The 123,182-nt window shown below is 45.5% G+C and overlaps 1 long non-coding RNA gene across 1 annotated transcript; it reads right to left on the reverse strand.

Moving 5' to 3' along the window:
* Positions 1–40,958: 40,958 nt before the first annotated feature.
* On the reverse strand, positions 40,959–99,761 carry LOC142256938 (uncharacterized). The gene is made up of 3 exons (XR_012727582.1): positions 99,482–99,761; positions 98,215–98,355; positions 40,959–41,170 (listed from the first exon to the last, which is right to left on the reverse strand). It is a non-coding gene; the product is annotated as an uncharacterized LOC142256938 (long non-coding RNA).
* Positions 99,762–123,182: the final 23,421 nt, after the last annotated feature.

Raw genomic sequence — 123,182 nt, forward strand, 5'->3', positions numbered from 1 at the left:
TAATATATACACTCCACTGCCCGGGCTGTCACTCATTTACACAACAAAGATAACAATATATTTAAAGCAACTCACTTGGAGTGTGATGAGTGCTGGTTATTTAGATGATAAATTGCACATTGATAGGCTCTGCCACTAATTTGCAGTGCAACAAGAGTGAAAACATATTGCACAATTAGGCAATTATCTGCGGTGATTGCTCTACCTGAAAATAATTAAGAGTGACAGTAACCTCAACAATGCTCGTCTTGACAAGGCATGTCGAGAATGTGATTTGGAATTTAGTTTTTTTGTAATGTCGCAGTAAAATATACATAGCCTGCATAAGAATAAAGTGGAGAGTCAGCAAATAGAATGAGGGGCATTGCTTAAAGTGGCAGACCTCTTTGTAAGGGTATAGGTGCACATTGAGTTTTTGGTGCAGAAAATTTCTGCATCCAAATCTGCACCTTGTTGCAGAAAAACGCACAAAAAATCTCGTGGGAAAAAATGCAAGCAAAAATGCATTAAAAAAATGCACTCTACAATATGGCAAGACAAACCGCATGGTTTACCGTATTTGGTCGGTTGATAAGACGCACCTCAAATTTAGAGGAAAAAAAAGGTAAAAAAGATTAAAAAAATAAGGTCCGTCTTACAATCCAGTGGTCTCTTACCGGGGGGGATGGCAGCAGTCATGCAACGGGGTCACAGGAGACAGGGGCGATGGTGGAGCAGGGTAATGCTGCGGGTGGTGCGGGCGCGGGTGTTGCAGATGTGACACCCTGGCCTATCAGGTCGTCACAGGGTGTTGTGCAATCTGCCCTTCTGCATGGTACCCGCTCCTCCTTGGTTACGGGTCCTGTCCATTTAGAGTTGCTAACAACAGGTATATACAAATCCTGAGGAACACTCTGCACCACACCCACCAAACACCCACTGGGCAGCCTGAGGGGAATAGGGCCGCCCAGATGGAGGGATGGTAGAAGGAGGGCACAGATGTCAGTTAGTGAGTAGGTAAAATATATCTTTGTACCGTGTTAGCCAGTAGAGATAAACAAGTTATGTGAAACAGAACTATCACTATGGCAAGGGGGCAAACTGTTGTGGCCATAAATATTGCTGCAGTTCATAGATAAGCAGTGTGAAAGTTTTATTGTCCTCTGATTGGGGTCTGGTCCGGGTTGTGATGCCCCCAGATGCTCTGCGGAACACATTTCTTAATTGATGTAAAAAGATGAAGAGACCTGAGCAGTCTCGAAAGCTTGGTATTATTACCATCTTTTCAGTTAGCCATTAAAATGTATCACCTACTGAGGACTTCAGTTCTTTTAAACAAACAGTTAGTGAGTAGAGAGTTGAAGTTCCGCAGTGAGAGGTCACGCTGCGGAGCTGGGCTCCTGTACCCGTCTCAGGTGCCAGACATTGGCCTGGCCAGAAGGAGCTGGAACCCCGGTCGTAGAGGGTAGTGGCAAAGGGCACAGTACTGCCAAAGAGGGCAGTTCGGCGGCCTTGTGCTACAACCGGGCAGGGGTTAGGGCACGACAGGGTACGCGGACCCTAGGCTGGGAAGTAGCTTCACGCAGCCCAGTAATTCACCCGACGAGGACGGAGTCTTCACGAGCTATTCTCCACCCGCTCCAGAATCATGGTGCTAGCGCATTGAGGTGGATAGGACTTCCCAAAACCATCCAGGAAATCCCAAGCGTGAACCCGGAGAGCAAGCTCACCCTGCTAGCCACGCAGGTGAGCGGGACCCGAGTAGTCATAGGCAAAAGAGATCCACAAAGAGTTAAACACTGTGCCAAGTGACAAGGCTTCAGACCAACCAGCAACGCCAAAAGGGCATGGACCCAGCATGCTCTAACAACAGCAGCAGGATATTCCAGGACTTTGGTTTACCCGGTGTCTGTGTCAGTGTATCTGGACTGTGTGAGTACGTTGTGCCCCCTTTGCCCCAACGGGTCCTCAGCCATTCTTATCACCGAGCCCTGGGACATCTTCCCCCTGCTCACGGAGGGGTTAACACCTTAAGCTGCCAGCCCATCGCTCCCGCGCGCTCCCTCTCCAAATGCAGCAGCGGTGGTATCGTGCCTTACCACACACCATGGGTGGCGTCACGAACACTATCCAATCCACCATATCCAACAAAACTCCCCTTTTTATTTTGAGAGGCCGCTCGGCCCTGCCTCGGGTCCGGATACCGCTCGAGTCACTGCGGATCCGTATCCGAGCAGCCCGTCGGCTGTCGCAGGGGCGGCACACAGACGCTGTGAGGTAGGCAACTTCCACTAACTGTCGGCAGTGCGGGTTTTGAAGAAACAGTGCCCGGAGTCGGAGTGTGCACAGATTGAGCTATCGGCTCATTGACAAGCCGGGATCTTATCTGCCTCCATGTGCCATTTTCCTTAAGTCTGCTGCTGGGAGATCAATAAGCCAGAGGCAGTGCGTGCGCTGATGAGATCTTGAGCCAAGAGATTCAGCTGTGCACGCGCCACCTCTATGGGTAAAAAGAGTCTTCAGTGAATACAGATTTTCTTATTACTGAGATAAGAGATGACAGTTGGTGCTGAATACATTCTAAGGCACATGCAGTAGAATATCTGCTTCTGCATTTAGGTCCTTCCCCCTCCCTTCTTCCTAAAATATTGTAGAAGAGTGGATTATGGCTACTTTCACATCAGCATTGTGCCCCCAACCCCCAGCTGTCTATTTGTACCCAGCTGGGTTCATGAATTTAATGAAATAATTTAAAAAAATAAACAAAAAACAACATGGGCTTTACCCAATTTTTGTGTCCACCCGGGTACAACTAGGCAGCTGGGGATTGGAATCCGCAGCGCAGGGTAGCCCAAGCTTTCTGCCCCCCCGCCGCGAATTGCATTCCGCAGCCGCCCCAGAAAATGGCGCTTTAATAGAAGTGCCATCTTCTGGCGCTGTATCCAACTCTTCCAGCAGCCCTGGTGCCAGGTGTCATGCTGGGTAATAAGGGGTTAATAGAAGCTGGAGTGCTAGTTGTTGTCTCTTTCCCCACCTGTTTGTCTTACCTACCTCGTGTTGTCTTATTGCAGTAGTGGCAGTAGCTGACCCTCATCAGTTAGGTGAGCTCAGGGCCAACGAGGGCCTAGGCAAGTGTCGGCGCACAGAGGGATGTCCTGTCTAGGGATGTTAGGGAGTGCAGGGATCAACCTCAGCTAAATTTTAGTAGGTGAAACAGTTACTCTCTCCCTAGTTCCAGGACCAGGACCATCCGTTGTATTGACACCCTGGTGTTCTCTCTGTCTGCGCTTATAGCCGGACGTCCTCTCATACCTGGCGTGACTACTGCAGTCACATCGTGACCGTGGCATTGTGATGGACATTTATTTCAACCACATAGGCCATTTTTATTTTTTTCTTTCAGGATCTTTATTGTATTCTTCTTTTAATCATTAGCTATAAAGGGTAATTTTTATTGGGGGGAGATTTCTGTTTATGTCAGACATAAGTGGATTTGTGCAAATCTCATCTCAATGATTTTAGATTTGCCAGATTCTGAAATTTTTGGGAAATGATGAAGGTGAGGATGGGCTCGGTAAGAGATGACCACAGCATGGCCCAGGGTCTTATGGGACGCCAAAGATATGACATGCTATATACCCTTTCAAGTCCTGCTTTGCTTGGAGTCTTCCTTTAAGTATGTAATAAAAAGTGATTCTGCAATAATATACAAATGTTAAGAAAAAAGTGCTAATAACCATCCAGTGTAACCTCCGCTCCGGCTTGTAATGTATCATTTGACAGTTTTTACAGGAATGTGAAACCCATTGTATTTATGCTTTGTATATATGAATGTGGTCCGTGTTGCTAAGTTCTGTCATTTATAACATGTCCGTGAATTCCTGTGTTTTCTGTGTCCTTAAATTCTACTAAACTTGTCCAACTTCCAGGTATGCAATTTAGTCTATTAAGTTTATTTGTCATGCCGGAATACAGTCACTTTGCCAAATCTATTAAAATTATACTCATCCTATTAAATTCCCTGCCAGGGAAGCAGAGTGTGTACAGCACTTCTCCTGCCTATATAGTTAGAGGTGTCACCTCCATATTAAAGGAAAAATCATCTGTTTATAAGGTCAGTTTATATCATTTCTATCCCCGAGCGGACGCTAATATTTCAGGGAGTAATATACATTGCAGAGTGCTGACGTACGGATATATGTACAGAGGTAGCGGAGTGTTTTCAAGTCATTGTGATGTTGGCGTACCATTGATTTTACATACATTTTTTAGACTTTTTTTTTACAGTTTATCTCTAATTGGATAAAAAAAAGGATAATATAAAGGAAGGACCAGGAGCATAGGTAGCTGGAGATAATATAAAGGAAGGACCAGGAGCATAGGTAGCTGGAGGTAATATAAAGGAAGGACCAGGAGTATAGGTGGCTGGAGATAATAGAAAGGAAGGACCAGGAGCATAGGTAGCTGGAGATAATATAAAGGAAGGACCAGGAGCATAGGTAGCTGAAGATAATATAAAGGAAGGACCAGGAGCATAGGTAGCTGGAGATAATATAAAGGAAGGACCAGGAGCATAGGTAGCTGGAGATAATATAAAGGAAGGACCAGGAGCATAGGTAGCTGGAGATAATATAAAGGAAGGACCAGGAGCATAGGTAGCTGGAGATAATATAAAGGAAGGACCAGGAGCATAGGTAGCTGGAGATAATATAAAGGAAGGACCAGGAGCATAGGTAGCTGGAGATAATATAAAGGAAGGACCAGGAGCATAGGTAGCTGGAGATAATATAAAGGAAGGACCAGGAGCATAGGTAGCTGGAGATAATATAAAGGAAGGACCAGGAGCATAGGTAGCTGGAGATAATATAAAGGAAGGACCAGGAGCATAGGTAGCTGGAGATAATATAAAGGAAGGACCAGGAGCATAGGTAGCTAGAGATAATATAAAGGAAGGACCAGGAGTATAGGTGGCTGGAGATAATAGAAAGGAAGGACCAGGAGCATAGGTAGCTGGACATAATAGAAAGGAAGGACCAGGAGCATAGGTAGCTGGAGATAATATAAAGGAAGGACCAGGAGCATAGGTAGCTGGAGATAATATAAAGGAAGGACCAGGAGCATAGGTAGCTGGAGATAATATAAAGGAAGGACCAGGAGCATAGGTAGCTGGAGATAATATAAAGGAAGGACCAGGAGCATAGGTAGCTGGAGATAATATAAAGGAAGGACCAGGAGCATAGGTAGCTGGAGATAATATAAAGGAAGGACCAGGAGCATAGGTAGCTGGACATAATAGAAAGGAAGGACCAGGAGCATAGGTAGCTGGAGATAATATAAAGGAAGGACCAGGAGCATAGGTAGCTGGAGATAATATAAAGGAAGGACCAGGAGCATAGGTTACTGGAGATAATATAAAGGAAGGACCAAGAGCATAGGTACCTGGAGATAATATAAAGGAAGGACTACGATTATAGGTAGCTAGACATAATATAAAGGAAGGACCAAGAGCATAGGTACCTGGAGATAATATAAAGGAAGGACTACGATTATAGGTAGCTGGACATAATATAAAGGAAGGACCAGGAGCATAGGTAGCTGGAGATAATATAAAGGAAGGACCAGGAGCATAGGTAGCTGGAGATAATATAAAGGAAGGACCAGGAGCATAGGTAGCTGGAGATAATATAAAGGAAGGACCAGGAGCATAGGTAGCTGGAGATAATATAAAGGAAGGACCAGGAGCATAGGTAGCTGGAGATGCAGAGGGGCTGTGATCTCTATCATCTTACATGATGGGGCCTCTGTGTTTGCGCCATGTTCAATCGGTAACGATGTGCAGCGTGATGCCAATATGGTTGAAACCTATGGTAGAGCAGGGAGCAATAGGCATTACCATTCCAATCTCTGTTTTGCAACTTGCTGTAGGCTTACAAAATGGAAATAGCATGTACAGGACATCAATGTGGGGGCACAGGTGGCGCAGGACTTCTCTACATTGCTCCACTAGCACCACATCACTAACTGCATAGAAGAGGATGCGGCTGTTGAGCTCATCAGGATCATCATCACTGATTAACGGGACACTCAGGGGGCATTATTTCCATAGTCACTTCTTAATTTTTGAGGGGGAACTGAAGGAGATGTCCTATTAAAACATTTTAACACCTACCACTGGAACTCACATTGATTGGGAAATTAAGAAATTTTGATCCCTGATGGAACTTTTTTCCTGCTACAAAATGGCCAGACAGGTCAGATACCTCACCACTGTTCCATTCATCCTCTGCCATGAGTGTGTTCCACTCTGAGAGACCTCTGGTGAGTCTGGGACCAAAAGGTCACAATTACTTATTGTTGACAGATCTGCAACTTGTATTTCAGTGAATGTACTTTTTTCAGTGCTGTAGGGGTTAAGGAATCTTTAATATCCGGCTGTCCTTTGTAGCCTTAAGCTCTTTTGTGACCACTTCCCTTCACTATAAAAAGCCACGTGTCTTAGCAGGTGATGCCGGTTATAGATTCTCATTCTATTGCTGACCACTTTAGAAGGAGCCAGTCTCTGGACAAAGCTGAGGAGTGGTGACTATTGTAGCTGTGGCGTTTAGCTGCATTGAAGGATCTTGGAGTGTTTTCCTTGTGTCTATTTTCCCTCAGTCTGTCTCCCTTATCTTGTGTTGTATTATTGCAGAGGTAAGACTAGGGTTCTCAATGGCCTTCTCACTAGCCAGGGTAAGTTCAGGGCGCACGAGGGCCTAGGCACATGATGGCAACGGGATAAAGGACCCATGCAGTGATGCTAGGGAGTGTAAGGTACAGACTCAGGTGATCTGCAAGAGGTGTCCCCTCTACCATTCCCATTGTTACCCTTCTATTGTGCTGCATGCTGAGCTTCTGTACTCTCTTATCTGACATTCTCTATGTGTCTGCTGGAAAAATCCTAGCGCAGCCCCATTGGGAAAAAAATTGAGAGTAGATTAGGCATGTTCACTGCTGCGCCATTTTAACAGCAATAAATGTTTTCTATTCTGCCAATAAGGACAGACCCCCCATTAGTCAAGTTTTCAACCGACAACCCTTTTAACACTTTATAGGGGTCACTCATGGCATCATTATCCGTTAAGTGTGCACTAATAACATTATTACTTGTTAAAGGGTACTTAGGGAGTCATACGTTTTTCAATAGGCCGCTTAGGGTATCACTACTTGTTAAAATGTAATTTCTTTTATAAGGAGAAAATCAAAAGGCATTATTACTTTCTAAATATCCGCTCAGGCCACCTCCACCTCTGTCCATTGACAGATGATGCTGAATATAAGACAACCACTTTTGGCCATTTCTAACTACACATTTTGGATTAGATCAATGTCTTACAACTATACTCCCAACAGCACAAGTTTTGAGGATATCATTGTATATATATGTATATATATACAGTGCCTACAAGTAGTATTCAACCCCCTGCAGATTTAGCAGGTTTGATAAGATGCAAATAAGTTAGAGCCTGCAAACTTCAAACAAGAGCAGGATTTATTAACAGATGCATAAATCTTACAAACCAACAAGTTATGTTGCTCAGTTAAATTTTAATAAATTTTCAACATAAAAGTGTGGGTCAATTATTATTCAACCCCAAGTTTAACATTTTGTGGAATAACCCTTGTTTGCAATTACAGCTAATAATCGTCTTTTATAAGACCTGATCAGGCCGGCACAGGTCTCTGGAGTTATCTTGGCCCACTCCTCCATGCAGATCTTCTCCAAGTTATCTAGGTTCTTTAGGTGTCTCATGTGCACTTTAATCTTGAGCTCCTTCCACAAGTTTTCAATTGGGTTAAGGTCAGGAGACTAACTAGGCCACTGCAACACCTTGATTTTTTCCCTCTTGAACCAGGCCTTGGTTTTCTTGGCTGTGTGCTTTGGGTCGTTGTCTTGTTGGAAGATGAAATGACGACCCATCTTAAGATCCTTGATGGAGGAGCAGAGGTTCTTGGCCAAAATCTCCAGGTAGGCCGTGCTATCCATATTCCCATGGATGCGGACCAGATGGCCAGGCCCCTTGGCTGAGAAACAGCCCCACAGCATGATGCTGCTACCACCATGCTTGACTGTAGGGATGGTATTCTTGGGGTCATATGCAGTGCCATCCAGTCTCCAAACATCACGTGTGTGGTTGGCACCAAAGATCTCGATCTTGGTCTCATCAGACCAGAGAACCTTGAACCAGTCTGTCTCAGAGTCCTCCAAGTGATCATGAGCAAACTGTAGACGAGCCTTCACATGACGCTTTGAAAGTAAAGGTACCTTACGGGCTCGTCTGGAACGGAGACCATAGCGGTGGAGTATGTTACTTATGGTATTGACTGAAACCAATGTCCCCACTGCCATGAGATCTTCCCGGAGCTCCTTCCTTGTTGTCCTTGGGTTAGCCTTGACTCTTCGGACAAGCCTGGCCTCGGCACGGGTGGAAACTTTCAAAGGCTGTCCAGGCCGTGGAAGGCTAACAGTAGTTCCATAAGCCTTCCACTTCCTGATGATGCTCCCAACAGTGGAGACAGGTAGGCCCAACTCCTTGGAAAGGGATTTGTACCCTTTGCCAGCCTTGTGACCCTCCACGATCTTGTCTCTGATGGCCTTGGAATGCTCCTTTGTCTTTCCCATGTTGACCAAGTATGAGTGCTGTTCACAAGTTTGGGGAGGGTCTTAATTAGTCAAAAAAGGCTGGAAAAAGAGATAATTAATCCAAACATGTGAAGCTCATTGTTCTTTGTGCCTGAAATACTTCTTAATACTTTAATGGAACCAAACAGAATTCTTGTGGTTTGAGGGGTTGAATAATAAATGACCCTCTGAATAAAGTTTTCACAATTTAAAAAAAAAAATAAAAAAAGAAATAACATTATTTTTTGCTGCAGTGCATTTCACACTTCCAGGCTGATCTACAGTCCAAATGTCACAATGCCAAGTTAATTCCGAATGTGTAAACCTGCTAAATCTGCAGGGGGTTGAATACTACTTGTAGGCACTGTATATATATATATATATATATATATACATATATACGTATATATATATATATATATATATATATATACATATATATATATATATATATTTATATATATATATATATATATATATATATATATATAAATATATATAATCTTTAGTATAGATTGGCTCAGACTTTAGGGTATTTGTTTTACCTTACCAAGAATAAATAGGGGCAAACTAAGTTCAATTACTTACCCCCTACTATCTTCCTTTTCTTTCACATCTCCTCCCCTGGTTGACCTTTTTTCAGTCTAACTTTAATCAGAGAAGTGCTGTCCTCAAGTTGACTAGTGCCCCGTGTATTATCTTCTATTGACCTCTTACTATAGGGCACCATATAGTGCCCAAATAATACAATGACATGGTGCCGTCTGGCGACCAAAATCCTCTGTATAGTCAATAATCTCGAGAATTTAACTACATCTTGAGCATCTTCTTTCGTGACGTTGAGAGTGCAAGTTGTCGTTCCCTAGACCATCTGGACCAGTTGAGACTCTTTCGGTAGGAGCAGATTATGAACCTTGTGGTACTGCAGATGACGCCTCCCCATATATTAATATATGGTTATAAAAATGGCAGGCCATGACACCACAACGCGAAGCAGAACATGAGCACCTATCTCAGCCTGTCTCAGAATCGTGAGTCTCCAGGTAAGTTGGATTTGATGCACAGATGTTTGACGAAAGTGAAATGTCCTGAAATTCGATATTAACATATAAGTAGGATAAATACTAAATTTTGTGGTAGACCTATTAATTCTACACTGTAGACCCTTTCCTTAAACTCATAGATAATGATGGTAAACCCATTATTGACCTTGCTATTTTTGGCCACCGTAGAAATATCTGAGTCAGTACCTGCGTGTGTTCTTTCATCGTGTGTTTCGGAATGGCTTCTTTTCTAAACCAAGGGCTAATATTTAGTAGAGAAAATGAGTTGTGGCAGGGAAGTTTAAACTGTGGTTCCAGCTTCCTACCGAACCATAAACATTTTCTTAAGGTCTAGTGTAATTTAAATAAACAGTAAATGTGTTCGCCCACCGCCCCTTTAAAAGGACATGTCAGCTTTCTCTTGTGGTTTTTACCAGACAAATTGGTGAAGCAAGAAGTCGCTAAATACTTATTCCCACTGTTAGCTTCAACAACCAAAATAAGTGGTATGTACGAGGATGGAGCCCACACAAGTCTCGTCATAATCACGGGCTCTGACATCCATCTTGGACAACCCGCAATTTTTCTCCTATTGAATTGCCCAGGTAACTAAGTGTAGATGATTCATCATTTCTTGAAACTGTAACTACATTTCTTAAAGGGGTTGTCCACTACTAGGACACCATCTTCTGATTTCACTTGTTTCCCCCAGTTAATATAAAAGACCTTGTACTCCCCTCCTGTTTTGGTGCCGTTCCAGCACTGTTGGTAGTCACAGCTCGGGGCTCACGTGATATTGTGACATTTACGTGAGCCCTGCATCCAATTACCGACAACTTCTCTCTCCACGCCTTAGGACCAAATGTGTTAATCAACAGGAAGTGACACTGCAGCTGAAACTCACTTCCTGTAGATTTGGTCTGAAGGTTTGTAAAGAGAAGCCACCAGTGATTGGACGTGGGGCTCACGTAGCCTAATAATGTCACATAAGCCCAGAACCGCAATTACTGGCCACTGGAACGGCGCCAGAATGGAAGGTGGGTACAGGGTCCTTTATTTTAACTGTGGAAAACAAGTGGAATCAGAAGAGATTTTCTTAGTAGTGGACAACCCCTTTAAAGTTTGATTCTTCTGTCCAAATTATGACAGCTTGTAGCCACCACTAGGGAGCGCTATGAAGTTTCCTGCATACTGTTTTATCATGAATATCAGTGTATAAATTGTATATAGTTAGCTCCTAAGCCCCAAGTAACTGTAGACAGAAATACTGATAACAATTTTTGCAATGTTGCCCAGAAATTCAGCTGATCATCCTGTGCTCCGCTCCCATGGAAAATATCTGTCAATCCCCATGCATAATTTTTTTTTTTATCAAGCATAGCCTATTTGTAAGCTCCCAAGCATATTAGTAAATTGTTGGACTAACCTAGCAATATTGATGGATTTGGCCAACAGTCTGATGTGTATGGGGTCCCTGACAGATGATGTCTGGGAAGATAAGGATCCAGCATGTCCTATCTTGAACTTCCAATTGTTTTGTTCTCCCGGTGATAAGCCACCACCAAAGACACCCAGCAGCATCCCTCTTATAGAGAACAGAGGAGCAATTTCCGGAAAGAGTGCTCCTGTGTACGTGAGACCTGCTGGCCTAAAGATGATTCGGCCAACAGCTGTCTAATATTTATGGGGATTTTAGAATAAGCTGTCAATCATTGGTTTGGGGTTGATCCCTATGACCCCCTACAGAATAGTAGTAGAATAAAGGGTCTGTGGCACGTTTTTCAGCTTCTTAATGTTTTTCCAGAATCTGCAATGCATCCATTCGTTTGTTCCTGACACTACAGCTCAATCCTATAGCAAACCCTTCATTCTTCTGATCATTTAGAAAGTCTGACCTCCTCTTAAAAACATTGAAAGGGTCGATCATGAATATATTCTCATGGAGTACCCTTTTAACTAATCGATGTGAGTTTTGAAGGATATATTCTGAAGATCCGAATGAAGCCTGACGGATGCCATTGACAAATGATTGGATCAATCAAGTTTACATTTTTTCTTATGGTCCTGCAAAATATGTAATTCGGGGTGTCAACAGTGATTATAAGCAACATCTAACGTACCGTCAATGAGTCACAATGGGGGTGATGTTCATCAGTTTTCTAGTAGGACACAGGAGCGTACTTATGGTGGGTGCAGAGGTTGCAGCTGTACACGGGCTCTGGAGTCTAGGGTGTCAATAGGACCCTTTGGCCCATATGAGAAAACCAATACTCCTAAAGGCCCACCATAGTATGGGGCTCTGTTGGACATCTCTCCTTGGGGCACATTAGCTGCATGCTGTGCCATTGGTAGGACACAAACATTGGCACATATTATAGGACTGTAGGGCTGAATCTTACAAGTCATGATAAAAACTCGTCTGACTTTATTTCCTACATCTAGAAGGCATATCTTGTGTCTGCTTTTTTATTTGATAGATCAGTATTTATATTACTGTAGTTTATGGCCGGATTCCAGGATTCAGTGTCAGAAATGGGACCCGGGGGATTTACCGTTCTCCAGAGTTATTACTGAATCCCCAGATCCCTGTTCTCACTCTACTCTATAGACATGCAGGGACAGATTTTCGACTCCACGGCCAAACTGTTGGCTGAAACTCTGTGATTTGCTTGAGATCAGCAGAATCTACACGTCTAGAATAAATGACAAACTCTGCAGAGTTCAATGAAAGAATGGAGAAACACAACACTATCATTAGATTTTCAGATGTGGTCTGGGTGTAATATTATGGCTAAGTGTGTCATGAAAGTGTTTATGGCTCAGCTGGGAAGTATTTTTAGAGCTGTGAGCTTGTCATAATGTCCAGGATGTTGCCTCGAAAAGTCTAGGTGAACGATATCATTGCAACCTGATGCAAAACCAGACATGAAGTAGATGTCCCCAAGGAATATATCTCCGAGCTCCTGACGAGTGTAACCGTAGGGGGTGAAGAAGTAGCAGCTGTACCCAAGCCCTGGAGCTTCAGAGGTCTCAAAAGCCCCTCTACACAGAAGACGACCGGTCAGCACATGAGGGTTTTGTTTCAGAGTTTGCATTACGGCGTGGGATCTCTAAAGAGGACCTATTACTAAAAAAGGGCCTATTATTTTATTATAAAAAAATATATATAATACCCCCCACACCAAACACCAGATAAATATTTTCCTAAATATGATTTACTGATGTGATATGTTGTCATTGATTGTGGGAAGCGGAGTATGATGGGAACACACAACCTAGAAGCTTGGATGGGAACACACAACCTGGAAGCTCGGATGGGAACACACAACCTGGAAGCTCGGATGGGAACTCATAACCTGGAAGCTTGAATGGGAACACACAACCTGGAAGCTCGGATGGGAACACACAACCTGGAAGCTCGGATGGGAACACACAACCTGGAAGCTCGGATGGGAACTCATAACCTGGAAGCTCGGATGGGAACACATAACCTGGAAGCTTGAATTGGAACACACAAACTGGAAGCTCGAATGGGAATATACAACCTGGAAGCTCGGATGGGAACACACAACCTGGAAGCTCGAATGGGAACACACAACCTGGAAGCTCGGATGGGAACACACAACCTGGAAGCTCGGATGGGAACACACAACCTGGAAGCGCGGATGGGAACTCACAACCTGGAAGCTCGGATGGGAACTCACAACCTAGAAGCTCGGATGGGAACACACAACCTGGAAGCTCGGATGGGAACTCACAACCTGGAAGCTCGGATGGGAACACACAACCTGGAAGCTCGGATGGGAACTCACAACCTAGAAGCTCGGATGGGAACACACAACCTGGAAGCTCGGATGGGAACTCACAACCTGGAAGCTTGGATGGGAACACACAACCTGGAAGCTCAGATTTGACAGGTTTGTGTGGTAGGTCTTCACCAAAATTTTCCCTTATAAAGTACATGCAGCACGTATAAGCCCTTGTATGTCCAGTATCTATAAGCCCTTGTCCCCAATCTGCTCTACAAGGCAAACGAACCCCTTTTATTATACTCACCTATGAGGTAATCCGGTCTGATTAGTGTCGATGGACTTGATCCAGCACCTCCTCTCTTCTTGTGATCGTCATCCTTCTTCCCTGCTTTGTGTGAATGATGTGTCCTACATCATCCACACAGTATCTTCCATCATGTTCCTGAGCAGGTGCACTTCTTTCTACCTGGCCGAGGGCTGAGCTAAATATTGTAGTGCGCAGGCGCAAGGAAAGGACAAAGAGCGCTGGCGCATTCACACTAACTATTGTAGTGCGCATGCGCAAGGAAAGGCCAAAGAGCACTGGCGCATTCACACTACAATACTCTGCTCTGCCCTCGGCCGGTTTATATATCTTGAGTGCTGCGACGTATAGTATGAACAATGTTAAAGGGATTGTCCATTTAATTTATAACAATTTCTTAATGGGTTGATGAAAAAGTTAAAAAACGTTAAATGGACTGGCACTACTTCTCCGCGCTCTCACTGTTACTGGTGCTGGCCGATAGGTCAGTATGGTTTTTTTGCCTGTTCACAACCCTATGCCAATTAGGGAACAGTTATAAAGTAGGTGACAACCCCATTACAAAGGACTTCTCAGTATCAAATGTGCACAGTTTTTGCTCTTATTTTATTCCCTGAGTATACGGCTTTTTTCCTTTTTTTAAAAAATCCACCATACGGAAATATGGGCCTATTTATTTAGTGCTAATTTTATGATCTTTTCAAGAAGGCGTGACCCACAGAGTAAATATGCAGAGCAACCTAAAGCCACATCCCAACAGAACCCTATGAGCCACACCCTCTTGTAAAGACCATGGAAATTAGCAGTAAATAAAAAGACCCATATCTCTGGAACTATATGCATATTCTTAAAGTAGAAAAAAGTAGAATACTCAAGGGAGCGGCGGGAATAAAGTAATAGCAAAAACTGGACACATTTGACCTGGTCACTTTTCCCCTTTAAACTTGTACATTATAAAACAATAATTGTATACATAGCAGGCACACCTAGGCACTGTTGCTGGTGGGGGCCTGTATGTATATAGTGAGGAAACCAAGTATTTGATACACTGCTGATTTTGCAAGTTTTCCCACCTACAAAGAATGTAGATGTCTATAATTGTTTTATCATAGGTACACTTAATCTGTGACAGACAGAATAAAGAAAAAAATCCAGAAAATCACATTGTATTATTTTTTTAAAATTTAATTTGCATTTTATTACATGAAATAAATATTTGATCACCGACAAGCCACGAAGAATTCTGGCTTTCACAGACCTGTTATTTTTTCTTTAGGAATCCCTCCTGCACTGTACTCTTTACCTGTATTAACTGCACCTGTTTGAAACTTGTTACCTGTATAAAAGACACCCGTCCACACACTCAATCACTCACTCCAACCTCTCCACCATGGCCAAGACCAAAGGGCTATCTAAGGACACCAGGGACAAAATTGTACACCTGCTCAAACCTAGGATGGGCTACAGGACAATAGGCAAGCAGCTTGGTGAGAAGGCAACAACTGTTGGCACAATTATTAGAAAATGGAAGAAACACAAGATGACTGTCACTCTGTCTCGGTCTCTGGGTCCATGCAAGATCTAGCCAGGTGGAGTAATGATGATTCTGAGAAAGGTGAGGAACTGACCCAGAACTACATGGGAGGAACTGGTAAATATCCTGAAGAAAGCTGGGACCACAGTCTCAAAGATTACCATTAGGCACACATTATGCCTAAAAATCCCGCAGGGCACGCAAGGTCCCCAGCTCATGCCAGCACCTCTAGGCCCATTTGAAGTTCGCCAATGACCATCTGTATGATCCAGAGAAGGGATGGGAGATGGTCATGTGGTCAGATGAGACCAAAATAGAACTTTTTGTTATCAACTCCACCCGCTCATTATGTTTGGAGGAAGAAGGATGAATACAACCTCAAAAACACAGTCACAATTTGAAGCATGAGGTTGGAAACATCATATTTTGAGGGAGCTTTTCTGCAAAGGGGACAGGATGACTACATGATTTTCATGGATGTGATAATGAATTGCAAGATTATGGCCAACACTCTCCTTCCCTCAGTAAGATCATTGAGGATGGGTCGTGGCTGGGTCTTCCAGGACATAGCCAGGGCAACAAAGGAATCCGTAAGAAGCATTTCAAGGTCCTGGAGTGGCCTAGATCTCCAGATCTGAACCCAATAGAAAATCTTTGGAGGAAGCTGAAACTCAATGTTGCCCAGTGATAGGCCCCCTGTAAGATCTGGATAAGATCTGTATGGGGGAGTCGCCGAAACCCCTGCTGCAGTGTGTGCAAACCTGGTCAAGAACTACGGGAAACGTCTGACCTCTGTAACTGCAAACAAAGGTTTCTACCAAATATTAAGCTCTGTTTTCTCTATTGTATCAAATACTTATTTCATGCAATAAAGCAAATTAATCATTTAAAGATCATACAATGTGATTTTCTGTATTTTTTTATTCTGTCTGTCACAGTTGAAGTTACCTACAATAAAAATTACAGACCTCTCCATTTTTTGTAGGTTGGAAAAAAATCGTCAATGTATCAAATACTTATTTTCCCCACTGTGTTGTGTATATACAGTATACAGTTTAGTATAGTATAGTGTATATACAGACCAAAAGTTTGGACACACCTTCTCATTTCTAGAACAACTGTTAAGAGGAGACTTTGTGCAGCAGCCTTCATGGTAAAATAGCTGCTAGGAAACCACTGCTAAGGACAGGCAACAAGCAGAAGAGACTTGTTTGGGCTAAAGAACACAAGGAATGGACATTAGGCCAGTGGAAATCTGTGCTTTGGTCTGATGAGTCCACATTTGAGATCTTTGGATCCAACTACCGTGTCTTTGTAGAAAAGGTCAACGGATGGACTCTACATGGATGGTTCCCACCGTGAAGCATGGAGGAGGAGGTGTGATGGTGTGGGGGTGCTTTGCTGGTGACACTGTTGGAGATTTATTCAAAATTGAAGGCATACTGAACCAGCATGGCTACCACAGCATCTTACAGCGGCGTGCTATTCCATCCGGTTTGCGTTTAGTTGGCACATCATTTATTTTTCAACAGGACAATGACCCCAAACACACCTCCAGGCTGTGTAAGGGCTATTTGACTAAGAAGGAGAGTGATGGGGTGCTACGCCAGATGACCTGGTCTCCACAGTCACCAGACCTGAACCCAATCGAGATGGTTTGGGGTGAGCTGGACCACAGAGTGAAGGCAAAAGGACCAACAAGTGTTAAGCATCTCTGGGAACTCCTTCAAGACTGTTGGAAAACCATTTCCGGTGACTACCTTTTGAAGCTAATCAAGAGAATGCCAAGAGTGTGCAAAGCAGTAATCAAAGCAAATGGTGGCTACTTTGAAGAACCTAGACTATAAGACATATTTTCAGTTGTTTCACACTTTAAGTATTTCATTCCACATGTTTTAATTCATAGTTTTGATGCCTTCAATGTGAATCTACAATTTTCAGAGTCATGAAAATAAAGAAAAGGTGTGTCCAAACGTTTGGTCTGTACTGTACATGTAGTACATTATATATTTTATATACTATAACATTATATTTTTCTGTCTTTTAGCCGGCCTTTCTGCTTGTCAGTCTCTACGAATTGTTCTTCCATTTCTTTCTTGGCATCTCAGGGATAACAGGAATCGACAGTGACAAGTTTCGTGTTTATTTCATTTTTCGGTTTTATGTAGCGGTCACCGAGTCTTTAGTAAAAAATGACAAACTTTTTACATTGCTTAGAAAGTTTTCACAGGATGCCGGTGAGCGCTGCCAGGAAATACTGCTGGAACTCTTGTTTTCTGTCTTAAATCACAAGTGTCGCTTCCTCTGAGATCTCGCACTCACTTTAATCTTCTCTGAAGATCCCTTTCAGCTTTAGATAATCTTTCCCTCTGCTCAATCCTCAATTACCTCTCATTTTACTGAGACCCTTGTGGTCTACTAAAGTGTAACTGCCAATATATGGATACAGTAATCTCCTTTACTGCGGGGACGGGGGCAGCTAAGTGCATCCTGAGCTGTCCATTTACTCCAAACCTTTTACCCTGGAGGTTTATAACTTTTGCACATTGTAGCAATGCCTCTAGTTTCCTGCCTTTACTGGAGGTGGACAAAGAAGCTTAGAAAGCTGCTGCTAACACAATGGGGTCAGGTATTAATAGTGTATTTTTGTCTGATGGAGCCAAGAATGGTGCCATATGCAAAAAAAATAAAATAAAAACAAATTCAGCATGATATTGCAGGTACGTAGTATGGTGAATTGATCATTTATTTTGCTCCTGTATTTTGGGGGTATTTTTTTATGTTCACCAAACTGGCACCCAAATTATAAAAATTTGCATACAACAGACATAGGATATATATAACTGATCATAAACCAGAGAGGATGCAAAGAAATTCTCATAAATAAAATAAATTTTATTCAATATAATATTTTAAATATTTTTTTACATTAAAAAATCAGCAGAGGTTCCAACACAAGTGCCACCTCACAAAAACCCACAATATATTGTAGCTATCTGTAATCGCTATAATAATACTGACCATTAGATGAAAGAATGATGAAATGACACACGCCTGCACAAGCCTTCTGAGGAAACGGGAGTGAAACGCGCGTCGAGGTGCAGGGTCTCACCTTTCAGCCACTTGTCATTTCTACTCAAAAAAAGACAGTTTGCACTCTGATAATGCTAAAGTATGGAAACCGTGAATGTGTGAACATGGACCTGCATTACTGCAAAGGAAAATCTAAGAAAAATGACATATTTAGCATATATAAATGGCCATTTGTATATCTGCCCAGTTGCTCCTTCACGGCATATCTCGTAACTGGGCACCTACACTATGCTGAAGCCTCTCTCTCGGTTAAAAACCTCCTGTGTACGGGCAAAGTAGGAGCCTGCTATATAGGATAGATTACCTGTGGCAAGTGGGGGAGGGGTGCACGGTCAGAAGGTGTGACCCTCTTAGACAAAAAGACTGATGGCACTTACCAAACTGAGGTGTGAACAGGTGCATAACTGAACATAACATAAAACTGGGCAGATATACAAATGGCCATTTATATATGCTAAATATCTAATTTTTCTTAGATTTTCCTTAGCAGTAATGCAGGTCCATGCTCACGCATTCATGGTTTCCATACTTTAGCATTATCAGAGCGCAAACTGCCTTTTTTTGTATTTTATGTTATGTTCAGTTATGCACCTGTTCACACCTCAGTTTGGTGAGTGCCGTCAGTCTTTTTGTCTATATTAAGACTTGTCATTTCTATGCAACTTTTCTGATTTATGATCAGTTATATGTATCATTTGTATCATTATTAATGCATTTGCTTAAAAGCCAGCATTTTTGTTTTGAGCTTATCAACAGAGGCGAGTCCACTGAGGTTTTCCTTTTTTAGCCATATTTGTGACTTGCAACGTTTTTCAAATGTTGCACAAAACAAATTGTACACTCCCTCCAGTGGGAAAAGTAATATTTCCAGACAGAAGTGTAATTAATATCTTAAAGGGAATTTGTCAGCAAGTTTTTGTCACCTAATCTGAGAGCAGGATAATGTAGGGGTAGAGATCCTGATTCCATTGGTGTGTCACTTACTGGGCTGCTTGATGTAGTTTTGATAAAATCACAGTTTAATCAGCAGGAGATTATCATTACAGGACTAATTGGTGTGCTGCCATGTAGTTCAGCATATTCATGAGCTCTGTATAACTGCTAGATCTGCAGCAGAGAAAACAGAGAATCTGATTCCAGCAATGTGCCATTTACTGGGCTGCTTAGTGTAGTTTTGATAAAATCACTGTTTAATCAGCAGGAGATTATTATTACATGACTACTTGGCTGCCAGGTAGTCTAGCATATGCATGAGGTCTATATAACTGCTCGATCTGCAGTAGACAAAACATTGATTTTATCAAAATAACAAGAAACAGCTCAGTAAGTGACACGTCACTGGAATCAGAATCTCTGCCCCTACATTATGCTGCTCTCATATGGGGAAGCAAAAACCTGCTGACAGATTTCCTTTAAGAGACACCTACTTTCGGTAGTGGAGTTGTGTCGTATTTTTGGCACTGATTCTGCACTGAAAATCAAATACATATAAAGAAGATTGAGAACATTTGACATATACACTGGAAAACAAACCCTAAAGTTTCTAATTGTATTATCTGCCTCTTTTTACCCTTCTCTATATATTCATAGGCAACAAGTATACCATAATTTTATCTTTCACTGAAGACAGATCTGTAGACAGATTTGAGCAGTTAAGAGTATATGATCATTGCAGGCGACGAAATGTGACTGATAAGTGAGGAAAATAACAAAAAGAAGACAGTTGCCCTCAGTAGTGCTTAGACATGTGTACCAATGAATATGGGAATATAGACATGCATTACTGCTATGAAAAACATGCAAAATTTGAGATTCTTAGCACACAAAAATGGCCAGTTTTATGTGATTCCATCTTAATGCACCAGAAAACAGCAGCAAGCCAGCACAATATTTTTTACAGTCAGAGACAGTGTGCTTGCTTATCACAAGCGACTATACTTGTTTCTTTAGCAATACTTTTTGTGAAGGGTATTATTATTTTTTTTTAATACAAAGAAATGTCCCCAAAATCTAGACATCTGAGTGTCTACCTCACAAAGTGTGCGTGTCACAAATAATTTTTTTCTCACGGCTGTTTTAGTAATCAAATTTTACATCTATAAACAGTACACCAATATCTCATGCTGTGTATCTCGCTTTTTGGATATGAACCTAATCAGCATTTTTTAATATGTTATTTCTAGGAAAGGAGTTAAATTTTGAAACAAAAATAGAAAAAAGAAAAGAAAAGATAAAAAATATATAGACGTTCAATTCAACTGTGCTTCTTTGATTTACTAGTCAAACTTGACAACCAAACACACCACACCCATACTGCTACCTGCTAGCACATTTTGCTTTCTGTACCTACCTACCCAGTGTTTGTTATTAAGCGGCTTCTTACTGTCAAAAAGGTAAAGGTTGAATAATTAAGGTTGAATAGATTATCAAAAGATAAAGTGTTGTACAAAATGTATGGTAAAAGAAAAAGTGGTAAGGGCAATGGAGGAGGTAGGGTAAAAGAAAAGAAAAAACATAACAGGAATATGGGAGACACTAGCAGCAGCAGAACCATAACCACCATTGGCACCAGGTTTCCCAGCAGTAGTACAACCAAATGTAAAAAATAATTGTCTTTATTTGCCTTTGACAAGTGTAAGACTGGGGAGAAAGAAGATAGAATTATGGAACATTTGCCACATTAGTTGTTTCAGTTACAGAAGGATTAAGTTACCTCTGGCAGTGACACTGTCAGACTGAGTCAGTTTTCTGCATAGAACAATCTGTTTGATTACATGGAAAATATTATTATTATTTATTATTATAGCGCCATAAATTCTATGGCACTTTACATGTGAAAGGGGTGTACATAATAGGGACAAGTACAATAGTCATAAGCAATACAAGTCACAGACTGGTACAGGAGGATAGAGGTAATTGCCCGCGAGGGCTCACAGTCTACAATATATATTTTTTTTTTTACAGTTCAATGAGACATCATAGTGTTACACACATCCCTTCAGGACTATTGGAGGCTTGACAATATAACAATGTGCTTCAATTAAAATTTTATTGAAAAATGTCATGGTCATCTCCCTGTTTTTGGAGACTAGTGGCAGCTTGAGGACTGGAGCCCCTCATCTCTGTCTGGGACTCTGCATTTAAATGTGGTTTATTTTCCTTTAGTACCTAAACGGTTAATGTCACTTTGCTGCTGGCAGCTTCTCCAGCAGTCTATAGCTGAGTGCTTTAGCGGCAATTACTCTGTAGTCATGCCCGTCAAGGTTTAAATAGAGATGTTACCCAACAATCCCTACTGCTGATACAAATCCATTTGTGTACTGGCCCCTTTGGTGGAAGGAGCTGAGTTGAAGAAAAAAAGAAGCTGGACCTTATCCTTTTGTGTTGCAGTATTTCCTCTGTTTGTTTCCCTTCCCTTGTGTTTCTGTATTGTAGTGGCGAGTCTATTGAATTCGTCAGCCTAGTCACTAGACAGGTTGAGTTTAGGGCCAGCTGAGGGCCCAAGGTATCCTGCTCGCCGACAGGTTGAAAGAACTTGTATAGGGACGCTAGGGAGCTCGGGAGTCAGCTTGAGGTGATTTCAGGAGGTGCCCCCTCATCCTAGCGGCAGGAATACCGTTGTAATGTGTTCCCGGTGTTCCCCCCTGTGTGTGGTGTTGTTTTGGTGTTTTTTCATTGTGCGTCAGACTCCTTTTTGGTCTGAACGCTCTCGCCATGCCCATAGTGTGCCAAAAAATTAGTCGAACCTGACAAATTAAAATGTCAAAATATTATATTGTCTTTAATATTTACCCTTGTCCACTATTGGACAACTTTCTTGAATGCCCCAAAATGAAGCATAAAATGAAAAACATATACTGTATATGCTTACTTTCTCTACATGCATCACTCCTCTACTCTTAGCTCTATGTCTTCCAGGCCTCATGACAGCTGATTTTCTGCAACCTTCAAAATTTCTAACCTCAATGTGGAGGGCTCAGACTGACAGAGTGGTCTTATTCTGAGGGTTAAGAACCCATTTGTTTTTATCATGAAACACATTGGTACCATTCATAAAGGGTTAAACATTTAAAGGGAACGTGTCACCAGATTTTGGTCTTCTAAACTAAAACTAGCACTTTAAGCAGCCCCTGTGTTGCATTCTATAAAGGTGCACGTTACCCCCTGACCCCCCCCTGTAGACCCCACAAATACCTTTATAAAATCTCCTGCCCTGTATGTAAATTGTCATATCGGGTCCAAACCGATGGGTGTACTAATCTACACCTCTTTTCCTTCCTTTCGCCCTCCTCCTGTACCTCTGATGCCATCCACGTAGGCGGACAAAATCTCGTACCTGCACAGACATATTCCTGGTTCACACAGGCGCACTTCACTCTGCCCTATTGCTGGCAGAGCTGAAAACACAGGTGCGTCTGCGCAAACCGGCGAGGCATCTGCGCAGGCGTGAGATTTTGCCCGGCGATATGGAAGATATCACCCGCTTCATCCACATCGCCGGGCAAAATCTCCTGCCTGCGCAGAGAACTTGCCAGTTCGAGCAGGCGCACCTGTGTTTTCAGCTCTGCCCGCAACAGGGCAGAGAGAAGCCGAGGTGGGAATATGGAGATTTTGTCCACCTACGTGGATGGCGTCCGAGGCATCATCCATGTCAATCAGCAGAGGAGGAGGGAGAAAGGAGGGACTGGAGGCGCATATTAGCACGCCCATTGGACCGGACAATTTACATACAAGTCGGGAGATTTTATAAAGGTATTTTTGGGGTCTACAGGGGAGTCAGAGGGTATTGTGCGCTTTTATAGAATGTAGCACAGGTCATCGATAGCGACGTCGTTGCATATGACACCTACGTGCGACTCCCAACGATCGCAAATAGGGTGAGAATCGTTGATCGTTGACACGTCGTTCAGTTTCAAAATATTGTTCGTCGTTTGGAACGCAGCAGACATATTGCTCCGTTTGACACCCTGCCAACGACGAACAACATCCACATGACCACCTTGGTCAAACAATATATCGCTGAACGATGTAGTGTCGTTTGTGAAATGTGTACATGTGACCGCTACAAAACAACCTATGAGCGATCTCAGCAAATCGGAACAACGATCTGGGCGTGTCACATCGCTAGCGATATCGTTGTGTGTAAAGCAGCCTTTAGAAGGACATATGGACCACAACAAGCATCAGGCCCTGAGGACGTCTGCTACCTTTGCACCCCCAATAGCTGGACCTTTGTTGATGGGATAAAATGTAAAACAACGATAGCAAAATACAACTGATCAAAAGTGTGTGTAAGCAATACAGGTATCAATGATGAAAAATAATAAAGGCGCAATTATAAACATGTTACCATTATGTTTGAGCAATTAACCCTATGATGTCAAGAATGTGTATTTTGCTTTCAGAATTTTTTTTGTGAAAACTCATTATGAAGCACAACTAAAACATCTGCAGATTTCTATTCAGCTCTACATAGATAGACCATAAAAGCATGTGAAGATGATGAGGGATTCTGTATGAGCAGGTAATTGTGTTCATCACACGATAAAATAACACAATTATTCATATGCCGTCTTCTTTTCAGGATTATATATTTAAAAGATCATCACTTTAGTGGAATTCCTGGCATAGCCGACATGTTCTCTTCAATGTAAAGAGATGTTATTCTTATTCTTTGTATGGTGGTTTTTTTTAGTCTTTTTTTAGTTTGTTTTACTGTTTTATAGTGATAAAGTTCGGGGTTCATACCAGTCTGGGGCTTGTACTGGAACACAGACTTTTCACGGAAGCCCGTGTCCGAGTTCGGAATTTGAGTACTGTTCGGATGCTGAATAAAGTTTGTTGAAAAGCTGCAGCATAGCCAGTCTACAAGCTTTTTGGCATGGGGAAGAAGATGCCAGTACGCTGCTGTGACCAAGATAATAAAAAAACATTTATTTAGGGTCCCCCTATTTTTGATAACCATCAAAGGTAAATTAGATGGCTGTGGGCTGCAGTCCTCAGCTGTCTGCATTACCTTGGCTGGTTATCAAAAATAGAGGGGACCCTGCACTGATTTTTTAAATTAAAAATACAGTGAGTTGTCACCTCCTATTTTTGATAATTAACCAAGGAAAAACAGACAACTGAGGGCTGTTATTATCAGGTTGGGAAGGCCTATGGTTATTTGGCCCTTCCCAACCTAAAAATAGTAGCCCACAGTCACTCCAAAAGTGTCACATCTCTTAAGCCTGCTTTACATGTTACGATTTCGCATTCGATATCGTATGCGATCGTAACCGCCCCCATCGTATGTGCCGCACGTTCAATTTGTTGAATGTGCCGCACAAATGATTAAAAGCTGTCACACATACTTACCCGTCCATACGACCTCGCTGTGGGTGGCGAACATCCACTTCCTGGAGTGGGAGGGACGTTCGGCGTCACAGTGACGTCACGTGGCAGCCGGCCAATAGAAGCGGAGGGGCGAAGATGAGCCTGACGTAAACATCCCGTCCACCTCCTTCCTTCCGCATTGTCGGCGGGAGCTGCGGACGGAGGTAAGCTGTCGTTCAATGTTCCCGGGGTGTCACACACTGCGATGTGTGCTGCCTCGGGAACATTGCACAACCGCACGTTCAATTTTTGAGAAATGAACGACGTGCATGCGATGAACGGATTTTCGTTCAATCGCAATCGCACGTAGCTGTCACACACTGCAATGTAACTTACGATGCCGGATGTGCGGCACTTACGACGTGACCCCGCCGACACATCGTAAGATTTATTGTAGCGTGTAAAGCACCCTTTAGATGTGCCAATTCTGGTGCTTTGTCCGACTCTTCCGAATTGTCCTGGTGTGTTGGCAATCAAGATAATTGACAGCTGGCATCAAGCCTCTCTGGAGCGTTTCTGAAGCCTGAGGTCGATCCAAAAAGCCAGAGACACCAGGTCATCTAAGAAGGTGGGAACATCTTGACCTGCTAATTTGTCCTTAATTCTCCCTCTCCCTGACAGACCCTGACCCTCCCAGAAGGTAGCCACAATTACATTGTTGTCTCAGCCTAGTTCAGCTGACAGAGTGCAGAAGCGGATGGCATATTGGCATAATGTCAGAAGGGTAAGTACATGTGACGGGGGGTTACAACATTGTGCGACACGGTCAACAAATTGGACGTGCTGCACATACGATGGGGGCGTGTGCAGAATTGAAAGGTGTAAAGCAGGCTTTAGAGTAGTGAGATTGTGGAATGCCCTACCATAAGGGGTAGTAATGGCTGACACTATAACCGCTTTTAAAAAAGAACTGGATGCTTTCCTCAGCAAAAATGGCATTGTCAGTTTTAGATAATTTAGTGACAAAGAATATATGATGGTGGAGAAAGGTTGAACTTGATGGATCCAAGTCTTTTTTGCAACCTATGTAACTTGTGAATCTCACAGAAAAATAGCTCCTGATATACCCCAAAATGAAGTGCAAACGCACAGCTAAACATTTTGGTTGCGTTTTGTCACACATTCATTTCAAAGGGTGAAAAATATTCACAAAACGCAATGAAGAAGTGACATGCTGCTTTTTTTAGGCAACGATTTTAACAAAAAAAGCAACGTGCACATGGAAAATTCTGATTTATCATAGACTTTGCTGGGGAAGCAAAACGCATGCATTTTGTCATTGACACGGTGCAGTTTAAAACGCAACCAAAACGCAGGAAAAAAGCAACGTGCGCACATGGCCTAATGGCTGTGTGTAGAGTTAGGCTGCTTTCACACTACGTTTTTTTAACATGCGTCCTGAATGTTTTTTTAACGAAAAAACGGATCCAGTGCAAATGCGTTTTCATTTCAATGCATTTGCAATGGACTTGCATCAACATGCATTCACATGCGTTTGCGTGCGTTATAGTGAGGATCCAGCGAGTTGCAGTTTTTTAACATTTTTCAAAAACGCTACTTGTAGCGTTTTTGAGCTGCGTCCAAATACTGCAAATTGCTGGATCCTGACTAAACAGCATGCAAACGCACATGAACGCTGGCATGCTGATGGACAGGATCCTGCTTGCTCTACTGAGCATGCCCAGAAACCAGCCTCGGGTGATCAGTCCCTCTCTCCCCCTCCCTCTCTGTCTCTCTCCCCCTCCCTCTCCCCCATCCCTCTCTGTCTCTCTCCTCCTCCCTCTCTGTCTCTCTCCCCCTCCCTCTCCCCCATCCCTCTCTGTCTCTCTCCTCCTCCCTCTCTGTCTCTCTCCCCCTCCCTCTCCCCCATCCCTCTCTGTCTCTCTCCTCCTCCCTCTCTGTCTCTCTCCCCCTCCCTCTCTCCCCCTCCCTCTCTGTCTCTCTCCCCCTCCCTCTCTGCCTCTCTCTCCCTCTCCTCTCTCTCTCCCCCTCCCTCTCCTTCTCCTCTCTCTCCCCCGCCTGAGAGCTGTGGACACTCGTAACCAAGGTAAATATCGAGTAACCAAGCAAAGCGCTTCTCTTAGTTACTCAATGTTTACGTTGGTTACGTGTGCAGGGAGCAGGCAGCCCGGCTCCTAGCAGCTGCGAATGCTCGTAACCAAGGTAAATATCGGGTATCCAAGCAAGTTACCCGATGTTTACCTTGGTTACGAACCTCCGCAGCTGTCAGAAGCCGGCTCCCAGTCTATCACGTTTAGTTCCACTGACTCCCAATCACATGACTCCAATGCCCGCCCATAAACTTAAAGTGACAGGATCCTGCAAAATAACACATGCATTTGCATGCGTTTTTTTTGCTGTAAAAGCAGGATCCGCTTTTACAGCAAAAAAAGTTCATGACGCATGTTAAAAAAACGTAGTGTGAAAGCAGCCTTATTTAGAGGGCACATTAAATTTACACTGTTATACAAGCTGTACACTGACTACTTTACATTGTATCACAAGATCCTATCTTCAGTGTTTTTCCCATGAAAATATATAACACAATATTTGAAAAAATGTGAGGGGTGTACTCAATTTTGTCACATACAGTATTATATCCAGAGGGAGGGACCTCAGTGCTCTGCCCCCTGATTGGACCCCAATGGTCTGATTGCTATGGTATCTCCTAGCTATATGTAGCAATGTTCTGTGATGGAAATACGCAAGAAAGTTAATGGGAAAATTGAAACAAAAAATACTTAGATTTATTCTGAACATAAAACAACAATGTTTGGACCATTACAGACACTTCCAGGCCTTCTTTATACGCGTACCATTGACAACACAAGTAATGTTACCCCAGATATCTCTACAGCTCCTCTAAGTAAATATATGTAATATATAAAGAGATACAGGAGCGTCTGCCCACACATTATCTGGGCAGCTCCATGTAATTTCCAGTGTTATATGAAATCTATGGTAAAATTTACTATAGCGCAATGACTGCGTCCTGGCCCTTTAAATCTGCAGCTGCCTCTGTTACCATGGTGCCTGCATTCCTAAACAGCCAATAGAATTGCACAGTTTGAAAAGAAAAAAAAAAAAAAAGTTGTTTATCCTCAGTTTGTTACATCTCATGTGAGTGTGAAGACAAACACCAGCGATCAGAGCGAGATACAAGGTATAAGGTGTAATATAAAATACCGGGCGGCGATACATCCACCACCCGCACTCACACTATATACCGGGTGGCGATACATCCATCACCCGCACTAACACCAGATACCGGGCGGCGATACATCTACTACTCGCACTCACACCAGATACCCGGCGGCGATACATCCATCACCTGCACTCACACCAGATACCGGGCGGCGATACATCCATCACCCGCACTCACACCAGATACCGGGCGGTGATACATCCATCACCCGCACTCACACCAGATACCGGGCGGCGATACATCCATCACCCGCACTCACACTATATACCGGGCGGCGATACATCCATCACCCGCACTCACACTATATACCGGGCGGCAATACATCCATCACCCGCACTCACACTATATACCGGGCGGCGATACATCCATCACCCGCACTCACACTATATACCGGGCGGCGATACATCCATCACCCGCACTCACACTATATACCGGGCGGCAATACATCCATCACCCGCACTCACACTATATACCAGGCGGCGATACATCCATCACCCACTCTCACACCAGATACCGGACGGCGATACATCCATCACCCGCACTCACACTATATACCGGGTGGCGATACATCCACCACCCGCACTCACACCAGATACCGGGCGGCGATACATCCATCACCCGCACTCACACTATATACCGGGCGGCGATACATCCACCACCCGCACTCACACTATATACCAGGCGGTGATACATCTATCACCCGCACTCACACCAGATACCGGGCAGTGATACATCCATCACCCGCACTCACACTATATACCGGGTGGCGATATATCCATCACCCGCACTCACACTATATACTGGGCGGCGATACATCCATCACCCGCACTCACACTATATACCGGGCGGCGATGTATCCATCACCCGCACTCACATAAGATACCGGGCGGCGATACATCCGTCAGCTGCACTCACACAAGATACCGGGCGGCGATACATCCATCACCCGAACTCACACTATATATCGGGCGGCGATACATCCATCACCCGCACTCACACTATATACCGGGTGGCGATATATCCATCACCCGCACTCACACTATATACCGGGCGGCGATACATCCATCACCCGCACTCACACTATATACCAGGCGGCGATGCATCCATCACCCGCACTCACATAAGATACCGGGTAGCGATACATCCGTCAGCTGCACTCACACAAGATACCGGGCGGCGATACATCCATCACCTGAACTCACACTATATACCGGGCGGTGATACATCCATGACCCGCACTCACCCCAGATACCAGACAGCGATACATCCATCACCCGCACTCACACTATATACCAGGCGGCGATACATCCATCACCCGCACTCACACTATATACCGGGCGGCTATACATCCATCACCCGCACTCACACTATATACCAGGTGGCGATACATCCATCACACGCAATCACCCCAGATACCGGACAGCGATACATCCATCACCCGCACTCACACCAGATACCGGACAGCGATACATCCATCACCCGCACTCACCCCAGATACCAGACAGCGATACATCCATCACCCGCACTCACACCAGGGGGATAAGGCATCACTATCTCCCATCAGACAACCCCTTTAGTGGAATCGATCTCATATATAACAGGAAATATCTTTCCATTTCCCAATCTCGCCTTTCTATAGCAGCCCCTTAATATAGAGACAATGTTCTTCAGTGTTTTTAGGAACTGTACACCCAAGTCACAGAAATATGGATGAAGTCCCTATAACCTCTGTTCCTGTTTTATAGGATTTTGATTCATTACGACAAGCCAAGATATCAGAAGCCATGGATTGGACTGAGTATTGTACCAGCGTTGGACCAGGTAGTATCCGTCAGTCTCTGTTCCCTAGATTTAGGATTTCCACTTTAAAGGGGTTATCCAGGATTATTTCATTTTTAGACTTTGGGCCTAGAACCTATCAGGCCGGTAGATGTTGACTACCTAGGAAGCCTGTCTGTTAGCTTTTAGGCCCATAGTAAAAACCTAAAATAGTCCCAGATAGCTCCTTTAATTAACTGTAACCTTAATGGGATCCATCAATATTAATTGCATGGTTCTGTTAGATTTTAGGCCCATAAGGATACTTTACACACTGCGATCTAGCTAGCGAGATCGCTAGCGAGTGTACCCGCCCCCATCGGATGTGCGTCACGGGGAAATTGCTACCCGTTGCGCACAACATCGCTTTCACCCGTCACATGGACTTACCTTCCCTGCGACGTCGCTGTGGCCGGCGAACCGCCTCCTTTCTAAGGGGGCGGTTCATGCGGCGTCACGGCGACGTCACACGGCAGCCATCCAATAGAAGCATTTAAATAGATAATAAAACAAGCGCACTATGAGAAGCACCCGTGGAATCCTTTTTAACGTTTATAATATTAGAATTGCTCACCTTTGTTGGTTGTGCGCCCCCGCACAACTTCAGTGTCAGCTTATCAGACTGGAGTTCCTCCGAACAGATCCTGTGTCCAGGCTTCAGGAGTCCAGATTTAGGGTATCAATGTCGGCTACTGATTTCCACCGGCACCATGGAATTCAGGTTTTTGTTCCTCAATCCTCCAGCCTACCAGCTGGGTTTTTTGATATGTCAGCAGGTCCTTTGCAGCTATTACCGATTCCCAATAGGGAGGGGGTATATGGATAATTCTTTCGGTCTATATATAGCGCAATAAGGATATTTGCTGGTGATAGTTATTTAAACTTTATTAATTAGGCACTCCTATTATTACAACGCGTTTCAGCAGAATTGCTTTCATCAGGTAAAATAGGAGCTCCTATTTTACCTGATGAAAGCAATTCTGCTGAAACGCGTTGTAATAATAGGAGTGCCTAATTAATAAAGTTTAAATAACTATCACCAGCAAATATCCTTATTGCGCTATATATAGACTGAAAGAATTATCCAATAGAAGCAGACATCCCGCCCAACTCCTTCCTTCCTCATTGCGGGCGGCCGCAGGTATGAGGTTGTTACTTGTTCCTATGGTGTCACACATAGCCATGTGTGCTGCCGCAGGAACGACAAACAACTTCACTACTGACCAGACAGCGATCGTTTAAGGTCGCTCATAGGTGTTACATGCTACGACGTCGCTAACTACGCCGGATGTGCGTCACAAACACCATGACCCCGACAATATATCGTTAGCGATGTCGCAGCATGTAAATGGCCCTATAGTAAAAAACTAAAATTGACCCAGATAGCTCCTTTAATTAACTGTTACTTTAATGGGATCCATCAATATTAATTGCACAGGTCTAGTAAACTCCAAAGATGCCCAGGATAATGTTATTCAGTATTGACAGAAACAGTCTGCAGCGCACTGGTCCTGCCTACACGCACTACTGATGGGGATGACGGGTCAGGGGCTTGCATATTATTCTACTTATGTCCTACCATAACTTCTTTGGTATTTTTAGAAGTAACTGTAGCATCAAAAAAAGTAACAAAAAGCCTAAAAAGAAAAAAAATCATCAGCAATCGCCTATTATTTAAATCAGCTTTCTGTGTTCAATGTATTGTTTAATAATAATATTTGCCATTGCTTCCTTTTTACCCATATCTCAGAATCTTTATTGGAGACAGCACTTAAAAATGTTGCAGTTCTCACAGTCGTCACAGGGGGATTTTTTTTGGAGGGGGGGGGCGCTTTAGTCTCTAATTTGATCCTAATATCTGGTTGTTTCCCTTAGTTTACATTACACCTGAGGAAAAATTGAGAAGACTGGCATATTGTGTAAAACTGCTGCCTTCACCTCTCTTCAAGATGGAGGTCAGTGAGAAAACTAAGGGCAACATTGTTGTTTCTTTTATTATAAGGTGGTTGTGTATGCAGATATTCAGATGTTCCTATTAATCCTTGTAACGTAATCTCTTGTCTTCCCAGCGCCTGATGCCGACCAGCCCCGAGGCCCAGAAAATGTACAGAGTCCGGCGCAAAGAACAACCTGAACCATTTAGGACAATCAACATCACAGTTAAAAGGAAGAGGGCAGAAGAATATGAAAGAACAAAGATTATGAAAGAATTATGCAACTGGCTGGATGAAGAAGAAGAAGAATGCGTGCCACAAAAGTCTATAAAGAAGATAAAACTGGATATCCACATCCCTGAAAGGAGTCCTCCTCAAAGAACGATCCAGCAGAACAGCAACCGCCACTACATCAACTGGTTCCTGAGAGGAAGGCGAAACATCATATGGACCATCTTGCTGGGACTTCAAGACTGAAACAACAAAGATGGCAGTGGTAAGTATAATAATAAGAACAATAATATGAGAGATAATAAGAAAGTAAAAATATGAAGAAAATAACAGTAGTATTAGGTAAAAAAGCAGATTGATCCAGGGTTCTAGGACTGATCGCCTTTTCTCGGGGTCGAGAAGGAATTTTTCCCCTGTGACACAAATTGGCTAAATGTGTCCTGGGGTTTTTGCCTTCTTCTGGATCAACAATGTAGGGATAGTATAGTTTTATTAGTTATAGAAAATTTAGAATTATACTGTAATAAGACAGCAGGAAAATAATAGTAATAAAATAGTTATATCTATAAAAATAAAACACTAAATTAGAAAAAAAATGTTAAAGTTAGAATATTTCTGTAATAAGATAGCAGGATAATAATAAAACACTAAATTAGAAAAAATATAAACGTTAGAATATTTCTGTAATAAGATAGCAGGATAATAATAGTAATAAAATAGTTATAGCTATAAAAATAAAACACTAAATTAGAAAAAATATAAAAGTTAGAATAATTCTGTATTAAGAGAGCAGGATAAGATTAGTATAATACCTAAAATCGATAAACACTATAGTACTAGTTTAATTAGCACTGCAATATTAATTACTTAACTAGAAATAATTAGTTTTGTTCCAGGGTTCTAGGACTGATCGCCTTTTCTCGGAGTCGAGAAGGATTTTTCCTCTCTGACACAAATTGGCTGAACGTGTCCTGGGGTTTTTGCCTTCTTCTGTATCAAAATTGTAGGGATAATATAGTATTAATAGTTATAGAAAAGTTAGAATTATACTGTAATAAGATAGCAGGAAAATAATAGTAATAAAATAGTTATGTCTCTAAAAATAAAACACTAAATTAGAAAAATGTAAAAGTTAGAATATTTCTGTAATATGATAGCAGGATAATAATAGTAATAAAATAGTTATATCTATAAAAATAAAACACTAAATTAGAAAAAAATATAAAAATTAGAATAATACTGGAATAAGAGAGCAGTATAAAAATAGTATAACACCTAAAATCTATAAACACTATAGTACTAGTTGAATTAGCACTGCAATATTAATTACTTAACTAGAAATAACATTTAGTTTTGATCTAAGTTTTGATAGAACCTAGGGTTCTAGGACTGATCGCCTTTTCTTGGGGTCAAGAAGAAATTTTTCCCCTGTGATACAAATTGGCTGAACGTGTCCTGGGGTTTTTGTCTTCTTCTGGATCAAAAACTATTAGGGTCAAAAAACATTTATTAGGATATTTTAATACAACAATTAGAACAAAGGATAAAAATATGATAACAAAATTATAATAACAGATGGATATTGAAAAAAAAAATAGTGCAGTAATAATAAAAATGGTTGTAATAATATCAGATTTGACCTAGTCCCAGTTAGTTAGTAATTTAGTGATAAGTTATTGTAGGGACCCATCTGAAGAGGTCGCCTTGACGTTGGCAGATGGGCTTGCACAATTTGATAACATTGTGTGCTAAGAACTCCACATGTATTTGTAGAGAAAATATAATATCTATGTATAGATCCTTGCAGCTTAACCCTTCATTTGCCCAAGTCAGCATCTAGGTGATTAGTCAGGAGAGGGCTATCTCTACACTCAATTGCTTCCCAACGATGATATTGCAGGTGCTGATGGATTGCTCAGGCCCCACATGTCTACCAACTTACTCCTCCTATTCAAGCCTGACAGAGACCAAGCTCAGAAATGACAGATCAGTGAAATAATTTATAGACCTTGAGCTGGTAAACTGACTTCATAAATAAAGATTATTACATAAGTCACCTCCTGTATTTTGGTGGTCCTCTGTCATATCTACTCTAATAATATACTAAGTGAAAACCAGATATTACTGTTTTTCAGGAGCTGGGGGTGGTGTTGTTTATTTATTTGTATTAGCGTCTAATGGAAATTAACCTCTGTACCTCCATTACTTCTTGGTTCAGTGGAGCTCCAATCAGCTCCATGTTTACATAATCGCTCTGCCAGCAGCTCTGCACAGCGCCGCTGAGGAGGAGAGGTCACCAGAGTAGGGAGCAGGTAAGCGCTCCTGGAGCCGAGCATACTGGGGGTTGGGATCTGCAAGGTGGGGGCAATTGGGAACTGTATGGACAAAGAGGATGCCTGGGTGGGGTTTGTATGGAAAAGAGAGCTGCATGTTCTGGGATCTGCATGAGAAAGGAGGCAGTAAGGGGGGGATCTGTATAGAAAAGGGGGCCGCATATAAGGTGCCCGTGAGGCTTCAGTCGCCAGAGAGGTACTGCACCTCAGCCAGAGGTGTGCTATCCCATCCTGGGTACAGAGAAGCTCATCCAGCGGTATGCATACAAAACACACAACACCTCAATTAGCAGCTCTCCACCGGGTCAGGGTTAGGGCTTGGTTCTATTAATGCTATGTATAGCCACCACTGGTGATGGTTCCTCCCTCCCCCTAATTTGACAGGGCCTAGCTGTGGAGTCTAGTTAGTTGGGGACACTGTAGTGTGAGATAGTTGTAAGGAGCTGTGAGGAGGAAAAACCTGTGGTCTAGAGCTGCTGCAGCTCGACCCAGGCGCAAGACAGAAGGGGTCCTAGAGACCATGGGAAATGTGCAATACTCCCGTGGCCTCGTTACACATACAGCAATGGAGTGGAAGGAATTGGCCGCAGAATGGGGACTGGGCCCTAGACTAGAGGAGAAGAACCAATGTTCTCCACTAGTAAAACCAGAAACTGAGGACACATCTAGTACCAAAGCCTACTCACAAATCCGCTGGAAGGTGACCACATAGGGCCAAGGGATAGAGCTTCAAGCCACTCCGACAGGGCCTGTAGACACCGGCTCAGGGCACTGTGTGCGTAGGCACGGGACAGGTGGGAGAGAAGTCAGCACAGGAAGATGACCAGGGAAGGAACACTAGAAGGGTGCACCGGTCTTGACCTCCGAACTACCCGGGATCGGCTGGAGCCCATCACAGTTAAACCCCAGCACTCCAAAGGTGGTCACTGACGTCGTGTTACCTTGGAACCTGCTACAGTGAGTAAAAACTTTGAGACTGCATCTCTGTGTCGCTCCGTTATTCGCCTGCGCCTTCAGTCTGCACCTCTACCATCACCTACTACTACCCCCTTCCGCTCTGAGGCCCAGCTATGCCTGTGGAGAGCTTCACCATCTAACCTGCGTCATCATCTGCCCCAGAGGTCCCCATCCCGCAGTGGCAGCATCTAACTTGGCGTATAATACAAGTGGCGTCATGAATAACTATCATCATCCCTTTATATTTAAATTACATCGCCTGGGTCATGCAACCGGGCCTCGCCACCACAACGTCCCAGAAACAGAACTGCGGCCCGATAACAAGTAACCCCATGGCCCCAAAGCGGGCGTGTCACAAATGGTGGGATCTGCATTTGAAAGGAGGCAGTATGGGGGGGATCTGTATAGAAAAGGGGGCCGCATATAAGGCGTCCCTGAGGCTTCAGTCGCCACAGAGGTACTGCACCTCAGCCAGAGGTGTGCTATCCCATCCTGGGTACGGAGAAGCTCATCCAGCGGTATGCATACAAAACACACAGCACCTCAATTAGCAGCTCTCCACCAGGTCAGGGTTAGGGCTTGGTTCTATTAATGCTATGTATAGCCACCACTAGTGATGGTTCCTTCCTCCCCCTAATTTGACAGGGCCTGGGGTGGAGTCTAGTTAGTTGGGGACACTGTAGTGTGAAAGAATTGTAAGGAGCAGTGGAGGAGAAAAGACCTGTGGTCTAGAGCTGGTGCAGCTCGACCCAGGCGCAAGACAGAAGGGGTCCTAGAGACCACGGGAAGTGCGCAATACTCCCGTGGCCTCGTTCCACATACAGCAATGGAGTAGAAGGACTTGGCTGCAGAATGGGGACTGGGCCCTAGATTAGAGGAGAAGAACCAATGTGCTCCACTAGTAAAACCAGAAACTGAGGACACATCTAGTACCAAAGCCAACTCACAAATCCGCTGGAAGGTGACCACATAGGGCCAAGGGATAGAGCTTCAAGCCACTCCGACAGGGCCTGTGGACACCGGCTCAGGGCACTGTGTGCATAGGCACGGGACAGGTGGGAGAGAAGTCAGCACAGGAAGATGACCAGAGAAGGAACACTAGAAGGGTGCACCGGTCTTGACCTCCGAACTACCCGGGATCGGCTGGAGCCCATCACAGTTAAACCCCAGCACTCCAAACGTGGTCACTGACGTCGTGTTACCTTGGAACCTGCTACAGTGAGTAAAAACTTTGAGATTGCATCCCTGTGTCGCTCCGCTATTCGCCTGCGCCTTCGGCCTGCACCCCTACCATCACCTACTACTACCCCCGTCCGCCCTGAGGCCCAGCTATGCCTGGGGAGAGCTTCACCATCTAACCTGCATCATCATCTGCCCCAGAAGTCCCCATCCCGCAGTGGCAGCATCTAACTTGCCGCATAATACAGGTGGCGTCCCGAATAACTATCATTATCCCTTTATATTTAAATTACATCGCCGGGGTCATGGAACCGAGCCTCGCCACCGCAACGTCCCAGAACTGCAGCCCGGTAACAAGTAACCCCATGGCTACAGTGCGGGCGTGTCACAAATGGTGGGATCTACATGAGAAAGGGGGTAGTATCTGGGGATCTGTATAGAAAAGGGGTCCGCATATGGTGGCATCAGCAAGGCAAAGAGCGCAGCCAGCGATTGTGATCTGTATGGAAAAGGGGGCAGCCTGTAGGGTTGGATCTGTATAGAAAAGGGGGCAGCTTATGGGATGGCATCTGTATGAATAAGAAAGCAACCTGTGAGGTGAAATTTGTGTGGAAAAAGGGGCAGTCTGGGGGTAAATCTGTCTGGAAAAGGAGGCTGTACAGGGTGGAATCTGCATGTAAAAGGGGGCTGCCTGTGCGGTGGGTAACTATGGAAATGGGGCAGCATTGGGTGGGAGGATTATGGAAAAGGGGACAGTATGCGGGGTGGGATCTGTATTTTAAAGGGGGCAGCCATCAAGGTGGGATAGTTATGGCAAAGGGGGCAGCCTGCAAAGTGAGATCTGTTTGTCAAAGGGGGTAGCCTGCGGGGTGGGATCTGTATTGTAGAGGGGGCACCTTGCAGGGTGGGATCTGTATAAAAAAGGGGCCAGCCTGCAGGATCGGGGATGGAATCTGTATGAATAAGAGGGCAGCCTGCGAGGTATTCTGCATAACATTAAAGACTCTTTCTGGGTCGTACAGTATATACTGATGACTTACGACCATCTCTGCGGCAGGATGTAAACAGCGTACAGATGTGGGACAGCAAAGCACCACAGTGTCAGGGGGCCATTATCAGGTACTGTAGCTCAGCCTCTACTGAAGTGAATGGGATCTGAGCTGCAGTAATCAAGAACAGATGCTACTGTGTACATAGCTGCACCACAATACCAGTCACCAGCTCATCGGTGGGGGGGGGCATTATTACAGGATTGGGGCCAGAAAGAATATATGGGCTAATTGTAAAACAATATACTGCATGGGGCTGATTGGGGAACAAAAAGGCATACAGGTTATAGAGTGCTGTAAAATGTCATACCTGTCTGCCTCATATTAGATACCTTGATGTGGATAAATAATCTTTTATCACTTTATGTAAATGAGCTCTTCCAGGCTATGGGGTGAATGCTATCTGGAAGATAACTCCACCTCCAGAGCTTATTTTAAATAGAGGGGAAAGTTACCAGTGTGAGACAAGTAAGTGACACAGAAAAGGAGAAATGAAATGTGACTTCTTGCTAACACATTTTTTTGCAGCTCATTGTGCTGTGCTTCATTGCAAAAATATTGCAACACTGTCTACCTGAGGGATGGAAGCTGAGAGGAACCTGCAGATGTCAGTTATAATTGTAGCTTCCCTGAACACATCAGGGTGCCACAAGGTTCTGCATCCCCACCAGGATGCAGGGCCTACCCCCTTAGGTACCCATAACTCCAGTGCCGGTGCCAACAAAAACCCATGTAATCCCAGTTTTCCCCAACAATCCCCCATACAATGGTACTTAGCTAGGGTGAGACCATGGATGGCCACCTAGAGGTGGAGCCACTCCAGTCCACTAGTTGACCAGGTGGGAGGGGCAGACTGTGGAGAGTAGTCGGGACACAGGAAGACAGTAGTCAGAACAGAGAAGGGAGTCTACAGTGAAAGAGAGCGGACACAGAGAGAAAAGAGTGGACAGTGAAAGTGAGAAGGTGTGACTAAGCAATGTCCTGCCTGGGGTTGACGGTGACCTAGTACCCAGGAGAGGTGGTTGCTGGAGGAGTACGGTGGAGTACTCCCGGAACTATGCACCGATGAGGTACAGGACCCTAGGACAGGAAAGAGCTTCAAGCCGATCTGTTAACATTTGTACAGCAACGGGGACCATCAAGGACCTTGCTGACCCTAAAGAATCTGAAGACTCAGTAGCAAAGGGAGAACCGGGGACTAGACCAGAGACTCCAACCCCACAGGGTTCACACTACCATCAGGCGGACTGAGATGGACAAACCACAGACCGGGGACCTCCAGTGCGAGCAATAAGCATGGCTCAGTTACACCAGTTCTGTCAGGAGGAATCGGCCCAAATTCCTACTAACTATTGTGAGAAGCTTGTGGAAGGAGATCCAAAACGTTTGACCCAAGTTATACATTTTAAGGGCAATGGCATCAAATACTAATGTAATGTATGGAAACTTTTGACTTTGTAGAAAGTAATAAAAATGCACTAAAACATCCTCTCATTATTCTGGCATTTGGCAAATATAAATAATTTTGGTTCCTAATGGACCTAAAACAGGAAAGGTTTATTCTGATTTCATGTCAGATAGTGAGAAAAACATGCAGATGTGTCTTTTTGGAAAGTGTAGGTAAGCTTCTGGTTTTAACTGTATATATATATATAATATATGTGTGTATTTGGATGTATGTACATATTTGGTTTGGGGTCTTGTATGCTATGGCAATTATAACGAATAGGAGAATTAAACTGGCTCATTAAAGTGTTATTCACCCCAAGAAATCAAGTTATCCCTGATCCATGGAATAAGGCGTACTTTGCACGTTGCGACATCGCTACTGCGATATCGTCGGAGTCAAATCAAAAGTGACGCACATCCGGCGCCGGTAGCGACATCGCAACGTGTAAAGCCTAGGAGAGAAGATGATCGAGCGTGAAACAGTCAAAAATTGCTGATCTGTGTAACGTCGTTCATTTTCATAATGTCGGTGTGCCCGCAGGTACGATGTGGTTTGTCGTTCCTGCAGCAGCACACATCGCTGTGTTTGACACCGCAGGAGCGACAAACATCTCCTTACCTGCGCCCACCATCCACCGGCTATGCGGAAGGAAGAAGGTGGGCGGGATGTTATATCCCGCTCATCTCCGCCCCTCCTCTTCTATTGGCCGTCCGCTTAGTGACGTCGCGGTGACGTCACTGTGACGCCGAACGCACCGCCCCCTTAAAGTAGGGATTCTTCAGCAGTCACAGCGATGTCGCCGACCAGGTATGTGCGTGTGAAGCTGCCGTAGCGATAATGTTTGCTACGGCAGCTCGCACTACATATCGCATGTTCGACGGGGGCGGGGGCTATCGCGCTCAGCATCGCTAGCATTTGCTAGCGATGTCACAACATGCAAAGTACCCCTTAGGGATAACATGCTGAGAGATTCCAAGAACGTGGCTAGCTCTGCAGTCCTATCCTGAATGAAGCACAGTTGTGCATGCCTGGCCTCTGCTAACTCATTATCATTATCTATAGAACTGATGAGCACTATGCTCGACTATTTCTATCAGTTCCAAAGACAATGAAGAGCAGAATCTGAGCATGCGCACCTCCAATCCATTCATGGCTGAGCTGCAGAGTCCAGTTCTCAGGACAGACCCCAACAATCACTAAGTTATCCCCTATCATTAGGATCAGTAATTACTTAATTTTTGGGAAGGAATAACCCTTTTATACTAAATGGCCTCTCTTTAGTGCATACGCCAGGATGCATATGTTAAACGGTTGCCTTCTATAGATGCTACATAGTGGTTTCCAACATTCACTGTAAAAAAATATGTAAATGTTTTAGCCATGTGTTTTGCAGGATACTGTTGTATGGAATAGTGCAGTCTCTAACACATATAGTTTTATTTGTAGTGTACTTTTCACTGGACGTGCGGCTCCTGTTTGGGTTTGTCACCCAAACAAAGGTTGTTGAAAGGCTGCAGAGCAGCCAATCAGCAAGCTGTTAGGCACTGGGCACTTCTGGAGCCATCGCAGCCGTGCCAAGTATTGCTGCTCACAATTAACACTAAAAGTCCCAGACATTTCGAGCTCCCCCCTGAAGTCCCGAAAGAGGGTCAAATGACCCTTAGTCCAAACTGAATAGAACTAACTAGCAACTAAATGGCTAAACTCAATGGAAAACAACAACCTCCTGTGGTGCGACAGTAACGGCCTTAATTACAGAACAATAGACAGTGATTATAGGATGTTAGCTAAAATCCTTCAGGTCATTCGACCCGTCTCTGGGTTCCAAAGGTAGAAATGTTAAACGACCCCTCTCTGGGACTTCTAGTGTTAACGCCTTAGATGGAGTAGTGGATAGGTGATGGTCCTGTTCATCTGTTCCCTCTCACCATAAATTCCCCATGTTCGCAAATGGAATCCCCCCCCCCCCCTTTTTTCCCCTCTTTTTTTCCACATAAGTATTACACACACATTTTATTCATTTTTAAAATGTTTTATTATTCACTTAATTGCTTTGTTCATCTCAGCTCGTTTTCTTATTGTATTGTTTGTAATGTTTTACTTTGATGACGCTGTCTCTCTCCACGTGGATCACTACTCTGAACCATATGGGCTGATGACGTCATAAATGTATACGTGGCAGTATGGACGCCTTTATATAGGGACAGTCTTCCTGTGTCAGCATGATTTCTTTTTCCTGAAGAAGGGGACGGAGATGTCCCAGAAACGCGTAGAACTGTGAAATAAAAGAGAAATTTTTAATATACAGCATCTGTGGTTTTTAGCATGGCATTAAACCTGTTTTCTATTTTTCAACTATATATTGTATTAGGAAATGGTGATATGTATATATAGTAATGTATAATGTATAGTAAGTTTTATATATGTGGTTGACAGACTTTAGAATAAGAGATGGTTAATTGTTGGGACTAGCCCACAATGGGAGGAGTTACTTGGAAGGGAAAGTGATGGTTTCCTGTGAGTGTAAGTGAAGATCTAGTGAGTGATAGATACAGATGGATAGTCTGTAGGTCGTGAAGCTCGCATACAGTGAGTGACAAATAACGGAGAAAGCAGACTGCAATCGAGATAGTGTGATCATTCACTACCGACCGAGACATGGAATGTTTTAGAACATTGAGGTTAGAGACCGGCCTCCATACAGGGTGGCCCCAGATAGAAGGGTCTAGATGACAAGACTTTAGTGGCCGGGCCCCTAACCATCAAGGTAGCGGGTTTATACTAACTGACGTGCAAACGGAGTTGGTTTCCCTGGGCAGAGTTCCCCCAAGAACTGAGAGCCTACTGGCTGGCTAGCTCTTACCCCCATCCACTACGAGGAGAAGAGACGTGGATATGGAAGCATCAGGGAGCACAAGGCTCTACTCCAACCACCATAAACCATTGAGTAAAGTACTATTGTATAAAATTAACTCTTGATTTCATTGTGAATACGATTCGTCATCCAGTCCTGGTCAGTCGATGTCAATGGCAGTATGCGGCCTGCATGGATTCACAGTCCAGACACAACACAAGTCCACACACCCAACCAGGACCAGCCCTTACATATATCATATGGTCGTGTCCGGAATCAATCCCTCACCTGCAATTACCACCCCGCCACACTCTACACTTGTGAGGGTTATGAATAGATGGGGATGGTGCTACAGGGGCCGACATATCATTAGTGCAACCTGTGTGGCCATTAGGGGGTTTCGAAAGGTGACGGGGCCCATTTCTACCTTCAAACCAAGCAAAATGATGCATTTTGATGAGCTTTTGGACTGCAAAGGGCCCATATATTGTTCTTTCCCTGAGGCCCTTTTCTGTCTGAATCTACCAGTGTGGGTGCTAAACATGTGAGAAGTCAAATGTGTCTTTATGAACTCTACAGACAAGTTGTGGCTGGAAGTAGTTGTCATGTCAGTCTGGGCCAGATGAAAAAGTTGAAGATATAGTGGTGTAAAGCCGCCACCACTGATCTCTGGAGAAGTGGAAATGTGTTCTGTGCAGTGAAGGTATAAACACAATTTCCCCAGGGGAGGGCAGCTAGAGGTACCCTAACTAAAGATCATTAAAATATAACTTATTTCACAATTTAAATGGCTACCATTAAAGACAGAGAAAATATTACTAGTATTAGTTCCTCATATAGATTAGGATGTCAGTGGGCCGCGGACTAACTGATTATTATATTCCTATATATTCCTAAATAATTATTATCAAGTCCTACCCTTATGACTGCTAATTAAAATTCCCCGCTATTAGCCTGCCTGACATGTTTTGCCATAACTGGCATCATCAAGGACTAAAGTCGACGTCACACGATACGATATATCGGGCGATATGTCGTCGGGGTCACGGAGTTTGTGACGCACATCCGGCATTGTTTGATATATCGTAGCATGTGACAGCTACGAGCGACTGTGAACGAGCAAAAATACTCACCTTATCGTTGCTCGTTGACACGTCGCTCATTTTCAAAATATCGTTCCTCCTTCTGTGCTCCGGTTGTTCCTCATTCCCGGGGCAGCACACATCGCTCCGTGTGACACCCCGGGAGCGATGAACACAGCTTACTTGCATCCCGCCGGCAATGCGGAAAGAAGGAGGTGTGTGAGATGTTACATCCCGCTCATCTCCGCCCCTCCGCTTCTATTGGCCGGCCGCTGTGTGACGTCGCTGTGACGCTGAACGTCCCTCCCCCTTCAGGAAGAGGAAGTTTGCCGCCCACAGCAAGGTTGTACGTGTAACGGGGGGGGTTAACGACTTTGTGCGCCACGGGCAACAAATTGCCCGTGACGCACAAACGATGGGGGCGGGTGCGATTGCTCACGCTATCGCACGATATATCGCCGCGTGAAAAGCGGCCTTTAGGCTGTGCAATGAAGGATCACACATCTCAGTTGGGCATTTAATGGACAATACTGATTTGGTGAATGCCAGTAGAACCCTACCCGCCTGATTGCATTGTCCACAAAGTGCCTCGATCACAACCTCATCCAACATCTTTGGGATGACTTAGACTGGAGAGTGTGAGCCTGTCTCCAACATCAGCGTCTGACCTTACAAATGCTCATCTGGATGAACAAGCACAACTTTCCTCAGACATCTCCAAAATCTTATAGAAAACCTTCCAAAAAGAGCAGAAGATGTTCTAGATGCAAATTGATGACCTCCATATTAATGTCTATGGATTTGGGAGGTCATAAAAGTTCCTGTAGGTGTAACGTTGTGCGGGAACATACTTTTGTCCAATTAAAGCATATCGATCACCAGGATTTACCTATATAACCTAAAGCCAGTGCTATACTGGCACTATCAGGCTGATTCTATACATACCTTTAGTTAGTAGCTAGGATGTATAGGTTTTGAAACACAAGCAAGTAAAGTTTGTAAAATGAGCAGCTTTTTGAATGACAGCAGCTGCTGATCAGCTGATAACTGGAGTGGGTATTCCTAGAGATTCCAGCCTTCCTGCCTGTCCATCCTCCCCCTATTATTTATGCTAATTCTATTATAGAATCATTTTCTAAGTGACTAGAAGGTCCTGTGCTGATGTCATAGCCATGTGACCAGCAGAGGTGGGGCCTCAGCAAACATAGCTGATACCAGGAAGCAACATTATTTTTCTGTTGGCTGAGGCCCCGCCCCTTCTGGTCACAAGGGCATGACATCAGCACAGGTCCTTCTAGTCACTTAATAAAACGATTCTATAATAGAATTAGTATAACTAACAGGGGGAGGATGGACAGGCAGGGGGGCGGGAATCACTATGAATACCCACCCCAGCTATCAGCTGATCGGCAGCTGCTGCCACTCAAAAACCTGTTCATTTTACAAACTTTACTTGCTTGTGTTTCAAAACCTATACATCCTAGCTGACAACTAAAGGTATGAGTAGAATCAGCCTGATAGTGCCAGTATAGCACTGGCTTTAGGTTATATAGGAAAATCCTGGTGATTGGTGTGCTTTAATAAATATATGTTTCTATATGTACACTATATCTTAGTGAGTTGCTATTTATATGAATACTAGCTGTACTACCCGGCTTCGCCCGGGTTAATAACTGTTGCTAACAAAATAGAATGTATTACCATTCCCGGGATAGTGTCTCTCTGTTTCTCTCCCATTCTCTGTCTGTCTCCCCCTCTGTATATATCTCTCTGTCTCTCTCTTTATCTATGTCTGTCTGTCTCTTTCCCTGTCTGTCTCTGACTGTCTCTGTCTCTTTCTCCATCTGTCTCAATCTCTTTCCCTGTCTGTCTATCTATCTCTTTCCCTCTCTATCTATCTCTGTCACTTTCCCTGTCTGTCTCTTTCCCTGTCTGACTCTTTCCCTCTCTTTCCCTGTCTGTCTCTTTCCCTCTGTCTTTTTCCCTGTGTCTGTCTCTTTGTCTCTTTACCTGTCTTTGTCTGTCTCTTACCCTGTCTGTCTCTTTCCCTTTCTTTCCCTGTCTGTCTGTTTCTCTGTGTCTGTCTGTATCTCTTTGTTTGTGTCTGTCTCTTTCCCTGTCAGTCTGTCTCTTTGTCTGTGTCTGTCTCTTTGTGTCTGTCTCTTACCCTGTCTATGTCTGTTTCTTACCCTGTCTGTGTCTGCCTCTTTCCCTGTCTGTGTCTGTCTCTTTCCCTGGCTGCATTGTGACACGCCAACATTCCATATAAGGGCGTGGCTGCGCATTCTTCTGAAGTTCTGGCTGCACTGTGGCTCCCAGCTCCATTCGCTTTAATGGAGGCAGGTTTTTTGGTGAATAACTGTAAAGAGCGGGGTTAAAATTTCCCCTCAAAACATAGCCTATGACGCTCTTGGGGTCAAGAAGTGTGAGTGTGCAAAATTTTGTGGCTGTAGGTGTGACGGTGCGGATGCCAATCCCGGACATACACACACACGCACACACACGCACACACACACACACACACACACACATATACACACATTCAGCTTTATATATTAGATTTGTAGGCGAATTTAATCTGAAACTTCTCTTGAGCAAAGCTGCTGTTCTACCCTACATCTGACAGTGCATGCTGGAACTTGTAGTTCTGCCCATAAATTGCGCTCCCTTCACAAAACCAATGTAACTGATCTCAGTGCTTTCTTTTGCATTAAAGATCTACATCATAAAGACTACAGTGAAAAGGAGACTCCCGAAGTAATTACGTTAGTTAACACGTGGAATTAATTCTGTTCACATTTTAACTCTATTAAGGTCTTATGGAGGCATGTTAGCTATGCTTAATTACGTTTAATTATCAGGTTCACCTCCGATACTAAGCCTGTCATAACAAGAAAACCACCGATAATTAACCTGCTCACTTTGAAGAAGGCACCTGATGAAATGTTATAATATCCGTGAACAATTCGCTGCTTTTCACAGCACATCTATAAAATGTGAGTCATCCCTTACTCAGAATGAAGGGGATTTCATGCATCATCACTCAGAGGGTGAAGCTACTGTTATACATTTTTTTGGTGAGTTTTTTAAGGGGTAGCCCACCTACATGCAAAAGGTATGATAATCATGATAGTAAGAGGTAGGATATAGAGATGAGAAAACAGATTTGCAGGATCCAGGATGCATTACCTCTGGCTTACTAATCAGAAGAGACATCGGGGATGCTGGCAGGTAGGAGGAGTACCGGTGTAGCTACTGAACCAGGGTTCTACAATGCTTTTTCTTTAAGGTGTACTAAGAGGCTGCTCACACTGCTGTCAACTCTGTCTATCTGATTTAATATTGGAGATTCCAGGAGTGCTGACGTAAGAAGAGGTGGCTCACACTGCAGTCCACCCTGTCCATCTGATCTAATACTGGAAATACCAGGAGAGTTGAGGTAAGAAGAGGCTGCTCACACTGCAGTTTACCCTATCTATCTGATCTAATAGTGGAAATACCAGGGGTGCTGAGGTAAGAAGAGGCTGCTCACACTGCAGTCCACTCTGTCTATCTGATCTAATACTGGAGATACCAGGGATGCTAAGGTAAGAAGAGGCTGTTCACAGTGCAGTCCACCCTGTCCATCTGATCTAATACTGTAGACACTAGTAGTCTTGAGGTAAGAAGAGGCTGCTCACACTGCTGTCAACACTGTCTATCTGATTTAATACTGGAAATACAAGGAGTGCTAAGGTAAGAAGAGGCAGCTCACACTGCTGTTCACCCTGTCTATCTTATCTAATACTAGAGATACCAGGAGTGCTGAGGTAAGAAGAGGCTGCTCACACTGCAGTCCACCCTATCTATCTGATCTAATACTGGAGATACTAGTAGTCTTGAGGTAAGAAGAACCTATTCCCACTGCTGTCCACCTTGTCTATCTGATTTAATATTGAAGATACCAGGAGAGCTGAGGTAAGACAAGGCTGCTCACATTGCTGTTAACTCTGTCCATCTGCTCTAATTCTGGATATACCAGTAGTGCTGAAGTAAGGAGAGGCTGATCACACTGCTGTCCACCCTGTCCATCTGATCTAATACTGGAGATACCAGGAGAGCTGAGATAAGAAAAGTCTGCTCACACTGCAGTCCACCCTGTCTATCTGATCTAATACTGGAGATACTAGCAGTCTTGAGGTAAGAAGAGGCTGCTCACACTGCTGTCAACTCTGTCTATCTGATCTAATACCAGTGATACCAGGAGTGCTGGGGTAAAAAGAAGCTGCTCACACTGCTGTCCACCCTGTTTGTCTGATCTAATACTGGAGATACCAGGGGGCTGGCATAAGAAGAGGCTACTCACACTGCTATCCAACCTATCTGATCTAATACCAGTTATACCAGGAGTGCTGAGGTAAGAAGAGGCATCTAACACTGTTGTCTGCCCTGTTTGTCTGATCTAATACTGGAGATACCAGGTGGGCTGGGATAAGGAAAGGCTGCTCACACGGTTTGATCTAATACTGGAGATATCAGAGGTGCTAAGGTAAGAAAGGGCTCCACACGCTGTTGTCCACTGTCTTTGATCTAATTCTGGAGATACCAAGGGAACTGAGATTAGAAGAGGCTGCTCACATTGTTGGACACCATGTGTATTTGATCAAGTACTGGTGTTGAGGTAAGTTACAGATGGAACGTTACACTGTGAATGATGCAGGGCCCCCTAGCAGCTCAGAGGATTTCAGGATAGGTACTGTTACGGAGGGACCGGCAGATTAGGACCAGGGGGTATATATCCCAATCGCCATTCGGGGCCCACCGTGCTCCAGATGGCAATGGAGCTACTGGCACCCTGTGGGTTAGGCGGAGACTATAGAGCTGATGACTAAGAGATAACCCAGGAGACCTGGGAACCGGTCACGTGTGTAGGGACACGTGAAACCGGACGACAACCCAGTTAGCGTTTCGGTGGAGCGGGCGCTACTCCGACCACGTGTGTAGGGAACACGTCAGGCCGGATGGTAACCAGTTAGCATTGACCGAGAAGACCCTGTCGGCCACGTGTGTGAAGGACACGTCAGACCACGTAGTCACACCAGTAGCATTTGACTGGGAAGCCGAGGAGAGAAATAGGATTCACACACCCAATCCAGGAACACCCTGTTAACTCCACAGGGGTTCTGGAATACGCTGTCCGTGCACGTAGAGGGCACAACCGGACAAGTAACGCAACAGGTATGCTGTCCGTGTGCTTAGGAGGCACAAACAGACAGGTGACACAGCAGCCGCAGTCCAGTTAGCGCCACTGGACTGCTATAGCACAACTGGAACGGCAGCAAGGAAGCACGGCGCCTGACCCTGATGTGCTGAGCCATGAATCTTGGCGTGCCATGCACCGTTCGCCTAGCCCTACCTACCGCTTCTAACAACGCTTATGCCACCATGAACTCTAAATGAAGACTGCGCACCTCCATGTTGTCTCCAGCCCCTTTTATAACCTGGGTCCACCCCAAACCTAGGGTGGAACCACCAAGGTCCAATAGCAGAGTGCCATGTCAGCAGCGACGTCACCAGCGGCCTATCCGGAACCGCCATTTTCATTGATGACCTAATGGCAGCCACGCCCCAAACACTTCACCAGTCATCGTCTGACGACCAATGGTGAGGTGCCAGATCATAGGGACGGGCCTCTACGAGCCAGTCCAGAGTGGCCACGTCATCAGGACACCTGACACCCTCTGCCCTATCAGGGCCTTCCACCTCACGGACATGCTCAGTGAGGTCCTTACCTGACCTAGCCTCTGATGCACTAAGTGCCTGAGCATGCTCAGTAGCCTGAACAACAGACTCAGAAACCAGACTATCTGCCTGAGCATGCTCAGTAGGAACATCCCAGAACTTAGACACAGCACGAAGTCCAAGTACCTGTGCAAAGAGGCTGTTAGGATTAATTGTGGGAGCATGCTCAGTAGCCTGAACTGAGGACTTAGTCTTAGACATGACACAATCAGGCTGAGCATGCTCAGTAGGCAAAACACCAGACTTAGACTCTGGCTGGGGTAAATCAGCGCACGCATGTGCACTAGCCGCCTCTCCACACTTAGACGTGGTGGAAGGAGCAGCCAACTGGACAACCCGAGGCATGGCCAAGAACGGCAGCCGGCGCCTGGGAGCAACAGGAACCGCCGCAGGCTTGCTTGCGGCTATGGCGGCGCCGGGTCGTAACAGGTACATTGTGATATTGTGGTGGGTCACAATCTGGAAAGTGCAGGTTAAACCTGCAGCGCAGAGTAATTCATGGGTATGATAACCTTGTGGCTGGTCACAGACAAAGTTACACAGGGGAAGGAGCATTGTCTTCCAGCAGCACAGGGTACTTCAAGAAATAAATGTTGAGATATTTTAGTAGGTCACAAGCTGAAAAGTACAAGTTCCAGCTGCAGCACAAAGTATTTCAGGGGTATGATAATCTTGTGGCTGGTCACAGACTGAGAGTTATAGAGTGTAAGGAGAATTGTCTTCCAGCTGTGCAGAGCATTTCAGGAAAGCAGTAAGCTGATGTTGAGTTAAGTCACAGATGGAACATTACACTGTGAATGATACGGGACCCCCTAGCAGCTCAGAGGATTTCAGGATAGGTATGTTGTGATACTGTGGTGGGTCACAATCTGGAAAGTGCAGGTTACACCTGCAGCGCAGAGTATTTCACTGGTATGATAACCTTGTGGCTGGTCACAGTCTGAGCGTTCCTAGGTGAAAGAGCAATGTCTTGCACCAGCACAGAGTTTAAGAAATAACTGTTGAGAGGTCACAAGCTGGAAAGTACAAGTTCCACCTGCAGCACAGAGTATTTCAGGGGTATGATAATCTTGTGGCTGGTCACAGACAGAGTTATACAGTGTAAGGAGAATTGTCTTCCAGCTGTGCAGAATATTTCAGGAAATTAATGTTGAGATATTGTATTAAGTCACACGCTAGAAAGTGCATGTTCCATCCGCAGCACAGAGTATTTTAGGGGTATGGTAACCTTGTGTTTCTCTCTCTCAATTACTCTCCCTTTTTCTTCTTTTTCAGCAATTTTATCACCCCCTCCAGACGCCCTGGAAGTGTGTGCCGGAAAAATGCTCAAGTTTCAAACTGACTTCCATCATGCTCGTTACTTGAGATGAGCACTTGAGTATTACAAATAGCATGACTCAAGTAATGAGCATCCTAGCATTTTAGTGCTCGCTAATCACTATGCCTTAGCTTTATGAAGCCTTTGTACAGTATATACCCCATTTTGCGCATATCTTAATATATCACAGCAGTTATTTAACCCTTACTGTGCTAGGCCGTAGAACCTGTATTGTTTAGCTGCTTTTCATTTATATAAAACTCTGTAATTTTGTAAATATTGTATACTTTGTCAATACTGTCCTCTACCTACAATCACGTTGTATATATTGTAAAACACATTTATGTTCCCTCTCCTTTTACTTTTCTAGCGAACATATGATTAAGACCCAGGACAGGTAGAAACATCACTAATTAATGTCGCACATGTTCTCACATTTTTTGAACCATTCTTTAATGTACACAACCAATTGAGTTTCTTTTGCATCCAAATCTTTGTGAAGTGTGGTTGTTGTCTATGTATTACAGTTTCTTTGTCACGTCTCCACCAGGGTCCACTCCTGCGATTTCTGCTTTGATCACCAAGTGACGTTGTATTCCCACCATGGACTGTGCTGTTGATAGGAGAGGAGTCGGTGCCAGTGGCTCTGGTGGGCGCAGGCTTTTCCCATCCCCTAAGCTTGGTTTCACTGGATGACTGTGGTGGCGTGTGTCTTCCAGCTGAAGTTACCACCTTTCAGCCATGGCCAATGGGAAGGCACCACGCCCTTCTTATTCCTCCTCCTGTCTGCTGGTTGCTGCCAAATATAGCCTTTGTAGTATTACTGCTGTGGCCCTGGTCCACACCCTGCTCTTGAACTATTGATCCTAGTGTTTTGACCTCTGCCTGTTCACTGACAACTCTCCTGCCTGCTGTTTTGTACCTTGCTGCCATTTCCGGTTTGACCTTAGCCTGAATTCCTGACTACACTCCTGCCTGCTGATTTTGTCCCTTTTTGTACCTCCTGGTTTTGACCCTGCCTGACAACTACTCTTCTCTGGATTGCAACCTTCCATAGACAGCAACCTCCAGGACACTGTACAGGAGTTAAAGGGTTTTGGGGTTCTCGGGATCCTGATAAGTGGGCGGCTTGCCCCTAGTCTGTCCGTGACAGCAATCCTGAGTCGGTAGTCCTGAGCAGAAGTCACATTTTTGGGATAAATATCCAGTACAACCAACACCATCACTGCAATGCTAACACCAAAACTCTCTACACATTATACACACAAAGGTCAACATCCAATTAATGATGGATGAGCCCAAAGATCCCTAGTCAGACACTGGATTTGCTAGAGTTCCTTGAAGGATATTCTACCAGAGATGATCATGCCCCCGTCTACATCAAAAAGGCACAGATATCTGCTAGTCTATTTTAATCAACTTACAATAATGCAACTAAATAGTTCTGACGTGGATTACCTGCATTTTTCTAGAATTTTAAATATGTATAATCAGAAGCGCTACAGACATGTTTACCTTACAGGTCACCGACCATCAGGAATGCAAGTCAACTGCGTCATACCAACACACAAGCGCTAGCGGAGAAAATTAAAAAAAAGTCACATATTCTACGCTGCCCGGAGCTTTTCTCATTTAAATTTGTCATAACCTGCAATGTAAATATTGGCTTAAACTTTGCATGCGCCAAAGAGGACGTACTGCATAGTACCGAGGTCTGGTGCAAAGTATGGAATTCCCAGGGGGACCACATAACTTCAAGATCAATTGCAACTCTCAGTAAACAGGCTTCTACCTGAGTCTAGTCAAAGCCACTCAACCAGAAATGTAGAAGGTCAACAATATTTGCAGTGGACCCTGTACTACGCTGGTGACTGACGAAATTACAGACGGTGAAATGTGCACAGATTTTCAGTAATCCCTGCAAGCCCCTGTCTCTACCGGGACGGCCGCACGTTAATGACTTGGGCTTATACCTGTACAGTCTGGTGTGTTTCTTTGGAGGATAAGGGTTTACGTATGGCAACAACAACTTTGAGGACAAATAACCACGTCATGTTGGATTGCTTTTGTTGTGTAGGAACTCCCCATGCTCAATACCCCAATGGAGCGCACAACGTCTGTGCTTTTGACAAGGCGCAAGTGGTAGAGGGGACTCTTCTCAAGACTTACTAAAAATACCGAAGGGTTGTGTAAAAGGGAATTCTACTTACATGTGATGGTAAGAAATGTACATAATCTTATTCTTTCTCGGAAAGTATCTCTGAAGTGCGCATTGTGTTCTCCAAGGAGAATAATTGGTTATGATTATTAAGAGTGAATAGTTTGGATTATAGTAACTTCCAGTCCCAGAAAGTGGAAATAAAAAGGTAGGAATTACATTTTAATAATAAAAAAAAAGATATACCGTATTTTTCATTTTATAAGACGCACTGGATTATAAGACGTAACTCAAATTTAGAGGAGAAAAATAGGAAAAAATACTTTTTTATTAAAATGAGGGTCTGTCTTATAATCCTAGTGCGTCTTAATCCTAATGCTCACCAGGGGGGAGCGGTGGTGGTGGAGCAACTCAGGAAGATCACAGGAGGCAGGATTGGCGATTCTGCAGGCTCAGAAGAGGGGATGTTGCGGCTCAGGAGGGTCGGTGATACTGCGGGCTTGGGAGTGTCTCGGCGGGTACCATTGATCTGGTTACGAGCTGTGGGGGTGTTGCAGCAGCGGCAGGCACCATTGATCTGCTGGCAGGCTGCAGGGGTGTCACTGCAGTGGAGTTACTCAGGAGGGTCACAGGATGGGGTTTCTCGGTAGTGGGTGCCATTGATCTGACTGCGGGCTCCGTTGAATCACCTGTGGTTGACGAGATGGACTTCAAGAAAATGGCCAAGTAGGGGACACATGCGCAGACAGGACTCCGTGGACATTTTCATGAAATCCTTTGTGTCAATCTGTGCATTCACCGCCTCCACGGCCATTTCCTTGAAGTCCATCGCATCAACCGCGGGCGGTTCAATGGAGCCCGCAGTCAGATCAATGCACCTGTCGCCAAAACACCCCATCCTGTGACCCTCCTGAGCCACTCCACTGCTCATCCGAGCCCTCAGTATCGCCGACTCCTATGACCCCGCTCCACCACCGCCACCCCAGTTAGCCATATCAAAAAAATTAAATCAAATCTTTATTTTTATATAGTGCTAACATATTCCACAGCACTTTACATACATCAGGAACACTGTCCCCATTGGGGCTCACAATCTAAAGTCCCTATCTGTATGTCTTTGGAGTGTGGGAGGAAACCAGAGAACCTGGAGGAAACCCACACAAACACGGGGAGAACATACAAACTCCTTGCAGATGGTGTCTTTGGTGGGATTTGAACCCAGGACCCCAGCGCTGCAAGACTGCAGAGCTAACCACTGTGCCACCATGCAGCCATATCCAGATTGTAAGACACAACTCCATCTTACCCCCAGTATTTTTTTTGGGGGGGAGGGGGGGGGAATTCGTCTTATCATCCAGAAAATACGTTAACTTTATGGTCTGCAAACTGTGGCTCCTCAGCTGTTGTAGGACTACAAATCCTAGTATGTGACTATTACGACTCGGTGGGACTAGGGTTAAGGTTAGGGCTAGGTTTAGGGTTAAAGCTAGGTTTAAGGTTAGGACTAGAGTTAAGGTTAGGGCTAGAGTTAACGTTAGGGCTAGAGTTAAGGGTAGGGCTAGGTTTAAGGTTAGGGCGAGGGTTAAGGTTAGGGCTAGGTTTAAGGTGAGGGCTAGGTTTAAGGTTAGGGCTAGGTTTAAGGTTAGGGCTAGGCTTAAGGTTATGGCTAGGGTTAAGGTTAGGGCTAGGGTTAAGGTTAGGGCTAGGTTTAGGCTTAGGGCTAGAAATATTTGGGTCAATTGTGTCACTTACCCAATCTTTTAGATAGCAGTATTACAGATATAACATTTCAGGATATTTTAACAGACTTGCTGCAGCATTTTGGAAAATTAGGTGGATACCTGGGGCAACAGCACTGGTCTACCTGTGAAGCCACGACACAAAACTAACCAACAGAAAAAAAGTAATTGTAGCCTCCACCATTGTAATATCCTCCTCTCCAGCACTGTATCCTGAGACCTCCCTCCTTGCCCAAAAGAAAGGGAGGTTAACCCAAGGGTCCGTATCAACCATAGTCCATCCAATTTAAAGGGTAGGTTAACCCAAGGGTCCATATAAACCATGATCCATCCTTGATCAATACAGGTGTATGTGGCTATGCCCCGTTTATGCCACAATCTTATTATCCATATATGAAAAACAGAAGGACACATCAATAATCAATAAAAAATATTTTAAAAATTACTATAAAAAAATTATAAAACACCATTTGTCCTTCCGGCATTTAGCCTTCTGGTTTTCTCCACCAGTTGATGGGCTCTTTTATTGAATGATATATAATATCGCCCGTAAATAATACTGAGCAGTAGGAAATGTGGTATAATTAGATTTAATTTGCTGAGACAATTAAGGCGGTTACTAGTTTGAGTTATACCCCATGACATGCCATTACAGCACGACACAGGACATTCCGAAGGTATTAGCCGGGACAAATTTAGGCCGGTGCACCGTAGACTTTATCTACCACTAAGAAGAGGTTTGGTGTCCAGGATGACATTTTTACATCCGTATTTTTGCCTCAATTATATAATCTGTCTACCATAAAAATAATTACTATATCTATTTTTTCAGAAAGGACTTTTTTAATCAATATATTTTTATAAAAGAAGAAAGAAACACAAAGCTGCTCCTAATTTTATGGCTCTTGAATTGAATATCCCAACATTCCATCGTGAGGACGTCTGGAATCCTCCAATCCTCTAACCTCAACTGCTGCAACAAAAACTTTTATTTTTAATTTATTTTTTATTTTGGAAAGGGTACTATGATTTCTTGGGACAGTTTAAATATAGTGACAACCGTACACCTATCAAAGGTATTCCCTAATATCTGCCAGTAGATATTTTTATGTGTACAGAGGACCTTCCTCTTGTCATAAGGATTTAATTTTTAGGCTATGTGCAATCGTGGGGGTTCAGGCACTGTACCCCTGTGATCAAAGTCAAATCTCCAGCTGATATTATCAGCGGGATTGCAGCATTCAGGACTCAGGGAGAGGGATCACTTACTTCTACCTGGTGATCGGGTCCCTGTAATAGGATCACAGTGATCCGATTGCTGCCATGGTGACCCTGTGTCATCACCATGATGATACCAGGTTACTGATCTATAGAGAGCCTCACACACCATCCCGGATGCTTGGTGTGTGAGGCGAAGTGCTGCAATATAATCCCTGTAGTGATAAAGCATTGCAGGAGATTATAGAAATACTGAAAAAACAGAAACACTTGACATGCTGCTGCTTTTTTTCAGCAACAAAATCTGCAAAGAAAAAAGAAGCAGCGTGTGCACAGCAAGTCAGGATTCTCATAGACTTTGCTGGGATGCTTTTTCTTGCATATATTGATTAAGCAAGGAAAAACGCATAAGAAACAGCCACGTGTGCATATAGCCTTATTGATATTAATACCGGTGCTCTCCTGAAGCCGGCGTGTTTTGTATTTTGTTCCTTTGCCTCTCTGTTCCTGAGATATGGCCTCTTCTTCTCTATGTATCTAGGCTTTTTAGCCAAGTGGGTGTGATCCTCAACTCTTCACTGTGGGCATCTTCTGGGGACAACACCTACTTGGATAAAATAAGGACTAGATTTATATACAGGAAACAGGGGGCCATAGAAATGGAGAGGCCCTGGAAGAAAAGAAACTTAACACTGGAATCAGGAGAACAGTGGCATTTAGACAATTAGCCTCTTCCTGACCACCCACTGTAGATAAATGTCGGCTTGTGCATTGTGCTGACCGCATTGGTCTACGTTTTGCGGTCAGCAGAGTCCTGTAAACACCGGGTCCAGTGAAGAACAGTAGTTCTGACAGGAGACATCATCGGAACCTGATTGGATCAGGTCCTGATGATGTTAAAGATTTGCTGTCATACATATGCTGTGCTCAATAGCGATTGTGTGGCGCCCCTGAGGCTCAGTTGCCACAGGGTATTGCATCTGACTTAAGGTGCAATACTCATCCCAGGAAAGGAAGCGGTTAACCACTGGTTTTCATTTATACAACACACACAGCTCAGGTGCTTTCCCGCTGGAACTGGGCTAAAGGTGGTCACCATAACAATGGGTTTTTCCCAGCCACCAGTGAGTCATCAGGAAGGTGGGAGCAACACAGGGGAAGTGAGAGAAGACATAGTTTTTACCTCAGAATCGTCTGAGACTCAGAACAACACGGTCGCTGTGGAGAGTTCTTAAGAGCTTCCACAGTTAGGACTGGGCAGACTGGAAGGAGCAGGAGACGACCAGTGGAGCTGTTGGACACAGGAGCAACAGGGGAGCTGAAGGTAGAGCTCAATAGTTCCCTTAGCACTAGCGCAGTTCAGGGTGCAGAGCCCTAGATTGGCATACACTCTACGTTGCACCACCAGATTCTGCAGGACAGGGGGATTTCATGTCTCTTTGACCACCAAAGATACCGTGGTACAGCAGCACAAAGAGTCAAGAGTAAGGACCACGGTTGGACCCACGTTTGATTCACGCTGCCTGCGAACGGGACAGGAACTTTAACACCGATCAGGGGTCCCCAAGCACTTCAGGTAATGGGGATCCACACAAAAAGTGCAAGGAAGGAAGGTCTCACACTCCCGGTGGTGGCCTGTGAGGTACCCAGGATCGGCTGGGGCCCATCACGGCGGAAACTCCAAGGGTGACAACTGAACTGGGAGTAAAAGACCTGTAACCGCAACTTCTGTGTCAGCCCTTTATTGCCGGCGCCATCGCCCCGTGCTTCAGTGCCCACAGCCATTACTACCTCTATCATCCTGCCTGCGACCTAGTTTCACCTGCGTGAAGCTGAACTATCCTAGCTGCAACACCATCCGCCCCAGAGGAAAGTGACCGCAGCGGCAGCTAATCTCTGGCCGAATACCTCAGGTGGCGTCACAAGACAACCACAACTCCTATCATCCTCATCATCACCCATCCTCATCCCATCTCCATTCCCCCCTTTTGGTGTACACTTCTGGGCCACGAAGTTGGGCAGAGCCACCCGTGACATCCCAAATCTGATATCACCGGCCCGGCGACAAGTAAGTTTAACCCATGCCCCATGAGTGCTACAATTGCAGCATATAGAAGTTTGCGAGAGCGAGTGAGCGCCTTCTCTCATCCCTCCGGCACCCCCGTGACATGATCACGCTGGAGCCAAGGGTTACAGTGATGTCCTCCAGGTCTGCCATGTACAGTGGCCTGTTAGACCCAACCAGAAGCAGGGTCTAACAAGTGATCTGTCAGTGTAAAACTGACAAGTGTAATGCATGGCAAGAAAAAGAAAAAATGCATGGCAATACATTACATCAGCATTCAGAATAATATAAGGTAAAGTCCCATGGAGATTAAAAATGTAAAAAAAAACGTTTTTAAAACTTGTAAAATATTTTTTTAAAATCACAAAATAAAGAACAAAAAAATGAAAAAAAATTATTATACCAATAAATATGTTTATTTATGTAAAAACAAAAATAAACAAAAAAGTACACACATTTGGTATGGCCGCATCCAGAACAACCTGATCTATAAAACTGTCACACTATTTAACCCCTTCAGTGAACGGTGTAAAAAAATGTGGCAAAAAACAATGCTTTTGCATCATCCTACCGAAAAAAGTGGAATAAAATGCGATCAAAATGTTGAACATAAATAAAAATGATATCGTTGAAAAAAATCATCCTTCAAAAAAACAAGCCACCATACAGCTCAGTCTGCAAAACAACATAAACAAGCTATAGGTCTCAGACAATAGCAATACAAAAACAATTATTTTTCTGTAAAATTGTTTTCATTGTGTTAAAGCTCAAAAACATAACAAAATGATATACATCTGGTATTGCTGTAATACTGACAAGAATAAACCTGTATTATTTCTTTTACCAAACAGTGAATAGTGTAAAAATAAAACACAAAAAACAATTCCTGAATTGCCGTTTCATGGTCATTCTGTCTTCCAAAAAGCAGAATATAAACAATCCAAAAATGTAATGTGCCTCAAAATTGTACCAATAATAACTATAACTCATTCTGCAAAAAACAAGCCCTCACATGACACAAAAATCTAGAAAAAGTATAGCTCTCAAAATATTGTGATGCAAAATGTCTTCTGTATAAAAAACTCCCCAAAAAGCATTTTAGTGTGTAGCCAACCATAACAAAATATATAAATCTGGTATCGCTCTAATTGCAATGACCCAAAGAATAAAGCTGTCTAATCACTTATATTGCACAGTGAACGGCGTGAAAAATAAATAAAAACAATTCTTGACCTGCTGTTGATTTATTCATTTTTCCTCCCAAAGATAAGTCTCAGCTCACTTTTATCCTGTGCTCTACGTTGAGCACTTACACCAGGGATTACATGTGATTTTCTGAAATATCTGATTCAGACAAAACCCTTGACAGAAGATTCCCTATAATGAGGCAAGTAATTTGGACTGTGTCTACCTATGATCCAGTGGTGTCCATCTTTTCAGTGATGCATACAGAATGTCATGCCCCGACCCGTAGGTCCAACCCCTACTTTTCAGGTGGATCAGCAAGCAGCTCCGTAAGGTCTGCCCATCCCGCTGTTCTTCCTTCAATACAGGGTTCTCACACGGATCGCAGTCCTGGATCCTCCTCCAGCACTCTGCCTGTGGCCTGCTCATCCATAAACATGCATTCACTGAGCAGGTCTTCCAAGACCTTCCTTAGGCGCACCTGCTGCGTCCTACTGTGATTTAAAGGTCCAGTACTCCTTAACCTGGAAGTGCTTCTCAGCCTATTGCAGAGAGGCAATGGATATATAAGGCATCCTCCCCTTCTGAGAGGTGCCTGAGCAATGGTTTCCTGTCCCTTAGTGTGGTGTTGTGTCCCGGCAGGACCTTTGTTGTTTAACCCTGCGTCTGTTCTTAGTCTCTGTACCTTGTCTCCACTCAAAGCCGGCTGTGCCTTTCTGCTGCTACAGTCCTTATCTGGGTCCCTGCACTTCACTGAGTCTATACCTGTCTGGCCGTGACCACTACAGTCCAGTTTGCTGGATCGGATCAAGCACCGACAGAGGAGGTCCTTACCGAGTCATCTGTGTCAACATCCTTCCTAGTACTGGATCTAGGCCTGGCTCGGTGTTACCATAAATCTCCACTTTGGATTGGACTTCGCAAGTGCTCAGGTCGCACCTGCTGTGCATTGCTACTCAGCCATACCTACGGGTATTAGGACTGTGCTGGCTGTACATGTACTCTGGACTCTACCCTTGGACCTTTTGTTGTTTGGCGCTGGTGGCGCTCTGATCATTAAAGTCCTTTCCTTCCCTCAAGCTTTGTCCGAGTCCATCTCTGTGGTCAGCTGCCACAGTCCTCTGTGGTCCTGTGGGTTCACTACCGTACTCCCCCGTGGGTAGCCCAACAGCATATAAGCATGGTCGGACAAAGTTTTCTTCACGTCTGAAAACGACACCACTGAACAGAGGCCAGACGAACTCTAGAATAATTCTGCTGCCTCATTATAGTGAATGGAGCTTCTTCAATGTTTTGAGCTCTTTCAGGGGTATAGTTTTTAGAATGGTGTCACTTCTGGGTATTTTCTGTCACCTCAAATGTGATTCCTGAAAAGAAGGGAATTTTGTTTACTTACCGTAAATTCCTTTTCTTCTAGCTCCAATTGGGAGACCCAGACAATTGGGTGTATAGCTATTGCCTCTGGAGGCCACACAAAGTATTACACTTAAAAGTGTAAGGCCCCTCCCCTTCTGGCTATACACCCCCAGTGGGATCACTGGCTCACCAGTTTTAGTGCCAAAGCAAGAAGGAGGAAAGCCAATAACTGGTTTAAAGACCAATTCAATCCGAGGAAACATCGGAGAACTGAACCATACCACATGAACAACATGTGTACCCGAAAAAACAGAAAAACCCCGAGAAAACAGGGCGGGTGCTGGGTCTCCCAATTGGAGCTAGAAGAAAAGGAATTTACGGTAAGTAAACAAAATTCCCTTCTTCTTTGTCGCTCCATTGGGAGACCCAGACAATTGGGATGTCCAAAAGCAATCCCTGGGTGGGTAAAAGAATACCTCATGATAGGGCCGTCAAACGGCCCTCTCCTACAGGTGGCCAACCGCCGCCTGAATGACTTATCTACCTAGGCTGGCGTCTGCCGAAGCGTAGGTATGCATCTGATAATGCTTGGTAAAAGTAAGTAGACTCGACCAGGTGGGTGCCTGACACACCTGCTGAGCCGTAGCCTGGTGCCGTAATGCCCAGGATGCACCCACGGCTCTGGTAGAATGGGCCTTCGGCCTTGAGAGAACCAGAAGCCCAGTAGAACTGTAGGTTTCAAGAATTGGTTCCTCGAGCCCCCGAGCAAGGGTGGATCTGGAAGCTTGCGACTGTTTACGCCGACCAGCGACAAGGACAAAGAGTGCATCCGGGTGGCGCAGGAGCGCCATGCGGGAAGTAGAACCTGAGTGCTCTCACCAGAACCAACAGATGCAAATCTTTCTGAAATTGATGGACTGGACGAGGACACAAAGAAGGTGAGGTGATATCCTGATTGATATGAAAATGGGATACCACCTTAGGGAGAAATTCCGGAACCGGACGCAGAACTACCCTGTCCTGGTGAAGGACCAGGAAGGGAGTTTGTATGAGAGCGTTGCTAGCTCGGAAACTCTCCTAAGAGACGAGACCGTTACTAGAAGGCCACTTCCCGTGAAAAACGGGAAGGGAGACATCCTTCAAAGGCTCGAAAGGCGGCATCTGGAGAGCAATTAGAACCTTGTTCAGATCTCAGGGCTCTAACGGCCGCTTGTACGGAGTGCTGAGAAGACAAACTCCCCGTAGGAACGTGCGTACCTGAGGAAGTCGTCGTTTCTGAAAAAATACAGATAGCGCTGAGACTTGTCCCTAAAGGGAACTGAGCGACAACCCATTTTCCTACCTAGATTGCAGGAAGGAAGGAAACATAGACGATGCAACCGGCCAGGGAGAAACACCCTGCGCCGAGCACCGAGATAAGAACATCTTCCACGTCCTGTGGTCAATCTTGGCGGACGTTGTATGCTAGCCTGTCTCATGGTGGCAACCACGTCCTGAGGTAATCCTGACGACACTAGGTTCCAGGACTCAATGCCACACCATCCGGTTGAGGGCCGTAGAATTCAAATGGAAGAATGGCCCTTGAGACAGCCAGTCTGATTGGTCTGGTAGTGCCCCCGGTTAGCCTACCGTGAGGCACCACAGAACCGAGTACCACAACATCCTCGGCCAATTTGTAGCGACGAGGATGGCGCGGCCGCAGTCGGTCTTGATCTAGCGCAGTACTCTGGGCAACAATGCCAGAGGTGGCACCTAAGGTAGCTGGAACTGCGACCAATGCTGAACTAAGGCGTTTGCCGCCAGAGCTCGATGATTGTGAAACCGTGCCATGAAGCTGGCACATTGTTGTTGTGCCGTGACGCCATTAGATCGACGTCCGGCCTCTGTCAGCGGCGCCAGATCTCCTGAAACCCGTCCGGGTGAGGAGACCATACTCTTTCGGCCACACCTCAGCGACTTAGGAAGTCAGCTTCCTAGTTTCCACACTTGGGATGTGAATTGTGGATATGGTGGATGCCGTGTCTTCCACCCACATCAGAACCTGCCGGACTTCCTGGAAGGCTTGCCGGTTGCGCGTTCTTCCTTGGTGGTTGATGTATGCCACCGCTGTGGAGCTGTCCGACTGAAGTCGGATATGCTTGCTTTCCAGCCGCTGTTGGAAGGATTGTAGGGCAAGATACACTGCTCTGTGTTCAAGAACATTGATCTGAAGAGTGGACTCTTGCTGAGTCCACGTACCCTGAGCGCTGTAGTGGAGAAAAACTGCTCCCCACCCTGATAGACTCGCGTCTGTCGTAACTATCGCCCAGGACGGGGATAGGAAGGACCTTCTTTTTGACCAAGAGGTGAGAAGAAGCCACCACCGTAGAGATTCCTTGGCCGCCTGAGAAAGAACGACGACTCTGTTGAGGGACGTCGACTCCTCGTCCCATTGGCGGAGAATGTCCCATTGTAGTGGACGCAGTAAAACTGCGCGAAAGGAACTGCCTCCATTGCTACCATCTTACGTAGGAAGTGCATGAGGCGTCTCAATGTGTGCGACTGGTTCTTAAAGAAGAGCTTGCAGCCCGTAGTGAATGCTGTTTGTCTAGCGGCAGCTTCACTATCGCTGAGAGAGTAAGAAACTCTATGCCTAGATATGTTATCGATAGGGTCGGGGTCGGATCTGACTTTAAAAAGTTGATGATCCACCCAAAACTCTAGAGAGTCTCCAGCGCAACGTTCGGGCAGTGTTGGCATGTTTCCTAAGAGAGTGCCTTGACAAGTAGATCGTCTAAATACGGGACCACAGAGTGACCCTGAGAGTGCAGGACTGTGACTACTGCTGCCCTGACCTTGGCGAAGACCAGTTGGACTGTCGCTAGCCGGAAGGTAGAGCTACGAACAGAGGGTGTTCGTCTCCTATAACGAAGCGTAGAAACGCTAGTGCTCTGGATCAATCGGCACGTGTGGATAAGCATCCTTGATGCCTAATGATGCTAGGAAATATCCTTGGGACCTTGAGGCGATGACATGGCGGAGGGATTCCATCCGGAACCGCCTGGTGTCCACGAGCTTGCTGAGCATTTTTAGATCCAGAACGGGACGGAACGGCCCGTTGTTATAGGTACCGCAAAGAATTTGGGGTAAAAACCGTGACCTTGTTCCTGAAGAGGAACGGGGGTCATCACTCTTTCTGCCTATAGAGTGCACCCTGTTTGCAGAAGAGCAGCGGCCCGGCCGGGAGGTGGAGAAATTCTGAAGAATCGAGTTGGAGGACGAGAAGTGAGCTCTATCCTGTACCCGTGAGACAGAATGTCTCACACTCAATGGTCATTGACCTATGGTAGCTAAATATCGCCAAGGCGGGAGAGCCTGCTACCGACCGAGGCCGCAAGTCATGAGGAAGCCGCCTTGGAAGCGGGTTTTCAGACTGTCGCTTTTTTGGGCGAGACTGAGCCCGCTAAGAATCTTAGCTCCTCTGATCCTTTTGAGTCCACATTGGACGAGGAAAAATGGGACCTGCCCGAGCCTCGAAAAGGCCGAAAACCCCGACTGCCTCTTGCTCTGTTGGGGTTTGTTGTGTCCGGGCTGAGGAAAGGATGAATCCTTACCCCTGGACTGTTTAATGGTTACATCCAACGCTCACCAAACAGTCGGTCAGCAGAAAAAGGCAACTGGTTAGGCAACCTTTTTTGGAAGCAGAATCTGCCTTCCATTCACTTAACGAGCAGACCAGGCTCTGCTTAAAAACACGGAGTAGCGGAGGCTACCGCCGCACGGTTCGCAGAGTCCAGGACAACCTGAATCGCGTAAGAAACATGTTCCTGGACTGCCTCTCTGAAGGCAGAGTGGTCCAGAAAAATACGTGAAGCTGACTCCTCCACTGGAGGAGCTGTGAGAAATAACCCACATTCTATAGATGGACGCTATAAGCTTATTTACTATGGCGTCACAATCAGGTGTATCCAGATTGAGAGCGGTCTCAGGATCAGAATCCTGAGCCGCCACTTCCGCCTCATTACACAGCGAGTCCTTCTGTTAGGACCCTGATGAAACCGAGGCCGCTCATAGCGAGCCCACTTAGGCTGTCTGGGACTGACGTCCGTGCAGAGCCGTGACTCTGGGATGCGTGTGACATTCCCGGAGCTGTTAGTTATTCACACTGAGGGGGGCCATGGATCAATGATTCAACAGTGCCCATATGTGAGAGACATGTCCGGACTGCTAGGCTTCTAGTATCATAGCCATAGTCTCAGAAAAACTGTCAGTAAATACTGCAGACACCGTCCTCATCCCCTGGCCATTAGTGCCTACAATGGGAGTCTATGTACCTGCCGGCCGTATAGCCGTACATGCTGTACCAGCTGTATAGAAAAACATGTGGTTCTGCACCTTTGTTTTACACAGAGAATATGCTGATAACTCCTCCGCATAATCCAGGAGGGTATATACAACGTGCGACCAAACAGTGCAATGTATATAGTACAAGCATATCTATAAGTGCACTTCTGCACTAGTGGGGTTAGCACCACAGGTGCTGCTTAACGCCTGTTACAGCGATTGTGTGACTATCAGAATGCCAGGGTCTTCCACACTTGTCTCTGTATCGTACAGAAACTGACACTAATGGCTGCCGGTGTCCTTGTAGAGAAGGAAGCCGTGGGCGTGCCTGAGAAAGTGCGGGAATCCGGATTCACAGTGCACACAGTGAGAGGGGTGGAGTATGCAAAACATACTCCAGCTCTCAGCTCTGCTCTATGCAGCGTCACGCCCCTACCCTGACTGTCAGGGCTGTGGGCGGTAACGAAGGGAGACTAGGCCCAGAAGCCGGGGACTCGAGTTAACAGCGCGGCCGCCGTAAAAGCGCGGGCCGCGCTGAAGTCCCCGGCGCACCACAAGTGCCAGCCGCGCCGCAGTTCCAGCGGCCGGCGCGACCGATTCATAGAAGTGGCCAGCGTCCCGCCCCTCTCCTGACTGGCAGGTCTGGGGGCGGGAACGAACGGAAGCAGGCCGCAAAAGCCGGGGACTCTAGTTATCAGCGCGGCCGCCGTAAAAGCGCGGGCCGCGCTGAAGTCCCCGGCGCACCACAAGTGCCAGCCGCGCCGCTGCCAGCGGCCGGCGCGACCGATTCCTGGAAGTGGCCAGCGTCCCGCCCCTCTCCTGACTGGCAGGTCTGGGGGCGGGAACGAACGGAAGCAGGCCGCAAAAGCCGGGGACTCTAGTTATCAGCGCGGCCGCCGTAAAAGCGCAGGCCGCGCTGAAGTCCCCGGCGCACTACAAGTGCCAGCCGCGCCGCAGTCCCAGCGGCCGGCGCGACCAATTCCCATAAGTGAGCCTGCTTCAGCAAAGCTGAATGAGGCCATGGCACAGGCGCCGCAGCGCTGATGTCCCCCGGCGCACTACAACACCCAGCATGCTGCGGTGTGAGCGCCAAATGCACGGGGACACAGAGTACCTTGAGGAAGCAGGGCCATGTCCCTGATGTACTCCGCTCCATCCAGCATCTTCTCCAGGGGCTGTAGATGGAGCACGGTCTCAGTGCCTGGAGACCGGTAAATCCCACTTCACCCAGAGCCCTGTAAAAAGGGATGGGGAAGGAATCAGCATGTGGGCTCCTGCCGCCGTACCCGCAATGGGTACCTCAACCTTACAAACACCTCCGACATACAGTGGGGTGAGAAGGGAGCATGCTGGGGACACTATATGTGTCCTCTTTTCTTCCATCCGACATAGTCAGCAGCTGCTGCTGACTAAAAAGTGGAGCTATGCGTGGATGTGTTGCCTCCTTCGCACAAAGCACAAAACTGGTGAGCCAGTGATCCCACTGGGGGTGTATAGCCAGAAGGGGAGGGGCCTTACACTTTTAAGTGTAATACTTTGTGTGGCCTCCAGAGGCAATAGCTATACACCCAATTGTCTGGGTCTCCCAATGGAGCGACAAAGAAAAAAAAAAGTTTTGTAAATTTTGTTGAAAAATAAGAAAATGCTGATAAACTTCACCTTTACAACAAAAAAAAAATGTTGTGACAAATGTTATTCATTAATGATTTTGTGTGATATATAACTGTGGTTTAAAAGGGCATAAAAATTAAATTTTGAAAATTGCAAAATGTCTACCTTTTTTTGTTAATTTTTTTCTTTTTTCATAAATAAACGCAAATAATAGTGACCAAAATTTATCACTACCATGAAGTACAATGTGTCATGAAAAAGAAGTCTCAGATTCACCGGGATCAGTTTAAGTGTTCCAGAGTTATTAACTTATAAAGTGACACTGGTCAGAATTGGAAAAATTGGCCTGGTCATGAAGGGGAAAGAAAACCAGCTTAAAAAATAATGTACTGTATAAGTGTGCCGCCCCTGCAGCTGTCGAACCGCTCGGATCCGGGGGTCACTGCGGCTTGAGGGTCTCTGGATCCGGGGGCTTGCGGCCACTTCAAATGAAAAGGGGGTATTTACAGGGGAGAGATAGTTCGTGACGCCACCCGTGGTGTGCGGTAATAGGGAGTATCGCTGCTGCCGATGGGAGTACCCGGGGAGATGGAGTGGTGCAGCCATATGATGTTTCCCTCCATGGGTAGGGAAGGCCCCGGGACTCTGGATTGTGGGGTGCAGGGGAACGCAGGAGTAGGTGGTAGCAGGGGATGACCATGTACTCACTCAGACAGCGTCGGTGATGAAAAGCAGACGTTGACAACAAGGTAAACCAAGTCTCTGGGTGCCGTTGCCCTCTTGGGGGGAGCCTGTCCGGGTATCCGTCTACTACAGTACTGCCTGATGGCCCGGAGCCTGCCTCCGTGCACAAATTTAGAAGTGTTCAGGTGGCCCGTAGGCATAAAGCTGTCCGGGCCCCGCTCCCTCCTATTGGTAGAGGAGCTTTGCTCTCAAGGGCTCACGCTTGGGATTTCAGTGAGCTGCTTGGGTTGGAAAGCCCTTTCCCCCTCGTTGCACTAGTGCCCCTGATCTCTGAGCTTCGTGGGGACAGTCCATAAAGTCACTATCCTTCGCAGGTTGATTGCTGGGTTGCTTGAAGCTATTCCCCGACCTAGGGTCCAGTACCCTGCCGTGCTTTCAGTCCCGGACCGGCTTATGAACTCGAGCTGCTGACCGTCCTCCAAGACTAGGTCCAGGCACCCAGTCCCAATATTCCGCGACCGGGTCTCCGACTCCTCCGGTTCAGACCACCCTCTGCAACCCAACCTTTTACTCCCCGGTAGCCACTTGCTCCTCTAGCTCCTCACTGCTCGAGGGCTACCCTGTTCTCCTCTTACTTCCTCTCTCTTTGCTCCCCTGGAGCCGACTACTCTGTCACCTCCCACCAGTCTGCCTGACCCCTAGGTGGGCAGCCCTATTCAAGCTCAGCAGCCCACTGGTGTGTCTGACAGGGTGTGGTGTAAGGTGTGATTGGGATTTTGGATGCTGATGGAGGCAGTACTATAGGTTGGGAACGCAGAACCAAGAGGGGTTAAGTCCTGCACTAAGAAATGAAGAGTGCACAGTACCCTGTGACAACCTGACTAGTCCATGGGCGTCACATATGAACTCAATATATTACAGTATAATACTGATTGGGTTGTGTGCCCTTTTGACAAGGAGAAAAGTTACGTTCAGCTCAGCTGTCAATGGAATCAATTTCAATTCAAATATCAAATTCAATCAATTCAAATTCAATTCAATTGAATCATTTCAAGGCAGAGTAAGGGCGGCTTTGCACATTGCGACATCGCAGGCCGATGCTGCGCTGTTGCACGCGATAGTCCCCGCCCCCGTCGCAAGTACGATATCGTGTGATAGCTGGCGTAGCGAACATTATCGCTACGCCAGCTTCACATGCACACACCTGCACTGCGACCGTCGCTCTGGCCGGCGACCCGCCTCCTTCCTAAGGGGGCAGGTCGTGCGGCGTAATAGCAACGTCACACGGCAGGCGGCCAATAGCGGCGGAGGGGCGGAGATGAGCAGGATGTAAACATCCCGCCCACCTCCTTCCTTCCGCATATCCTATGGAAGCCACGGTGACGCCGGTAGGAGATGTTCCTCGCTCCTGCGACTTCACACACAGCGATGTGTGCTGCCGCAGGAGCGAGGAACAACATCGGACCGTCGCGTCAGCGTAATTATGGATTACGTCGACGCTGCACCGATGATACGATTACGACGCTTTTGCGCTCGTTAATCGTATCATCTAGCCTTTACACACTACGATGTCGCATGCGACGCCGGATGTGCGTCACTTTCAATTTGACCCCATCGACATCGCACCTGCGATGTCGTAGTGTGCAAAGCCCGCCTGAGGCTGCGTTCACATGTCCAGTAATCATCCGTATTGGCCTCCATTTGAAAAAATTTAATATCGGATCCAATAATGGATCAGCCCAACGAATGACAGTTTTTAAGCGATCCGTTAACAGATCTGTTATAATGTAAGTCAAGGAGCAAAAAACGGATCCTTTGTTAATCACTTAACAAATGGTTTAACAGGTCCAGATAGAGAGAAAGAGAGATAGTTTGGACAGCTGGTTGGGGGTAGAAAAACGGAGGTTAGGGATTGAAAACGGAGCATGTCAAAACGCCCGTGCAGATCAGTAGTGGGACCGCGCCTGTGAATAACCAGTGTAGAGCAGCCTGAACAACACAGCGAAACACAGACTTTAGCTGGGTGTAGTGGTGTGCACCTGTAATCCCAGCTTCCTGGGAGGCCGAGGCTGGCGGATTGCTTGAGTCCAGGAGTTCTGGGTTACCCTGTGGTATGTTGATCTGGTGTCCGCACTAAGTTCGGTATCAATATGGTTAGGGGTAGAGTTAGGGTTAGTCATCGCGGTAGTTTTTCATTTATTTCTTCTTTTAGACAGGTTTACGCAGACCCTGCAAACTGCCTGCAGCTTCCATTCCCTCCTCCCCCCCCTTTATTATAGATTTAACTGATATTTTCAGTCCTGTGTCCCCCCCCGGCATCACTTCCATACCCCCAGAGTTAAGTATAGCCCCTTTCCCATTCCTTGTGGGAGCGCTAGTGTCCATCTTTATAATTTTTAGAGTTAGGGTTAGTTTGGCCAGTTGGTTAGCCTAAAGGTGGCTTTACACGCTATGAGATCGCTAAAGCGATCTCTTTGGGGTCACGGAATTTGTGACGCACATCCGGCCGCTGTAGCGATCTCGTTGTGTGTGACTCCTGTGAGCGATTTTGAATCGTCGCAGAAACGTTCAAAATCGCTCATCGGTGACATCATCCCTTTTTCCCAATTATCGTTGCTGCTGCAGTAACGATGTTGTTTGTCGTTCCTGCGGAAGCACACATCGCTATGTGTGACGCCGCTGGAACGACAACCATCACCTTACCTCCGTCCACCGGAAAAGGAGGAAGGAAGGAGGTGGGTGGCATGTTCCGGCCGCTCATCTCCACCCCTCCGCTTCTATTGGGCGGCGGTTCAGTGACGCTGCTGTGACGTCGCTGTGACGCTGAACGAACCGCCCCCTTAGAAAGGAGGCAGTTCGCCGGTCACAGCGACGTCGCAGAGCAGGTACGTGCGTGTGACGCTGCTGTAGCGATTATGTTCACTACGGCAGCGATCACCACATATCGGCCGTACAATGGGGACAGGTGCTATCACTCTCGACATCGCTAGCATCGGCTAGCGATGTCGCAGCGTGTAAAGCCTGCTTAACCCCTTCTCTCTTTTTCCCTCTCTCTCTTTCGCTCTCTCTCTCTCTCTCTCTCTATCTATCTATCCTATACTATCCTAACAGATTTTCTTCTATTATATTCTATTGTACAGTTAGGTCCAGAAATATTTGGACAGTGACACAAGTTTTGTTATTTTAGCTGTTTACAAAAACATGTTCAGAACTACAATTATATATATAATATGGGCTGAAAGTGCACACTCCCAGCTGCAATATGAGAGTTTTCACATCCAAATCGGAGAAAGGGTTTAGGAATCATAGCTCTGTAATGCATAGCCTCCTCTTTTTCAAGGGACCAAAAGTAATTGGACAAGGGACTCTAAGGGCTGTAATTAACTCTGAAGGCGTCTCCCTCGTTAACCTGTAATCAATTAAGTAGTTAAAAGGTCTGGGGTTGATTACAGGTGTGTGGTTTTGCATTTGGAAGCTGTTGCTGTGACCAGACAACATGCGGTCTAAGGAACTCTCAATTGAGGTGAAGCAGAACATCCTGAGGCTGAAAAAAAAAGACAAAATCCATCAGAGAGATAGCAGACATGCTTGGAGTAGCAAAATCAACAGTTGGGTACATTCTGAGAAAAAAGGAATTGACTGGTGAGCTTGGGAACTCAAAAAGGCCTGGGCGTCCACGGATGACAACAGTGGTGGATGATCGCCGCATACTTTCTTTGGTGAAGAAGAACCCGTTCACAACATCAACTGAAGTCCAGAACACTCTCAGTGAAGTAGGTGTATCTGTCTCTAAGTCAACAGTAAAGAGAAGACTCCATGAAAGTAAATACAAAGGGTTCACATCTAGATGCAAACCATTCATCAATTCCAAAAATAGACAGGCCAGAGTTAAATTTGCTGAAAAACACCTCATGAAGCCAGGTCAGTTCTGGAAAAGTATTCTATGGACAGATGAGACAAAGATCAACCTGTACCAGAATGATGGGAAGAAAAAAGTTTGGAGAAAGGGAACGGCACATGATCCAAGGCACACCACATCCTCTGTAAAACATGGTGGAGGCAACGTGATGGCATGGGCATGCATGGCTTTCAATGGCACTGGGTCACTTGTGTTTATTGATGACATAACAGCAGACAAGAGTAGCCGGATGAATTCTGAAGTGTACCGGGATATACTTTCAGCCCAGATTCAGCCAAATGCCGCAAAGTTGATCGGACGGCGCTTCATAGTACAGATGGACAATGACCCCAAGCATACAGCCAAAGCTACCCATGAGTTCATGAGTGCAAAAAAGTGGAACATTCTGCAATGGCCAAGTCAATCACCAGATCTTAACCCAATTGAGCATGCATTTCACTTGCTCAAATCCAGACTTAAGACGGAAATACCCACAAACAAGCAAGACCTGAAGGCTGCGGCTGTAAACGCCTGGCAAAGCATTAAGAAGGAGGAAACCCAGCGTTTGGTGATGTCCATGGGTTCCAGACTTAAGGCAGTGATTGCCTCCAAAGGATTCGCAACAAAATATTGAAAATAAAAATATTTTGTTTGGGTTTGGTTTATTCGTCCAATTACTTTTTTTGACCTCCTAAAATGTGGAGTGTTTGTAAAGAAATGTGTACAATTCCTACAATTTCTATCAGATATTTTTATTCAAACCTTCAAATTAAACGTTACAAACTGCACTTGATTTCTGTTGTAGAGATTTCATTTCAAATCCAATGTGGTGGCATGCAGAGCCCAACTCGCGAAAATTGTGTCACTGTCCAAATATTTCTGGACCTAACTGTATCTATATAGCATTTATAGTCAATGGATCTGTTAGTGCATAGTGGGAGTTAATGTGCAAAAGGATCTGTTAATGGATGGGCTAACAGCTGCATTCCTAACAGATCCATTGCCCCTTGTCTCCCATTATACACTAAAGCCCCCCGTCACATTTAACGACTTACCAGCGATCCCGAAAACGATGTGACCTGATAAGGATTGCTGGTAAGTTGCTGGGAGGTCGCTGGTGAGATGTCCCAGTCAGACCTTACCAACGATACAGTAACGATGAGTGACCTGTATAGGAGGTCATTGTTAGGTGTCAAACACAGCGATGCGTCCTGCCCAGCAGGACATCACCTTTGAAGATAATGGTCCGGACCCTTCGGCAACGACTAGCGACCTCACAGCAGGGGCCTGATCGCTGGTAGGTGTCACACATAACGAGAACGCTGGGGAGATCGTTACTGCTTCACAAAAACGGTGACTCAGCAGCGATCTCGTTAGCTATCTCGTTGTGTGTGACGGGGCCTTAAGGGATCCATTATACATCCGTATTTGGATCCGTTGGAAAAAAGTCCTGTATGCAGAACTTTTACATAGTTACATAGTTACTTAGGTTGAAAAAAGACCTAGGTCCAGCTAGTTCAACCTTCCTCCACCAATTATACATTTTGTCAACTTTTGGTCTATTTTTAACAACGGAACACCAACGGATTGGCCCTTACGGATGACACATTTTGGACCATCTATCAATGGATCCATCACCATTAAAGTAAAAGGGGAGTACAGTGGAACCTTGGATTAAGAGTACTTGGTTTGAGAGTGTTTTGCAAGACAAGCAAAGCTTTCTAAAAATGCGTAACTTGGTTTAACAGCAATGCTTTGCAATAAGAGCAAATACTCACCACGCACACTTCCGGTTCTGTCCTTTCACCGCGCTCTGACCCGCTCTGGAGGTAACTTTCTGTACATATGTGCTGTATACAGTATACCATTCTACATACAGTATATACTATATTCAGCATGTCTATCAATTTGCATTTGTGGATATAGTATTGTACTCTCTTTCGGCTAACCAGTGCAGCACATTGCTTTTACTGTACCTCCCGCACACCAACAATTCTATTGGAAGCTAACGTACATTTTAAAGTGTTTTACATGTTGTTTTACTGTACAGTATTTTGTATTAGTGTACTGTAATAATTGTATATAAATACTGTACATTATTTTGTATTACCGTGATAAGTTTGTATAAATACAGTAAATATTTTTGGGTTGTGGAACCAATTTTCTGCTTTTCAATTATTTCCTATGGGAAAATTCACTTTGATATAAGAGCAACTTGGTTTAAGAGCGCACTCCCGGAACCAATTATGCTCGTAATCCAAGGATCCACTGTATATGTATCTGTTTTTGTATTTTCTAAACGGAACGCAAAACAGAAGGCATTACAGGACATGGGAACGTAGCCTAAGGCTGAGTTCATATCGTCCATTAGAATGGATCCATTGTCAAAAATATTCTGCAAACTCAACTTTTTTGTCCTTTGTTAAATAACTGATTACTGCCGGATCCATTTTTTTTTTTCAACATTGGAGTCTATGGAGAACGGATCCGTTAATGGATCGTTATTTAGTCATCCGTTTGACTTCCATTACAAATGGAATATAAATAGCAATCCGTGAACGTATCTGTTCTGAGTGTTCTCCATAGACTCCAATGTTAAAAAAAAAAACGTATTCGGGAGAAATAATTTTGCCAACGGATCCATTGTACCAGATTATTACAGGACATGTGAACTTAGCCCTTAAAGTGCGACAGAACAATGCAGAATCTAATATATAAAGCTCATTGTATGTATGTGTGTGTGTATGTATGTATGTGTGTGTGTATGTCCGCTAAAGGAATTCGCACCGTCGCATTTACAATCACAAAATTTTGCACAGACACTCCATGTGACTCAGGGAACGTCATAGACTATGTTTTGACGGGTAAATTTAAGTGCACGCTTTACAGTTACTCTCCAAACTTCTGCTTCCATTAAACTAAATGGAGGTGGGAGCTACAAGCTATTAATAGCAACTGTCAGTGGTTACTATAGGAACAAAACAAACTGTTAGTATAATAAGCTTATGTGTGAGGTAATATGATGTCGGTGGGGAGACGGATAGCGAGAGAGACAGAAAGAGACAGAGACAGACGAGCAAAGAGACAGATGGGCAAAAAGACAGACGAGCAATGAGACAGATGGGCAAAGAGACAGACGGGCAAAGAGACAGACGGGCAAAGAGACAGCCGGGCAAAAAGACAGATCTGGAATGAGACAGACCTGGAAAGAGACAGACGGGCAAAGAGACAGCTTGGCAAAGAGACAACTGGGCAAAGAGACAGCCGGGCAAAGAGACAACCGGGCAAAGAGACAGCCGGGCAAAGAGACAGCCGGGCAAAGAGACAGCCGGGCAAAGAGACAGCCGGGCAAAGAGACAGACCTGGAAAGCGGCAGCCCTGGAAAGAGACAGCCCTGGAAAGAGAAAGCCCTGGAAAGAGACAGACTTGGGAAAGAGAGAGAGAGACAGACACACACATAGAGACAGACACAGAGATGGAGACAGACAGACTGATACAAATACAGACAGAGAGCTAGAAACAGACAGACAAGGAAAGACACAGACAGAGAAACAGACAGGCAGCGACACACAGACAGAGACTGTGAGAGAGACAGAGACAGTTACTCTCCCGGGCAACACCGGCGGGTACTACAGCTACTTCTCAATAAAAAGACACTTCAACATTAATATTCCATGGGGAGTATAAATACTTGTTATGGGGACCTCTTTATGCCCAAAATGGTTGTAAAATGGAATCAATTTTATCCCGCTAGAGACCAAATTTCTTGCTTGCCTGGTGCTTTTTATCATTCCTTTGAGTGGTTTATGTCTTTCATTCTTCTTCCTTTGCATCCTATAGACCAGCACAATGGAGAGGAGAAAGTTGTGCGCCGCAGTTACATTTTAAGTGATTTTTCGCCTGCCCTGCTGTCATCGACAATCTTTAGTGGCGGATTTGCTCTGTAACCCGATGCTCCACAGTTTTCCTATCACTTAAGAAGCCATTGCACAGAAGAGTGAAATTCTTCATCTTTGTTTCATTTTTATAAGACGTTAATTTGAGACAACATGTTAACACCTGGCTGTCGTTACTGCATGAATTGCGCAGCCGTCTGCACAGATCAGCTCCACGCGTGTTGCGGAGTGATAATCTGTCAGGTATAGATTAAAGATATAATACGGTTTACACCGTCCCGTGGCTTATACTTACTAAGCAAATAGAGCGCTGATCCCATTGAGCACAATTAACAGGAGTGATGGAATCGCTGTAACAACACGCTCAATTCACAAGTAATAACAATATCATTATAGGGGTTTTATGACCAAATCGTTCCTCCAGGCTGGCTGGCTGGGTACGCAGGGTGTTCCTAGGTGGAATGTGACCAGGTTTCGCCGCTGTCTGTAGTCTCAGCACGCTCTCTGCTCGCAACTTAATAACGTCAATCACTTAGTGATGTTATAAAATGTAAATCCTTATTTCAGGCTGCGAGCCATATGACTAAAGCACTGTCGTAGCCATGGAAGCCTGGAGCCTAAAGGGAAATCCCAATGATTTGGCTTGAGTGTTGGAGTGCTGACTCAACTTTATTGGCAAAGGGTTGGTCGCACTAGGCAATTCCCATACCTGTTATTTCCTGAGGAGCCTTGATTACCCTTCTGCAGGATATAACATGAGTGCTCTTATTAAGGAGCATACACACCTCTGTAAACACCCTTTTATTGCCCTATTGTATCCAAAATAAAAAATGAAGCTGTTTTGCCAATTAACTAATTAAATACCTGCTACTATTTGATGTATAAAGCTGCTATGCAGATCCATGTGTCGCCATAGTAACAGACTACAAAAAACCCGGTGTAGTCTGATTCATTTGGACACATATGACATACTCAGTTCATGTTCCATAAATTTCCCGCACTTTAAAAAGAATCTGTCACCAGTTTTTTGTATAAAGCTGCTTTGCAGATCCATATGTCGCCATAGTAACAGACTACAAAAAACCCAGTGTAGTCTGATTCATTTGGACACATATGACATACCCAATTCATGTTCCATAAATGTTCCACACTTTAAGGCCTGAAACACACTTCCATTAAAAACACGCACGTGCCGCGAGACACATATTTACCCTGCGTGTTGCGTGTGGTAAGTACGTGTCTCTGGTACGTGCGGTCGACGTGTGTTCTACGTGTGCTATCTGAGATAGCACACGTAGAACTGGTAATTTGCATACTCACGTGGTCCTTGCTGCTGTCCGTGGTGCTAATCCTCGGTCTCCAGCCCTCCCGTCTCCCCACTACTGCTGCTGCCGGCCACAGTGAAGCGAATATTAAATGAGCATAATGAGTGGCGGTCGGCAGCAACGGCAGAGACAGGAGGGCTGGAGAAGGTGAGTAAATGTTTTGGTTTTTTTTCACTGACACGTGTGTTTTCTCCGGCGCGTGTCACACGGGACCGCATCCACACTACATCCGTGTGGTACGGGTGCGGGCCGTGTGACACCCGTGCTGCCGGAGAAAACGTGGACATGTCAGCGTGTAAAAAAACGCACACACGTACAAACGCACACGGACACACGTTCCGTGTGGTTTTACGTGTGTGTGCCTGCTACAATAGGGTAGCATTGCTGAATGTGTCTCTGTGCCGCCGGTACGTGCAAAAAATGACAAACACGTACCGGCGGCACGGATGTGTGTCGGAGGCCTAAAAGGAATCTGTCACCAGTTTTATGTATAAAGCTGCTTTGCAGATCCATGTATCGCCATAGTAACAGACTACGACAAGCCCAGTGTAGTCTGATTAATTTGGACACATATGACATACCCAGTTCATGTTCCATAAATGTCTTGCACTTTAAAAGGAATGTCACCAGTTTTTTGTATAAAGCTGCTTTGCAGATCCATGTGTCGCCATAGTAACAGACTACAATAAACCCAGTGTGGTCTGATTCATTTCCATGTTCCATAAATGTCCCAGATGGAATAAACACTTTAAAAGGAATCTGTCACCAGTTTTTTTCCATCTAATCAGAGAGCAGAATAATGTAGAGACAGAGACCCGGAATAAAGTGATGTATGGCATGGCATCCCACTCTTCTTGAAGGGTGGTCCTCAGGTCATTGAGGTTCTAGTGTTTAGAGTTACGAGACTCTACACGGCGACTCAGCTAATCCCATTGGTTTTCTGTGGGATTCAGGTCTGGAGAAAGTGCACCCGCTCCATTTGAGGTGCCCCGGTCCCTAATGATGTGACCTCGATGAGATGGAGCATTGTCATCCATGAAGATGAAAATGGTCATCAGTGTGGGATGTGGCCATTGGGTGAACACTTCACTGCCTTTCTGTGACTCTTGCAGTCTCTCTGTATCTCTGTTGCAACCTGTAGGTGACACTCATTGCTAGCACTGGGCCCCCTGACTGACTGGGCCTCATGGTGGCAGCATAGTCTGCTTCCACTGGTGGCATGCACTGCCTCTCTGACTTACCCTCAGATTGACATTTGGATCTACATCATGCAGTCCACAGATCTTACCATACTTACTCTAGCACTTTTGATTCGTGTCAGATATACGGTTGTGTTCTTTAAAGTACTCAACCATTGTTGCTTACTTGCTGGACGATGACACCAAAATAGTAACGAGCCTAGAAGGTTGTTTGGAAACATGGGTATGACATTGAAGAAAATGTCCATCCACATTTGCCTTAATCAGGAAAGGTCCAAGTACCGTATTTTTCGTTTTATAAGATGCACCAGATTATAAGACACCCCCAAATTTAGAGGAGGAAAATAGGAAAAAATAATTTTTAATGTTAATATTAGGGTTCATCTTATAATCCTAGTGCGTCTTGATTCTAATGCTCACCAGGGGGGAGCAGCGGTGGGAAAGCGGCTCAGGAAGGTCACAGGAGGCAAGGTAGGCGTTACTGTGGGCTCAGAGGAGGGGGTGTTGCAGTTCAGGAGGGTCGGCGATACTGTGGGTTTGGGGGTGTAGCAGCATGTGCCATTGATATAGGTTACCGGAGCGACGGTGGTAGAGTGGGGTCATAGGAAGCAGGATCATAGGACACGTTCGGGGGTGTCGCGGAAGGTGACATTTATCTGTGGGCTGCAGAGGTTTCACAGAACAGTGTGTCTCGGCGGCGGGTGCATTGAGCTGACTGCCGCGGCTCCATTGAATCGCCCGCAGTCGACGAGATTGACTTCAAGAAAATGGCCACGGATGCAATGCGTGTGCAGATAGGACTCCGCGGCCATTTTCTTGAAGTCCATCATGTACAGTCATGGCTAAAAGTTTTGAGAATGCTACAAATATTAATTTTTACAAAGTCTACTGCTTAAGTTTTTCTAATGGCAATTTGCATATACTCCAGAATGTCATGAAGAGTGATCAGCTTAACAGCAATTACTTGCAAAGTCAATATTGGCTAAGAAAATGAACTTTACCCCCAAAACACATTTCAACATCATTGCATTCCTGCCTTTAAAGGAGCAGCTAACATTGTTTTAGTGATTGTTCCATTAACACAGGTGTGGGTGTTGATGAGGACAGGGCTGGCGATCAATCAGTCATGATTAAGTAAGAATGACACCACTGGACACTTTAAAAGGAGGCTGGTGCTTGGTATCATTGTTTCTCTTCAGTTAACCATGGTTATCTCTAAAGAAACACGTGCAGTCATCATTGCACTACACAAAAATGGCCTAACAGGGAAGAGTATCGCAACTACAAAGATTGCACCTCAGTCAACAATCTATCGCATCATCAAGAACTTCAAGGAGAGAGCTTCCATTGTTGCCAAAAAGGCTCCAGGGCGCCCAAGAAGGACCAGCAAACGCCAGGACCGTATCTTAAAACTGTTTCAGCTGCGGGATCGGACTACCAGCAGTGCCGAGCTAGCTCAGCAATGGCAGCAGGCTGGTGTGAGTGCTTCTGCGCGCACTGTGAGGCGGAGACTGCTTGAGCAAGGCCTGGTTTCAAGGAGGGCAGCAAAGAAGCCACTTCTCTCCAGAAAAAACATCAGGGACCGACTGATATTCTGTAAAAGGTACAGGGAGTGGACTGCTGAGGACTGGGGTAAAGTCATTTTCTCAGATGAATCCCCTTTTCGATTGTTTGGGACATCTGGAAAACAGCTTATTAGGAGAAGAAGAGGTGAGCGCTACCACCAGTCTTGTCTCATGCCAACTGTTAAGCATCCTGAAACGATTCATGTGTGGGGTTGCTTCTCAGCCAAGGGAATCGTCTCACTCACAGTCTTGCCAAAAAAGACAGCCATGAATAAAGAATGGTACCAGAATGTCCTCCAAGAGCAACTTCCCCCAACTGTCCAAGAGCAGTTTGGCGCCCAACAATGCCTTTTCCAGCATGATGGATCACCTGGCCATAAAGCAAAGGTGATCACTAAATGGCTCATGGAACAAAACATAGAGATTTTGGGTCTATGGCATGGAAACTCCCCAGATCTTAATCCCATTGAGAACTTGTGGGCAATCATCAAGAGATGGGTGGACAAACAAAAACCAACAAATTCTGGCAAAATGTAAGCATTGCTTATGCAAGAATGGACAGCTAAGAATGGACAGCTATCAGTCAGGATTTGGTCCAGAAGTTGATTGAGAGCATGCCAGGGAGAATTGCAGAGGTCCTGAAGAAGAAGGGTCAACACTGCAAATATTGACTTGCTTGACTTCTAACTGTCAATAGAACATTTTGGTCCTCATAATATGATTGCAATTATATTTCTGTATGTGATGTAAACATCAGACAAACACAATTAAAAACCAGAGGGCAACAGATCATGTGAAAATATCATTTTTGTGGCATTCTCAAAACTTTTGGCCATGACTGTAAATCTGTACACGCGCTGCCTCTGCATCAACCACGGGCGATTCAATGGAGCCATCAGTCAGCTCAATGCACCCGCCACCGAGACACCCCACCCTATGACCCCCTCGTAGCCCACCTGTGATCTTGCATCCTATGACCTCGCACCGGAAAGCCATATCCATTTTGTAAGACTCACCCCAATTTTACCAAACAATCACCAGCAAAAGGAAACAGGTAAGATAGAAGGCAGATAAGAAACTGCCCCTTTCAATCTTTGAGCACATCCGGAGTGCCTTGGGTTAAAAAAAGACAAGTCAGGTGGCAGAAGAAGACTTCTCCAGGAGACGTATTTTCTGGTGGCTATGTTGTTTAAGTGAATGAAATAGCTTTATAACAGGCTTTTGAACTATACCCAGGTTACTTGATATTTTTGCTCTGATATGCCCTCGCCACATAATTTTAAGATCCCATCTTTGTGGTTTATCCTCAAGAACGAGAACTAACAGGAAATCTTTGAGACTTTTGAAACTATTATGTAATTCATGTTTTTTCTAGTCCAGTTTGCTTGTGTTTTTATGACTTCTTGGCTGGTAGGTCAGCCATCAAGCAAATAAGCCAGAGGCATTTAATTTAGGGTGAGTCATCAGCTACTCAGAAGTAAATAGATAGCTCAATTTACTAAAAAAATGTAATTAGACTGATGTTCCATAGTTCCAAGGATGGAGGATTTCACTGTAAAGCATAGGGAAAGTGCAAACATAAACCTCTAAAGTAGAAACTGCGGCATGATGATTGAGATGAGCAAGAAGAGGTCATTAATAGAAGTGATCTCCATGTTTATGTAAGGAATGGGTGAGTACAGACACAAGAGTGACATCTTGAGAAAGTATCCACGGCCTCACTTTTTAGGAACTTCTAGTACTTTAGATTCACAGTCTTGCAAAGCAGTGGTGTACGAGAAATGGCAGACGGCCATGCAGCTGGTATGTGGCCCGGGAGTTGGTAGGCCGGGTGCCAAAGGTCCTTCTCCTGCCCACTTCACTTTACATCCACTGTATACAGTACAGACCAAACGTTTGGACACACCTTCTCATCTCTAGATCATCTGTTAAAAAGAGACTTTGTGCAGCAGCCTTCATGGTAAAATAGCTGCTAGGAAACCACTGCTAAGGACAGGCAACAAGCAGAAGAGACTTGTTTGGGCTAAAGAGCACAAGGAATGGACATTAGACCAGTGGAAATCTGTGCTTTGGTCTGATGAGTCCAAATTTGAGATCTTTGGATCCAACCACCGTGTCTTTGTAGAAAAGGTGAAAGGATGGACTCTACATGGCTGGTTCCCACCGTGAAGCATGGAGGAGGAGGTGTGATGGTGTGGGGGTGCTTTCTGGTGACACTGTTGGGGATTATTCAAAATTGAAGGCATACAGAACCAGCATGGCTACCACAGCATCTTGCAGCGGCGTGCTATTCCATCCGGTTTGCGTTTAGTTGGACCATCATTTATTTTTCAACAGGACAATGACCGCAAACACACCTCCAGGCTGTGTAAGGGCTATTTGACTAAGAAGGGGAGTGATGGGGTGCTACGCCAGATGACCTGGCCTCCACAGTCACCAGACCTGAACCCAACCGAGATGGTATGGGGTGAGCTGGACCGCAGAGTGAAGGCAAAAGGGCCAACAAGTGCTAAGCATCTCTGGGAACTCCTTCAAGACTGTTGGAAGACCATTTCCGGTGACTACCTCTTGAATCTCATCAAGAGAATGCCAAGAGTGTGCAAAGTAGTAATGAAAGCAAAATGTGGCTACTATGAAGAACCTAGAATATAAGACATATTTTAAGTTGTTTCACACTTTAAGTATTTCATTCCACATGTTTAAATGCATAGTTTTGATGCCTTCAATGTGAATCTACAATTTTCAAAGCAATGAAAATAAAGAAAACTCTTTGAATGAGAAAGTGTGTCCAAACTTTTGTGTCCAAACTGATCTAATACTGGAGATACCTGTGGTGCTGAGGTAAGAAGAGGCTGCTCACACTGCTGTCCACCCAGTGTATCTGATCTAATACTGGAGATACCATGGGTGCTGAGGTAAGAAGAGGCTGCTCACACTGCTGTCCACCCTGTCTATCTGATCTAATACTGGAGATAACTGTGGTGCTGAGGTAAGAAGAGACTTTGCACATTGCTGTACACCCTGTTTATCTGATCTAATACTGAAAATACCAGTGGTACCTTGTGTTTCTAAATAGTGATCAGCTGCTGTGACCTGGAGATTGATGGACAGTAAATGGTATAGTTTATCTTTAGGTCACAACAGTGGAGTTTCCTAGGGGATATATTCCCAGGCACCTGTATTCTGAATATTCTCCCTCAAAAAGGTTTCTGTTGCCCAAAAGGGCGGCCATATTAATTCTATATTGATTATCTCTCAAGTGTGATTTGCTAATTAAAAAAAAGTAGGAATTTATTTAAAATGTTATTTTTTGATTTGTTATTTTATTTTTTGGGAAACTCCTTTATGGATTATTCAGAAAAATCAGAGACCAACTATTGAAAGGGAAGACCTGAAGGCCTGAAAAGAGAAGTCACCAATCACCACTGCAAACATCATGCATCTTAAAGGTGTTTTCCATTAACAGACATCCTCTTCTTAATATCACCAACCTGTGGAACAAAATAAAAAACAATGAGCGGAATTCTGTTCTGACGGAATAGAGAAGGCTGCAATCAGTTATCAGCTGCCATGCTCATGTGATGCCCTGGCAAAACCAGGTTGTCACAGAGCCTGCACAAATCCACCAAAGTGCAGGGCATTCTCCTCCTTGGCACCAACACCGTCCCACACAGATATGCACCAGCCAATCAGGCCCTACTCGCCCCCCCCAGGAAAAGGGGAGGGATCGAAAAGAGTTTAGGAAGTGACAGAGCAGAGTTTCTGTTTGAGCTGTAGTCAGTGGAGAGCTGACAGGGGGGAGTTGGAGCTCCCTGGAGAGGTTGGGAGTCGGGGTTGGAGCCCTGGACTACCGGACTAGGTGACAGTGAGGGCCACAGGCACTGAGATCCGGTCGCGGGGAACCTGAGGCCGACCGGGGCAGAGTTGTAGACCGCAGCTGCCAAGAGAGGGGATCCGGTCTGGAGGCCGTTCAAGCGGGCTAGTCCAGACAAGAAAGAGACAGACAGAGAGTGTGGAAGAAAGGGCCCCTGGCTGTACATCTGAGTGTGGGACCCGAAGACACCCGCCAAAGGGACAAAGGTGACCGGCCATTGGCAATTTGGTTTACTATACAGACTGTGTGTGGTTACTGACCATCCAAATCATCAGCAGCTCATCCAGCACCACGACAACCGAACTGTGAGTTTCCTGCTCCCTGCAATCCCTCACAATACCCTGGGCCCCGGAACTACACCTCCCCTACCCGTGGAGGGGATCCCACCTTGCTGCCTCGCTCCATCAGCCCCGGGCACCCACATACAAAGTAGCGGCGGTGTCACCATCCCTCACCGCAACCCACGGGTGGCGTCACCGACAAAGACTCTATCCCCTGTAAATGACCCCTTTTCACTCGTGGTCGACAGACGGCTGTGCGAGCCCCGGATCCGGCTGCCACTCGAGCCACAGCCACCGTCCGGATCCGAGTGCCTCGAGCGGCCCCCCAGTTGTGATCTGTCCCCCGCCCGCGACACTCATATGATATAACAACCTCACGTGACCACCGGGAAAGACAGTGCCGATATTGGAGGAACCGCTGAGATAAGCTGCAGGTTAACGCTATGAAATATGGGTTGTCCAGTAGTTGTCCATCCTCTTTAAAAAAATCCAAAATATTTGTAGTTTTTTAATTTTTGGCCCTTTTGTACTCCATTGTACAGCCCCGATGAGGATGACAATAGGGTGTATATAAATATTGATATTTTATCACGATAAACGATAAAAAACTGGATACATTTCCCATTCAATGCCCTAACTACTACAAGTCATTCTGAAATCCCAAGATAAATACTGGACACTGAAATTATACCGGCAGCTACAGATCGCTGAAATTTGCAAGTTTCTTCCATGAATGACTGTGCGGTTTGGGTGGTGTCAGTAAACAGGAAATGCTTCGAAGATACACATGAGCATAATGCCGATAATCTCATGAAATCTCCTGAGGATTTTCTATGTTTGGATGTCTTAATTGTGAGCTCACGCCCTGATAAACATTTCACAGGATACAATTACGTATTAATTAAATTATAAATTTAATACAGTGACCAAATGTTGGTACTCAGCATCTATAAGCCAACCTTACCAACAAACACCCATGCAACAATGGATGTCAACGGCACTGTCTCTTAGGCCTCTTTCACACGTCCGTGTCTCCGGTACGTGTTTGGCCCGTTTCCTCGCGTACCAGAGACACGGGCACACGTAGACCCATTAAAATCAATGGGTCTGCGCTCACGTGCGTATTCTGCCATGGACCGTGTGTACATGTGGAGCATACGTGTGCCCCACACGTAGACATGACCGTTTTTCTACGACATCACAGGTGTCAAACGACCCACAAGGGACCACACGGAGGTGTTCCGTGTGACACGCACCGGAGAAAACACATGTGTCTGAGAAAAAAATAACAAATCTTTACTCACTTCTCCAGCTCTGCTGTCTCTGCCGTTGCTGTCACTTCCTTTTGACCGCCGCTCATTATGCTCATTGCATATTCACTTCACTGCGGCCGGAAACAGCAGCAGCGGGGAGTCGGCAGGACCGGAGACCGAAGATCAGCACCTTGGACAGCAACACCAGGGACAGGTGAGCAGAAAGTTCCCATTCTCCGTGTGTTATCACGGATAACGCACGGAGAACACACATAGGCCATAAACACGGCTCACGGAGGACAATACGCACCTGTGACACGTCCGTGAAAAACGTGCGTGATTTTCACAGACATGTGAAAGAGGCCTTATAGCGGATTACACAACCAACTGTTCTACCTCTCTTAAGGAAAGTAAGTGTAACTAGGGGCAGACATATCATTGGCGCAACTTGGAGTTCAAGAAGTTAGGGGGCCCATTTCCACCTCCAAAGCAGGTGGAATGGTGCATTATGATGAACCATTGGACTATAATCGACCCATATATTATTCTCGAAATGGGGCACTTTCCTGTCTGTCTCATCCAGTGGATCTAACAATAAGAGGTGAAGAGTAGTGATGAACATGTTTGGCACAGCTCGTTACTCATAGAATGGTAAAGCTGGAAGGGACCTCAAGGGACATTGAGTCCAACCCCCTGCAAGTGCAGGATTTCCTAAATCATCCCAGCTATTTGTTTATCTAGTTTCCATTGATGGAGAGCTCACTACCTCCCGTGGTAGCCTGTTCCACTCTCTGACTCACTCTCTGACTCTCTGACTTTGATGCTCAATCAAGATTTGAAAATGCTTGAGTTTTCCGTTGGCTTCCATTATACTCGATACTTGAGTTACGTCGGAGCACCCCGATGCTCAAGCAGTGGCGAGCACGCTAGTCCATCTCTAGTGAGAGGTAGCAAACTGTGTCTTCATGCTGGAAGTGGTCCAACAGCCTTTAACGGTGAGTAAGAATAAAACACTTAAGGGTAAGAACATATTTATTTGTAAACTCTCCTAGAACTTCCAGGAGGCTCCAGGAAAAAAAAGGGAGACCCCCGAGACTCCTGGATGAGTTGACAAATCTCCCAGGTGCCACAAAAGCCACCTAAAAAGTGACACTTCACTAAGTTTTATTATTGCTGCCACATCAAGCCCCAACTGTCAAAGGCACATTAAGTGGGTGGGAATGGGTCATGGTCTACCGGAAGTCTGCATGGTCATGGAATTAAAATTGAATCTCCAAGAAGATAATTTTCAAAAATAGTCAACACTGGTTAAGAGAAAGAGCCAGATTAGCCCACCGGAACACAAGAGGATCCTCCGCTGTGCTTAGATGCAAAAGTTCTTTTGAATTATTTTGAGACACTTACTGGCCATTATTATTGTCTATTATCACGAGAAGGCTCCTTAATAACCCACCAATACTTTTTGACAATTTGTCTTGTGTATACGATAAGGAAAACAGAGATTAGGATGCATTAAAAAGTGGAAGTTTTATAGAATAGGGGCCCCCTAAAAATGATGTCTCTGGTGGGACCAAGCAACTTAAGGCCCCACCTTGACTGTGATATGGACCTTACACTTTATTTCTGAGATTGTGTTTTCAATGATGAGCCAACTTCATGTTTTTGTTTTAATTTGGATCTCCAAAGATTATAACCAGATCTGTTTTAGGCTAAATGTAAGACTCAGCAGTTATTTGCAGGCCTCAGATCACATATGGCATACATTGTCTACATTACCTGAACGTGCGGACTAGAATGAGTCATTATAGTTTAATAAAATACGTATAGACGTTTGTCTTCCAGGTGCATTGTCTATGTCTGAGAACAGCTGTAAAGAAACTACTTAGAAACCACGTAATGGTGTTTCTGAGAAATGTGTGCATCCTCCTCGGGATTGTCAAGGTTGTTTAATATTATCTCCGCTTCCATGGATAGTTATGTATGGAGAAAATTACAAAATCAATATTTTTTGTTTTTTTGAATTTAGCGTTAATGATATAATTACTGATATGCTTGATTCCGTTGACTAGTTGTGTCAAGGGCATAGAGACAGCTCCTGCACCTTCTGTAGACTTTTCAGAGTTGGGTTGGTATATCCCGGATTGTACCCTGGACCAAAAACTAAGACAACCTGGTCCTTCCCAGAAGGATGCCATCTTTAAGGGCTGGTCCAGGACTTTTTTTTTGTCCTGTCCAGAAGGATGCCCTCTTAAAGGGCTGGTCGAGGATTTTTTTTTTACTATGTGACAAAAACTAAAAGAGGCAACTACCTGCCTGTTGTACCCGGCACCGGCCGGCACAGAGCAGTCAATGGCCGTTTCTGTCGGCGATTCAGTTGTTCCACGTCAACAGAGCAGCTTTCTTTCTGGATGCTCTGTCGATGGGGCATGAGTACCGGCGTCATGCTGACTGACAACTGGCTTGATCATAAAGGGGGGTTTCTTTCCTCACACAATTACTGTAGTTCTCAATGTAACTCCTCAAGGATCGGGCAATTTTTAGTTTTTGCGCTTTCGATTTTTTCCTCCCCTTATTCCAAGAGCCATACGTTTATTTATTTTTTGTCAATCTAGCAATGGGAGGGCTTTTTTTTTTTCAAAATGAACTGTACTTTTGAATGACACCATCCATTTTATCATCTACTGTAATGGTAAGCAGGAAAAAAATTGCAAGTGTGGCAAAATAGCAAAAAAAGGGAAATTCTTCAATAGTTTCTTGGGTTTTTTATTTCCAGAGTTAATTCTACCATAAAACTGACCTAGTAATATGATTCACCAGGTCAGTACAATTCCGTAGACACCAAATATGTATAGTTTTTCTTTTATTTAGGTAGTGAAAAAAAATTCTGAAATTTTGAAAAAAAAAATTCTCACTTGTGTCGTGACTTTCCGAGACGTAACGGTTTCAATTTTTGGGATATGGAGCTGTGTGAGGGCTTGTTTTTTTGCGCCCTGAGCTGATGGCTTTGTCAATATTATTTAGGGGTATATACGATGTTTTGATCTCCTGTTATTACATTATTTTGTTGTTGCGGTGGCCAAAAGAAATTCAGACTTTTTCATTTTTTTCTCGTTATGCTGTTTACGAACCAGATTAATTTATTTTAAATTTTGATAGCCCTGACTTTTATAAACTCAATGATTCCAAATATGTTTGTTTTTTCTTTATTTTTCAATTTCTAATGTGGTAAAAGGGGGTGATTTGAACTTTTAGATATTTTTTTTCAATATTTTTTCTTCATTGTACTGTAGTAATCCCTTAGAGGATTTGAACCTGCAATAGTCTGATTACCAGTTTTTCAAGAACAGCACTCCGTTGCCTCCAATCATCAGGACATTACCCGATTGACCGATGATTGATAGATGAGGTGACGGCTGCTTTATCTATTAGGCCGATTATTGGGGAGCTCACTGTGAGGGTATAGTATATACACAACGAATTCCAATGAGTGGAATATATATACCTCCTGCCAAGCTCCAAAATAACTCAAGAAAAACTACTAATTTCCACAATCAATCGCTTGTACAGGCCGATTGGATACCTGTTACAGATAGTGTATGGCTTCGGGGATGTGCTTTATAGAGCAAGAGAAACAAAGTCATTACATTTTATATATTTAATCTGAAAAGTAGGCAGTGTTTATAAAAGCATACAAAAGATGTTACAAAGGGGACAAAACAATACAGTATACACAATTAGAAAAATAAAAAAGTAATATTGAAAATAAATTAGTAAACCTATGTCACAGAAATGTCTCAGAGTTATGAAGTGAAAAATTCCACTGTAATGTGTGAAAATCCTACACAGCAGTGTATCTTCCTGGCATTGAACAAGAATCATACTTTGGCATCTGCTTTTATTAACACAATTTACACTCACATACCTCCCCTCTGGGAACCTATACGGGCTGATCATGGGATGTGGCTTCAGTCACTAGAAAATTAGGAAATCCCCAACTTTTAAGAAATTTTCACATCTGGAGGTCCCAGGTGGAAGATATCGTGGTCATGTTTCTTATCAAGATTTTACCTTTCTATAGAGATGAAACATGGCATGGATAGCATCATCTATGTAACCGATATTAATTTAGGGCTAATGCACTGATCGCACAATTATATTAAAATATCCATGTTCTTCCCCTTGGGATCACAATGCTGAATATGTATCTCCCATAAATATAGGATTGATACAAATACCAATATTCATCACTGACCACTGTTACATCTCGTGGCTCTCCTGTTACAAGGAGTGAAGCGGTCTCCCATTCCTGGCCTGCCGCAGGCCCTCCTGCTCAGCGGCCCCAAAGGTCTGCGAGGTTGCACAATGTGCAGAGGTTTACTGCTCAGGGAAGCAGTGAGACTCCTGTTATCTCTGCACATTGTGAGACCGAGGATCCCGCCTCTATTTCCCAGAGGCAGGAGGGTGAACATGTGCTATGCGTGGTGGGTTCTGATTCGCCCACTGACGTCACACGGCTTGATGACAAGGCAGGTGACGTGGTGAATCCTGACTGGCCAGGCTGGGACGTTGTGGACCCTGATTGGGTCAAGTCCGTCATCTCCGCCTCGCGCCCGCCCTTGGGTGGAACGACACCTCCTTAAAAGCTCCTCCTGCCATCATGGCGGCGCGCGACTGTCCTTCTATGTTTGGATGTCTGGCAGCGTGCTGCCACGCCACTGCTCAGGCATTACTGTCTTTTGTGGGCTTGGCCCTTGCTGCTTAGGCAGTACCTCGTTTGCAGGCCGTGTTCCTGCCTTGCTGCTCCGGCAGTATCCCCTTCAACAGGCCGTGTTCCTGTCCCAGGTGAGCTCCTCAAGTCTCCACCGGACTCACCTGGTTATTGAAAGCACACGTGCGTGGGCACCTCTGTGCTACCCTCGTGCCATATTCTCGTGACTTCCACTGGCACACGTGCGTGGGCACCTCTGTGCTTCCACGTGCAACAGGTACACCGAGCCGTGAGATCCGTGCCATACAACCCTCACGGGTTAGGGCAGATCGGTGTACATAGATCGTCTGTGACATTCCAGACGATCGCTAGCAGCAACCCGCTCACTCTTCACCCACCATAGCGGCGGTCCCTTACACCGCACAGTGGACCTTGACCGGCGGAAGCTGTCCATTTCCCATCTTGGCACGCTTCCCCGGGTCCCCCTCGTAACAGACCACCATCCCCCAAAAGTCTGGGACAACCTTTTGAAGCTCTGAAGAGTTATCTCCTGAGGTTATACATTTGATGCTTCTCCACCTTTGATTATACAGACCCCAGAGCTTGTGTCTATTTACCAGCAGATAACCAGTTGCATTTCCTGTCCACCATGGGGATCTAGCTGAACAGGGACCAGATGTAGTGTCAGCTATCTCTTTCTTTCTCAGTTATAATTAATCCCATATTTTCAATGTGGTGGTGGATATATCTTCTTTTCAAAGACAGAGATGTCTTTTATGGATTTAACAATTTTCCTCTGACAGCACCATTACAGGGAGGCTGACATGATAGGATATGGAATGAGAGTGATTAAAGGGTTTAGGTATGCAAGAGTTATGTAAAATGGTGAGGTAGGGGGGTGAGATCAGGGGAGAAAGCGATAAACAGGGGGGTTTATAAAGTGGCATTCAATAGTTGAGGGCAGCAATTTTAGGCAGAACCAAAAAGTAAATAAAATTAATAATTGTAGGCCATCAACATTAGATAGGTGAAGCTCCAACTTCCAGCATTGCCAATAATAGATTGACTGGAGAGGTCTTGGCACTCCATAGTTTACTGTGCCCCTTTAGTTTTTACCTGGTACTGCTCTGTGTGCTGTATAGTAGCTCTGCATGGTACTGCATTGTAAATAATGAAAAAGGATTTAAAGTTGGTGTGAATCGATTTGCCGGTCTCGGTCCATCGGCCACATCAGTAATCTATAGTTGCTGAACAGGAGTCCTGAGAACTGCCTACTACCTCCTGTTACGTCACCACCGGAGTCCGTTCCAGCAGCTTCTACTCCAATCACCAGGCGATGCCGTGTTCCTGCCGTGGATGGTGCTGGCGATGGGAGAGGAGTCGATGCCAGCGGCATCGGTGGGCGCAGGCTCCACTCATCCACTGGGCTGGCTTTCCTTTTGATCTGCAGTACCACTGGCTGACTATAGGTGGCATGTGTCTTCCAGCTGAAGTTACCATCATTCACCTACAACCAATGGGAAGACACCACACCCTTCTTAATTCCCATCCTGTCTGCTGACCACTGCCAGAGATAGTTCTGATATTCTGGTTCCTGTTCTGCCCTGTTCTGTTTTGTGATTCTGGTGTTCTGACCTTGTTTCCTGACTACCCTCTTGCCTGCTGGCTATGTACCTCAATGCCCGATCCGGATTTGTCCTCTGCTACGTTTTCTGATTACGTCCTTGCCTACCGATTCTGTCCCTGTTCTGCAATTCCTGGTTTGACCCTGCCTGACGACTACTCTCTCGGACTGCTGCCTTCCACGGGTAGTGATCTCCAGGGCCCTGTGTAATTCCAAATCCCTGTCTAAGGGTTAAAGGATTTCAGGGTTCTGGGGGTCCTGCTTGGTGAAGTGGTTTCCCTCTAGCCTTTCCATCACAGCCAGTCTGAGTCTGTGGATCCAGGCAGGCGTTACACCTCCTCATACATGAGCCGCTGGCCTAATGGGAAGTCATCATTGTTTCATGACACACATGTGATGGCTTCAGGGTTGGACATATCACTGGTGCAGCCCAAGAGGTTGGGGGACTCCTTTCTACCTCCAAAGCCGGTGGAATTGTGCATTTTGATGAGCTCTTGGGCTACAAAGGTCCCATATATTGTTCTTGCACAGGGACCCTTTTCTGTATGTGTTCGTCAATGGATGACTTATCAAAACAAGAGACGTCGATGCTGTCAGGTAGGAGGCGTTTTTCAGGGCTCCATTCATTGGTCACGGATTTGGTTTATTGACCTCTTTCTTCTAATTGGTTTCCACCAACTTTAAGAGAGACACCACCAGAACTTCTCAGTCTGCTGATAATCGCTGAAAGTAGGCTCCTGCCATAAAGATAGGCAATCAATAATATAGTCCTAAAACCAAAATCATAAACTACTTAAAAAAACTTCTTTAAAGCCTTTTTTTCTTATTTCAAAATCTGTTTGTTATTTTAAAAGATCTTCTACTGCGTTATCACTGGTAAGAGACAGGGACGCAAGTATTGAATTGCTTACGATAATGAAATCACAGGAAAGCATTGCTCACATACTTTCGAACGTTTTCAGTAAACAATAGGAATGTAAAAACTGTAGAAAATCTCAATAATGTGGTTTTATGATGGCATTATGTACTTCATCGTTTTCTTGGCGTTAGAAAGGAGTGAAATGATATAAGTGAGAAACTATAAAGGGCTTAAGGGAGGACAAAGACAGATTTCGCCTATCTCTTGTCTAGACACAAATAAAGAAATATATGAAAGAACCAAAAACTCGAATCTAGTGGATTTTTTATTGAAAATCAATTGCCCTCTTAAAATAGAATAACATATGTCAAAAGGTATGTAAGCAATATATTTGGTAAAGTTAGCCAATTACCCTATCCAGTAGGTGTATAACATGTTGGCTTGTATTCTCCATTGACTCCATAACATCAGCATTAGAATAGGTTGTCCAGGACTTCCAACATGACAAGGTCATAGGAGAGGCCAACAACGACAAATGCATCTTACAGGCTACCAAAGCTTTTTGATCTGTTGCCAGTGATTTTTAAGAAGGGATGAGCGGACCCGTTGAAATTCGGTTTGGCGGGTTCAGTTGGACTTTAGATAAAGTTCAGTTTGGGTTTTGGAGTTCATCTGAACCCCATTGTAAGTCATTGATTGGGCAGTTTGGCTCTCCACTTACATACAGCCAGCCACAAACAGAGCACTTCCGCGGGGAGGGTGGACTAGGTTTATACATTTTTTTTCTGGGAACACACTAAATCCGATTACGTTGTTGTTACCTCCAGTGCGAGCCATTCAGACACTATAAGCAACTCACACTAGCCCAATCAACAAGCATACCCAAGCATAGCGATGGTCGATCCAGTGCTTAGCATATGTAAAGCATCGAACGTGGACACTGATTTTTTTCGTTAAGTCCATGTTGGGTATGAACACTAGACTTTACTGTTCGAGTTCTCTAATCTCTAGTGATTATCTATAATCACTAATAATTAAGAAGTTACAGCTCATAATCTTTTTTGGCCATCAAAAATATAGCAAGCTGAGGGCAAAAAAGAGCACAATAACACATAAGAAACCTACAGGAATTGCTGGCTGGACTGGTACAGGTTTCTAGTTCTTGAAGGGATAAAACTGTAGGGCTTCTACCCTAACTCAGACCAAACAGTTAATGATGGGACCAAAAAAGTGTTGGGATTGGCTTTAGGTCTTTGAAGGTGATCACCCTATAGTGCAAGCATAAACCTTTATAACAAACCTGCACTCTTCCCTATGCCAACTATTGGCTCTATCTGGCCAAAATCGGCTGCCTGCTGCCATAGTGCACATGTATGTATTTCGTTTGTGAAAAAAGTCTCTTTCTGTCATGCTCGGAGTGGAAGACGTCCGAATACATGAAGCAACCATTGTGCAAAGACGTACGGATGTGTGGTGCACTACAAAAACAGCACGGACAAAAAGGGGAACACGGGGGCCACTTTAACAACAGTGGGCCCTGGCGTTAGGAAGGGGGAAGATGGAATGTCTTCTGCACTCACCTGCAGCTGTACCCTGCACTCCCTTGCCAACCCTATACAGGTTCTTTCAAACTGTCGCCAAGCAGGATACCTTGAACCCTAACAGGCCCTGCGATTAACCCTGGCTAGTGAGCTGGCTGGCGAGGAACACGAGTTTCACCGCTGCACTAATACAACATAAAGGGTAGGAAGACAAGCACCAACCTCACAGCTGCAGCAGACTTCAAGGTAGCAGACAGATGGGCTCAGATCAGAACCCAAGCAGCTCCTTCCACCTAGGCAGCCAGGAGAGAATGGATTCTATCGACAGCAAAGGTTGATGGGTATTGCCAATATTTGAAGGTAATGGGCATGGTCACAGAGCGGCTGCACCTGACATGGACTGCTAGAAAGCTGCTGGTAACAAAACTGACATTAACCATTAATACACCAAAGGAAAAGAAAACACATTTAATCTCCAGTCTCACAAGGCTAAGTGAGACTCAGGGCCCAAACCTCTCACAAATCTCCTAATATCGGAAGACATCCGTGACACTTTCCTTCACGAATGGTACACTTTTGAAATGGTCGAATGCTTTTTGTGACTGAGTGAAAGGAATCGACGAAGATATTCCAAAATCCATTAGAAACCAGGTGAAGACTGGGGAATGTAATATCACCAAATAAGAGATCATACCTTTTATATATCCTAAAATGCTTTGCCAACTGTGAAAACACTTTAATGCAGTGTGATTAAATGACTGGTGAAATCCCAATGATTTCCTATGGGCACTGTAATGCTGTCAGGGCCGGATTAAGGTTGGTGGGGGCCCCTGGGCAGAAAATCTGGTGGGGGCCCCATAACGTTAACATTTTTAGTCATAACAGTAGAGTGCGAATGTAGCATTTAGATATAAATCCAATGAACATTTATCTTATCCTGTTCTGCCACATTCAGATTTACAGCACTACAATACAGACACAGTCCAGGATCACTCACAGCCGTCACTTATACTCAGAAAGTAAAGTTACTCACATTTTTTTATTGATCCCAATGTTAAGACAGCCAAGGAATAGTAAAAATACAGAAAGGGAAAGTTCTCACTGGCAGCAATGGTTGCTGAAAATCACAATGTGCTCTCTATTGTATTATCTCCGGAGTAGTGCATAGCAGCTGATGTCTGTACACGGTATGCCATACACAGCATCAGAGGTGGATCTAGGTTTTCCTGTCCATGGAGTAGGAGGTCAGTTTGGCGCCCCCTTCTATACACGGCTTATGCGGTTTGAGTAGTTGTCATGTGACCGCTCATACGCCATTTTCACACGTGCCGATGAGCTGCTCTTCCTAATTCTCTCAATGTTCAGTGAAATACTACAGCCCATAAAGAGAAGCAGGAAGAGAAGCTAATTGTGATTCAAAGTATTAAAATGACCTGCAAGTGGTCATGTGATCACTTCTGGAATTAGCAAGCAGAGCTAAATCCTTACATTGAGTATATTACAGGTTGTTTGATTGGGCATGCTACGGGGCTTACTTTTATTATTAAAGGGGTTATCCAGGTCGACAAGGAAAATTTGTAGTTATCCTATATGACTGCAGACTTCTGAATTCTCACAGCTTGCGGACTGCACACTGTCATGATTTTCCCGTGCCATGAGCAAGTAGTCATGGCACTGCAAGTATGCGATTTGCTTACTTCCGGCCACATTCAAATTAGGACGTCTGCAGCCTCACTCAATAGTTACATGCCCTCAAGCGCTCACTGCTGGCATCGGAGAGTCCTGACAGTGTGCAGTGTGCACACTGAGGATTCAGAAGTCTGCAGTCACATAGAAACTTTCATCACAAACCTGGACAACACCTTTAATGCTACTAACATAATGTAGAAACCCTTGCGGTCATGTAATTTTACAAATTATGGCTTGCTACGTGTGTACAGGATCAGAATCAGTAAAATGTACATAAATACACTGTGTGCAGAATTATTAGGCAAATGAGTATTTTGCTCCCATGATACTTTTTATACATGTCGTCCTACTCCAAGCTGTATAGGCTGAGAGCCAACTACCAATTAAGTAAATCAGGTGATGTGCATCTCTGTAATGAGGAGGGGTGTGGTGTAATGACATCAACACCCTATATAAGGTGTGTTTAATTATTAGGCAACTTCTTTTCCTTTGGTAAAATGGGTCAGAAGAGAGATGTGACGGGCTCTGAAAAGTCCATATTGTGCGATGTCTTGCAGAGGGATGCAGCAGTCTTGAAATGGCCAAACTTTTGAAGCGTGATCACCGAACAATCAAGCGTTTCATGGCAAATAGCCAACAGGGTCACAAGAAGCAAAATAGGCGCAAAATAACTCCCTATAAATTGAGAAAAATCAAGCGTGAAGCTGCCAAGATGCCATTTGCCACCAGTTTAGCCATATTTCAGAGCTGCAACGTTACTGGAGTATCAAAGAGCACAAGGTGTGCCATACTCAGGGGCATGGCCATGGTAAGGATGGCTGAAAAACCACCACCTCTGACCAAGAAACAGAAGATAAAACGTCAAGACTGGGCCAAGAAATATCTTAAGACTGATTTTTCAAAGGTTTTATGGACTGATGAAATGAGAGTGACTCTTGATGGGCAGATGGTTGGACCAGAGGCTGGATCAGTAAAGGGCATAGAGCTCCACTGTGACTCAGACATCAGCAAGGTGGAGGTGGGCACTGGTATGGGCTGGGATCATCAAAGATGAACTTGTGGGACCTTTTCGGGTTGAGGATGGAGTGAAGCTCAACTCCCAGACCTACTGCCAGTTTCTGGAAGACAACTTCTTCACGCAGTGGTACAGGAAGAAGTCGGTATCGTTCAAGAAAAACATTATTTTCATGCGGGACAATGCTCCATCACATGCATCCAACTACTCCACAGCGTGGCTGGCCAGTAAAGGTCTAAAAGATGAAAAAATAATGACATGGCCCCCTTGTTCACCTGATCTGAGCCCCATAGAGCACCTGTGGTCCCTCATAAAATGTGAGCTCTACAGGGAGGGAAAACAGTGCACCTCTGGGAGCAGTGTCTGGAGGCTGTGGTGGCTGCTGCACGCAATGTTGAGCGTAAACAGATCAAGCGATGACAGAATCTATGGATGGTCAGCTGCTGAGTGTCATCATAGAGAAAGGGGGTGATATTGGGCACTCATTTTTGGGGGTTTTGTTTTTGCATGTCAGAAATGTTTATTTCTAAATTTTGTGCAGTTATATTGGTTTACCTGGTGACAATAAACAAGTGAGATGGGAATAGATTTGGTTTTTATTAAGTTGCCTAATAATTCTGCACAGTAATAGTTACCTGCACAAACAGATGTCCTCCTAAGATAGCCAAATCTAAAAAAAAAAACCACTCCAACTTCCAAAAATATTAAGCTTTGACATTCATGAGTCTTTTGGGTTGATTGAGAACTGTTGATCAATAATAAAAAAAATCCTCTAAAATACAAGTTGCCTAATAATTCTGCACACGGTGTACAGCACCAGAACCAAAAGCAATACCAAAATACATCACTAGCACCCAGTGGCGTAACTAGAGTTTGATGGGCCCCGGTGCAAAGTTCAGATCTGGGCCCCCCTCCACATACACCGACACTTGGGGTACAGGATAATGACACTGACACTTGGCTCTTACCCTCAGCACCCAGATTTCCCATGATCTGAAATCCCTCTATCAGCACCCAGCTTTCTTATGTTCTGATATCCATCTTGTCCTCGGCACCCAGCTTCCCCATGCTTTGCTATACATCTTTCCCTCAGCACTCAGCTTTCCTATATCAGAGCATGAGAAAGCTGGGTGCTGAGAGAAGATGTATAACAGAGCATGGGAAAGCTGGGTGCTGAGGGAAAGAGCCTTTTTCCCCTCAGCACAAAACGTTCCCATCCCCTGATTGTATCTTTGTCCCCCCTCGTATATAGTTCTCCAAACACAATAATGGCCCCCACATAGCCTTCCATATAGTGTAAAGGGTCCCACATAACCCTTCATATATTAGAATGCAGCTCCATAGTCCTCCATGTATTATAATGCATTTCCCATAGTTCTCCATGTATTATAATTCACCCCATAGTACATAATATATAATACTGCCCCACATAGTCCTCCATATATTATACTGCACCCCCATAGTTCTCCATATAGTATAATGCACCCCCATAATCCTCCATGTATAATATGCACCCAGCCCTCCATGTATAATAATGCAGCCAGCCTCCCCAGTCCCTTCAATTATTATAATTAATTTCTCATAGTTCTCCATATATTATACTACACCACATAGTCCTCCATATATAATATGCACCCAGCCCTCCATGTATAATAATGCAGCCAGCCTCCCCAGTCCTCCATGTATAATAATGCAGCCAGCCTCTCCAGGCCTCCATATATAATAATGCAGCCAGCCTCTCCATGCCTCCATATATAATAATGCAGCCAGCCTCTCCATGCCTCTATGTATAATAATGCAGCCAGCCTCCCCAGGCCTCCATGTATAATAATGCAGCCAGCCTCCCCAGGCCTCCATGTATAATAATGCAGCCAGCCTCCCTAGGCCACCAAGTATAATAATGCAGCCAGCCTCCCCAGGCCTCCAAGTATAATAATGCAGCCAGCCTCCCCAGGCCTCCATGTATAATAATGCAGCCTGCCTCCATGTATAATATAGCAGCAAGCCTCCATGTATAATAATGCAGCCTCTCCAGGCCTCCATGTATAATAATGCAGCCTCTCCAGTCCTCCATGTATAATAATGCAGCCTCTCCAGGCCTCCATTTATAATAATGCAGCCTCTCCAGGCCTCCATTTATAATAATGCAGCCTCTCCAGACCTCCATGTATAATAATGCAGCCTCCAAAGGCCTCCATGTATAATAATGCAGCCTCCCAAGGCCTCCATGTATAATAATGCAGCCTCCCCAGGCCTCCATGTATAATAATGCAGCCTCCCCAGGCCTGCATGTATAATAATGCAGCCTCCATGTAAAATAATGCAGCCTCCCCAAGCCTCTGACCTCCGTGTACCCTCTCTCTTCACGTCTCCTCGTTCCCCCGCCGCTGCTCGTCCTCGCCGCTGCTCTATCCTCGCCGCTGTTCGTTCCCCCGCCGCTGCTCGTCCTCCCCGCTGCTCTGTCCTCGCCGCTCTCCTCGTTCCCCCGCCGCTGCTCGTCCTCCCCGCTGCTCTGTCCTCGCTGTCGTCCTCCCCTCCTTCCTTCGCCGCTGCTCGAATTTGCCGCTGCTCTGTCCTCACCGCCGCTCGTCCTCCCCGCTGCTTGTTCTCCCGGTGTTGCGGTCGGCGTCCTCCCGTCCTGCACTCTGTGCATTTAGCACAACAGTCGCACGGGAGTGACGTCACGGCGCAGGCACAGGGGTAGAATGATGATGCATAGCGCGGCAGCGCTATGCTTCATCATTACTGTGCACGGTGATGGGGGAGCCGCTGCAGCTGACACCAGGCAGGGGGTCCCAATGCCGCGGTTGACACCAGGCAGGGGGGCCCGGTGTCGGCGGCGGCACCGGTTCAAATAGCAGCCGCGTGGTCTGCGGCAGAACAGCGCAGCTCCTCTCTCACTGACAGGAGCTGGCTGCTGATCTGCCTGGCGGGCGCCGGGCCCCTAACCTCCTGGGCCCGGTCATAATGACGACCGCGGTAGTTACGCCCCTGCTAGCACCCTCATCAGTAAACGAATATATCACCAGAACCACCAATACATGACTACAGTACCAAATTTACTACAACAATATATTGTAATGTCACATCCCCATATACATTTGTATCACATGAATTAACAACTCCCAGTATGTCCTTAACAATTGTAAGAAAATGCTGGGAGTTATCAGTATTTATGAAGCATTGAGTATCACAAACATACAGTTACATCCGGGTACCTTGTAGGTGACATCTTCTCTGATCGGAGTCATCTTATTCTTTCTTCTCCATCTTGTCCAGACGTCATGATGAGTTTTCACATCCACAGCTCCTCTCTGCAGACTTCCCGGGCCTTCTGCAGCACATCTCAACATTATGCCCTTATAAATAAATAGCAGAATGATTATAATGCTCCTAAATATAAATATATGACCTACGCTGTGCGCCTGAATAAATAATTGCCACTCACTGTGCTCCCTGCATAAAATGACCCACACAATGTCCCTCTTATGGTACATGGCCTCTTCTTTCAGTTCTGGGCCCCCTCTTCACACCGTCCTGTACATTGTGTCCCCACTATACTTCCAAATGTCTATACTGTGCCCCCTCCTCACACACCCCCTCCTGAGCTGTACCCTCACAATGTCCCCATGCTATCCCCTCTCTATACTGCCCTCACCCTCAGTATCAAAATCACTATACTGCACCTCAGTCTCACATTCCCTCTCCTCAGCATACTGTGCCCTCCATACTGCGCCCTCACACTGGCCACCATGCTGCCCCTCCTCTATACTGCTTATCCCCCCCCCCCACTACCCACTCTCTATACTATGCCCCTCACACTTTTCTCCACCAATACTCTCCACTTACAATATTCTCCCACCATACTGCTGCCTCACTTTTTAATGGTGCCCCCCTGATTACTGTGCAGGGGCAAATATGACGCATGCCCCCCAAAGGTACGCTCCTGTACAGTGTACAGGAGAATACATGACTGGTACACAATATACTGTGATACAGACACCAGATGTTATACAATATACACATTATTATATACCATCTGATGTGTGTACACAGTATATCACACTACTCTGTACGCTGGATGTGGTATACCATGTGCACAGATATACAATGCCCTGCACTGATCACACCTGGACCTACAGGACAGGATGTAACATATTCTATATGTAATATGGGCCATATAGTGTAATGTGTGCTGCAGGCTCAGATGTGACCAGTGCAGGATCTGGGTAGTGATGTCTGTGCTCTCTGCTGGAGATCAGTGTGAGTTATTGCAGGGGAGGGATGAGGCCGATGACCGGCACTGACAGCCCGACCTGATCTGCAGCAGTTCAGACTCCGGCGACCGGCAATAACTCACACTGATCCCGGGCAGAGTGGCCGCTGACACTATGGAACCGGTCTGGAGTTATCAGCGGCGTCCTGCTCCCTCCTCACTGCAGTCTCCTGCCCGGCCGGCACCATGATTAATGACCACATACTTACGGGATCCACTGAGACCTCCGGTCCTCCCACAAGCTCCTCTACGGAAGGAAGAAGCAGCAGCAGGTGCGCGGTGACGTCATCCTGGCAGACGCAGCCCACACAGCGTGCAGTGGGCGTGTCTGCAGCACAGTGATGGCCGGGATTGAAATACCTTAAAGGTACAGTGCGGTCTTGAACCACTGCGGCATTAATAAAATGGCGGACACACAGATGGTGGTGGGGGCCCCCTCAGAGGCTTTTGTGGTGGGGGCCCCTGGGCTGAAGCCCCGTCTGCCCCGCCTATAATCCGGCCCTGAATGCTGTATATTACCTAGCTCCATAGGTGTGTATATATTGGTTACACTATATACTCACCAAAATTGACATACAACATTAAAATCCTACCTAATAAGTCCTTTCACTACGGCAGCTTATGTGTCTGCTCCACTCACAGTTTTTACCATAACCTAAACATTCTTGTTTTTGCTGCCTTCAGGATTACAAGTTTAGTATTAAAGTCTTTTTTTTTCTTGAAAAAAAAAAAATAACATACTGGGTTTTCTTCCATTGTGGAAAATCCGGATAAGCAACAAAAACATAACAGGGAGAATGAAGACGTGTAAAAAATGCAAATACGAGACGGCTTATTGCATGGCATGCATGGAACTAATCAAACTTTCCACTACATACAGGCCAAACTTTTAAAAAAGACAATAAAAATGAAAAATACCAGATAAAGTGCAGAATAATTTTTATTAACAGAGAATAAAACTTGTATTCTGTTCAAATATTTCGCAGAAGAGATTTACACATTGGGAGACAGAAACTGATGACAGATGAACACTCTTTGGCCCGATTCGTCACCCTAGTAAATTTCTTTTTACTAACAGCTGAGAACATTGATAAAGGTTTACCTAGAAGGAATCTGGTAATGTACAGTATGGTATAAGAGTAAGAATAAAACCGAGATTACCTCTACCCATAAATCTGGGCAGGGCGAGATGAAGGTTGGCTACCTTTACCCATAAATCTGGGCAGGGCAGGATGAAGGTCAGCTACCTCTACCCATAAAGCTGGGCTGGGCGGGATGAAGGTCAGCTACCTCTACCCATAAATCTGGCCAGGGCGGGACGAAGATCGGCTACCTCTACCCATAAATCTGGGCAGAGTGGGATGATGGTCGGCTACCTCTACCCATAAATCTGGGCAGGGCGGGATGAAGGTCAGCTACCTCTACCCCTAAATCTGGGCAGAGCGGGATGAAGGCCGGCTACCTCTACCCATAAATCTGGGCAGGGCGGGATGAAGGTCAGCTACCTCTACCAGTAAATCTGGGCAGGGCGGGATGAAGGTCGGCTACCTCTACCCATAAATATGGGCAGGGCAAGATTAAGGTTGGCCAAGGTCCCTGTCCCAAAGATTTTTGGGTGATGATGACTACTATCCAGTAGCAGTGTCATATAATGAGTTACTATTTCACCTTGGACAATGAGTTACTTTCTCATTCTTTAGGGGATGACAAGAAGCTTCTCTGGCAGAAGGTCCCGGAAACACCAAAAAATTCCAGCTGCAATCATAATGATCCAATCCCCATTTAAAATTTGGTTTATTAGCAAAATTTTGAAATTTGAATAAATCGAGCAAACAAAAGCAATGTAAAAAGCTCAACACAACTAATATAATACGTGGTTTCGCCAAATTCACCACAAAATGATACTTCCACTAACTACATTACTCAAACCATTCATGACAAACATCTTTAGTACTTAGTAGAGCCCCTCTGGCTGTTATCATCTGCTATAAACCTGATGCATAGCCAGACACCAGCTTCTAGCAACCTTGGTTGCTGAGGAATCGTAGCCCATTCAACATGGAAAGTGACCTTCAGGTTACTAATTTTCTTGGGTTTGTGTGCTATAACCGTTTTTCTCAAATCCCACCAAAGATTTTCTATGGGGTTCAAGTCAAACAACTGTTCAAGTCAAGATGATTGTGACAACCATGCCAGAATTTGCCAGGACTTCTTATGAAACCAAGACTTGGTGGACTTTGAGGTCATTGTCCTCTTGGAACGTCCATTGCTGTCCAAGTTCTGCGTGTATGACTTTTTCAACTAGGATTTTAAAATTTTGATTGAACTCATGCTATCGTCCACGCTCTCCAGGTTTACAGTGCCATGGAAAGAAGAGCATCACAGAGTCCCCACTATGCTTAAATGTAGGCATCATCAAGGCATTGCCATGCTTCATGAAGGCAGAATGTTCTTTTAAGTATATACTTCATCCTTTCTCCTCAGGCATACTTCTGAACCACAGGCCTCAAAACTCCCAGTTCTGATTGTGTGCACATACTCTTAGAAAAAAGGGTGAAGACTGTGGGATTTAATATCACCAAATAAGAGATCGATCATATTAATGATCATGGGATTCTCAATGAGAACATCTCTTAACAACCAAAAGCACAAGATAAGGCCAAGAGATGGAGCATCAAGACATTATTCACAGAATAGAATCTAATATTTATATGTTTTTGAGTATATGGTAGCCCTCTTTTCTTCTGCTTTTGGATCAGTAGAGGTGTTCTCAATGGGTTTGGAAATGGAGACCTTTAGCATTAATTCATAATGAAGAAGATACACTCTAACGATGGCCATACACCGGAGATTCATCGCCTTTCAGTGACACATTCAAGCATGACAGATGCCTACAGATCTGTTGATCTGTTGTGTTGGACTTTTTGTTCATTGTTGGGTTCTGGAGTTGTAAAGTCATTGATGCCATTCATAGATCAGATGCATCCTATCAATGAAAGTCAAGAGCAGGCCACGGGTCTGTTGTGTTGGACTTTTTGGTCATTGTTGGGTTCTGGAGCTGAAAAGTCATTGATGCCATTCATAGATCGGATGCATCCTATCAATGAAAGTCTAGAACAGGCCACGGGTCTGCTGTGTTGGACTTTTTGGTCATTGTTGGGTTCTGTAGTTGGAAAGTCATTGATTCCATTCAAGGATTTAATGCATCCTATGAATGAAAATCTAGAACAGGCCATGGGTCTGTTGTGTTGGACTATTTGGTCATTGTTGGTTATATAGATGGAAAGTCATTAATGCCATTCATAGATCGGATGCATCCTATGAATGAAAGTCTAGAACAGGCCATGGTGTTTTAACTTAGTACATTGTCACCCAAATGTCAGCCTTTACATACCAACCACAGACAACAGGTTGGTCAAAAAGACCTTGTGAAACTCCAAAATGTCTGTCAAGCTAAACCCAACTACTCTTCCGTTTTTGATACCTTCTACGGTAAATATTTTAAGCCATCCTTTTACCCTTATTCATAAGAGGATTTTTCATGGAAAAAGAAAAAGAGATTGTATATCAGTCGCTCTACCTTTTACAGTAACTTATGTGACATAAAGTAAATAGAATTATTTTTGACACTTTTCCGAAACCTTGTGGACTTTCTCATAGATTCATGTTATTTTAAAGCAGTTCAAGTAAATTAATGTAAAAGTCGTTGGGCAATGAGTCAACGACTTCCAGCAACGGCTTTGTAAGGTTGCTTTTCTCAGTCAGCACTTTGCACTTGGGAAGTGGCATTCAAGTGACTCTGTGTTTTGGCATGCCAGTGAATATGTGGCTTCAAAATACGGAACTGACATTTTACAGCTTTGGTTTATTTCTTCCTGTCTAAACAGTAGAAATAACACATTTATTTCCAATTAGTGCATGCCCTTCCATTCTTAGTAGCCAACTGGCATGGTCCCATTTGCCGGTAAGGTTCGGAGGTACAGCTGGCAAATACTATACTTCTTATGTTTGTACCTTAATACTCTCCAAGGACCTCTCGCAAGGAACAGATGTTCTGGGTAAGATATATTAAGGCAGATATTGGTCTGATCCTAAGTAGACAAGGATATGTTGTGCTAGGCATTTTTCTAAGTGTCAGGAAATCCAGCAGGCTGGTAGCTGACTCATCATCACCAAGTTGCCAACTCTTAAGTCACTTCAATTATTGTCTCCCAGAGTTTATTTGATGTGTGGCATGGAATTTAATTACTTCCTCGGGTCTAAAGAAAAAATGGTAAAATGTTTCTATAAAACAGTATAGCCGTGGAACTTCTTATCTATTTGCCTTTACAGTTTGCGAAGGTTTGAAGGCCTCAGGACAAATCTGTTTTAGTAATACTTGCATTTACCCCCAAAATCACAGCATTGTGTCTTAGATCTCTGTGTTGTGTTTTCACAATTTTATCTTCTGGAAATATATGAAAAAAATGACAATTGGGTGTTCCAATTCCATTGTCAATGAGCCGTGTTTGATACTATCCAATTAGTGCTGATAGTCTCAGTTGGGTAAGACACTCCACTTCCAGTGTGTAGGGTCATAGCAAGTTATTGTGCCGAGTGAATGTGGTCATAGTGGCTTTGGGTTTCCGACTGCTCTTAATGTTGGAGGTGTGATGACTTGATGACCTGAGCAAAGCTTGGGGAACATGTTTGGGCAGTGGCCAAGACTATATGTATGGTGTGCAACTCATCACACAACACTAATAATAACTAAACCTATGGTAGATCACAAAAGTGTAGCTGTTATACACCAGTCCCAGATTTGGGCTTTGCTCCCCAAACCCCAGGCCACTGGATTCTGTTGTCCTCCACACCGGGCTTTGCAGGTGCCCTGACGTGCTCACATGTGATCAACTTGCTGTGCCTATGTAGGGCTCACCAAGGTGCACATCTATTTCTTGGTATTAAGATTTTAGTGTTCCTAAGTCCTGTCTGCCTATGGCTTCCTCTTACTTTGATAACTGTCTGTGGTCTTCTGGACGTGTCCTGTCTGCCTATGGCTTCTAGTTCCTCTGCTACCTGTCTGCGGTCTGCTGTACGTGTCCTGTCTGCTTGCAACATCCAGTTCCTCTGCTACTTGTCTGCGGTCTGAAGGATGTCTCCTGTGTGCCTGCGGCTTCCAGTACAGCTCCTACCTGTCTACACTCTCCAGGATGTCTTATGTCTGCTTGCAGCTTCCAGTACCTTTTCTACCTGTTCCCAGCCACTTGTCTGCATGCTGTCCCCAGTACCTCTACCACCTTTCTCCGGCATGCCTCACCTGCCTGCTGAACCGATGCCCATGTCCCGCATGCCTACCCAGATCTTGAGCTTGGAGGATCCACCTTTCCAGGTGAGTCTAAACTGGCTGTGGTCTCTGGTACTTATCCTGTCTACCTGTGGCTTCCAGTACTTCTGCTACCTGACTGTGGTCTCCTGGACATGTCCTGTCTACATGTAGCTTCTAGTTCCTCTGCTACCTGTCTGCATTCTGTAGGATGTGTCCTGTGTGCCTAAGGCTTTCCAGTACCTCTGCTACCTGTGTACGCTCTCCAAGATGTCTTCTGTCTTCCTGCAGCTTCTAGTACCTTTTCTACATGTTCCCAGCCACTTGTCCACCTGCGATCTCCAATACCTCTGCTACCTTTCTCCAGCATGCCTCACCTGCCTGCTGCACCTATGCCCATGGCCCGCATGACTGCCCAGACCTTGGGCTTGGAGAATCCACCTTTCCAGGTGATCCTAAACACAAGCGGAGTACTGTGTGTTTTAATAAGTTATCTTCTGTTATTTAGTGCCATCATATTTCGCAATGCCAAAGTCATAATGGTCCTTGTCCTCAGCTCTAAAGGGTACTTTGCACACTACGACATCGCAAGCCGATGCTGCGATGCCGTGCATGATAGTCCCCGCCCCCGTCGCAGCAGCGATATCTTGTGATTGCTGCCGTAGCGAACATTATTGCTACGGCAGCTTCACATGCACATACCTGCCGTGCGACGTCGCTCTGGCCGGCGAACCGCCTCCTTACTAAGGGGGCGGGTCGTGCGGCGTCACAGCGACGTCACACGGCAGGCGGCCAATAGAAGCGGAGGGGCGGAGATGAGCGGGACGTAAACATCCCGCCCACCTCCTTCATTCCGCATAGCCGGCGTGAGCCACAGGACGCAGGTAGGAGGTGTTCCTCGCTCCTGCGGCTTCATACACAGCAATGTGTGCTGTCGCAGGAACGAGGAACAACATCGTACCGTCGCTGCAGCTAAATTATAGAAATGTCGGACACTACACCGATGATACGATTACGACGCTTTTGCGCTCGTTAATCGTATCATAAAGGATTTACACACTATGATATCGACAGCGACGCCGGATGTGCGTCACTTTCGATTTCACCCCACCGACATCGCACCTGCGATATCGTAGTGTGCAAAGCACCCCTAAGAACTAAAGCTGCTTATACAGCCATATGAAATTTCATAGGAAGTCTGCTTCAGATTGTGTGAACTTTGGGAGAAGACCAAAGTATCAGGAGGAGGTTTTCTCATGCATATGGATGACACCTATCATACAGGGGTTGCCCTAGTCCAATAAGGACCAAATTACCATGCCAGAAGGCAACAATTGAAAATCACGATTTCATGAAGATGTAGAATCTTGTTGTCATGGAAGGAATGGTAATATCAATGTTTTCCAGGAATAACCACATAGTATTTATTCTGGAGCTTCCAACCCATTTGTTGGAGAACGAAACGGACTTCTGGCCATTGGATTGCAAGTTGTAGAGGTTGCAGTAAAGACAAAACCTTGCGCAAGTTTGAGAAGTAGGATAAGACAACCCGAAGTTGGGTCCTCTTTCTTCTTGGGCCCCATACCAGTCACCTTGTTTGTCTCATTGTTACAGTATGTACATCCTTGTGTTACTGGCTTCAATGTGCCAGTTTGCTCCATGTCTTTGCCTCCTTTCCTTGCATTGTGCCGACTTTGTGCCTGGTCCATCTGTTCCGTCAATTATGCTTTCTTTTACACTGGAGATTCTGTGATCAACCACAACGAAATGACTCAGTAGATAAATCCATTCATCCAAATAAAACCACTTTGGTTCCCTGCTTACTCATATCTGAGTATAAGGCTAATTTCTGCCTTCTAACTGGCAGAAGCTTTAACAACCCATTTTTGTAGTGGTTTATACAAGTGTTAGAAATGTAATAAAATCTTGTTTAAAACTGGGACGTTAAATGTACATGACATATTGATGGGCGGACAATGAACACCCTGCAAGCACTGCTACCAGCACTGTCTGAACTGATGTCACAACAAGCGCATTTTCACTGCATGATTGCCATAAATGAGTGTTTCTAGGTTTTCACGAAAATCATGGAGTCTGAACATGCTGCCGATCGCTTGATGAATGAGTAAAAAGCTCTTTCGTTGGGTGAATTGACTTTTGTTCTTGGCAGCACATCATCCCATATAACAGGACCTGTATTGGAAATTGAACATGAAACGCAAGGTATAGAAAAGACTCCATAAATTGAGTATATTAAGCCCAAACTGTAGTATGAGAAAATCTTGCATAACTACAGCTTGAAACAATAGTAATTAATTAAGCACATAGGATCATCAGGCATACCCCAATATGAATCTTTTGCATGTCCCACTCACCCCAACGCTTGTTTCGCCCCCTCTTCATCAGGGAACCTGTGCTGCTGAGAACAATGGCAGACTATGTGCACTGAACAATTTACTACTGATTATTCAGTGCGCATCTGAAGCTCAATCTGTTTTGTGTAAACAAACTAATTAATAACCGCAGATCAGCAAACAAGTAAATGATAATCGGTTGATTAATATTGTGGGTCACATAGTGTAAACAAACTTTTACTGTGAAACTTTCAGCCAATCGACCTTCTTAAAATCAAGAGGCATGGGAGTAGAAGTGGATTTGTTTTGCAAATCTGCACCACTGTTAGGTACCTTGCTTTGCAAAATAAGATAATGGGGTCCCTTTAATTGCTGCTTGATTTGGTAGTAATTTGCAGACCTGACAACAGACAGAAGATGTCCTCTGTGCAAGAACAATATGTGGGCCCTTTGCAACCCAATATCTCATGATAATGCAACTTTTCATTTAATTTTGAGGTGCAAATTGGCCTGTTTACTTCTTGAGCAGCTGCACAGGTTTCAATGGTTTGTTGGCCCCTGGATTGGACATACGTATATAAGGCAACTATGAAGCTCTGTTGAAGAGAGGGTACCTTATTGGATAAACACCTGATTAATTCCTGCAGTGAGTCAGGTTTTTTTTGTTCCCAGCACCTTTTCCTTTCACCTAGTTTAGGTTTCTGAGAGATTTTACTTGATCCGCTTATTTGTTTTTTTTTTTAGCTTTCCCTCTCTATTTTATATGGAGGTGTTTTAGTTTTCTCACTCAAGATTTGTATTATCCTCCTGCACACCTTCCTCTCCCCTTGTTGGCAGTTTGTTGTGGCCCCCCCTCTGGGCCTTCAGGAGGTATCAGAAACCACTTGACAGCCTTTTAGGGAGTCAGGTCCAAGGTGGTGTCTTCTGTTGTGCAGCTAGGGTCTTCTAGTTTGTACAGGGACCAGTTGTGTGCCTTAACCTGGGTATTTTACAGTCTTTGCGGCCCATTCTACAGACAGTCCTGTGGTGTCCGGCAATAGAAGGCCACAGTGTTTGTCTACACAAAGTGCTCCCTGACTTTTATTTTTTCTGCTTGGTTTTCATCCCTTTCCCTTTAGGACCCTGCAGAGATCCTCAGCTTGTGAGCTGCTTTTCATCAGTACTTCCCTTGTGTCTTTATTTACCTTCACTTCCTGTTACTTTGTGCTGGTGATAATTCATTTACCTTTTACAAGTCTTCAGTGCAAGCAGCCGGCTTGCATACATCTGGAGTGTTTTGGTGGCTGTTGCAGCTTCTCTCCCTGAGACAACTAGAGATAAGTTGTTTGTGGTTTTCCCTTGTTTGTGTGTCCTTTAGCGCCTAGTGGGGTTGACGAAGAAAACATCTCATCTGCTCTCTACCTAGGGCCCAGATCAGGGTCAGCCTATGGTCAGGTATCCTGCTCGGTGCATAGGTGCGGAACCCATGTAGGGTGGTGAGGGAAGCCAGGGGCCAACGGTAGGCTTGATCAAGGGTCATCATCTCCCTCTTTCCAAGACATAGGGTTTCCCTTCCTCTTCACCCTTAGATTGGTACGTCCCTGTACCTAGCATGACAAAATGTCAGTTATATGCAACGATACTTCCTTTTTAATTTTCAGTTTGTTAATAGTTTCTTACCTTTTCTCGCTCTTGTAAATAGATTATAATTACGATATTTGTAAACATTTGGGGATACATTTTTTCTTTGTCATGGAGAAACTATTATAGTTACTGCATGGTCTTTGTCCTTAGTTGGGTCCCATAAACCTATTTCTTTACATCACAAAAACTAAGATTTCTAAGGCATTAACTCATCAATATGGAAATAACATTTTCAAATGGAAATAAAATATCTAAAGAATATCCTCAAATTAATGAAGAACACTCCAGTTTCTTCCAGATTTTGAAATCCTAAATCAATACATTAAATAATATTTAGGCATTACTGATAATTACTCTTCTAGAATCCTCTTGACCTTCGAAATATGAAATTTGGAATAATAACAAAAAAATGATTTTTCAAAGCAAAATTGTATTATCCAATGATATTAACAAAACTAATAGTTTCTTTAGTCTATCATTTTCTGTTTCGCAAAAGTACTAACCAGACTTCATTCATACAACTTGGATCATCTGTGGCATCAACACTTTATTACTAGTTTACTCTTTTGCTTAATTATCTCCCCCAGAATCCAGAAGTTTTCTCCGTCAGGACAGAAACTTAAGAAAATAATAAAAGTCTGGCTGCAGTTTCACCTGTTAGGCTTTGTTGCTTAGAAGCCAACCTAAACCTTCATATTGTCATCATGTTGAGTTTTTATGTTTTAATGTGCTATTCTGTAACATAAATTTGGTGATGTCATACATTTTGCTTGATTAACTTCCAAAAAATGTAGGAGTCCTCCTACTAACAAGCTGTGCACAGCCCTGTAGTTTAGAGCTGATATATTTTTAAAATATAGTTAAGTCTTGACCTTCTTAAAATAGAAAGTGTAAAATAAATAGCAAAGCAAATGAAAAGCGTTTTCAATGAACTGGTTAATTTAAATATGCGGTCACCCGCGTCTTAGAAGGTACTGGTATAATAAAATGTCTAGTAGAACCACGCACAAAACTCTTAAGGCTCTCCATTAGAATAAAATCATCCAAAGCCGCCTACTTCAACTTGACTGACCAACCATTTGAGGTGTATGGGGGTTTCTGAACTCTACCCCGACATATAATGTTGGGAAGAGAAGGATCGACAGTTGGAATTTAACTGGACGATTCTTTTACATTCATAACAGATAAGCCCCTGCCAGAGGGCTCATAGACCCTCCCCGTTACTAATCTAGAGCTTAGTGACAGCTGTTGGCTGCCATTAACCTCTTATATTACACTGATTGCCACCACCACCAGGGCAATCGGGAAGAGGCGGGTAAAGCGCCGGGCTTGTTGCATCTAATGGATGCAACAATCCTGGGCAGTTGTAGGCTTCTATTTTTAGGCTGGGTGGTGGCCCAATAACCATAGGCCTCCCCAGTCTGAGAACACCAGCCCCCAGCTTTCAGGCTTTATCTTGGCTGGGTATAAAAATTGGGTGACAGCACGCCTTTTTTTAAATTATTTATTTATATTTAAAAAAAAAAAAACCTGCATGTGGTTTCTCCTATTTTGATACACAGCAAAGATAAGTGCACAGCTAGGGGCTGCAGCCTGTAATCATACGCTTTATCTGTGCTGTGTATCATAATATGGGGAACCCGATGCTAACTATTTTATTTATTTATTTTTATACCCAATCGTTGCATGTAGCGTCTGTGATTGGAAGTGTCAGACACACAGTCACTTAGGGTGGGAGTGCGTTTGTCTGCAACCAATCACTGACGCCGGTGGGCGAGGAAAGCAGTGCATATGCATGATAATGCGATAATGCATGGCACTGGAAGGGAATGAGTGGCCACGGGAGCAGTGTACAGCTGTGCCGGAGCCTCGGTAAGTACAGCGCGTTTGCTCTCATCCCACTATCCATTCAACCACCATTTTTAATCACTGGATTCTGATCCGCATAGACTTTTTTGAGGACAGGAATCTGGCCTGGAACCGGATTTTAAAAACCGTATCACCAGGATCCGCCGGTCCCAGTTATCTGTGAGTCCGTTCATCACTATTGGAAAGCAATTCTGCCACTTAGTGAAAAATAATATCAGCTGGTTCCACTGATGGCCTATAAAAAGGTGTCCATTACCAAGGTGCCACACAAGAAACATGGATAAAACCAGTGAGCTGTCTTAAGACCTTCGCAACGTTAGTGTTGCAAAATATACTGATGTCATTGGTTATAGAAGAATTTCTAAAGTGGAAGTGGAAAAACACAATTTCACCATAAATCGGCATTAGCAGGTGTACCCCGAAAGATTTCAGAAAGAGGAGTGAAAATAATTATCAGAAGAGTTGTCTAAGAGCCAAAAGCCACCTATGGAGAGCTACAGAAAGACCTTAAATCAGCAGGTACAATGTATATATATATATATATATATATATATATATATATATATACAGTTGGGAAAAAGTATTTAGTCAGCCGCTAATTGTGCAAGTTCTCCCACTTAAAAAGATGAGAGAGGCCTGTAATTGACATCATAAATAGACCACAACTATGAGAGACAAAATGAGAAAACAAATCCAGAAAATCACCGCGTCTGATTTGGAATAGTTTATTTGCAAATTATGGTGAAAAATAAGTATTCGGTCAATAACAAAAGTTCATCTCAATATTTTGTTATATATCCCTTGTTGGCAATGACAGAGGTCAGACGTTTTTCTATAAGTCTTCACAAGGCTGGCACACACTGTTGGTGGTATTTTGGCCCATTCCTCCATGCAGATTTCCTCTAAAGCAATGATGTTTTGGGCCTGTCGCTGGCGAACACGGACTTTCAACTCCCTCCAAAGGTTTTCTATGGGGTTGAGATCTGGAGACTAGCTAGGCCACACCAGGACCTTCATATGGTTCTTACAAAGCCACTCCTTTCTTGCCCTGGTGGTGTGCTTGGGATCATTATCATGCTGAAAGACCACGTTTCATCTTCAATACCCTTGCTGATCAGTGCTCTTCACTCCAAAGAGCAGGGGATCCCAATCTGTGGCTCGGTAACCACATTTGGTTCCCAGAACTATGATGCGTGGTTTGCAGCTGTCTGCATTTGCACCAGGTCAAGCAAACAGCTCTGAAAGTCAGGTCTTCAGATAGATGGGGACTTTGTGAGTAACCCTGCATAGAAGAGCAGATCTGGATATATGCATACTGGCGGGGAAATAAATAAATAAAGTAAACTGGAGATCGGAATATACTGCCAGATACAGGAGGTGCTTGAAGATGGGTGCAATAGCGTTGTATGTGCTGGATGTGAAAATATGGAATGGGGGAATTGGGGGCACAGGGTGTCAAGCTAGGTATGGGGAAATACCAAGCACACTGCGAAAGGGAAGGGAATCCCTGTGTCTAGGGAAAGGGAAGATGTTGACCACCCTATATAGGTTCCGCACCTATGCGCCGAGTCGGATACCTGACCCTAGATATCCAAAGTGCTGGACCCTAAATAGGTAACTGATGGGATGAGCTCTTGTCAACCCCACAAATCACTATAGAAGACACAAGGAGGACACAAAAAAGGAAAATGCATGAACTACTTATCCACAGATGACACAAGTAGAAACTCAGCAGAGTTTTCAGCAATTATACCACAGAGGAGTACAAGCCACCTGTTTGCAACCTAGACTTGAAGAAACTGAAAAATATCACCAGCACCAGTCCAAAGGAAGGAAGGAGTATATAAGCACTAAGAGAATGATGATGATCAGCAGCTGGGTAGAAGGCGAGCTCCTGCTGTGTCCAAAAGGGAGAGAGATAAATCCAGCAAGAAAGCTACCTATACCGATGAATACTAACAGCAGGAACAATAGAAAGTTAGGGAATATTCTGTGCAGCCAAACACTGTGACCTTCTATGGCCAGAAAACACATGACTGTCTGTCACACATGACACACCCGTGACACAAGGTCTTAGTGTTTTCTGTGGGAAAGCTTTGGCTGTAATTACAGCTGTATTGGTGGGATTTCCGTGTCACTATTGTGGAGGAGGGGTGCTGGATGTAGCTCATTACCATCTCTCAGAGGTCAATGTTGCTCTCATTTAAGAAAGATTGGGGATGACTGCCATAGACTATCTTGTATTTGAGTTCACGAGAAGGCAGTAACTCAGCGGAAAGTCTTTGCATCCTTCTCCTTCTGAGTTTAGGTTTTTGTAATGGTTATCTTTTTGGGATGTTTTTCATATTTAACATCACTTACTGATTTTTGGGGGGTTTGCATCCAAGAACAATATGCAAAATGGAGAAACCCTATGTCACGATTTCTAGGTGCAGAACATTCTGTATTGTTCTGCTGTGCTCTCCTGCAGAGCTGGTATATGTTGCTTATATTGCAGAGTATTTTGGAGGATGAATGGTTGTTTCACAGCACTAGGTTTCACGCTGGTCCTGGGAGGTGCTTACGCAGATGCTTCTCGTTCCCAGTGATTACTCTGCTTCATTAGGGAGTGTGTTAGCTTAGGACGCCGCCAATCATACTTTCTGGTTACAGTTGTGCTGTTGGCTCCCTTGGTGCTTAGTGTTCAGATCTTAGCCACTTGACTCCGGACTGTTGTTGACCCGTCTCTGCCTGTCCCCCCTGTTTCTGTTGTGACTTCCCAGCTTCTGACCTCGGACTTTCTCCTGACCTCGTCCCTTCCTGCTCCCCCTATTTTGTACATACTCTCCTGGAACCCTGACCTTCGGCTTGTAGCTTAACCTCGTCTGTAGTGCCGTACCCTCCTGGTTTATGATCTCGGCCTGTCTAAATATTTCTCCATTTACTGCATGTAAGTAATGTCTAGAGCCACATAGTGACAGTTATCAAACCCTACTTCCATACACACAAAGATACTCCTGACCGCCTGATGCATGGGAAACTGAATGGGACTATTCTCCACCCAGATGATGGCATGGAGCATTGCCGTTTGGGAGAAAAGCTAAGAGGACCACATTTCTTCTCCGGATGGACATGAGTCTTAAGGGGGCTTTACACGCAGTGACATCACTAGCGATGTCGCTGGTGAAACCACCCGCCCCCATTTGTGCGTCACAGGCAAATCGCTGCCCGTGGCGCACAACATCATTAGGAACCGTCACACGGACTTACCTGCCTAGCGACGTCGCTGTGGCTGGCAAACCGCCTCCTTTCTAAGGGGGCGGTTCATGCGGCGTCAAAGCGGCATCACTAAGCGGCCTCCCAATAGAAGCGGAGGGGCGGAGATGGGCAGCCGTAACATCACGCCCACCTCCTTCCTTCCTCATTGCCGGCGGCCGCAGGTAAGCTGTAGTTCGTCGTTCCCGAGGTGTCACACATAGCGATGTGTGCTGCCTCGGGAATGACGAACAACCTGCATCCTCACCAATCAACGATTTTATGAAAAAGAACGACGTGTCAACAATGGACGATTTGGTGAGTATTTTCCATCGTTAATGGGCGCTCGTTGGTGTCACACACAGCGACGTCGCTAACGATGCCGGATGTGCGTCACGGAATCCGTGACCCCGGCGATATATCATTAGATACGTAGTTGCGTGTAACGGGGCCTTTAGATGTCGAATTCCATTGTGCTTAGCATTATGACATATTGCGATACACCAAATCATTCATGTCAAAATGTAAAAAAAGTATAATCCGTCCAATGCTCCTTAACTAACTTTTAACCATATGTCCAAGAGATAAAACCTACCCGATGCCAAGTCATTACGAAATATTATTTTTCTTACCTTCTTATGTTTGTAAATGGACTATACTACATTAACCCAAATCTGCTATAATGTCTTCCCTGGCAAAGGCTTGGATACACCTTCCAAAAACATTCAGGTCATTACATCAAAATTTCTAGATTGTACAACCACTTCTTTGTTTTTCCTTTAAAAAAAAAATTAAAGGATTTAGAAAATCTTTCAGGAATTTCCAATGCATAAAAATCTGGGTAGGAACCGGGCCGAGGGAAGAAAAGTCAACAAGTGAAGGGATTTAAAGTGTTTTGAAATTACCTTACACGCCCAGATAAAGAAACAGTTTCACCAAGGTTTACTTTATTGGTGGGGTATGTATTTCAAGCTGAGCGTTGTGCCCTCCATTTCTGAATCTTCCGTTTTTCTTGGATCAGGTGAATTTTGCTCCAGTATTAGACATCAGCTATTTGCATTAAAAAATGCAGATTATAAGCAGGTCTAGTGGAAATATTTCATGTTAAAGTAACCTCGGAACCTTACAAACTGCTTTACTAAACCTCTTAAGGCCCCGTTACACGCAATGATGTATCTAACGATTTATCGCTGGGGTCACGGATTTCGTGATTCACATCCGGCATTGTTAGTGATGTTGTTGCGTGTGACAGCAAGGAACGACCGTTAACAATGGAAAATATTCACCTTATCGTCCATCGTTGACACGTCGTTCCTTTTCAAAAAATCGTTGATTGGTGAGGACGCAGGTTGTTCGTTATTCCCGAAGCAGCACACATCGCTACATGTGACACCCCAGGAACGACGAACTGCAGCTTACCTGCGGCCGCCGGCAATGCGGAAAGAATGAGGTGGGCGGGATGTTACGTCACCCTCATCTCCGCCTCTCCGCTTCTATTGGGCGGCCGCTTAGTGACGCCACTGTGACGCCGCACGAACCGCCCGCTTAGAAAGGAGGCAGTTCGCTGGACACAGCGACGTCGCTAGGCAGGTAAGTCCGTGTGATGGCTCCTAACGATATTGTGCACCACAGGCAGCGATTTGCCCGTGACGCACAAACGACGGGGGCGGGTGCTTTCACCAGCGATATCGCTGCGTGTAACACCCCCTTTAGACTTTTATATTACAGGTAAGAGCAAAAATGTTGCATTGATTTAGGTGAACGATCATACCCCATATCAGGAGTCAGGTTAGACAGCCTTCACCTTCAGGTACCTCCTAAAGAGGTTGTCCACTACTTTTACATTGATGGTCTATCCTTAGGATAGGTCATCAATTTCTCATCAGCCAGGGTCTGACACCCGGCACCCCCGCCAATAAGCTGTTCTCGGTGCCAGCGGTGTCAGCTGGCAGCCGGAAATGCTCAGTCCTGGAGCTGCCCCATCTTTTGATACCATCCACAGCCGGTTATTACACATCCGCCTCCCATTAAACTCAATCGGAGGTGGTTCTGGAGTATCTGGCCTCAGTTGCTATCAGAAGATGGAACAGCTCCAGAACTGAGCATTTCCAGCTGCCTGCTGCCACTGGCGGCACCAAGAACAGCTGATCAGTGGGGGTGCCGGATGTCGAATCCTGGCCTATTAGACATTGATGACCTATCCTAAGGATAAGCCATCAATGTAAAAATACTGGACAACCTCTTAAGCTTTGTAAGCTTGTAATAGTGAATGTGGGTGACACCCATAGCACCCGGCATCTGTGCCCAATACCCTACCAAGCGTGATGGTTACTCTCTTGCACAACATAGGCTTCCACCATAAGCCAGGGGAAGGATCTCTAAGAGGCCTTTCCCACTACGATCCTCTCCCCGTTCAGTGATCCCGTCAGGGCTCCTGTTCGAATCGTCGGGATTCGGACATATGCGCCGACAGGGCCACTGACTATAATTGTGCAGACGGATCAACCGTGTCCTCTGTTGTTCACCATTTTTGGGAGTATACGCTTAGTGGAGACGGACACTCAAACGCAGTGTACTAGGTAATCATATACTCCCGAAAATGGTGCATGATGGAGCACACGGTGAATCCGTCTGCACCATTATAGTCAATGACCCCATCGGCGCATACATCCGAAACCCGTTTTGCAGGGGGTTTGGACGGAAGCCCCAACGGGATCACTGAACGGAGATCGGAACACAGTGTGAGATGGCACAGAAGCATCTCAGTCAGAACAATTTTTGTGGAGTGGGTGAAGATGTAACAGTACCACCTGAGCCCATCTAACAGATAAGAAGCTACAGTACAAGTAATATAACTGGCACACGTTAGGTAAGGCAGGAGGGAAGGGAGACAATTTTGCAAGCATTAAAGTATCCTTTTTCGTTAACAAAAGGGAAAGAATGAAATGTACATTTGGAATCGAGCCAAGGCCACGTGTGCGCTATCACTTGATTCATTCCCTACCTGATTGCCGGAGATAGCTGAGCGCTGTACACGGCTATCATCATCAGTCCCATAGAAAGTAAAGGAGCAATGGCGCATAGGTGGCCTTCACTTGATTCCAATAGGACATTTTAGAGTCCCATTTCCAAGATCAGTGGTGGTCTTAGAGCAATCCTACTCACACAGATCCCCAAATGTTCATCAATCCTGTGTGTAGGAGGTTGTCACCCCCCCCACCCCATCCCCACTGTTGACTGTTTTATGGTATTTGTCTGTATTATGAAGATAATGTGTTTTAGGTACCAAGTATGCTGTTATTGTGAAGCCCCACAGGTGTTGTGTCGGTGCATTACCTTCAGGGACTTCACTCAGCTGGATCTGGTCACAGGTAGGAGATCTTCTTCTTGTCGTGACGCTACTCTCAGTATTGCGGCCAGTAGGGACCGCCACTGCAGGTTGAGGGTCGCCTGGGGCTGATGGTGTGTGCAGTTAGTTGGAATAGCCTCCTGAGAGTGAGGCAAGCCCCAGGGCCCTGTGTAGGTGCGTAGTACCACAAGGCGCAGAATGACTCCACACAGGCAGGATGTCTTTCAGGGTTTTTACTCACAGTTGATGGCAGGGTGAGTGACCCGGGCGTAGCTGGGATGAACCAAGTGGGAACCAGGTGTCCTTCAGGCTGACTTGTGAGGGTGACTACTAACTCGCCTTCCTTAGCCCTTGGTGGTTTGGGGTAACCCCGACTTTGAGTCCCTATGGGGGTCACCCAGGGAAGATGCTGCAGCCTCTCTCCCCTTTGTTTGCCGTTTGCTTGTCGCCTGGACCAGGCCACTCCAGCTGCTTGCCTCCTGTGACCTATGGGCCCTAACTGTGGCTACGTGGCTGCGGCTTTTGTGGTATTATGGCGTGGGCTTTGAGAGCCCCACACCGGCAGGTTTAGCAAAAGAAAGCTGGATCTATCTCCGCTTCGGGATCTGCCGCCCGTTTGGGCCTGGTACTCTCTAGCAGTCTCCTTACTTCCCACTCCGTGCTCTCTCTTTAGCTGAAGATGGATTTCGGGTAGCCCTCCTAGTTGACCGTTCTCCCCCGTCAGTAGCCACTGCGCGGGCGCTGTCAGACTGCACAGCCCCAGGGATCTGCTCCTCACTCGAGCTCCCTGGACTCTACACTGCTCTGGCTCACTGCCCCTCCTCTCCTGTTCTTGCCTACGCCACCTAGCAACCAGACTCTCTTACCACACCCCTTGAGAGGAGATGGAGGCTTTTGGCCCCCTCCACTATTCCAGTGAAGGTGAAGGCTTTTCCCCCTCCTGGGATCCCCAGGGGTCCTCTCATGGGTACATGTGTGAGACCTGATCACTATGCGCCTGTGTTCCACACCCCGGTCAGCCTTCTGGATTACCTGTATTGTACTGTCCCCAGCATGGGTGCAGTACTCAGTGGTGCCTGACCAGGTCAGGGGCGCCACATTCCCCCTTAGTTATCACCAGCACGTCCTCGGGCTGCAAGACAACATTTTAAAATGCATAAAACATTAAAACATGTAAACATTTTTAAAAGCACCAGGTACCATACATCACCACCCTCCACCCACAAGTCCGTTAACCCACCCAAAACCCTTTCACGTTGGCCGCGACTTCAGCCACTTCTGGCAGGATGTAGAGGCGGCTTTCATGGGCTGGTGGTCTTCAGGGTATACCTGGCCTGGTGGATCCGCGCCTTCAGCCTCTTCTGGCAGGATGTAGAGGCGGCCTCCACAGTTGGTGCTGACCAGGTACCCTCTTTGTGGTGGAGAGCCAGGCCCCATAAACAGGCATGCTCTCTGGTCGCAGGCGAGCCAAGGCCCTATATACGGACGGGCTCCTCCTGGTTGCAGACGAGCCAAGCCCCTAAACAGGCTGACTCTGGTGGTGGTGGTGCCCTTTTGGTGTAACTATTTACACTGCGAGAGTTTGTGGCTATAGCCAGTTCATAGCCTTAAGGTTTATTTCTCACAATAGTTTATGTGGGCACATTCTTGAACTTTAAAACGTTGCAAAACAAACTTTCCAAACTGGTCAAAACTTGCTGTACTTTACTTGAACTTATGCAGACTCCTCTTCACCAGGGCTTGGGCCTGTAGGGCTGCGGCACCTGTTGCTTTCTTGACCTTTTTCCTCATCTGTAGTTGTCTCGTCAGTAGGTCCTTTGTCTTTTCTTTCTTCTTCTTTGGGACATGGCACTACATCTAGCGCATACCACCCTCTTTCTCCTTGGTGCATGGTGAACTGTACGGAGTCTCCCATCTTTAAGTTTCTGCCAGGGTGTCCTCTGGGCAGATTAGCTCTCACATCTCTTCTATTGACGAAGATACCTTCTTTGATACCAGGTGCAACAATGAACCCGTATCCTGACTTTAGGCTGAAGTCCTCCACTACTCCTCTGCAAAGGGGTCCTCGGACCTGTGCTTTGGCTCTTCTCAGGAACCTTTTTTCTTGTAGGTCTCTGGCCGTGATGTCATCTCTCTGCTCTGGGGATGGCGGTGCAGGGGAAAACTGAGTTCTGCTGCGGCGCTGTGTCTTGCGGGCTGGATTCTGCGAAGTGCAGCTTACAAGCTCCCAGGTAGGGCGGTTGGGCAGGTCTTCTTCAGCAGGAGGTGTCAGGTCTTCTTCGTCAGCAGGAGGTGTCAGGTCTTCTTCGTCCCAGCGGGAATATGGCAGCATCTCCGGCTCTGGGACTAGCACTGCTGCTGGCTCCGGGGGCAACTCCTCAGCTTCTTGCCCTCCTCTCCCCCTTAGTTCTTCGCTGCACTCTGGTCGTGGCAGCGCCGGGGATGAGTGTTCCTCAGCTGGCCCAGGCGGTGGACTCTTCAGCGTGGTTGCTGCAGGGGTTGCCTTAGGGGTGTGCGGAGGGAGCATGTACTGGTCCACCATCTCCTGTGGAAACTTGGCCTCCATGTCAGCCTTCAGCTGCCAGTACGCGGGGTCTTCACCTATCAGGGATTTCCTTGCAGGGACCTCCTTAGACTGGGGAGCGGTGTCTGCTCTGGCCTTGCAGGCCGGGGTAAATGGTGATGTAGTCTTTTCTTGGCGGGCCGCGCAGGGCATCGCTGCGGCGGCCTGGTCTTGGCGGGCCGCGCCTGGCATGGCGGCGGCCTGGTCTGTGCGGGCCGAGCCTGGCGTGGCGGCGGCCTGGTCTGTGCGGGCCGAGCCTGGCGTGGCGGCGGCCTGGATCTGCGTCGCTGTTGCGGCCAGTTCTTGGCGGGCCGGACTGGGCATTGCAGCCGCGGTCTGAATTGGCGTCGCATCCCCAATGGGGTCCGTGCAGGTGGAGCTGGGCGTCGCTGCAGTGATCGGGGCTTGACGGGCCGCACCTGGCGGGGCTGCGGCCTGGTTCAGCATCTCACTTGCGGCTCGGACGAGCGTCGCTGCTGCGGTGGGGTCTTGGCGGACTGGGCTCAGCAGGGTGGCAGCCTGGGTCAGCGTCACACCTGCGGCACGGATGAGTATCGCCGTGGCAGTCGGACCTTTGCGGGCCAGGCGGGGTGTCGCTGCGGCGGCCTGGATTTGGCGGGCCGCACCTAGCGTGGCTGCGGCCTCGCTCAGCGTCGCCGCGCCAGGCGCCTCTTCTGGGACCGCGGTCGTAGCAGCAGGGGTCGGAGCACTTGCGCTGGCCGGGGCAACTCTGGACTCACCCATCGGTGGCACCATCGGGATCTGAGTCGTCGCCGCTCGATCTGGCAGGCGTCGCGCGGCTCCCTCCTCGTAGGTCCGAACCGCCGCAGCCATCTCCAGAAGCTCCATGCGTTCCTCTCTGAGCTGTCGCATAATCCTGGCCTCCAGCTGATCGCAGAAGATAGCAAGCTCCCGGCACCACCAGGCAGCAGAGCCTGGTTCTGGGTATCCACGTCCGGACTCCATTTCTTCTCTCTGCAGCAGCAGGCCTGTGGCTCTCTTTCCTTCCCGCCGTCTCCGGACGCTTCCGCTCTCTTCACAAGCGAGGTCAGAACTCTGCAGGGGATCTCTGGGTAGCCACACCTCTTCGTGGGCGGTAACTTCTCCCAGCGCGGGCTGCTGTTGTTTTTCAGCGCGCTTTTCATGGTGGCAATATGGCGGCGCTTCCAATTTTTCAAGCGGACCGCCCAGGCACATGGTCACCTGTCTGAACAGGTCTAGTCCTTATCCTGTTCGTGACGCCAGATGTGAAGCCCCACAGGTGTTGTGTCGGTGCATTACCTTCAGGGACTCCACTCAGCTGGATCTGGTCACAGGTAGGAGATCTTCTTCTTGTCGTGACGCCACTCTCAGTATTGCGGCCAGTAGGGACCGCCACTGCAGGTTGAGGGTCGCCTGGGGCTGATGGTGTGTGCAGTTAGTTGGAATAGCCTCCTGAGAGTGAGGCAAGCCCCAGGGCCCTGTGTAGGTGCGTAGTACCACAAGGCGCAGAATGACTCCACACAGGCAGGATGTCTTTCAGGGTTTTTACTCACAGTTGATGGCAGGGTGAGTGACCCGGGCGTAGCTGGGATGAACCAAGTGGGAACCAGGTGTCCTTCAGGCTGACTTGTGAGGGTGACTACTAACTCGCCTTCCTTAGCCCTTGGTGGTTTGGGGTAACCCCGACTTTGAGTCCCTATGGGGGTCACCCAGGGAAGATGCTGCAGCCTCTCTCCCCTTCGTTTGCCGTTTGCTTGTCGCCTGGACCAGGCCACTCCAGCTGCTTGCCTCCTGTGACCTATGGGCCCTAACTGTGGCTACGTGGCTGCGGCTTTTGTGGTATTATGGCGTGGGCTTTGAGAGCCCCACACCGGCAGGTTTAGCAAAAGAAAGCTGGATCTATCTCCGCTTCGGGATCTGCCGCCCGTTTGGGCCTGGTACTCTCTAGCAGTCTCCTTACTTCCCACTCCGTGCTCTCTCTTTAGCTGAAGATGGATTTCGGGTAGCCCTCCTAGTTGACCGTTCTCCCCCGTCAGTAGCCACTGCGCGGGCGCTGTCAGACTGCACAGCCCCAGGGATCTGCTCCTCACTCGAGCTCCCTGGACTCTACACTGCTCTGGCTCACTGCCCCTCCTCTCCTGTTCTTGCCTACGCCACCTAGCAACCAGACTCTCTTACCACACCCCTTGAGAGGAGATGGAGGCTTTTGGCCCCCTCCACTATTCCAGTGAAGGTGAAGGCTTTTCCCCCTCCTGGGATCCCCAGGGGTCCTCTCATGGGTACATGTGTGAGACCTGATCACTATGCGCCTGTGTTCCACACCCCGGTCAGCCTTCTGGATTACCTGTATTGTACTGTCCCCAGCATGGGTGCAGTACTCAGTGGTGCCTGACCAGGTCAGGGGCGCCACATTATTATATTTGACAAAATGACTACTACTGCTGCTCGTGAATTGCGGGTCCACGATGTAGCAGAGCCAGGACCGTGTAGTGACCAATGCCACCAAAAGATTGGGCAAGAGCAGTGGTGGATTTAATGTTAGATATGATGTTGGGGAGTGGCAGCTGACCAGCGGGTTGGTTGGAGAGACAGACCTGATGAGAGGGAGTTCTGCAGAAGGGTTTGAGGAGTACAGATGTGACACGGTGTCATGAGACAATTGGGGAGCCATGAGGTGGCCTCTTAAAGGTCTGGAGCTTATGGCTCACCCCGGCGAGCTCAGGGAAGTTGTGAGACTAGACAGATGTCAGGGCCCCGAAGCAAACAGAGTTTAGGACGGATTGTGAACAAGGGTGTCCCCGAAACACGTATTGTCTGTTTTATTGGATTTTAATGGATCAAAAAAATTCGCTTTTTTTATGAAAATGCCGTGACGGATTCCTGAATTTTAGAGTTTAGGAGGGGTATGAGGTACTGGACACACAGCTTGTTAACTAGATCCAGGGTGGAGGGGATGGATCAAGTGAGAATGCTCCAAAGGTGCAATGACCTTGGAGTCATCAGGAGTGAGGCCATGTCTGTCACAGAGTGAATCGCATAAACTGTTAAAGTTTTGGTTTGCCAAGAATGCTCCGGTGTCAAGTGTTTGTCTAATGCATCTACGATGTATACCGGCCGCGGTGTGATGAATACCAACCTGGTAGGCAAAAACTTTAAATATTGTGAATAAGTAGACTTGAGTGAGTACCTAACTGTTCGCAATCGCTATACTCATAACGAATACTGTCTAATACTCGCGTATTCATTCCGAATAGCATGTGCAATGCAAGTCAGTGGCGAAAAACTTGCAAAGTAAGGAATAACCCGAATGCCGTACTGTTCGTGCGAGTAGCAAATAGTACAGCATTCGGGGTACTCGTTACTTTGTGAGTTTTTCCCCAGGCACTCTCTCAACTCTAGGAATAACTCTTTAAAAGAATATTCTCAAATTTGAAAGTTATCCCTTATCCAATCACTGTGGGTACAACCACTGGGAGACCCACCTATCCCGAGAACCAGGGCTCCGAAGAGCTGTGTGAATGTAGCGCTGGTCGATCACACGCACTGTTGCTCCATTCATATGGAAGCGCCAAAACCAGCAAACTCCAGACCTTCTTGTACTGGTGGTAAAATCCGGCACTGATATACGGCT

Source organism: Anomaloglossus baeobatrachus, chromosome 11 (genome assembly GCF_048569485.1).
Source record: "Anomaloglossus baeobatrachus isolate aAnoBae1 chromosome 11, aAnoBae1.hap1, whole genome shotgun sequence".
Classification (NCBI taxonomy): Eukaryota; Metazoa; Chordata; class Amphibia; order Anura; family Aromobatidae; genus Anomaloglossus; species Anomaloglossus baeobatrachus.